The sequence below is a fragment of the Populus alba genome, chromosome 14 (genome assembly GCF_005239225.2).
Source record: "Populus alba chromosome 14, ASM523922v2, whole genome shotgun sequence".
Taxonomy (NCBI): Eukaryota; Viridiplantae; Streptophyta; class Magnoliopsida; order Malpighiales; family Salicaceae; genus Populus; species Populus alba.
This window is the reverse complement of record NC_133297.1, coordinates 15,566,803-15,692,804: the sequence shown is the minus strand read 5'-3', so window position 1 is coordinate 15,692,804 and position 126,002 is coordinate 15,566,803. Positions and strand designations below refer to the sequence as shown.

At 32.6% G+C, this 126,002-nt stretch overlaps 11 protein-coding genes and 1 non-coding gene across 18 annotated transcripts; 8 read left to right on the top strand and 4 right to left on the bottom strand.

The window, feature by feature from the left end:
• Nucleotides 1-31,563: 31,563 nt before the first annotated feature.
• LOC118041727 (small nucleolar RNA R71) lies at nucleotides 31,564-31,670 on the bottom strand. Its single transcript, XR_004686363.1, has one exon. It is a non-coding gene; the product is annotated as a small nucleolar RNA R71 (small nucleolar RNA).
• A 5,487-nt stretch (nucleotides 31,671-37,157) lies between these two features.
• Nucleotides 37,158-43,056, top strand: LOC118060822 (heat shock protein 90-6, mitochondrial). 2 transcript variants are annotated; one of them, XM_035037821.2, is made up of 20 exons: nucleotides 37,158-37,452; nucleotides 37,763-37,954; nucleotides 38,059-38,132; nucleotides 38,376-38,501; nucleotides 38,585-38,678; nucleotides 38,772-38,855; nucleotides 38,960-39,103; nucleotides 39,196-39,309; nucleotides 39,450-39,509; nucleotides 39,604-39,675; nucleotides 39,758-39,862; nucleotides 40,169-40,309; nucleotides 40,438-40,530; nucleotides 40,638-40,715; nucleotides 41,054-41,308; nucleotides 41,412-41,514; nucleotides 41,839-42,013; nucleotides 42,126-42,231; nucleotides 42,331-42,420; nucleotides 42,678-43,056. In XM_035037821.2, the coding sequence occupies exons 1-20, from the start codon at nucleotides 37,351-37,353 to the stop codon at nucleotides 42,849-42,851; spliced, it is 2,382 nt and encodes a 793-aa protein (XP_034893712.1). In that variant the 5' UTR covers nucleotides 37,158-37,350; the 3' UTR covers nucleotides 42,852-43,056. The 2 variants fall into 2 exon arrangements, with proteins under 2 accessions (XP_034893712.1, XP_034886735.1); XM_035030844.2 differs by having other exon boundaries at nucleotides 39,601-39,675.
• Nucleotides 43,057-51,771: 8,715 nt separating this feature from the next.
• Nucleotides 51,772-56,757, top strand: LOC118041272 (OBERON-like protein). 3 transcript variants are annotated; one of them, XM_035048550.2, is made up of 3 exons: nucleotides 51,772-51,930; nucleotides 52,789-53,943; nucleotides 55,940-56,757. In XM_035048550.2, exons 2-3 carry the CDS (start codon nucleotides 52,806-52,808, stop codon nucleotides 56,560-56,562), a joined length of 1,761 nt encoding a protein of 586 aa, XP_034904441.1. In that variant the 5' UTR covers nucleotides 51,772-51,930; nucleotides 52,789-52,805; the 3' UTR covers nucleotides 56,563-56,757. The 3 variants fall into 3 exon arrangements, with proteins under 3 accessions (XP_034904441.1, XP_034904461.1, XP_034904454.1); XM_035048570.2 differs by having other exon boundaries at nucleotides 51,774-51,930; nucleotides 52,770-53,943; XM_035048563.2 differs by lacking the exon at nucleotides 51,772-51,930 and adding an exon at nucleotides 51,975-51,997.
• A 12,455-nt stretch (nucleotides 56,758-69,212) lies between these two features.
• On the top strand, nucleotides 69,213-78,670 carry LOC118041263 (histidine kinase 2). Its single transcript, XM_035048540.2, has 14 exons — nucleotides 69,213-70,229; nucleotides 70,721-70,984; nucleotides 71,807-72,286; nucleotides 72,552-72,827; nucleotides 73,782-73,948; nucleotides 74,073-74,285; nucleotides 74,364-74,550; nucleotides 74,694-74,745; nucleotides 74,833-75,062; nucleotides 75,171-75,269; nucleotides 75,497-76,164; nucleotides 76,421-76,927; nucleotides 77,042-77,479; nucleotides 77,956-78,670. Exons 1-13 carry the CDS (start codon nucleotides 69,828-69,830, stop codon nucleotides 77,280-77,282), a joined length of 3,786 nt encoding a protein of 1,261 aa, XP_034904431.1. The 5' UTR covers nucleotides 69,213-69,827; the 3' UTR covers nucleotides 77,283-77,479; nucleotides 77,956-78,670.
• A 147-nt stretch (nucleotides 78,671-78,817) lies between these two features.
• LOC118041300 (glucan endo-1,3-beta-glucosidase 4) lies at nucleotides 78,818-80,601 on the top strand. The gene is made up of 3 exons (XM_035048582.2): nucleotides 78,818-79,524; nucleotides 79,657-79,908; nucleotides 80,172-80,601. The coding sequence occupies exons 1-3, from the start codon at nucleotides 79,458-79,460 to the stop codon at nucleotides 80,204-80,206; spliced, it is 354 nt and encodes a 117-aa protein (XP_034904473.1). The 5' UTR covers nucleotides 78,818-79,457; the 3' UTR covers nucleotides 80,207-80,601.
• Nucleotides 80,602-80,854: 253 nt separating this feature from the next.
• Nucleotides 80,855-82,520, bottom strand: LOC118041311 (uncharacterized). Its single transcript, XM_035048593.2, has 5 exons — nucleotides 82,360-82,520; nucleotides 82,200-82,270; nucleotides 82,038-82,118; nucleotides 81,916-81,959; nucleotides 80,855-81,163 (listed from the first exon to the last, which is right to left on the bottom strand). The coding sequence occupies exons 1-5, from the start codon at nucleotides 82,397-82,399 to the stop codon at nucleotides 81,064-81,066; spliced, it is 336 nt and encodes a 111-aa protein (XP_034904484.1). The 5' UTR covers nucleotides 82,400-82,520; the 3' UTR covers nucleotides 80,855-81,063.
• Nucleotides 82,521-91,598: 9,078 nt separating this feature from the next.
• On the top strand, nucleotides 91,599-95,310 carry LOC118041320 (scarecrow-like transcription factor PAT1). 2 transcript variants are annotated; one of them, XM_035048604.2, is made up of 2 exons: nucleotides 91,599-91,829; nucleotides 93,061-95,310. In XM_035048604.2, the coding sequence occupies exon 2, from the start codon at nucleotides 93,331-93,333 to the stop codon at nucleotides 94,972-94,974; it is 1,644 nt and encodes a 547-aa protein (XP_034904495.1). In that variant the 5' UTR covers nucleotides 91,599-91,829; nucleotides 93,061-93,330; the 3' UTR covers nucleotides 94,975-95,310. The 2 variants fall into 2 exon arrangements, with proteins under 2 accessions (XP_034904495.1, XP_034904503.1); XM_035048612.2 differs by lacking the exon at nucleotides 91,599-91,829 and adding an exon at nucleotides 91,871-92,029.
• A 372-nt stretch (nucleotides 95,311-95,682) lies between these two features.
• On the bottom strand, nucleotides 95,683-99,381 carry LOC118041335 (WRKY transcription factor 1). Of its 3 annotated transcripts, XM_073404359.1 has the most exons (7): nucleotides 99,046-99,381; nucleotides 98,792-98,874; nucleotides 98,272-98,369; nucleotides 97,242-97,913; nucleotides 96,991-97,138; nucleotides 96,753-96,911; nucleotides 95,683-96,542 (listed from the first exon to the last, which is right to left on the bottom strand). In XM_073404359.1, exons 4-7 carry the CDS (start codon nucleotides 97,819-97,821, stop codon nucleotides 95,969-95,971), a joined length of 1,461 nt encoding a protein of 486 aa, XP_073260460.1. In that variant the 5' UTR covers nucleotides 97,822-97,913; nucleotides 98,272-98,369; nucleotides 98,792-98,874; nucleotides 99,046-99,381; the 3' UTR covers nucleotides 95,683-95,968. The 3 variants fall into 3 exon arrangements, with proteins under 3 accessions (XP_073260460.1, XP_073260459.1, XP_034904514.1); XM_073404358.1 differs by lacking the exon at nucleotides 98,272-98,369; XM_035048623.2 differs by lacking the exons at nucleotides 98,272-98,369; nucleotides 98,792-98,874.
• An 8,365-nt stretch (nucleotides 99,382-107,746) lies between these two features.
• Nucleotides 107,747-109,662, top strand: LOC118041353 (uncharacterized). The gene has a single exon (XM_035048651.2). The coding sequence runs from the start codon at nucleotides 108,152-108,154 to the stop codon at nucleotides 109,460-109,462; it is 1,311 nt and encodes a 436-aa protein (XP_034904542.2). The 5' UTR covers nucleotides 107,747-108,151; the 3' UTR covers nucleotides 109,463-109,662.
• A 1,252-nt stretch (nucleotides 109,663-110,914) lies between these two features.
• On the top strand, nucleotides 110,915-112,566 carry LOC118041370 (probable serine/threonine-protein kinase WNK11). Its single transcript, XM_035048671.2, has 3 exons — nucleotides 110,915-111,066; nucleotides 111,251-111,754; nucleotides 111,895-112,566. Exons 2-3 carry the CDS (start codon nucleotides 111,251-111,253, stop codon nucleotides 112,285-112,287), a joined length of 897 nt encoding a protein of 298 aa, XP_034904562.1. The 5' UTR covers nucleotides 110,915-111,066; the 3' UTR covers nucleotides 112,288-112,566.
• A 1,856-nt stretch (nucleotides 112,567-114,422) lies between these two features.
• Nucleotides 114,423-118,253, top strand: LOC118041377 (BTB/POZ domain-containing protein At5g48130). The gene is made up of 4 exons (XM_035048685.2): nucleotides 114,423-115,241; nucleotides 115,339-115,408; nucleotides 115,719-116,870; nucleotides 117,001-118,253. The coding sequence occupies exons 1-4, from the start codon at nucleotides 115,141-115,143 to the stop codon at nucleotides 117,697-117,699; spliced, it is 2,022 nt and encodes a 673-aa protein (XP_034904576.1). The 5' UTR covers nucleotides 114,423-115,140; the 3' UTR covers nucleotides 117,700-118,253.
• Nucleotides 118,254-118,667: 414 nt separating this feature from the next.
• On the bottom strand, nucleotides 118,668-121,878 carry LOC118041362 (protein MAIN-LIKE 2). Its single transcript, XM_035048661.2, has 6 exons — nucleotides 121,724-121,878; nucleotides 121,531-121,617; nucleotides 120,806-121,450; nucleotides 120,462-120,629; nucleotides 119,981-120,370; nucleotides 118,668-119,897 (listed from the first exon to the last, which is right to left on the bottom strand). Exons 2-6 carry the CDS (start codon nucleotides 121,612-121,614, stop codon nucleotides 119,181-119,183), a joined length of 2,004 nt encoding a protein of 667 aa, XP_034904552.1. The 5' UTR covers nucleotides 121,615-121,617; nucleotides 121,724-121,878; the 3' UTR covers nucleotides 118,668-119,180.
• Nucleotides 121,879-126,002: the final 4,124 nt, after the last annotated feature.

The following is a 126,002-nucleotide window of genomic DNA, read 5'->3' as shown; positions in this document are numbered from 1 at the left end:
ATTATTTGCATGAGTAAACTAGAAGATGAGGGAATATCATGTTCAGCTAAGAGGAAGAACAATGAAGAGAACTTTTATGTGATGAACATCTTTAGGGAAACAAAATAAATGATAGAAATTAAACTCACATGTAATATGAAATTGGTTATTAGCCTATGTTTTGTGACTTGGAATGATGTAGTTAAAATTGATGAAATGAATACTTAATACTAATACACATGTTTCGGCCTATAGAAATTTAGATAGGAGAATCCTTGAAAATGTACTTGTTGAACGTGATTGTGTATTACTTGGCAACATTGTGATGAACTTAATGAGATTATTGGAAAAAATATGATCCTTGAAAATGTTTAATAGTACTTCATAATTGGAATGCGTAAAACACCTTATGTCATACGATAATGAATGAGAATTTGATGTTGTTACATGAAAAACACAAAAATATACTTGTTAGGGGAGTGACATAGGCTTCAACCACTTTAAAAGAGGATAGCAAAGACAGACCCCTATGAAGATATTAATGAATGATGATTCCTCTTTAACAATGTTTGATGAATGTGTGATATAGTCATAGAATAGAAACATTATATGTTGCCCTTACTTCATAAACTTTGAAAGTGAATTTGGTTGTGGTATATGTCTAAAACTAGGTTGAAGTATGGTCTTTAAGAGAAAAACTTGGTATTGACCATATGTGTGAACTTAGATAAAAGAAATGTCAAAATAACTTAGTTTCCATTGATGATTTTCAGTGTCAGGATGACTTAGTTTTCATTGAAGATTTTCAGTGTCAAAATATGATTAGTTATAAGATTAGCTTCAGCTAACGGTATCCACATTGGATAATTGGGATCAATTGATGAGATTAGCTTTGGCTAATGGTATCCATATTAGATAACCGAGATCAATTGATGAGATTAGCTTTGTTTAATGATATTCATATTGGATAATCGAGAATGAATGATGAATTAACTTCGGTTAATGGTATCCATATTGGATAACCAGGACTGATTGATGAGATTAGCTTCGGCTAATAGTATCCATATTTGGATAACTGAGAATGAATGATGAGATTAGCTTTAGCTAATAGTATCCATATTAAATAACTGAGAATGAATAATAAGATTAGCTTTGGCTAATGTTATCCATACTGAATAACCGAGAATGAATAGTGTGATTATCATCAGCTAATGGTATCCATATTGGATAACCGAGATAAATTGATAAGATTAACTTTGGCTAATGATATATGCATCGAATGATTGGGAATAAATGATGGGAGTAGCTTCGGTTAATGGTATCCTTGTTAGATAACCAGAAAGGAATTGTGAAGCTAGCTTCGGCTATTGGTATCCATATTGGATAATCGAGATGATTGAATGAAATTAGTATTGATTAATAATGATAATAATATATGCTTTTAAAAGTAATTATGGATACGCTAAAATAGGAATATTAATGTGCCAATTACACTTATGATTAATGTATAAAAACCGTAAACTAATAGATTATAGTTAGTAGAGGATAATCATTCATGGAAGGATGCCCGATGTACTAGGGTTTCTACATAGTAATGCACGTTATTGATTGGTGTTGATTATAGACCAAAGAAATAACATGATGTAAGGTTGCACAATGATGTGAAGTAAAATGTTAAAGATAGATTTAGTAGGAACCTAATAATGAGAATCTACCTATTTAAATTGCTAATACAGTTACAAGTATATGTCCATTGTTCAATTATATTATAAGGAATTGTTTATACACTTACATTGAATTTGATTTGTAACAAGGACGTCTCATAGCCGTGACGCTTATAAAATTTTTCCTAAGTATTTTGGGATAAATCATTTAATAGTATGATTAGACGACATGCATTTTGTACAACTATGTAATAGCTATGAACTGTCGATTGACACTTTTGTAAAAATTTATGGTGATGACTTTCAAAGTCGTGGATATGGATTATGGTGTGTATGGACACTTCATGTTATAGATGCAATGAATATGTACCTTTTTGTGATGCTACCGTATATTATATGTATGTGTGATGTACTGCATCATTTAATGATGTTTAATTTTTTAAATGATAAATGATATCAAGCAATACATCAATGGAATGTGATAATACAAAACAAAATCACCCCATTTCCGGCTTGTGTCATGAATCATTGAGTAAATAGTGTGTCATGAATCATTGAATTTTGCGAGTTATTACAAGTACATACCTATAGAACTTTGCATCATAGCCTTTTTGCATCTGTCAAGGTTGGATTAACATTGTAGGGGATAATTAGGATCCTCTAAAAACCCAAACATCCTTATATCTTTTATGGCTTAACTATGAGGATTGCTTTATTATACATCATAAATAATAACAATTCCCTCCATTCTTTCATGTGGGTGGTCTTTTTCTAAAACACTTTTATAATGGAACTCTTTTCTCGATGTGGGAATGTATAGAACCAAGCAATCTCTCAAGCTTTATCGACGCACCCAGATAATTAGTAACAATATCTAAACAATGTTGGGGTTGGTTATTTTCCATGTTGCTTCATATAGTTCTCAAAAGCAGTTAGGATGGTCTTTATATTCATAAATAACTAGCTAGCATAGATATCATTGTATTGGAACATACTTTTTACAGACCCTAATAATGGAAAAGTGTATATGCAGTTAAACATACAAAGAGTTGATATGATTTACCAATCTTAGAATTTTCTAAGTTTGAGAAATGTTGTTGACCTTATAGAAGCCTTGCTCATTAGATTCTAATAATACTAGAACTAATAATCACTAATATGAACTAGTACTTCTCTAAGCAATAGCTATATAATATGAAAAATCCTTTAAAATACCTTTACCTTTCTAAAAAACAAAGATGCACATCGTTATGGTGATTTGATAGAAGTTTTGATCAAATATAGGGTTTTATTGGAAAACTTAGCCACGAAATATTGTTTGATAACAAGGGAGTAAAAACTAAAATTGTTCAACATAAGAAAATGACAAGTGAATACCTGATAATGGCCTTATATAAGCTCGATTGCTCATTAATAAGGCCCAATGGTCTTCATCCACATGTTCTGCAGGTGGACATATGGCAACCCTAGAATAACTAGTATGAATTTCAAAGGGCACCAACCTTTTGGCTCATTTTCAATGTCTATGCATTAGCCTTTGGACTTCTTATGTTTAGTTATAATTAAACTCGAGCAATGAAATAAGACAAATGAATAAGTAAAAAATCATATTTAGGGTATATGATCCCCATTACTTGCAAGTAGATGTGAAGCATAATGAATAAAGTCTTTTAAGTTCTATCATAAAGACTGGAGAAAAAATGACGGGGTCAAGATTTACACCTAAGCTACTCAGCCCAAGACATAGAACATGAGGCAAGTCCCAAACTTAAACCTAATAGGTTATGAATGGATGTGAGGATCCAAAATATAAGTGTAAACCAGATATCTTTGGGAATTGGTATGATGGGTGTCAAAATGCTCTTTAAACCTAGGATTGGCAATATAAGTTTTACGAAGATTATTTAAACCAATTAGCCCACAATCCATTAGTCTATGAAATGGATCTAAGGTCTCTATACAGCCTAACATCGCAACTATAATTAGAAAATGAGACAATCTCACTCAAAGAAAGAAGCCTAGCTATGAGTTTACCCAAACAAGAGTCGTCTAACCATAAATATCCCCACCTGGTCTTCATATAGTTGGTATTTAGTATTAAATTCTCTTACATTTTTATGTTATAACTAGGCTTATAAAATGGTATTAGGGATTTCTATGCTTAATAGATAACCCATATGACAATATCTTTTTCACTCAATATTGCACCACCAATTATTAGTGGTTATTACCTTAAATTATTGTTTTTAAATTAGGTGTCGCAATATCTTCCATGCCTTACCCTTATTTCTATGCAAGTTAGCATAACTCATGGGTATATAAACCATTATAATTCACAAGGTAAACAAAATAAGAAAATAAAGTACGTTTTTAGGGCTTTTGGATCTTTCCTAGGGTTTCGGTCACTTCTCATCATTTTATTAATACAAGGGCTTTAGTTCTTAAGCCATTTATAAACTAGATGGTCATTTGATATATCCACTTATTATTTGATGTGAGAGTGGTAGATGAGATGAGAATGTTAGTCGAACCATGCTTGATGGTAACACTTGTCTTCTCAAAATGATAATATGTGTTTGTTGATATATGAAAGCATTTAATGCTAGTACTTTTTTGTCTTTTTAATAAAAGTTGGCAGGCGTTGATGATATAGTCATTGCTAGATTTTTTTTTTATTGGACGATACTTTTTGGATGGCTATCTTGATCTATAAGGGACCTCCCCCTAGTCACGAGCTAGATGGGGAAGGAAGAAAATTTAGTTATGTTGCTTGGATAAAAGTGTTATACAACCCTAACAGTTAGGGGACATATAGGTCCATATGACTTTTGGGTGCTTAGTAGCAATCAAAGGCCCACACTTAAGTTACGTATCATCATTAGCTTATGCCTTCTTCTTCTTCTTCTTCTTTTTTAACTTCATTTAGAAATTAGAACATTAAATACAAATTTATTATTGTATGTAAAAAATGAGTTTTATTAAGAATGATCTTGCATCAAAAAGATTTTTTTTTTTTTTTTTTTTGCAAACTAGCACATTAGGAAAAAGATATTTTCCAAACTAGCATATGAAAATTATTTTCTTAAACTAACACAAACATAGTCACTCAAACAGGTCATACATGCGTGACCTGTCATTAATTTTTTTGTATGGCACATGTAACACATGCACTAGTAGGTCAAAAAACATTTATGTGCGGCGCATGTATATATAAAAAAAAAATCTTACCCGCTAACGCAAGGGTTATGCCGGTATGTGAGCTTTTTGCCACCTTTAAACGGCGCATGTGACTCCTCATAAGCACAAGGAGTGACTTTTCTTGGTGTCTATAGATTTATCTCGTCAAAAGCTTTTCAAATAGTGTTAAATGTGTCGTCATCGGAGCCATGATATATTCTCAATCTCTCATTATTGGACCAACCTATTCTTCTTCTTTCTTCTCTTATTTGGTCCCTTATATTTTATGTTTAGTTAATTTTAGTTCTATTATTGTGATTATTTAAATAATTAAACTTAATTTTATTTAAGTAGGGAAAAAATAATTTTTTTTTTTGGGAAAAACTAACTACTTCTCATCATTCTCATTCGAAGATAAGCATGAACTTTAATTAATTTTATTTTCTCAAAAGCAACAAATGAAATGACTATAATAATAGAAATAAAGTTAACTAGAGGGAGTAGATGAAGAAATGAGCTATTACCTAAGCGGGGTGCGCAACGAGACTTGTGGGTCTTAAGGTGTGCAAGTCCTGCATGTACAACTAGTTATATTATGTTAGTGTAAGAATTATTTTTTAAACTACACACGCTAATTTTAGAAAAATCCCCTTCAGAGATCAGAATCCCAATTTGCCTCCGTTCAAAATTCAATGAGAATAATCATAACAATCCAAATAATTCAACGACGCAAAGGGGCACCAACATCGATGCCATTCTCTGCATATTTACCTGGTGGAACCCATCCATAAAAATACTTTTTTAAAAAAAATTGAGAGAAGCTGTTCTATTTCATGGCAAAGGTTGAAATTATAGGGCGTCAATCATGTGTCTAGGCATAAGAATCCAAATAATTTGTGTCTTGTAGTGAACCGTTGTATTGATGCGTGTAGCAGCTAGCAGTGGCCAATCTTTTTCCGTAAATATCACAACACTATACAAGCCTGGCATTTGGTGATGTGAGGGGGAGATATTGAACGCGGCAATGGCAGAGTTGATGGGTCTCAGTGGCTGGACTCATTTGGCTCCTGGGAGGGGAGGTCTAAACGCCATGCAAGGGAAAAGATACATGTTTTGTTAAGAAATAAATGATATTTGTGGATTAATCCATGCTCTAACTGAGATTTAAATCGTCATTTCAGTTAATTTGAAGGAGTTTTTTTGTTCAGAATAGTCTGGTAAAATCTTGATTGCATGGAAGGTAAAAAGAGGAGGAGGATGAAGCATGCTTGAACCTGATCACGAGATTAATCTTGTAAAATTAAGGAAAAGAAGACGTACTTTCTGGCTGGCTTTTCCTTTTCCCGATCGTCGAGGCAAGAGGGTGTAATCAGAAAAAAAAAAATCATACTCCAAAAATATTCCTTCTGATCAATGTCCTTTTGCACACACCCCCACAGACTAAACTCCATTAAAAAAACAAAAGAGGAGAGGCAGAGGGTTGAAAAACAAATAAAAGTAGCCACGTCCCTCCAAAAAAGAGCCAAGAAATGAACCATCTTCTCCCGAGTTTTAAAAGGCAAGCCGACAGAGCATTACCTAATCATTTATTCCCTTAAAAACATCCTTCCAAATGCTAATCTCCAATGTCATTTTGGCTTCTATCTCTCGAACCTATCCTCTCTCAAAAAGTGCTTTTGCCTTCACCTCCACCAACTCAGCCCCTCTCTAAGACAAGCCTTGACATTATGCTTCTTGGATTTTGCTACACACTTGCCGATTCTCCGTTGCATTACATCGTCCAGAATCAGTTAAATTGATTAAAATACCCAAAGTCTTGCATAAATTACCACAAAATGGCAAACAACTTTCTCCTATATATTCACCCAACAAAACCCTTCAAGACAATAAAGGTCCCTCTCCAATGGGCAGGCAAAATGGCGATGCCGCTATGGTTAACTCCTCTATTGCTCTTCTGCAAGAAAGGTTTAGGGAATTACAGAGAATAAGGGAGAAGAGACAGGAGAAAGAGATTCTCAAGCTGTTCGCATCATCAGAGTCTGATCAAAGGGTTCCATCAACCATGCATTATGATGAGCCTTCCTGCAAGTTCACCTTCCAGCCTGATCAGATGACCCGTCCAAACGCACCATCAACCCCTCAAGATTCACTACTCTCCCTTGGACTTAACTCTCAAAGCAATAATAAGCATCCAGATTTTCGAGCTATGAAGAGTACTCCATCGAGCTTATGGCCCAACAGTACCGGAAACTCCTCGTCATCGTCATCGTCAAGGAATCTTGAGAATTCTGACGTTGATACCTCTCTTCATCTCTAGATACACCTTTCCTTCACTTTCATTATCTATATATGTGTGTGTGTAGTATGTTGCTTTATCTGTAGCAACCTTTTTGGCTGTAAAAGGATGGGAGAGTAATGTAATTAATGTTTGTTGATACACTCGGTCCGAACGATTTTAATTATAATTATAATATATATATATATAGTCCCGATCATCATCCTTGTACAGAGCTACTCTTTTTATCATGAATCCCTTGCTTTGTCTATAATCATGACACCTCTTCTCCTTTATATATAACATTCCACGCCAAATTCTGATCAAACTATATAACATCACTGCATGTATATTCATGTCATGGAAAATTCCTTGGAATTAATCATTATCGTCTAAAGTAGAGAGGCTGGAACTTGAAACTTATCGAGAGAACAACAATACAGTTACACCTTATTGGCATCAAAGATAGAAATTTACATGGCGAGAATATTTCCAAGAAACAGAGGCCTTCTGAGAAATTGACTGGCATGGAATCACTGAACTGAAAGTCCTAATCAAAGAGATATTTGTGATTATTTTTGGATAATCCATATTTTGTATTTGATATCATGAAAAGAGCAGTGGGGTTTTAGATATCTAAGAGGGTATACATAACGGGCGGATTGTTCTGGCTGTAGTTTCTCAGACCAGTCCTTGATTAGTTGCTTGGTGGGTTGGTTTCAATGGAAGCTTGTAGTGTGTTTTTGCGTTGGATAGTGTGGTGGGTGCTGCGATGCTGGTGGTTTCTGCTCTGTTACTATCTCTTTGGTGTTTTTGCTTGATGGGGCTTTGTAAAGCACTTTCTTTTCGGTGAGGAAAATGATCTGTTGCGTTTATCATGTGCTAAAGCACAAAGCTCCATCGGGAATATGTTATTTCAGGTGAGAAATTTTACTTCTTGTCGTCAAGACATCATTTGACATAATTCTAGCATGACAGTTTTCCCTCGGTCTGTCGTGTCATGTAATAGTTTTCCAACTAGCAAATGTGCCCCTGTCGTGGTTCGGGCTCCTCGACAAGATGGTGTGTTTTAACTAGAGTTGATATGAATTATAATTAGTTTTAGCAAATATTAAATTAAATTAAGAAATACTCTGGTTCCTCAAGAAAGAAATCACTGTGGATTTGCTACTGTGATTTATCTTTTTTTAGTTTTTCTTATTGCACTCTTGCAAGCTCTAATTATTGACTAATTAAAACATTTTTATTAAAAAAACAAAATTCAAAAATAGAGTACTGAGATGAAAAAATAGTGAACAAAGGGATACCTAATCATTTTATGTTCCATAATTTTTTTTTTATTATAACCCCTCTGCCATTAATATGTTGAAAGTACATGGGAAGACAAGTATAAAAACATGTGATTTTAGTGTTAATAAATTTATTTTCATGGAAAAAGTTTATACAAAATGTTCTTTTTAACTTGCCTAAAATAGTATATATGAACTTCAAAAACTTTTTTTTTTTAGATTGATTGTAAGTTTTGGAGCTAATCTATGGGTTGTAAAAAGCTATGAAAATGTTTTAAAAGGTGTTTAGAATGTTTTATTATTATTATTATTATTGAAGTATGGTTGAAAATGGATTTCTTTTAGTCTGAAATAGACTAACTTGATTTTTCAATGACTGAAAATTGTTGAAATCTGAACAGTGCAAGCAGGACATCACCTGCTTTTATTTTTTCAAAACATTAACGGGCAGATGAACAACCTGTCATCCACTCCTTAAGAAAGCTTAAAAAATAAGATATGATGTGTGGGCAGATCCAGGCCTGCGTGCTTGGACCTTTTTTTCAAAGCTTAGGAACTCTAAGTCTTCCTAATATGAGAGACTTAGCCTTTTTTTGGTTTTTGTTTTTCATTTTTATTTATTAGAATTGCATTTTTTTTTCTAATTTTATTATTTAATATTTGATTCATTATTAATTGAGCAATGTAATTTGATTTTTTTTCAATCACTTTGATATTTTGTTAGTTCTTGACTTTATAAGTGTTTATTTTAGATTTAAAAAAAATATAAAAAAATTGTTGAACCTAATTGAGTTGATGACCTGAGTTACAAGTTTGGCTGATTAACTTTGGCTAGATAGGGATCGGGCTTGATAATTTTTTTTGTTGCATAAATAGTTTAATTTATTTAATTAGATGTATACATGAACTTTTTAAATTTCGCTTGTGATTTTTTTACATACAAAAACACATCATAAAAATCTACATCTATACTTTTTCTAAAAAAAAAAGAAAAAATATTTGACCCAAGGTGAAACGCGGGTCAAATAGCTATTTAAATCTAAATTAGCTCTTGGTTTTATTGTAGATCAAGAGATAGAATCACTCTAGATTCATACATCGATTCGTCTTTTTTAATTATTAATTATTTTTTCAATTCTATCCTTCAATATTGTGTTTATTAGTAATTGAGTTTTGTATTTGGTTTCAATTTATTTTCTACAAACTAATTATCATCTTAAAATAATATCATAGTATAAAGTTGGTGCTTAAATTTATGGAAATGAATTTGGTTTTATTATTTAAAAAAAAAATAAAGGATCAAAATTAGAAATGGAGTAAAAAGAAGGGTTTTATATATATACACACTTTTCATTCGGTGCATTTTTTTTTTAAATAGCTTATAGGATTTTTAAATTTTAATTTTTGGTTTTTGGTTTTTTAATTTAAAACTTTTATGTTTTAATTCAAAAGCTCATTTTATTTATTTTTCAGCCTCTGAGTTTATAAAAGAAAAGAGAAATTCACTGATATATGTTAAGGAGTTAGAAAGTTCTCAAAATTTAACATTCAAACAACTAGAAAGAATGATATTGGTGTCAATGAGTTGTGTTCTTGAGATGAGTTCAATGGGGGTGAGTTTTCTCTATCACAATGCCAGTAATAGCAAACAAGGTTCTTTCAATCTTTTAGATTCGGTTAATTTTTATTTTTTAGAGAGATTATAGGTTATTATGTTGTTGGAAACAGGTTTTTAAAAGCATATAGAGTGTTTGTTAGGTATTTTCAGTTGATAATAAGTTGAAAATAAGTTTTTAAGGTCCCAAAACTCATCCTGATTTTCTAGTCTTCATTAAAAAAAATGAATTAGTCCAGATGAATGGGCTTGATGGATGGGCTTGGGTTTCTAGCACTAGCTCTTGGGTAATTAGTCAAGCACGCGAACCTAATATTTTTTTTTTTGACAATTTTAACTAATACCATGCTTTTTTGTATTTTTTTTACTTTTGAATAATTTCATATTTAAATTGTAATTAGTACACACTCTCTAATTGTTTTAGATTGTTTGGTTCAACATTTTTCCATATTTATTATTTTTTGTAATTGTTTTGCATTTTATAATGTTTCAAAGAAATTATTGTAATTTATCTTTAGTGATGTATTTATAGAAATTAAAAGCATTTTTTTTATAAGAAAAAATAGTCTCTAAGATAATATAAATGTGTAAATTAAAATAAACAAAGTTGGAGAGAAATATTTACATGCATGTCATATTTTTCTTTTAGAAGAAAGATTAACTTTCTATTTTAGTTTTAAATTTCAATTAACAACTCTTTCACACCCTATCAATTATATATTTTTTAAATTTATTTTATAAGGTATGAATAACATCTATGCTTTTCTCAATTGAAAAAATCATGATAGCTAAAAACACATTCATAACTTCATTGTCCATATTTAGCCTAAAAAGCTACCTAGTAGGCCTATGATGATAGGCTATTTATTTGAGCTCTTATTTGGTTTTTTTAAAATTTTAATTTGAATTCATTTAAATAAAATAAATAAAAATATTTTTAAGATATTAATTCTAATTTACATTTTAAAAATATCTCATGGATCATATAAGTAGGTTTCAACGAAAAAGACACTTTTTTGTTCTATAATTTTATTTGTTATCTTGATTGGAAATGTTTGTTTTTTATAATCTTGTGATTAATTAAGAAATAGATTCTAAATTTTTTTTTTGTAATAGCACTCGAGTAGTATATTCTTTTTTTATATATAATAAATTCATGTCAAAAATATTAAAACCAAAATTTTTTCTTTACAAAAACTTGTTTCTATGGTTATGATAAATTGTTATTTAAAAAAAAATGTTATTCTAGTAAAACAATATTGCAAAAATGGTTTGTATTAATAAGATAAAAAAGGTTTTGATTAAGGAGATGTCTTTCTTATCCTTATTTCATATCTTTAGAAGTTTTTATTTATTTATTCTAGTTACTTTCATCTTTTATCAAACAAACAACATGTCTTTAAAAACTATATTAAAAAAAATGTGTTTTGAAATGGAGGAGTTATACTAGAAAATAATTTAGTTTCAATGGAATTTAGATTAGTGTTCTTGTTGTAAAAAAAAATTGACATATAATTAAATCAAAACATTTGAAGAGCTCTCTATAATACGAGATAAGATATCTTAATTTACAACAATCTTTTAAATTATCATTTTTGTCTTTGATTGCATTTATTTATGAATATAATTCTTGATAAAAAAAAAAATCTTGATGCATGAAAATACATTATCAATGTCTACTCATTTTTTCACATTATATTATTTTTATATGACCCATAGTGAAGTGCTAGTCAGCTTACTAGTTTGTTTTTGTTATGTTGTAAAAAAAGAAAGAAATAAACATAAAGCAAGAGATTAAAATTTTCAAATGTATGTTATAAATATTAAGAGAATTTCAATTCATTTGGATTGGTTGCTTTGGGGTTATGAGGCTAAAAACTTTATTTGTTAGTTAGATTTTAGCTGAATAGTTAGAAAGCTATTTTAATCATCTCTCTCAAAATATATAATTACAATCATGCTCTTCAATATAAGGAGTTGAGAATATTATTATTATTATTATTATATTTAATTGACATGTGAGATGAATATTCAAGTGTATGTTATTTCATGTTGTTGATTTCCTTTTCAATTTATGTTAGTTAGTTTTATAATTATTTAGTGATACTTTTGAAAATTAATTCTTTTATTATAGTAAAAATTAAAAACAATGAAAAAGAAGTGCATACATATGAAGAATCAATGAAAATTTAAACAACACATACTAATTAAAACTATTATTACATCATTTAGTTAATACCTCTATTTGATGCATTTCACAATATTCAACCAAATATCAAAGCATTTTTATCATATTTTTCAACATTATTTTATATTCATCTTGTTGTTGTTTCAATAAAAACCCCTTCTGACATGATATGAATCATGTCTTGTTCTGTTTTTGTCTATCATGTTTTGTATTTACTTTCTCTTCATCTATATTATATGGTGTTTTAAAAAAAAATTATCTTTTAACTTTTCATTTTCATTTTATATTCTTTTTAATTCTTTAAGATCAATTCAACATGAGAAGTTATACTAACCTTATCTTTGTTAACTTGTTTCTTTGTTGTGTTTTCACTCATCGCTCTTTTCATTGTCACCAAGTACAACATCATTTTTTTTCCAAGTTGATTGAACTTTGAGTAAAAAAAATAAATTACAAGAGTTGCATTTATAATATTTTTAGACTTTGTTTTATTAATTTTTAAACATCCATTTAGGTTGGCCCTTCAATTTCTCCTGGCAATGTTGAAATAGAAATGATTGATCTTGAATTGTTTTTGACATGCAATCTTTGTTTCATTGTGTTTATATTAAAACACCCTGGAAAGTATTATTTAAAAAATATTGATAAATTAAATGAATTCAAATATATGAGTTTTATATTAACAATAAATTGTCTTTATAGGTGAAATCACTTAGGTTTCTATTTTCAATTGGGTATAATACAAACAAAACTTATTCACTACTAGTTGAATGGTCGACTAACGATGCATTGGAGATCTTGATATACGCTATATAAACTTATTGTTTCTTTATAGGTGTCGTGAATTATTTTCCAATACACATTATTCTTTTTGGTCATTTCTACATATTCAATCCATGCTAATTGTCATGACGTGCACGACATTGAATTATGGATCTGCCTCCTGGATTGAAAAGGGGTTTGGGTGTATGAGGATTAATCATAAAATTATAATTTTGAGAAAATCATCACCTAGTATCATGGTCACTAAAAAACCTATTAATTTGCGAGAGTATAAGTAAGAGAACTAGTTATACATGGAGAAGACGCATCACCCCTTGTGCACCCTACCTATGATAAACTACATTGTTGATTGAATTTTTTTTTTCTATGTCTTGTTTCTATTCATTGGTCCATCTAAGGTTCCAAAAAAGTCCTTCTTACAAAAGAAATCTCTATCTTATCAGGCTAAAATCTAACCATTTTAAAGTCTAAATTTTAATGGTGCATTTATTTCTCTTTTGTATTTTTAATACCAAGAGATATATTTTACAATGTAATTTTATACCATCAAATATTAAGAGCGTGTTTGTTTGCAGGAAAACAGATTCCTGGAATTCACTTTCCTTGTTTTTCCATGTTTGGTAACCATTTGGAAAAGCAGTCAACGGAATCTAAATTCCAGTCAAACTTAAGAAAACAACGCTCTGAAAGGAAAGTGTTTTCCTTCTATTAAAGAAAGGAAAACACTTTCCTTTTTTTTTTCTCCGTTCATTTGCCCAAATACTACAATCTCTCTTTCTCTTTTATTTCATCAAAATCAATTGAAAGCTGAGCAGGAACAAAAGCATTTTTCTGGAACAACGTATTTTCCTGGACTAATTAATTTCAAGTATTTTTTTTCCTCTGTTTTTTCTTTATGTTTTTATCTTCTTCTTCTTCGTAGATCTGTAAATATTATGACATAATTTCTTAATATTCTTTTGGATAAATCTGCTGCCTGTCTACTGCCTGGGATAAATCTGTTGCCTGTGATATTTTTCCCATAAAATTTTCAACACAGAACAGTTTTCCTCTTCATCAATTCTCGTCAAATTCTACAATTAAAACTAACCAAAAATTAATCAATCAACCCATAAAAAACACATTTTTTCTTCATCAATCACAATCAGCAACTAAGATCATCTAACCTAACAAGGGGGAATCCAAACAGAGAGACAAAACCGGTGGGGGGGATTACTATGACAGAGGCAAAACAGGGAGGAATCATTTTTTGTGAACAACGAGAGGCCAAAACGGGGGGGGAGATTTCTGTGAACTTTATTGTGAAGCAGCCTCTCCCTGTCCCCGGATCCAACCACTATATCCTTAGCAACGATACCATAACAAGTAGCCGGGGGAGAGATGGAGGACAAATCGACAGTGAGAGGGAACAGGGGAATGGGGGAATGAGAGACCGAGAGGGTGAGGGAACATGGGAAATGGGGAAAACGAGAGGGTGAGGGAAATGATAACAGGGGAATTGGGGGAACCAATTATAGAACCGAGAGGGAGAGGGGAATGGGGAGACCGAGAGAGGGGAACCGAGAGGAGAGGGGAATTACAACTGAACCGAGAGGGGAAGGGAATGAGAGGAGAGGGGAATGACAACAGTGCATTTGGGTTATGTTAATGGGGAATTATAAAACCGGTTAGGGAAATGGGGAATGAATTATTGCATTCATTTTTCTTGCTCAGTGCACAGTTACTTTTATGAATTATAACATTAGTTTTTCACATCTTAATCTGCACAAGAGGGGAAATAAGGAATAGAAATGGGGAATGAATTATAGGGAAATGTTATGGAAACCGAGAGGGTCAAGAGAATGGGAGAATAGGATGGGAATTATAACAAAACCCTCTAATAAACATAAATTTGTGTTTTATTTTTCTTTGATTAATTTATGATTAATGTTTGATTATATTTGCTATATATGGATAAATTTGTGGAACTATACCGTTGTGAACTTACCAAATGAATAATTTTCAAAACGATTTTATTATCGAGAAATTGAGTGTTATGGTCTTAAATAATACATTTTATGACCTTGTTTGTTTAGGGAATTAGATATCATTGCCATAACTATTATACATTGTCAGCTTCTTTTAGCATAATTTATTGTATTAATTGTGTAAGTATTTTATATGTTTTTTTTAATATTTATTTCCCTAAATTTTTAGGTTTCGTTATCAGAAAACTTCACTTTCATGTTATGGATAGTAAGATAATTCATGCAGCATGTATGAGAGCAGCTGTAACTATGATAGCTACAAGGGTAGCTATTATTGAACAAGAAACAAATAGAATTAATATACCAAGAGAACCACGTATAAATGCAATTGCTCAACGAGAATTCTATATTGACAGCATTTTGAATCGAGGTGATAGACATTGCGTTGAACAAATTCATATGAAACCTGTTGTCTTCTATAGATTGTGTGATGTTCTCATAAGTCATGACCTATTACGATCAACTCAAAATATGTCGATTAGGGAGCAAGTAATTGTGTTCTTACAAATTGTAGGACAAAACCAAAGATTTTGTTTTATTAGTGGTATATACTATAACTCTGTTAAAACTATCCATCGTTACTTTAGAATTATTTTAAAAGCAATTCTTAAGTTATACAAACACCTTATTAAAGATCCAGATGATACAGTTCCAGCGGAGATAATGAACAATCGAAGATTCTATCCTTATTTTAAGGTATGAGAACAATACCAATATTTGTATACATTAATTAATTACATCTAGAACAAAAGGTTATAAATAATTTTTTCATATCTATATAGGATTGTGTGGGAGCAATTGATGGTACCCATGTTCCTGCAAATGTTCCTGTTGAGATTCAAGGAAAGTTTCGAGGTCGAAAAGAAGGAACAACACAAAATATTTTAGCAGCTATAACTTTTGATTTGAAGTTTATATATGTTTTAGCTGGCTGTGAAGGAAGTGCACATGATTCACGAGTTTTAGGTGATGCATTATCAAGACCTAGTGTTCTAAAAATTCCAGAAGGTATATAATAAAGTATTGTATTACATGTAATTAACATATAAAATGTCTTATTACATAAAGATAGTAATAGGAAATATTTTCTTAGTGATGCTGGTTACGGTATTCGAAAAGGAATCATTTCTCCTTTTCGTGGAGTTCGATATCACTTGAATGAGTTTACAGAACGTGCACTAGAAAATGAAAAGGAGCTATTTAATCTTCGACACTCTTCATTGAGAAACGTTATTGAGCGAGGGTTTGGTATTTTGAAGAGTCATTTTAGATCAATTGATGGAAAATCTTTTTGGTCTTATGAAACACAAGTAGATGTTGTGCTTGCATGTTGTATTATTCATAATTACATAATGGGGGTTGATCCTTATGACTTTCTTATGGAAGAAATATGTTCAAATAATGAACCAATTAGACGAACAATCAACTTAAATCAACGGGAGGAAAGGGAAGAGAATAGGGAGTGGATAACAAAAAGATAAATGATTGCATCAACCATGTGGAATGACTATAACACTCAAAGAAACTAGTAATTGAGTGTTAATTATATGTGTTTGTTTTTATTATGTCTTGCTTAAGTTTGTATTATCTTTGTTATGTATTTGGAGTAGATGTTGATTTTATTATAATTTCTCTTTTATTTATTAATTGTAGTTTTGATATGAAATTTATTAAATCTAAATATTTCATGATTTTATTTTGTATAAATTTGTAATTTCTTTTTTTGTAGAAATGAGTTCCACGCAGAATGAAAAATTAAAGGGCAAGCATTTCACATGGTCTAAGTCTATATCTCACATGTTGCTTGAAATATTAGCTGAGGAGGCACTTAAAGGAAGCAAACCTTCTTCTACATTCAAAGCATAATCTTTTGTTAAGGTGGCTACAGAAATAAGTCAAAAGTTCAACGTCCAATGCGAGCCTAAGCATGTGGACAATCATCTCAAGATTGTGAAAAAAGAATGGGGAATAATAACCAAACTTAAAAATAAAAGTGGCTTTGGCTGGGATGATTGTTTGAAGATGATTACAGTTTCGAAAGATGTATATGATGAAGAAGTGAAGGTATGATAAATATTATACTCTTTGTAATTTTTTTGTTTACTTTTGTTTCTAAAATGTTATACAATGAACTAAAAAATTACATATTATAAACTTTATGAACATGCACATCCCAATCATGACAATTTTCTCAACAAAAAACTTGATATGTACGATACAATGGCAATTGTTGTTGGAAAAGACATGGCAACCGAAAATTATGCCAAATCATATGCTGATGTCAACTTGGAAGAGAACACTGAAGAGCAGTCATTTTCAATTGAAAATAAAGGTGAATATGAAGAAACTTATAAGGGAAAAGATGCATCTTCCTCTAGTATACAAAAGAGGCAACATAGGAAGAGAAATCGCATGTATGAAGATGATGGTATTGAAAAGTTGTCTAAACAGATTGGAGATGTAGCATTTGCAATTCAAAGCCTCAGCAAAAATCAACTTGATGTTAATGCACTGTATACAGAAGTGATGAAAGTTGAAGGCTTTGATGTGATCACTCTTGGGGATGCATTTGATCATTTGGTCCAAAATGAAATGTTGGCAAAAGCATTTATGGCAAAAAATGCTAATTTGAGGAAAATTTGGGTTCAGAATTTTGTGAACCATCACTATTACAGGCCCGCTTGCTAAGATGGTTTGACTATGTTCAAAATTTAGATTTAGACTATATTTGTTATTTGACGAGTATGTTTACTCTTTTAATTCAATCTAGCATGTTTATGTTTGTAATTTGAACTAATATATATGTGTATGACATTGAAACTTAATATTTATGCATGACTATGTTTGATGTTAGATATTTATATTTATTTCTTGATGTTTATTTGATATATATTAAAGGGATATTAAAGGAATAATTGTCTTTACCCGTAAAAAAAAAAAAATTATCCAAAAAACCATAAAAATATTTTTGTATGTATTTATCTTTTAAAAATATTTCACAAGCTTATTTCTCTATAATATGATATGACATATATAGTTATATTCTATAAAATAAGTTATGTATGAATCTAGGATATAATAAAAAAATTCATCATTATACTTTTTAGATTTCATTTTTTTATTGTAAATGATTTAATATTTTATATTAAATATTATATATATATTAGATAAACTTGAAAAAAAAATTAATTCATTAATAAATTATTTTCCAGTTCGTTTTCCATAACACAAGCAAACACTGGAAAGTGTTTTCCAGTTCATTTTCCATAACACTACCAAACATCGAAAAATACTTTCCCGGAATTCACGTTCCCCAGAATTCACTTTCCAAAAGTAAACAACTTTCCTGCAAACAAACGGAGCCTAAAGTCTACAATTAATTCCTAACATTTTATTTTTGTCAATTCATTTAATTTAATACCAAGAATATGCATTCCATTGTAAAAATCATACTAAAAATATTAATTAAACAAATTGATTTTTTGTGGTGTTTTTTTGAAATTTTGGTCAAATCCTAAGGGATAATAATAAATTGGTTATAATATCAATTTTTGTAGTTTTTTTTTCAAAGCATGATAAAAATGCAATTGTTTTATTTTTTTTATAAACTATACATTAAAAACTTTTAGGATTTGGTTGTATGCACATAGATAAAAACATATTTTTGCATTTTTAAATGAGCAATTCCTTTTGTTTTATGTTTATTGTTATTTTTTAAAATTTTAAAGAAAAGCCAGTATTTTTAATATCAGGTCAGTATCTTACATTGTAAGTCTACAGGCTCGATATTAAATGAAATTATTGGAGAACCTAGCGAGGGACCCATAAATAATTCTAAAATCATCCTTGAAATGTTTTTAAATTTTTGAAGATTATTTAGAGCTTGTTTGGTAAAACAAAAAAATAAAAGACAAACCAATGTTAAAAGAAAACAACAAAGAGTGTTTGCCAAATACGTCCTTATCCAAAAATTAAAGGTACCAAAAAATATCTTAAGACCGCGTTTGACAAACACGTTTTAAGAATAAACAAAGGTATTTTGTCCTTTATTAAAAATCAACACTTTTATGGTTGGAATGGGCTTAACCCTATCATATGGGTTGGGCCTCTTGGCCCAAGCCAGTCTGATTGGCCCAATAACTAGCCTAAAGTTTCTTTTTTATATATAACCCAACCAAACCCCATGGGCTAGGCTTGGGTGGGAGGCTCGACCCCTATTTTTTCTTACTCAACCCGGCCCGAGAGCTATTACTTGGCATGTAGAATGCCATTAACAAAGGCATTTCCTACCTCGTGCATTCTCAACATTTCACTTTCTCTCTGTTACCATACAAGTAACTAGTATTAGTCCTAAACATCACATGACATGAGGAGGTTGGAAGGAAATTTTACTTGGCTTTGAGTTGCCCTTGCTACCATTACTAGTGTGCCTAGTACCATGAACTATATGAGAGGGGAAATAATGGCAGTGATGGTTCCTGTGGGTCATCCATGTATGCTGTCGAAATAGCATGTAGGTTGTCTACATATTGGAGCGTACCACACAAGCTCAAGCAATTTTTTTTAATAATTGTCAACTACAATAATGCCCCTTATTAACTTTTAAATTTATGATAAAACCAATGTAAAGTGACCAAATAATCCCTGTGAGAGAGTTATGTTGATTTTATATTTAAGGACATCAAAGTAATTACACTATTTAAAAAAAAAATAGAAAGACCAAAACAAACTTGAGTAATATGCATTATATTTTTTTTTATTCTTGAGTTAAATTAGTAATTTTATTATGTAATAAAAATAAAATAACTAATTTAACAGATTTATAAAAGACAATTGTGTTATGGTGAAAATACATTTTTATCCTCAATGCCTAGTTCAAAGCTTTTATGGCTCTAGGGCAATTTTATCATTACCTTACAATGAATAGTGTTCAAAGTCTTGGTGAACAATTATTTTAGTTTTTTTATTTCAATTTCAATTTAATTTAATGTTAATAAAATAATAATTAATAATATGATTAAAGAAAATTAAAGGAATCATACTTGGGCCATCAACCAAGGTGCATGTGCTCTTCGATTGGGTACATCTCATCCTGAAACCCATTTTATAAAGCCATAGAGCTTTTCATTTTTTAACCTCTCTATACACATTTTCATTTGCCTCCATTTAATTGGAAGATGAATTTCTAATAAAATTCACATAATGTTTTTACTATGAGTTTTTATTAAATAACATATATAAGCAATGGTTAAGCAAAATTAATTAAGATTATTTTAAGAAAAAATTACATCAATTATTTAGATATGTATTGAAAAGAATTGTAAATGTAACAAAAATATTTTATAATCAATTATTTTATACAATAAACTACTCACGATCATCCATAAACTTTATAGTTTTAATAAACAGTTTGATATAGATATTGTTAAATTCCTACGTTTTAATTGAAATCAAGATTCTACATTCGCGGGGTGCGAGCCGTGATATCATTTGGCTATGGCGATGGCGAATGCTTTTATCATGCCTCCTGTGTGAGGTGTGGTGTGTTGGAAAGGGTTTTGAATTTAATCATAAAATTATGATTAATGTTCAGGAGTCGTCATATAGTATTATGATCACTAGGAACCTATGGTTTGTGAGAGTCTGAATAAGGGACTAGTTGTACAAGGGGAAGACACATCACCCCCAGTACACCCTACTTAAGGTAAGTTGTATTGCTGTTTGATTGTTTTTCTAGGTCGGGTTTCTATTCGTTGGTCTTTTCTAATATTCAAGACAGATCTCTCTTCATGAGAAAGTCTCTACCTTATCGGGTTAAATCCTAACCGTTCTAAAGTCTAAATTTTAGCATCGCATTTTTACACCTTGTATCTCTAATACCTGAGGGTGTACTTTATCGTGTAATTTTATACCCCGCAAATATTAAAATCTACATCTGGATCCTAAAAAATAGATTGGAAAAAGATTTTTGACATGTTGGCTAAATCCTAATGGATAATCATAAACTGGTTACGATATCAATTTTTGAAATTTTTTTTAACATGAATAGGATGCATTTTTATTTTTTTTATGAAGATAAGCTTGAAATATTTTTAGGATTTGACCATATGCATGAAAACAAAATATTTTTGTGTTTGTTTTAGAAAAGAGAAATTAATTTAAAAGTTTTTTGAGATGTTTTTTAGAAATATTTCAAAAACATTTTGAAATATTTTGGAGCAAACCAGGTATTTTAATACCGAATTTGTATTTTACATTGTAAATATACAACCCATGCAAAATGGGTAGAAAAATATGCGAAAAAATCACAAATTTTTTTGAAAGGGTTATAGAATTTATTATCATTTTTTTTTGTTGGGTCGTACTCGGCCCCACCATTTGTTCTGGCCCGGCCCAAAGAAGATGTTAATTATTTTGCAAAATGTGAACAGTAGTTCACGTTCTGTATGCAACTACGTAGTTACAGACGATGGGAGAGAAAAATAGGAGGCGACCTAGTGGAGGGGATGGAGTTGCGATTACTCGCCTAAAGTGAAATGAGTAGAGGTACTGGTGGTCGGAGTTTGCTGGGGGAGGAAGAAGAAAAAGTTGCAAAGGAGAGAGAAAGGCTGGAAGGAAAAGAGAGAGAGTCGCGATGGCTACTTGGTGGTATTGGCAACACGTGGTTGTGCTGGTTACTCAAGGCAAAGCTGGAGGAAGGAATGGTGACGGTGTTGGTTTCTTGTGGTGGAGGAGGAAATAAGAAAAAGCAGAAGAAAAAAAATCTACAGCGGGGAAAGAGAGGATCTCGCGGTGGCTGCCCTTATTGCCGGTGAGGATTTGGGTTCATGAGGAGGCTGAGCAGCCGTTTGTTGGTGGAGGAGAAAGGTTTTTGTGGGGTCTTCAATGGCTGAAGGCACAATAGAGAGAGAGAAAGAGAAGAAATGTGCAGAAACCAAAAAAAGCTAGTTTTTGGTTGACTTTGGACCCGATTTCCCCCCCTCAGGCCATGAAATTCATTTTTATTTATAAGCGGTGGAAGAGGGCAATCTTGTCTACACTAGGAAAAAATGTAGCCCTTCATTCAGTTGGTAAGGATCTAACCGTTGGCTCAAAGTAGGCATGGTGCACTGTTAAATTTGCAGCTGTAGGTTGCCTAACTTTCCCTCTTTGGGGTGGTGCCACGTCTGTTTCTTTGCCAGTGAGCCTGTGATGACCAAACCCATACGTAGAGGGATGTCTTATGATTTATTTTGTGCAAGTTTTGTCAAGTTTGGTGGACATTAGGTACATTAAATGCAGCTGCAAAGTAGATAACCAGATCATCTTTTCAGGAAAAAAAATGAAGAAGATAATGAACAATGTTGAACGACGCGCCGTCTGACCTTTTTTTTTTCTTCTTTTATGAAACGATGTCATTTTAGGTTTGCATTAGGGATTTTTTCCGATCTTCAATTTCATCCTCTAATTTACAATGACATGCAATTGTACCCCTAATTGACCATAACCTTTCGATTTAATGCAATTACGCCCATGATGAACTTCAATTGGAACCCTAAATTTACACTCCTTTTGCACTTAGATCCTTGGTCTCGGTTTTATGCATTTTAACCCCTAATTGACCATTAAGCTTTCAATATCTTCAATTTCACCCACGATTTCTTTTTTCAATTGAGCTCCTATGGTTTGGCTCCTATTACAGATTGGTCCTTGACTGTGAATTTTGTCAATTTGACCATTAATTGACCCCAAGACTTCAACTTTCTTGCAATTTGGCCCTTGATGTCAATCACTTAAATTGGTAAAAATTAAATTTGGTCTCTTAAAAGTCCAATATTCTCAATTAAGCCTAAATTAGGCTCCCAATCATAATTTTTTCACCAATTAAGCCCCAAATAAAATTAATTTGACCCATTTAAAGTATAATTAAGTCCTTGCACTTAATTAAATCCTTCAATTGGATCCAAATTAATTTTTAACCATAATTAATATTCAATTTGGCCCTTGATTGAATCAAATTGGCCTCCTAAAAATTTAATTATGTCATTGGACTTAATTTTTATGCAAATTCATCCAATAATCTTTAATTTGACATTGAATTTGTATTTTTTTCCTCCATTTTTAGGCATAATAGGTTACAATTAAGCTTTAAAATTTCCTCCAAAATTGCTGTTTGATTTCCCGACCTGCTTTCTTTACGTTGCCAGCCTTTATTTTATTTATTTTATTTTTATTTTTTAAAAAGTGAATTTTAGGGAGTAACCCAGAATTGGGTTATAACATATGCAATAATATGTTTTGTTTTGTGCATCAAGATATCTAAAATTTTTAAATATGCATTCAAAGAGACGATTCAATGATAAAATTTGAGATTTTATATTTTATATTTTTCAATATCTTCTTGTTTTTACAATCATATATATAAAATCACAGTATGAAAAGTCATAAACCTCAACATTTAGAATTAAGAACTAGATTTGCAGCATGTGACATATAATTTTTTTTTTCCATGTAAAAAAAGAACGTTGAAAAAAAAAATTGAGACTAAAGTTGTGTTGGATTTCTTGAATATCATACACACAATAAAAATAATAAAAAAAAATTATTCGGGAGTCTCTAGGATTTAATTAGAAAAATCTAGAGTTGTTTAGGGATTCATTACATGAAAATCTGATCTTCTTCGGCTTTGAATAATTCTTTAAAGGCTAAGTTGTTGTAAACCACAAGTTATCCAGTTATTCGACCTCCAAAGATAATCCACACGAACCACCAATGAGAAGTCTCCTCTCCTAAATCCATATTTAGGAGAGAGAGATTGTTTTTCCTAGAGTGTTAACTCTCTATTCTATGACTTATATAGTTTTTTTGTCTAACAATAACCATAAAAAAAAAAAAAAAAACAGAGGCATGGTTTACTATTTGCAAATTCCACAAAGCAAGGCATTTATCATTCAACTTTCATTAATCCATCCAGATAAACAAACTCTTATTAAATTCATATATCTGCTGAATACCTCTTAAACAAGATATTAATAAACCTTTTTTTTGTGCTCAAAATATCAACATATAGTTATGGGGCTTTACTTGGAAGAAAACAAAATTTTTGTTCTAATGTTTAAGATTACCTTCCTTGAGTTGAGATTATTATCTTCTTTTTTTTTTTTTTTTTTAATATATACATATAACTTAAAACACAATGCATCTTTAACTCATGTAACGAGCTTTCGGCTAATGACTCCCATACCAGTTGGTCTTAGGGCATTAGGTGATGAGACACCCCTACAAGCTTAGTAACTCGGGTTGCAGATACTGATACGTAGATAGTGCAATGTTTAATTCTCTTAAGCTTTTCTCCTCAACCCATGTAACAAGCGTTGGCCAATAGCTCTCAGGTCAATTAACTTTAGGGTATTAGGTGTTAAAACACCCCTTCGGGCTTAATTGCTTAGGTTAGGGAGGCTACGAAACCAAATTTATCTATGTTTTTATTATCATCATTTTTTTTGTTTTGTTTGAATTTTATTTTTTTTGCAAACTATATACTATCCGTTTTCCTTAGTTGTTACCTTTAACAAAAAAAACATAAATAATGTAATAATTCAATTTGCAACCCACAATTACATGTGTGTGAAAATGAAGATTTAATAATACTTGTTAAATGAGCATATGAGTAGAATTAAGTGATAACAATACGAGAGTTTGTAAACTTGAATATTTCAAGAAGTATTCTAATAGACCTTGTTAAGAATGTTTACTAAGATGTGTCTCAAGAGTCATTTTATCAAAAGAACTCCTTTATTCTGTCATCCTAGTAACAACAATTTTGTAAATAGTTTATGAAATAGAAAACACAGTTTTTTTTTTTTAATATCAAAATGAGACAGTGTCCCCAATGTCCTAAGGTAGAAAGATAGAGTATAGAAGACATCACCTGAAATAGCGAACACTGACAAACCTGAAACACACTTAAACAAAAATAAGAAACAACAAAACACAATAATAAAACCAAAAGACACAAAGTTTTTACAAACGAAGGCTCAAATCCAATCTAAGCTTTTTACGACTTTCCTTAGTTGACCAATTTATGCGACTCATGGAGGGATCAATTATAGGGATGAAAGATTGTAGTTGGTCAATCAATTGTTCAGTAGTAGCAGTAGAGATTATGATTTGTTGTGCTGAAGATGTTAGAAATTTTGTGTTCCACAACATGATCAAGAAAAGACAACAACTTATCATAAAAACCATTAACATTTAACAGACCTATGGGTTTATGGTGAATGTGCAATTGGGCCCAAGAGGATATATGAAAGATCTCTTCTAATGTGCCCAGACCACCTGGTAAGGCAATGAAGGCATCAGCATGTTTAAACATTGTATTCATTCAATCAGACATTGTGGAGACCTATAATTCCTCTCCAATTGTTTTTCCAATGATATCCTCTTATGCTAAAGCTTTGGGAACAAACCCCAAAACTTTACTACCTCCTAAAAATACAACTATTGACACTCCCCCCATTAACTCAAGGCTGCCTCCCCCATACACTAAATGAATCTTTCTCTCAGCTAGTACCTAACCAAGATAATTTGTTGATTCTAAAAACTCTATTTCCTTTCCAGGACTGGATCCATCAAAAACACAAATATTTTTTATGTGATAACTTGAGGAACTTACCATTTCTACGCAGTTCTATATTTAATGAATGTATGGGCTGAGTAGAAATGAAAGGAAGGAAGAGAAGAATTCATAAATGAAAAATTGAAAATGCAATCATACCACCTATATGTAGGTCAGTTGTAGTCTCACTCACTCAGTCTCTCTCTCTCTATTTATTTTGAAAAAGCATGTGTATATACAGGTAGTTGTGATTGTGGCTCACATCTTTCCTTGGTTTTACGACCAAGAACGACTTAAACTCCCTCTATGGGTCGGGGATAGGCTTCCCATCCAGTTTTCTTAAAAACTAGCAAACACGGTCTTTTTTAGTCAGATTCTCAAGACTAAGTCGAGCATGTTCTTTATGGAATTGTGGCCATAAATCATGAATTGCACGATGCACATCTCCACTAGGGTGTCTCAAGAGTCAATAGAAGATTATCTAAAGACCCTTTACTCAGGGCATCCTTAATGAATTGTATTTTATCTTCACGGTTTACAGATACCATTCCTAAAAAATGACATGTTGCATTATAAATCCATCTGGCACATCTGTGACAGACTTTCAGTCGTTTTGCACGATTTTTCTTTGAAAAGTGTTTTTACCTATTCCAAGCATGTATGAAATGAAAGAATTGGAGGACTCACCTAATAATCAGACCTTTTCTTCAATTAGGTAGCGAATATCTTTAGGAATTTCATGGTTCATTAACAACCTCAATCTTGCACATCTAGCACGGTAAATTTTTGTAATCGCATTCTAAGGCAGAGCGGGAAAATATTTTTTCAATTTTTCAAGAGTGGTGTCCATTTTCAAATGAGAATTAAAGGAGAGATTTAAAGAAAGGGGAAAGAGCAAAGAATTGCACAAATATATACAACGATATAAGTTATCATGGGAAACTGAAAGAACCAACTTAAGAGTCACAGAGTACTGTTATACGCCATTTAACCAGGGTATGAGAGACTAGCAAAAAAAAAGTCACACAAAAGAAACATAAAAAAAATGCGAGGAAAAAAAAATCAATCTTTATATACAGAATCACCTAATTCAACAGAGTCATGTTCAACTGAAAAATTATCAAAGTAAACTTTCAAACGATATTCATTTACCTTGAAAACATTATCATTCTTTGGATTCTCGATATCACAGGCTCCATATGGATACACATGTTTCACAATAAAAGGACCGCTCCATCTTGATCTTAGGTTTCCAGGAAATAAATGGAGTCGAGAATTATAAAGTAAGACTTTTTGACCAACATTAAATGTTTTTCTCAGTATTTTCTTGTCATGAAACTCTTTGATACTTGCTTTATGAATTCTTGAATTTTCCTATGCATCATTTCTTATTTCCTCAAGCTCATTTACTTGTAATTTTCACAGCTAACTAGCATCATCAAGGTTTGAATTGAAGCTTTAATATCTCAATAAGCTTCATGTTCAAGTTCTACAGGCAAGTGACAAGGTTTTACATAGACTAGTCTATAAGGTGACATACCTAATGATGTTTTATAAGCAGTTCGATAAGCCCAAAGTGCATCATTAAGTCTTAAAGACTAGTTTTTTCTATTAGGGTTCACTATTTTCTTCAACATCTGTTTGATCTCTCTATTAGCAAGTTCTACCTGTCCACTCATTTAGGGGTGATAAGGGGTGGCAACTTTATGTGTGATTTCATATTTCTTCATTAAAGACTCAAATGGCTTGTTGCAAAAATGTGTTTCGCCATCACTTATCATAGCTCGATGGATTCCAAATCGACTTAAAAATATTTTCTTTTAAAAACTTTATCACTGTTTTGTGATCATTGTTTCGACTTGGAATTGACTCTATCCATTTTGAAACATAATCTACTGCAACTAATATATGCAAGAAACCAAATGATGGAGGAAATGGACCCATGAAATCTATACCCTAATAGTCAAAGATTTCAATGACAAGAATAGGATTTAAAGGCATCATGTGACGTTTTGAAATAGATCCCAACTTTTGACAATTTTCACAAGTCTTACAGAATGTATGTGAGTCCTTGAACATGGTGGGCCAGTAAAATCCATTTTGTAAGATTTTTACAGTTGTCTTTCTTGATGAGAAATGACCCCCACATGCCTCAGAATGACAAAATTTAATGACACTACTTACCTCATTGTCAGGAATGCATGTTTGAAATATTTCATCAGGATAATATTTGAATAAATAAGGGTCATCCCATTAAAAGTTCTTCACTTTGTTCAAGAACTTTCTTTTGTCTTGGGTACTTCAATGAGCTGGCAATTGTCCTGAAACAAGAAAATTAACAATATTAGCAAACCAATGCATTGTAGAGACAGAAAATAAAGATTCATTAGGAAAGTAGTCATCGATTGGTGTGATGTCAGATCTCGAATCGGTTGTCAATCTTGACAAATGATCTGCGACAACATTTTCGGTGCCTTTCTTGTCTTTATTTGTGATATCAAATTCTTGAAGTAACAAAATCCACCACACCAATCTAGCCTTGGAATCTTTCTTAGATAGAAGATATTTCAATGATGCATGATCACTAAAAACGACAACAAGTGAGCTAACAAGATAAAATCTAAACTTGTCACATGCAAATACTACTGTAAGTAATTCTTTTTCAGTTGTAGTGTAATTCATTTGAGCACTATTTAAAGTTCTACTTGCATAGTAAATCACATAAGGTTTCTTATCTTTTCTTTGTCCCAAGACATCACCCATGGTATAATCATTAGCGTCACATATTATTTCAAAAGGTAATGACCAATCAAGAGGTTGAATGACAGTAGCAGAAGTAAGCAAACTTTTAAGTTTAATAAAGGCTTTTTCACATTGTTCAATCCATTCAAAAACATTTTCCCTTGTTAGAAGGATACATAATGGTTTAGATATTACACAAAAATCTTTGATGAACCTTCTATAAAAACTAGCATGTCCTAAGAATGATCTAATATCTTTAATAGATTTTAGTGTTGACAAGTTAGCAATTAACTCAATTTTAGAATTGTCAACCTCAATTCCTTTTGATGAAACAATGTGACAAAGTACAATGTTGTTTGTTACCGTAAAGTGACATTTTTTCCAATTCAGTACAAGATTCTTCTCTTCACATCTATTCAAAACCTTTTCCAAGTTAGTTAAACAATCATCAAATGAATCACCAAAAACAGAAAAATCATCCATAAAAATTTCAAGAAAACATTCAACCATATCACTGAATATCCTAAGCATGCATCTTTGAAATGTGGTTGATGCATTATATAATCCAAAAGGCATTCTTCAATATGCAAAAGTATCAAATAGACATGTGAAAGTAGTCTTCTCTTGATCTTTCAATGCAATTTCAATTTGGTTATAACTTGAATAGCCATTTAGGAAACAATAAAATTCATGACCTGCAACTCTTAATTTATTAGGAATTAATATTTTAACTTTTTCACTCCACTTTTTTCTATAAGATTATTCCAATCTTATATCCATGGTCATAAAGTTTGGAAGCTAATAAGGTTTAACATAGGGTTTTTCTTTTGTTGTCATTTTTATTTTTTTTTTCAATTTTGCCCTTCATCATTATGTTGTTTAATAATCCAGGTTGACTTAAAATGGATTATTTAAACCTTTTTTTCCTTATCATCTTTTATCTATTTATTTTTTTTTTTTGTATTTTTAATCATATTATTTAAATTATCAATTGAACCAATAACTTGTTAGTTTAATAGACCTTGAATCTAATATTTGATTTTTGAATCTAGAGTAGATAGAGTCCATAAAAAAAAATTTGCAAAGAAAATTACAAAGCTGTTATAATTATAGGATTTCTATTGCATCAAAACATTGTTTCTAAAATGTTCCTAGTTGATACTCTTTTAAAAATTAGATATTTATTAGAGTTATAGAGACTGCTACATATTATGTTCTTTCCTTTCTTAAAAAGAATAGTTGTTCTCATACGCTAAGATACAAGTGATTAGTACTTAAAAAGTTCATTTTTATCAAGGTTTTATATCATTATTTTGCACTTGAAGTATCAATAACTCCTTAACTAAAGCATGTTTTATAATAACATACCTAATAATATAAGATACCTTTAATTTATGGTAAATGTTCATTTTAAATGCAGGACTATCACATAAATGAAAGGATTGATTGATGAATTTAAGTACTGAAATTGAAAGGACAAAGAGAGGGCCAAACTTAGAAAACAGATGTTGGTGCGGTCCAAACTGGAATACTGTTCGGTAATTGGGCCATATCTAGAGCTGTAGATCTCGGATTTAGGTCTGCTTTATATGGATCGAAAGGTGAGACATAGGGCTACAACTTTCATTTGGAGTCCAAGATTTAAAAAGGTCATTTACAAGTCCATATTATAATAACAACGAAGAAGTCTGAATCTGTCAGACATTGTTCAATGTTCAGCCCATATCTCGAGTTCTAGAAGTCCAAATGATCTTAATTTTTTTTCCTAGAAAGATAAGACAATTTCCCAAAACTTTCATGCGTATAGGTGGTTCCAATTCTGATATTAGTAATGATGTTTTGTTCAGACAAGAAGATAAGGATTTTTACTAAATCAAGAGTTGGCCACCCACTTTACAATTAGTCATCAAATCAATAGTTCTAAATTTTGGCCTATAAAAGAAGGCATTTGCCATGCATTTAGTTGTTAACACTTGGTACAATAAATGTTTGGCACTCTCATAGCCCAACCGTATAGTATAACCTGCATAATCTAGATTTGTGTTGTATAACACCTGGTACAACAAATACTTGGCACTCTCATAGCCCAACCGTATGGTATAACCTACACCTGTGCTATGAAAGGAACTTGATTTGTTGTTAACATAAGTTAGCATCATGAATTCCTGACAATATTTAAAAATTTGTTGTTACTTAAATAAGATAATTAATATGATCATGTTAACAATTTATAATGAGCTATTAATGACAAATCATCCGATTGGAATCTCTTTTGTGTGTGGTTTCCAGTTGAATAATAAGAGTTTATATTATACTTGTTTGAAATACCATTAATGGATCCTCTAACCTTGACATTTTTTTTATCATTGTTTAATCATTACATTAATCTTCCATCTCAAAGTTCTCATCAACTTTTTCTTCTTTTTTTTATTATTATTAGTATTATTATTGTTGTTGTTGTTGTTGTTATATTATTGTTGTCTATAATTTATACAATTAACCTCCATGTGGTTCGACCCCGGTCTTGCCGACTTATTTATTACTTCGGCACTCTTACACTTGGGAGAAGACATTAATCTTCTGGTCGTGTCAAGTTTTTGGCGTTGTTGCCAGGGAGGTAAATTCTTGTATAAATTATAGTATTTATTTTATTTTCTCTCTTCACTTTTCTTGTATCTAACTTTGTTTCTTTTGTTTTGTTTCCTTTTGTTTTCTTTTCTTCTTCATTTTATTCTTTTTCTATACGTGCATGAGTGTTTGGTCACGTACATTAAATGGTAGACTTTGTAGTGTATCCTCATCATTTTTAAAAAATATGACCGAAGAAGATAACCGGTTACTTCATAATGAGAATAATGAGAATAACCGTGTTAGAATACTTAGAGATCACATGAATCCCACAAAAACAAGTGCACCCTCATGCAAAGTTTTCCCTCTAGATGCATCTTATTTTAATTTTAAGCCAGACATTATTCAACTTTTACCTTCTTTTCATGGTTGAGATCTAGAAAATCCATACTTGCATTTGAGAGAATTTGAAGAAGTTTGTAACACCTATAATGACTTAAATTGTAGCATGAATACCATTAGATTAAAGCTTTTTTCCTTTTTCATTAAAAGATAAAGCTAAAACATGGTTATAAAATCTTAGGTCAGGATCCATTCGTGCTTGGGATGAAATGCAACAATAATTTTGAAAGAAGTTTTTTTCATCTCACAGAACCACCTTTTTCAAAAGACAAATCACCACTTTCACTCAAAAACCAGGTGAAACATTTTATCAATGTTGGGATAGGTATCAAGACTTGCTTAATACTTGCCCTCATCATGGTTTTGAAACATGGAGATTGGTTTCATAATTTTATGAAGGGTTAACACCTAAAGATAGGCAAATGGTGGAATTGATGTGCAATGAAAATTTTGAAAATAAAGACCCTGATGAAGCAATGGAGTACCTAGACTTGCTAGCTGAAAATGCTCAAAATTGGGACACTACATGCACTTATGAGGCACCGGGTAAAACTCAACCTCATACATTTAGTGGAGGTATGTACAACCTTAGGGAAGATTATGACCTCCAAGCCAAATTTGCATCTTTAGCTAGAAAAGTCGAAGCACTAGAATTGAAAAAAAAAAAGTGGTTAATTAAAATCTATTCAAGAAATTATATGTCAAATCTATGAAACGAATGAGCATGTAACCAATGATTGTCCAACTTTGCCTTCTTTCAAGGAATGCCTCCATAAACAAGCCCATGCTTTAAACTGTTTCCAAAGGCCCAATCATAACCCATACTCGCAAACATACAACCCTGGTTGAAGAAACCACCCAAATTTAAATTGGAAGAGTGATAATAATAATGTATAAACTTCACAACCACTGTTTCAAGCACACCATAATTTCCAAAATTCTTATGGATATGCACCTTCTTATGCTCACCTTCTAGAAGAAATCTTGAGAAAACATTTCATGCATTCATTGAAAAGCAAGAAATAATCACCACTCAACTTGCTCAAAGCATGACAAATTTTAAGGATGCTCTTGCAAAATTCACATCTACTCTCAGTTTTCAAGAGAAAGGTAAGTTTTCATCTCAACCATAGCAAAATCCAAAGGGGCAATACAATGCAAATGCAAGTAGTTCCAAAAGCCAACACATGGATAAAGTCAAATCAATCATCACTCTTCGTAGTGGTAAGGTTATTGAAAAACCCACTCTTAAACTTTTGAGAAAGATGATGAGTCAATCTCTGAGGGTAAGGAAGGGATTGAATCTGAACATTGTAAAGAAAAGACTGATTCTCCGCCAGCACTTCCATTTTCTCATGCCATGACCAAACAAAGGAAAGTCAATCACAATTCTGAAATCCTTGAAACTTTCAAACAGGTAAAGATCAATATACCTTTGTTGGATGTTATTAAATAGGTACCTTCTTATGCTAAATTTTTGAAAGATTTATGCATTATGAAGAGAAAACTGAATGTGAAAAAAAAAAAGCATTTTTAGCCGAATAAGTAAGTGCTATTCTTCAGAACAATAATGCTTTGAAATATAAAGACCTGGTTATCCTACAATTTCTTGCTGTATTGGAAAACATAAAATTGAAAGAGCTTTACTTAATCTTGGAGCTAGTGTGAATTTACTTCCATATTCAGTTTTTCAAAGTCTCAATCTAGGTGAGTTAAAACCAACTTTTGTAACTCTTTTACTTGTTGATAGATCTGTAAAAGTGCCTAGAGGAATAGTTGAGGATGTGGTAGTACAAGTTAATAAATTCATTTACCCTGTAAATTTTATTGTCTTGGATGCACAACTTGTTGAAGCATGTAATTCAATTCCTGTTATTTTAGGACGTCAATTTCTTGAAACTTCTAATGCATTAATTAATTGTAGGAATGGGCTGAGAAAATTATCATTTGGAAACATGACATTGGAGATGAATATTTTCAACATTTACAAGCAACCTGAAGATGAGAATAATTTCTAGGAAGTGGACTTTATTGAAAAATTAGTTCATGATCAATTTCAAACCACTTTTAGTGAAATTGGGATTGATGAACCTGACGATTTGCAAATGGTCTATTTTCAGGAAGAATCAAAGTCAAAGAATTGGAGACCATAAATTGAAGAATTATCACTATGATCAATTGAGTCCATACCTTCAAGTGTTCAACTACCAAAACCTGATTTAAAGTCATTACCATTCAATCTTAAATACTCATTTTTGGGAGATAATGAAACATTTTCATTAATAATCTCTTCCAAACTTAATGCACATCAAGAAGGTAAGTTATTACAAACTCTGAAAATGCATAAAAATGCATTAGGATGGACTATAGCTGACATAAAAGGAACTAGCCATTTGATGTGCACACACATGATTTATTTGGAGGAAAATGTTAAACCCTCTAGAGAAGTGCAATAAAGGCTTAATCCTAATATGAAAAAAGTAGTGAAAAATAAAGTCATTAAGCTTCTAGATAATGGAATCATTTATCATATTTCTAACAGCAAATGGGTAAGTGGTACCCAAGAAGTCTGGAGTTACTATGATAACAAATGAGAAAAATGAGTTAATTCCAACTAGGACTATTACTGGTTGGCACATGTGCATTGACTATAGAAAACTTTATTCAATGACTAGAAAAAATCATTTCCCTTTATCAATGAGAATATGATAACTCCACAAAACAAGATGGGGCTCGATCTCCAGCAAATAAAATGTTAAAGAATGAAAACTCATGAAAATTATAATTTAAAAAGGTAAAAAAAAACTTTATCCGGACCCACACAGATCAAGATGCAAAATCTCTAACCTAGTTATGATTACCAGGGTGAACATGTTTAGAAGTAAATTGAATAATATCATGAAGCTAAATTATCGAACAACGCAATGTTGCAAGATAAAAATGAAAAAAAAAAATTAAAGAAAGCAATGGAAAAAAATAAGAGTCAATCTGGGTTAACCTACAAACCCGTGACCATGAAATTCTTGAATTATGTTCAATCAAGAAACTTAATTCCCAACCAATTTAATATTGAAAGATGAAAACGTGAGAACATATCAATTTAAAAAGCATGTCAAAGGAAAAAAAATAGCAAGAAAAGGAATGGAGATCAAATTTGATAAGGAAAAAAACTCACAAAGGATGAAATTGTTAAAAAAAAATAATCAGGATAACCCAATAGAAAGGAAATGAAAATAAAACTACAAAGACCAATTTCCAATAAATCAAATGTTAAAGGATGAAATTGAAATAATTAAATTTAAAAAAGTTTCCATAAAAAGTCAATCTTTGAAACCAATGACCATGGCCCTAAACCTAGGATTAACCCCGTAACAATAACAAAAAAAGAATCTTAGTTAACTCGAGTTAACCCATAGACTTCGTGATCATGACATAAGATTAGAATAACCCAATAGAAAAGAAAAAAAAAATATAGGAAGACCAATTTCAAATAAATTAAATGTTAAAGAATGAAATTGAAATAAATCAATTTTTTTTTTTAAAAAAAAGGACCTAAAAAAAGTCAACCAATGTTAACCTTTGAAACTAGAGATTATGGCCATGAACCCGAAACTAATCTCATAAAAACAAATCATAAAAAATAATAAAGCAAATCTCTAAAAAAAAGGTAAGAAATAAAAGCAGCAGCTTTAAAAAAGAAAAGAAAATAACATGCCAACCTGGTCTAATCTCTAAAACTCACAACCCATGAAATCATTGAATCAATCAAGAAACTTAATTCCCAACCAATTTAACTTTGAAGGGTGAAATCATGAAAAAAAGTCATTTTAAAAAACTTATCAAAGAAAAAAAGATAGTAAAAAATAAGAATAGGGATCAAATTTAAAAGAAAACAAAAACTCATGGAGAATGAAAATCTAAAACAAATCTAAAAAATAATCTCAAACAAAATAAACAGCAATCAAAAGAATGACGACTAAATTTAAAAAATAAAAAAGGGTGAAATTGAAAAAAAATATATAATTTTATAGCTTATTAAAAATTTAAAAATAGTAATCAAAAGAATAGAAACCAAATCTGAAAGATTAAAAATTAAAAGATGGTGAAATTGAAAAATATTTGTACTTTCATGGCTTATTAAAAAAACTATAATCAAAATGACAAAAACCAAATGTGAAGAAGAAATAAATTGCAAGGGCTGATTTAATTTTTTGAAGGGACTAATGTGAAATTCAATGGTGAAGAGAGAGACAAAGGAAAAAAAATGGTCACTGATGCTAAACTCGATGCTTGTTAGGGGCACGCGCTGCACCATTTCATCGAGGGCGTTGGGTCTTTTCAAACACTGCCCTAAAATGCGATGCTTAGTGGCTGCGTGACCTTTCACGCAAGGGTCGTCTACACATTGGCTAGTATTATGCATTCTCCATAAGGTTTGTTTTAAAATTATATTTAATAAATATAATTTATAATAATGCCTTGAGTATTCTTGAACTTTAATTTATAATAATGCCTTGAGTATTCTTGAAATTTAAAATAAAACCAATGTAAAAAAAAAAAAAAAAAGACCCTCTAGTGAGAGTTTTGTTGGTTTTGTTTTTAAGAGCATCAAAGTAATTATATTATTTTAAAAAATTATAAATACAAAAATATCCCCGAGTAGCAGGCTTTAGATTATTTTATTCTAGAGTTAAATTAGTAATTTTACTTTACAAAAAAATGAAATTACTAATCTAACCTCATACAATTTGTAAAAGACAATTGTGTTATGGTGAAAAGACTTTCTTGCCCCTAATACCTAGTTCAAAGATGTTTTTGTTCAAGAACAATTTAATAATTATATTATTATAATGAATAATAATCAGAGTCTTGATAAACAATAACTTTCCTAGAAAAAATTGTTTTTTTTTAATTTAACTTAACTTTATATGTCAACCAATAATAATAGTTAAGGTCCCTCGAGTATAAAAACTATTCAAAAAAACATGAAAAGTTTCATGTTGGTTCTGTAATCAAGAATCTTTCATATTTTCTTTATTAAAACAACCCAACGCAATTACTTTATTATTTATATGAACAATAAAGTTTATTTTTCTTTCAATTTCATCTATGAATAGTAAATTAGTAATTTCATCCTTGGATATTTTTTTAATGGTCATTCGAGTTATTTTTTAACTGACTAGATTAACTAGATCATAATAGGCCAACTTTGCATGATTTAATTTTAAACTCGAGCTATGTAAGAAGTTGGTTCAAAATGTTATTTATTCTGTCAATTTTATTCTTAAATTTTTTTTACTGACCAATCATATTCCTTTTGGACTAGCCAAAGCGACCAAGTCACTCCAAAAAAACTCTCATACGGTTTAATTTTAAATTCATGCTAGACAGAGTTGGGTTTAAAGTTTTTTTTTTTTGTCAATTTCATATATATATATATATATATATATATATTCAACTTTGGATTTTTTTTACTGGTCGATCAAGTTGTTTTTGAACATATTAAGTTGATTGAGTAATGTTAAGACAACTTCTATATAATTTTATTTTTAAACCGGTCAAGTTGAAAGGTTTTAAAATTAACCTGTTTGCTTAGATCTAATAACAATGCTAAATAAATTTTTATAGCTTGAATATTTTTTATTACATTAATTTTTTAAATCTAAATAGCATGTAATTATAAGAATAATTATAAGAACTAGGTTTTAAGATGATGTTCTATGAAAACCGACCCAAGTTGCTAAAACCACACATAGCATGTGTAAGAAAAAAAAATTATATTCTTGTTTTTAAAAAAAAATTATTATTAAAAATGACCAAATACCTTATAAAACGTTGCGCGAAATAAAAGGGGCTAAAAAAAAAAAAAAAGGAGAAAAGGGACCGATCTCCAGAAACTTCCTCAAACCCCATGATAAACCCTACTAAACACCCATTCATAACTCACGGAGTCTGAGACTCGCTAGAAACAGTACCCATCTACTCCACCTCTCTCTCCCTCCCCGGTCGCTTTACGTTCAATTTCTTCCTCCCGTGAACGAACGATGCACAGACTATCGAGGCGTTCCGTCTCCACTATCCTCCGCTCCACTGGCTCTGCCTCTCGTTACTGGAGCGCCGCCACCGCTGTCCCATTGTCCGATTCTGTACGCTCTTATTAAAAGCTCTTCCCATTTCTACACTGACTTGATACCTGTTTCCTTTCTTTCTTTCTTTTCTTTTCTTGGTTGATTGGTTCTGCTTGAGATATTTTTAGCATCCAGTCTAATGGCCAATTTTTGTAATTAAATAAATTCTTAATATTGTTAATGCAATTTCCTCTTATTTTTGGCAAATAATGGGCACAAAGGAAAACAAAGTTGTACAGTTAACCTGAAGACAATTTATGTTTATAGCAAATGTATCTATATGGTATTGTGGTCAAATGTGGAATATTTATTTATGAGTCATGAGCAGGTTGTCGACGGTGAGGCCAAATTCAGATGGTACTCGGTTTCAACCACTGGGAGAGAGATACCAAATAAAACCAAGCAGCTGAACTTGAAGCATACCTATTTTTTGGGTACCCGTTACGAGTCTACTGCTGCAGAATCTGATTCGTCATCATCCCCTCCATCTGTGGGTGAAAAATATGAGTATCAAGCTGAGGTACATCAATGGAGATTTGGGGGAATTTCATTTTTTTTATTTCAAGGAACGGGAGCTGAATATGGTTTTACTGATGTCTCTCTCTTTTTAATACTTGATGGCAGGTTAGTCGCCTTATGGACCTCATTGTTAATAGTCTATACAGCAACAAAGAGGTGTTTCTTCGGGAGCTTATCAGGCACGTTGTTTTTTCTTTTCTTTCCTTTTCTTTTTCTTAATACTTCGATGCACTGTTACAATTTTTATTTTTGCCTGGAAAGCAAGAGAGGGCATAGTGATTAAAGCATTTCTCTATTTGGAAGCTTATGTAATAATGGATGCAAACAGTCAATAGACATGAATCATTAGTCTCGTGTTCTTTGCTTTTGGAAATTTATATGTTGCTGCTTAAATTTTGTACTTTATGAATTTCTGTTCACAGTAATGCGAGTGATGCCTTGGACAAGCTGCGATTTCTTAGTGTCACTGACTCTGAGCTTTTGAAGGATGCTGCTGAGCTTGACATTCGTATTCAAACCGATAAAGATAATGGGATTATAACTATCACGTAAGCTTTCTGAACTTCATCAACTGTTAATTATTGATTTTCCATCCGATTCAACTATTCCAACATATGGTTCTTTCTTGCAGTGATAGTGGCATTGGTATGACTCGTCAAGAACTTATTGATTGTCTTGGAACTATCGCACAAAGTGGAACTGCAAAGTTTTTGCAGGCATTGAAGGTCTAATATTTCCTTTAAGCTGTATTGAATTTTTTATTCCAAGTGTTTTGCTGGATTGCTTGAGTGCTTAAAGAATTCATATTTGTTTAACAGGATAGCAAGGATGCTGGTGCTGACAACAATTTAATTGGGCAATTTGGTGTGGGCTTTTATTCAGCTTTTCTCGTGGCAGATCGGGTATGACCTTAATGTAAAGTTTGGAAATTTTTCATGTTTGTTATCTTATCTACATCAATATAGAGTTTCCTAGTTTTCACTAATAAACCTCTCATTGTTGAAAGGTTGTTGTTTCAACAAAAAGCCCACGATCTGATAAACAATATGTATGGGAAGGAGAGGCCAATGCAAGCTCATATACTATAAGAGAGGACACAGACCCAGAAAATCACATTCCTAGAGGAACTCGCCTTACACTGTATCTTAAGGTCTAGCCTCCTTTTCTCAAGCAGCTTGTTTCCTCTTTCTTGAATAGATTTGAAACTCACAATGTTTTTTTTATTTGTTCTCCCTACTTCAGCGTGATGACAAAGGCTTTGCACATCCAGAACGGATCCAGAAGCTTCTGAAAAACTACTCACAGTTTGTTTCATTCCCAATATACACCTGGCAGGAGAAAGGATACACTAAAGAGGTCAGTTTTCTCAGGTACTTTAATTATCTGTTGTCATTAATACTCTCAAAGATCATAGCAATCTTCTGATGGATTATGAATAAATCTCTACCACTTGAAAAATGCTGCACATTTATCAATTATCTCTTGTTCTGTTGAAGGTTGAGGTTGATGAGGATCCAGCTGAGGCCAAAAAGGATGAACAAGACGATACCACTGAGGTATGAAGCATAACTTTGTTATCATTTTATGGTTCTTCAAAATTTAATCCAGTAGCTCTTTTTATTATTCATTTGCTGTTTCTTGTGACAGAAGAAGAAGAAAACAAAAACTGTTGTTGAGAAATACTGGGACTGGGAACTTTCTAATGAGACCCAACCAATATGGGTGGGTAAAGATTGGTATATTTGGATGTTGATTAATGCTAACATATAGGAAAAGGTTTGATAAATTATCTCGATATGTGCAGCTTCGCAACCCTAAAGAAGTTTCTACAGAAGATTACAATGAGTTTTACAAGAAAACCTTTAATGAATACTTGGAGCCTTTAGCGTCTTCTCATTTCACAACTGAGGTAACAACAATTCTCATTCTGGATGTGATAATGATTATATTCTTTTCTACAATTAAAATACATGAGATCGCATTGGATATATGCTTCTAAAATTGGATGATAGTTATCTAAAGGTCAAGGCCAAGGAAAAATGGATAGCATAAACTTGTTAGGCAAGGAAAAGTGCATGTGTTATGTCCCTGTCCTCTAACATGCTGTGCAATTTTTTATTGTTCTCTAAATGTTGAACTCTGAAGTCTTAACTGTGTTCTTTTCACATCTGCCTCTTTTCATTTCTTGCTAAGCTGGTGAAGGTTGCTCTTGCAGGGTGAGGTGGAGTTCAGGTCCATACTTTATGTGCCAGCCATTGCTTCCACAGGAAAGGATGACATAGTCAATCCCAAAACAAAAAATATCAGGCTCTATGTAAAAAGGGTCTTCATTTCAGATGATTTTGATGGAGAACTGGTAAGAGAATGTCATCCTTCCCTTCCTTTGACTCCCACCTCCTAAACAGATTTGTACTATATGGAAACTGTCATACTCATTCTTCATATTTTATGCTGGCTCACTTTTTTGATTTTTTGCTTGATTAGTTCCCACGATATCTAAGCTTCGTGAAAGGTGTTGTGGACTCCAATGACCTCCCCCTCAATGTTTCTCGCGAGATTCTTCAAGAAAGTCGCATTGTATGAGCAGTCAACATTTATTTGTTTTTTCCAAAACCTTCGAGGTTGTGGAATTAATTTAATTTGAATGTATCATTTTAATTTTGTTTTATCTGGCATTCTTGAAGGTGCGGATTATGAGGAAGCGCTTGGTTCGAAAGGCATTTGACATGATTTTGGGCATTTCCATGAGTGAGAATAGAGAAGTATGCTATTTCTTATGAAATTACTTGTTTCCTTTTACATCTTCAATGAAAGCTCATGTCACAGGATGTCAAAATAATTCTGCACATTGCTTGAGTGTGAATTTAGATATCTATGGGTTTTTTTTGGGAAGCCTTTATGTTTTGTCCTCCATTGAATTTTGTTCCACAAATTCTCTTGGTATTTCTCATGCCTTCCTTCTCTCTCTCTAATTCTCTGGATTATAAAGGTTTTTTTGGGAAGCCTTCATGAAATCACCTGTTTCCTTTTCCATCATCAATGATATCTCTTGCTTGAGTGCTTTCATTTTTTTAAATAAACCATCTTGCTTTTGTTGTAGGATTATGAGAAGTTCTGGGATAACTTTGGCAAACACTTAAAATTGGGTTGCATTGAGGATCGTGAAAACCACAAGCGTATTGCACCACTGCTCCGATTTTTTTCTTCCCAGAGCGAGGAGGAGATGATTAGCTTGGATGAGTATGTGGAAAACATGAAACCTGAGCAGAAGGATATCTATTACATAGCTTCTGACAGTATAACCAGCGCTAGGAGCACACCTTTCTTAGAGAGACTTCTTGAGAAGGATCTTGAAGTATGTATCTCACTTGAAAAAACGATTCCGCAACATTTTAGTTAATATTCTGTGATATATCATGAACAATCATATGAATTCTCTCTCGGTGTTATTTCTATAGGTGCTGTTCTTGGTTGATCCCATTGATGAAATTGCTATCCAGAACCTGAAATCATACAAGGAGAAAAATTTTGTTGACATCACCAAGGAAGACTTGGATTTAGGTTAGTTTTTGAGATAAAGCATGGTTGTTTGTTATATTTATTCTTTGTTTGGAGGCTTTATTTCTATTGGAATAAACATCTTGTATTGGAGTGACTATCTAAAGAAAATCTTGAAGATTTGATTGTTGTTTTATGCTCAATTACCATAAGCATACGGTTCTATGAAGTTTATGGCTAGTGGTTAGCTCTGATCTTAATTTTACTCAAGCTTTCTCAATTGTGATATCAACTGGAATAACTTTGTAGGGAAAGTTGAAGAGAACGATCCATTGGTGCTTATTGGTTTCAACTTGGATGTAGATTTAAGTGATTTGACTTTTTCAGGTGACAAGAACGAGGAGAAAGAGAAGATCATGAAGCAGGAGTTTGGCCAAACTTGTGATTGGATTAAGAAGCGCTTGGGTGACAAAGTTGCCAGTGTACAAATATCAAATCGCTTGAGCTCATCACCCTGTGTCCTTGTGTCTGGGAAATTTGGTTGGTCCGCGAACATGGAGAGGTAAAGTGCTCCTGTGTTGCTTGTGCCGGTGATTTATATGTCAAGCATCCCAACCCCTCACCAACCCCTCTCCTGTGTGCTTGTTTAACCTATAAATCTTATTTTACCGTAGGCTAATGAAGTCACAAACGGTTGGTGATATGTCCAGCCTGGAGTTCATGAGAGGCAGAAGGGTGTTTGAGATCAATCCTGAACATGAAATAATTAAGAACTTAACTGTACAAGGACATTCCCATCCATCTCTCTGTTTTTCATTTGAGTCTTAGTGACTCCAGTGACTCGCACTTACTTTTATCCCCCTTTTTTATTCTCTGTAGGCTGCATGCAGGAGTAACCAAGATGATGAAGATGCCCTAAGAGCTGTAGATCTCCTTTACGATGCAGCTTTGGTTTCCAGTGGATATACTGTGAGCATTTTTGTTGTTTTCTTAATTATACATAAATAAAATTACATTTAACCTTGCTGTAGTGTCTCATTTGGAGAATATAATATGCCAACTGTAATTGTACTCGGTTGGTGTGGCCTATGGAACTACATTTTTAATTATTTTTACCTGTTCAAGCAGTCAAGGTGACCCTAAACAATTTGACTCATTTCTCAACTACCCTCGCATTCGAACTATAGTTTCTGGCTGTTCTCTGACTTAGATTTTAATCCATGCAGCCTGAGGATCCAGCACAGCTGGGTGGGAAGATTTATGAGATGATGGGTATGGCGCTATCAGGGAAATGGTCACCTCCTCCTGAGGTTCAGCATCCTGTATCCTCCCAACCAGGTATCCCAGAAATATTAGAAGCAGAGGTGGTTGAGCCGGTTCAAGCTGATGAGCAGAAGTGAGAGGGGAGGGGACGCAAAGAACAAATGCAATTTTTGCTGCTTCATTTCCATGTTTCATACGCGTATATTTATCTAGGAGGGGGATTATTAAGGCTTTAGTTCATAAATGTCTGAGGGGAATTGTGCTAGACTGAGCTGGACTGATGTTGCTTGAATGCTTCTAAATGGTTGTAGTTAAATGATTATTTTGTCTTGTTCGCGTTTATTCTTTGCACTTCTAAGATTAATTTGATGTAGTGGATTGGAGACCGCAACACCTATTAAAGACAAATGACAGGAGACTTGAACAGGCAAATGATGACTGATTCTTCAGTTACTTTTTATGGGTTCTTACCATCCTCTTCAAATGATATATAAACAGGGTAAGCTGCCAAGGACATCATGTGTGTGGGAGATGGAGCGCATGGCCTGAGTGATGACATATTGCGTTCCAAGAGGTACGAATGTCTAAACCAGAGAGTGAAATTAATCTTGGTGTATAAAAGCTGGTTCAATACCCTTAGGTATGGGGGGAGAGAGAGAGAGAGAGAGAGTTGAAACCGAAGTTGGGGAGAAGGATTTGAAATGTTTCAGGGCAGACCAGGGAAATGAATTTGCACAAAATTATTGTGTTGTGATGGTGAAGAAATGAAAAGAAATAAATGATTTAGCATATGTTTGGGCTTGATGTTCTTATAACAAAAGCCTCCTTTTTAGTTAAAATGTTGTTAGTTAAGAAAATATATAAAAATAGTATATTTTTATTTTTTAAAATTATTTTTTTTATTAACACATCAAATCAATTTAAAAATATAATTTTTTTTTTATAAAAATCATGAAATGCAATTTTAACTGCAAAAAAAAAAAAAAAAAAAAACTTCATAATATGTTGGTTACATTAAAAAAATTTGGTGCTAAACATGGGGTTTATAACTAGGTCTGATTAGTTATTGATGAAATAATTTTAAATTTATTTATTTTTATATTTTAAAAATGTTTTTAAAAAATTTATTTATTTTTCTTTAAATTATGTTTTTTTGTAATTTTTTATAGTTTTGATATTCTGATGTCTAAAATAAATTTTAAAAAAATAAAAATATATATTTTAATATATTTTTAAATAAAAAAAACTTTAAAAAATAATCACTACTATAATATAATATTAAAAAGAATAAATATTTTTTTACCTATGTCCATGTGATTTCCCTTGCAACATCAAACTTTTTATTACTTTTGTTACCGTTGAAAATTTTAATGACCAAACTAACCATACTTGAACAAGAACAACACACTCAGACCAAGAATTCTTGTGTTTCTTCCTCTCAAATTTTGTTTCACATACCCAATCGCAAGTGAACTTCGCTACGGTTAAAATCTTAACCCACTTACATACAAGAAGAAATTTAATGTTACAGTTAAGTTAGTACCTTAATGTTACTTTTCTGTATTTATAATGTATTAATAATCTGAAATTACTTCATTTTTTTTAATTATTTATATCAATATTATTTTCAACAATAATTTTAACCGAATATCTATAAACTAAACTGTTTTCTATTCAAAAGATATTTGAATAATAGGTTTAACCAATCTCAAATTTTATCAAACTAAGTAATAACTAATTATGATTTTTGTATCAAACTAAACTATGAAAATTACTATAATATCAAATACACACTTAACACATTAATAAAATGATGGCCGTGTTATGTCACTTATTTGATGACAAAAGAAAACATTAAATGAAAATGAAATAACCCTATAGGAAAAAATAATAATTCTGAAACTCAATTCTCATCAAATCAAATGTTGAAAGATAATATTAAAAAAAATATTAATTTTAAAAAAGAACTAAAAACTTGTCCTAAATTAGCCAGCCAAATCCACAACCTGTCGTGAGAATATAATAACTTTGTAGAAAGCAAATCTAAAAAAACCACAAAACTCAATTCTCAAACTCACTCATCCAATGTTGAATGATGAAATTAAAAAAACAAATAACAAAACAAAAAAAACTCAAGTTAATTTGGGTTAACCTGACAAGCCTGCAACTCATAAAATGAGATTGAGATAAGTCCACGAAAAGGAATGTGAAAAGAACAAAGAAACTTAATCTTAAACAAACTCAATGTTTAATGATGAAATTGAAAAATAAAATCAATTTTAAAAACTGACCTAAAAAAGACCAAAGTCAACTCATACTAATCTTCCAAACCCATGACCCCGATCATAAGGATGGGATTATCCCATGGAAGGAAAATCCAAAAAAATCACGAAGCTAAATTTTCAATTAACCAATTAGTGAAAGATAAAATTAAAAAAAAAATAATTAAAAAAGATCCAAAATAAAAAAAAATAGCAATCAAAAGAATGATAACCAAATTTGATATAAAAATTAAATAAAACAAAATGAAAATGAATGAAATTTTAAAAAAATCAATTTAAAAATGATAAAAAAAAACAAACAACAGTCATAAGAATAAAGACTAAATCTAATACCAAAACAAAATAACAGGAAACTTTTCAACTTTGACAGGCCAACATGATTTCCTGTGAGATGAGAGAGAAAAGAGATGGGAGAAGAAATAAAAGATCATTAGAGCATCACCATTGCACTTCTATAAACACGAACCCTATCACAAAGAAGGTCTCATTGCAATGGTTCTAACACATCCGAGGATGGTGGTGGATAGCTGCTAGAAAAGACCGCACGCAATGACCTCTTCCCACATGCTAACACGTGCAACGCATACGCCAACCAAGTTATCCTTCTTGTTTTTTTCAATCCCTAATATATTTTTTTCAAAATGGATTATTCAAGTCGTTATTGTTTTGGATCAATAAAATCATATTTGATTTGCAAAACTGAGCATCAAACATGGTAGATTTCTTTCTCGATATTATGGGATCCCCATAGCTAGGTAACAAAAAAAAACTATCAAGTTCAATCTAAAAATACATAAATGTGAAATGATCAAATTGAGAAAAGATTGAGGGATAAAAGAAAAAAAGAATTGATGTAACAACCTTGAATTTTTAAAAAAAAATCTACTTTCTACGATAACAACCTTTTAAGTAATTCAAAAACTCAAGGGTAAATTTCTTTTTGTGCGCCCTACCAAGATTTTGGTACAATTTCTCTTATATTAGGAGCACACCAAGTTATTAACAACTTCTTTTATCTCATAAATCAATATCATAGTCAAGTCCAATCATCCTGAACCGTTCTCTCATCAACATAACTCAAGGATAACTTACATGTAATTTTTCATGAAATCTGAACAGTGTGACTAAGAGATAATTTACACATGAATTTATATAGTTTACTTTATTAAATGATAAATGAAAATGAATATTTAGAATATGGTAATTTTTTGGATCTTATCTTAAATAATATAAAATTCAATATGGATACACAAAATTAACTAAGGGTTACAAAATATAAATATGATGCTTTATAAAACATGATTAAAAGTTCAACATGGAATACCTCAGATTACGATACATATCAGTTTAACATCTTTAAATTACAATATTAAATTCTATAACAAAATGTGGCACTATAAGAATCAATGGGTCAGGAATGAGAAGGACCTGCCCTCCCACTTAGTTAGTCAAATAAGATTTTCTTAGTTATTTGAACACATATGTCACTAGCCTTATTTTGGTCAATTAGTTTAGTAAATCACCTTGATTATATAAGCACAAATACTAAAAGACCCTCTTAATCAACTAATCTAATAAAATATTCATGGTTATCTCAATACAAATTCCACTAGGCACTCCCAAACAACTAGTTTAATAAAATCTTCATTGTCATATAAACACTAATGTCACTGGCCCCTCTCGAATAATTAGTCTAATAAAATATTCTTAGTCATAGTCATTTGAACACAGATGTTATTAGTCTAATACTCATGCTCTATTACATGTCAGATTAGAAGTCAATTTTAGTGTAGAAAAGAAAAATATATAAGTGTTTTTTATTTTCTAAAAAAAGGAAAACTTTAAAGGGTAAATTACACTTTACATCTTGTAGTTTAATTATTTTTTTCACTTTACATCTATTTTTTCATAAACTAGTGTTTATATCTTTAAGTTTATAAGCTCACATAAAAATCAATAAAAAATATTAGATTATTTACAGGATTGTCATTATATTATATTTAATGACTCGAAAGCTTTTATATTACATATAACAACTTTTTCATTACATTAAAAAATAACTAGTCACCACCATCACTCTTTTCTCCTCCCTTCACTATCCACCATAAGAAAGGTCTACATCTATTGCTCCATTGTTGGTCATTTCTACCCCCACACTCTCCGATCTTAAATTTTGCAACCATAACAAGTGAGGATTGCTTCCATTCAACCCTTCGATTCAATCACATAATGTGACCTGTTTAACCAAGCAGGTCAAACACAACTCAACTGTTCCTTTTAAGATCAATTTGACAACAAAAAATTTCAAGCCATAATTTTTTATTTCTTAAAATAAATTGAAAAGACATCATTTTTTATTGGCATGAGTTGACTTAGCTCAAATTACCAAACTTGCCAAACAAATCATGAACCCATTTAGGTTGAATAACTTGATCTTTTGGGATCAAATTGTATATTATATAAACAACTAAAACAAAGGGAAGATTCATTATAGCTCCTTTTATATTTTACTATTCACCACTATAATGTAATGGCCATTTTTGTCCTTCCTATCAATAAATGCATGCCTTTGGACCTGGGTTATTTTAGTATTTTTACAAGGAGCATTAGTCAATATTGATTTTTTTGGGGTATTTTTGTCTATTGAATGTTTTAATGAACAATAAAATAACCAAAATACCTCTAAAAGCTCAAAAACAAGTGGTCTCGGTTAGGTATATTTAGGTATTTTTATTTTTTCATACATAGTAGAATTACACATGTACCCTTGGATGCAAAATATTGAATTCATTGTAGTCTAGGGTAGTTAGGACTTTTATCTTCTTTTTTTTTTTTGTTAATTGTAGGTTAGCTTGAGTTTAATAATGTAATTTACCATTAAAATAATAATTTTATATTTAAAAAGTTGTTGGGGCATGCAATAGAATACCCCCCAGCGCGTTGGAACCACCACACACTTTGGACGGCGCGTGTAGTGGTTTCCAACATTCAAAAATGAGCTTTCACTGTCTTAGTTTATTTCTTGTCATCTCCTCTTTTATTATAGGCGGCACATGTTCTCTTAATAAGTTTCCAAGATTCCTGGTGACTTTTTTTTTCTTCTTCATTTATTTCTCTCTCCTTTTCCGATAAATACATTACAGTCATCATTGTTACAGTTATAGTTATTTCATATTCATACCTTTTAATTGTGATTATTGCTTTTATTTTTTTTTTCCCTTTTGTTAAAGTTTTGTTTGTTTTTAATTTAACCATTGATGTTTAATTTGTATATATAAGGTATTTTGATTCAGTCCTTCTACTTTTAATTTCTTTTCTTTTTTTTTTGTCTTTTTGTCAAAGTTTTTATACCTTTCAATTTTATCCTTCAAATCAAGTTTATAAATTTTTTTTCAATGATAATAATGATTTCAATTTGGTCTCTTTTCTTTTGATTTTTCATTGTTTTTCTTAGCCTTCTTATCAAAGTTTTCATCATTTTCAATTATATTCTTCAAATCAAGTTCATGATTTTTATTTTCTTAATAATAATAATAATCATGGTAATATTAATGATGATGATGATATTATTGATAATAATAGCAATAATAATGATGATGATAATGATAGTGATAATAAATATTAAAATAATAATATTATTGATAACAACAACTAAATTCATAATGCTGGTGGTGGTGGTGGTGGTTGTGGTAACAACAACAATAACAAATGTTGATAATAATAGTAGTAGTTGTTGTTGTTGTGGTGGTAACAATATTACTGCTTTTACTACTACTACAAATAACAACAACAACAACAACAATAATAACATGAGAGAGAAGAAGAATAAGAAGAAGAAAAATAGTGATGATAATAAAAATACAAATAATATTTGTTAAAATGATAGTGATAATGACAATAATAATATTAACAACAGTAACAACAACAACAATAATAATAGAAATAGAAATAATAATAGTGATGATGATGGTATTACTTATTAATAATAGTAGTGACAATAATTTTGATCTTCATTTTTTGAATTGTTATTTTTTAAAAATCCTTTTGTATGATTAGGTTTTTTTTTTAATTTTATCATTTAATATTTGATTTTTTTATAAATTATACTTCATGATTTTTTTAAATTTGATACTTCAAGTTTAATGATTTAGATCACGAGTTTAAAAGTTAACATATTTTTTTAAAAGCCTTCATAAAACTTTTTATTTTTAATTCGGTTATTCTAGGCACATAACCTTGATCATAGATATGACAAAATGTCTCGTGTTGGTTTAGATCTAATTGGATTTTTTTACATATTCATCATAAATGGTTTTCTATATATTTTTTTATGCATTTTCAATACCTAATTATTATTTTTTATTTAAAAAAATAGTTTACCCTTGCTACGAAGCACAAACATGGAGGCTAGTACTAACTATACAATAACATAAATGTACAAGAAAAAAAATGAATAAATTTTAAAAAGAAAAATATAAAAATAAATATTGTAAAGGATATACAATAAGATTGTTATTAATATTAGAAAAATATGCTATAGTCTTACTGAGAAAAAGTAAAAAATTAAACAACACTTCATTAAATAATATTGCAAACATGTTTTTAATTAATTTATTTAAATAAATTTTAATTAAAAAACTTGACCTAAAAATAAATAAAAATATTGAAAAGGAAGTCACTTAACCTTGCTTCTTCTTTTTTTCTTCTTCTAAATATCAAGATGATGATGCTTTGGATCAAAATAAGTCAATCTAGTTAACTAATGAAATTTATAATCCGAGTCATCATCTTGCTTGGGTTTAATAATGATATTTTAGAATCCACCTTTCATTTAATTATACAAAAATAAAAATATATATTTGAAAAAAAAATGATTAAATAAAACCAAATATAAAAAATAATAATTTTATTAATTTTAAATTTAAATTAAAGAAACAATTAAAAGGAAAAGGAGAGAGAGGTGACATAACTGGTCTAGGTGTGCAACTATTTTTTATTTAATTATATAATAAAAAAAATTAATACTTGTAGTAAAGAAAATAAATAAAACTAAATAAATAATAATTACAATGGGTTGTACAAAAAGAACACTTGCTAATATTATAAAAAGAATTCTATAATCTTATTCAAAAATAAAAGAAAAATGGAATGGTAATAAAAACATATCTGAAATACATTCTTTATTAAGAATTTAATAAAATAGCTTATCTATTGTATTTTAAATGAATTTATTTTAATGAAATTAAATTTAAATTATTGAAAAAAAAAATATTTTTTTTAAAGACTAGGCACATGAGCTTGATAACAAGGAAAAAGCTACATGTGGTGGCCTATAAGGCCGAGTATACACTCCTAACTTTTGCTTCTTTACACACACTTGGCTAAAGGAGTAAATAACATGTTATTCATCAATCTAGATAAAATATTCTGACTTTTAGGTTTTAAACAATGTATTTTCAATCTTTATTTGGATTAATAACACCTAAGAAACATTTTAGTAGCCTTAATAAACTAATTTTTAGTTTTACATTAGCATTTTATCGATTAAACAATAAAAAATAAACTTTAATAAATAAACATTCTCAAACATTAATCTATTTTTTTTAAGATAAAAATTAAAAAATATATATACATAAATAAAACTTTCATCATCAAAAGAAATTTATTAACATCGAGAACAACTGGTTTTGTTGTTGAAATTGGTCATATGTTAACTTTCTTTGTTTCTTTTTTCAAGAACTTTTTTTTTTTCAAACTCATAAATTGAAATATAAATAAATAAAGTTTTGAATTAAAATGTTCAATAAAGGACAAAAAAACACTTGAAAAAATTAGAAGGAAAGAGAGAGAAAAGGTGCATTTATGAACGGTGGGGTAAGAAGAGAAACCATTTATTTTAGTCATAATGTCAAATTAGGTCCTTGAATGATTAATTTTTTCAATCAACATAACTAAATTTTTTTTTTTTACAAAATTAAATACCGATCAAATATCATGATATTTTTTTACACTACAAGAACTCTATACAAAACCAATTAAAATAAATTATAAACTCAAAAATTCATATAACTTAATTTTTCAAGGACTAAAAAAAAATAAACAAACTAGAGACTGAAACAAAAAAATCTCAAAGCTCAACAACACTGTTCTAAACAATGCGTTGTGAAGGTGTTCACAATGTTTTTTTTCATGGGATTTAGTTTCTCATAATTGTAATTTATAATTTGTAATTACTAAATGTAATGTAATAAGGAGAAGATGTTTTTTTTTTTTTTGTAAAAAATGTCTTTTACCAGCCACTTAATAATTTTAAAAAAACGAGTAAAAGCTACTTAATTTATAAACACAACAAAACCAAATGATTTTTTTTATCACTTATTTATTTAGTAAATTATTTATTGACTGGGCTCATTTAAAAATGTAATTGTGATTTTTTAAAAAATATATTTTAATTGAAAATGTATTAAAATAATATATTTTTTATTTTTAAAAATTATTTTTGATATCATTATATTAAAATGATATGAAAATAATAAAAATATATTTATTTAAAATAAAATAAAATAAAATTTAAATTTTTTAAAATATAAAAACAGGTAATAGCTGTCTTTCGCCACGTCTAAAAAGCAAGTCGATGCGCCACAAACAGTGACAAAATTGCAAGCATGCGAAGCCGGTGAACACAAATTAAGACACCGGCTTAGCCGCTAGCCGTTTTCTTTCGTTAACGACTTTCTCTCTTATATTGTCCAGTCTTGTCCCTGGGTAAAGTCGTCGGTTTGTTCCTGTCATCTGTAGTCAAGCCTCAACACTGGAGGACAAAATGGTAAAGATGCTGATTCAATGATCTCTCTGCTCTCTTGTAATCCTTGTTGATCGATGCCTGTTTCCTTCATCTCTTCCTCCATCGATCCATTTGGCCTCGTTTCATCAGGTCTCTCTCTCTCTCTCTCGTGCTGTCTTTCTTTTTATTAGCTTCTGTTTGGTTGCTGAGAGAACAGGTAGAAAAACCAGAAGAAATGTTTTTACTTCTTTTTTTTTATTATTATTATTGTTTGTGGTTTAAGTGGTGAATAAATAGATAGATAGATTTTTTGATTAACTAATAGATTTTTTTTTAAAAAAATTAATTTTTATTTCATTTTAGGAAGGTTTTTGAGAGGTCAGATCTGGTAACTTTATGTTTGGATTTGGTAGCTTTCTTAGTAATTAAACAGATCACTTCCTTTGCTCTGATCCACTGTTTGCTTGTTGCAGCTTTGGTATATTTTTAAAAATATTCTTGCTTTTTTTTCTTAAATAGTCTGATTCATTAATGATGCTGATTTTCTTTTAAAAATAAATAAATCGGTGAGCGTGTATGCGTTGCTTTCATCTGTTATAGCTGTAGTAGTTGATATGGTCTCTCCATGTGATTGTGCTCAATTTTCATCAATTATGCTTTTATATATATATATATATATATATGAATATCCTCTGGAAATCATGGTTAATTCTAAGCAAGCAACAAAAAACGTTCTTGTAAAAAGAAGGGATTATTACATATAATTTTGATCAAAACTTTATTGGACAGAAAAGCCTTTTTTGAGACAATATTTAATTTTTATTGCAGAATTTTTCCTGAAGATTTTTTTATTTTTTACAACGGAGGTGTTCCTAGTTGGGCCATGCTTCTCTGTACTTTTCTTTCTTTTTTTCACACATTTCCGTAGCTTGAATTCTAATGATAGTGATGATAGAAGTAGGTGGTGATGGATTGATGATGTGTTATAGTTCCTTGTGACATTGACAGGAAGAAACCACTAATTGATGGGCACATCATCTGGTTCTAACATTCATCACCACCCTTCATCAAAAATGCTTCCTCCACGACAGCAACCGCGAGCAGCTGGACTACAAACATCACTGTCCTTGGTGTCTTCTGATCCTCGCCTGTCTCCTGATGCACACGAACTGAGATCTAACTCTGATAATATTCGTGAATCACCTACTGAAAGTGCTAGTTCACGAGAAACTTGGCCCGCTGCTGATGCCATGATGACAAAGAAGATGGAGAATGGCAAGGCGGAGAATGATTGCCCTGAACAGTCTGTCATTCGTCGTGTCTCAGTTGCAGATAAGATAACTCTTCGTGACATAGCTAGGGAACGAGTTGATGTGATTTCTGAAAAGATGCATCATCTACCTGATGATTTTCTTGATGAGCTAAAGAATGGTCTCCGGGTTATCCTTGAAGGGAGTGGTGGTTCACAGCACAGAGAGGAATTTTTGATTTTGCAGAAGCTTGTTCAGAGTAGAGCTGATTTGACAGCAAAGACATTGATTAGAGCACACCGAGTACAACTTGAAATACTCGTTTCAATAAACACTGGAATTCAGGCTTTTTTGCATCCAAGTATAAGTCTTTCCCAAACTTCCCTGATTGAGGTCTTTGTGTTCAAGAGATGCAGAAATATAGCATGCCAAAACCAGCTTCCAGCTGATGACTGTACCTGCGAAATATGTGCCAACAGGAGCGGTTTCTGCAATCTCTGCATGTGTGTGATCTGTAACAAGTTTGATTTTGAAGTGAACACGTGCCGTTGGATTGGTTGCGATTTGTGTTCTCATTGGACTCACACGGATTGTGCCATTCGTGATGGGCAAATTTGTATGGGTCCATCTGTTAAGAGTGGAGCTGGCCCAACTGAGATGCTTTTCCGTTGCCGAGCCTGCAATCGAACATCTGAGCTCTTGGGTTGGGTGAAAGATGTTTTCCAACACTGTGCACCAGCATGGGAACGAGAGGCCCTTGCGAGGGAACTTGATTTTGTTAGTAGAATCTTCCGAGGAAGTGAAGACACTAGAGGGAGGAAACTCTTTTGGAAGTGCGAGGAACTTATTGAGAAAATGAAGGGTGGACTTGCGGAATCAACAGCTTGCAGAGTGATATTGATGTTCTTCCAAGGTATGTATTATGCTAAGCATTAAATAAGATAGCCTTCTCTCCTTCAGTATTGGAAGAATATTTGAACTGGTGCATTAGTTTGCTTTGCCTTCACTGGCTGCTTGAAGCAGTGCCTAAGCTGCTCCAATATCATTACCGTTATCTAAATATTTAACGCATTTTATGTGTGTGTAATAAATTGGAATCCTAGCAAGGTATAAGGGTAGTGCCCAGTGAATAGAATTCCAAGATAAGAAAAAAATGACGTCAGGTAAATCAAGATTAAAAAAAAAAAGTAAGGATTACAAATATTTTCTCTTAAGATCCGTACCTTATAATGATGATAGTAAGAAGAGATAAAACCTTAGCATTTACATGATAATATATAAGCAGACCTGAGTTTTCTTTTCTGTTGTAAAGAGCAAGAATTTTTCTTTAAATATAGTAGGGTTTCAAGGGTTTTAAAAGAGTTTAAGTTTGAAAGTATTTTAGTAAAAAGAGAAGGAAATTTGGAGTGAAAGGTGTAATTTAGTGAAAGGAATCCTTAGTTCATAAGGATAGTAGAACACCATCGTTAAAGAAAACAAATTAAAACACGATTTTTATTTACTTATTTGATTGTAGGATGATGAAAGCTCTGCTTTTGGACAACAGATAATGACATTTTTTTGTACAGAGAAAGGACAAATTTAGAAGGTAAGGAGTTAGCGTGGAGGTGTTTTATATATGTGTGTGTGTGAGAGAGAGAGAGAGAGAAAGAGAGAGCTAGTTTAGATGAGATCAGTCAAAAATAATAGAATTTTATATCTGGACCAGTCAAAGAAGAATTAAAAAATAAAATTTTCCTTTTACATGTGGACCAATCAAAAGGATTTAGCGTAATGCGAAAACAACTGAATCTAAGCTTTTTAATCCAGAATTCTGGAAGAAATTGCCAAAGGATTGCAAATCTCTCATCTTTAAACTTGTCTATTGAGGTTCTTAAGGGGCTCAACCACCACATCCATACTTGGTGATTTTAAAGCCAAAATATATTGATAGAAAAGTAAACCACCATGATTAAATAATATGTTAAAAAGCTTATGGATTACAAATATTTTATCTTAAGATCTGTACCTTATAATGATGATAGTAAGAAGAGATAAAACCTTAGCATTTACATGATAATATATAAGCAGACCTGAGTTTTCTTTTCTGTTGTAAAGAGAGCAACAATTTTTCTTTAAATATAGTAGGGTTTCAAGGGTTTTAAAAGAGTTTAAGTTTGAAAGTATTTTAGTAAAAAGAGAAGGAAATTTGGAGTTAATATATATATATTCTTTTTGCTAAAGTACCTAGGATTATTATAACTATTAAGGGTATTTGGACAGAGTTGATGATTTGTCATATGGTTATGGATGTATGATATATATATTTTATACATGCTTCCCTGCAGTAACTTTCTTATTCTCACGAAGTATATATATGAAAAGAATGTTTCCATTTTTTAGCAGAGGCAGAGAGAGTTTTCTTTCTTAAATATGATAGTGATTATTTTATAGCAAAAGCAGAGAGTTTCATGAGTACAGGGGTATTACTGTGTTCTGACTCCGCTAGTCATGTGAGCATGCCATATATATAGACATGCTAACAGTATCTCACTTTGCTGAGAGCCTTTGACATGTTCACACTGAAATTCTATTAATGTGATTGGAGCTGATGTCTTCATTCTATTATTAGACTCTTAGTTCAAGCAAATTGGCAAGCTAATCATAGCATGTGTCTCTTCTATTCTTTGAGCTTTAGGGTTCATCCTTGCTCTGCATTTCTTGAGAAATCACTCTTTCCCCCCTATCAGTATAGCCTCAGTTTTGTTATGGTCCTGTGGGGACTGAAGAGTCCACATGTGGTTCCATTTACAGAACCATGTACATTTAACTGATTAGCTGTATTATTGAATTCGTTATTTGAAATTCAGTAGAAATCTGCTAGATGAAATTAAACTTCTTGTTCTTTTCCTCTGTACCCTTCTTTGAAGAGCTCGAGGTGGACTCTCCAAATAGCCTTGAAAATGGGGAGGGTGGGAGGCTGATAGCCCCGCAGGAGGCATGCAACCGAATTGCTGAAGTGGTGCAAGAGGCCATAAGGAAGATGGAGATGGTGGCTGATGAGAAGATGAGAATGTTTAAGAAAGCACGCATGGCTCTCGAGGCATGTGACCGTGAGCTGGAGGAGAAGGCCAAGGAAGTGGCAGAACTAAAGCTAGACAGGCAAAACAAGAAGCTCCAGGTTGAAGAGCTTGAGAGAATTGTGAGGCTTAAGCAGGCAGAGGCCGACATGTTCCAGCTCAAGGCCAACGAGGCAAAGCGAGAGGCTGAGAGGCTGCAGAGAATTGGCCTTGCTAAGACAGACAAATCAGAGGAAGAATATGCTAGCAGTTACCTCAAGCTTCGTTTAAGTGAAGCTGAGGCAGAGAAGCAGTATCTGTTTGAGAAGATTAAGCTGCAGGAGAGTTCGCGCGCATCACAAAGCAGCGGCGGGGCTGACCCTTCACAGGTGTTGGCATATTCCAAAATCCATGAAATTCTTCACGGCTACAATGTCCCCCCAAAGACAGAAGCACAGCCAAACGACCGCCACCATTTCAGGACAAATCCCTGAGCAAAAATGCCTTCTCCTAAGTTAAAGTTTGATTAAGATGTTTAGAAATGTCGCTCTCTTGCCAAACGAGTGTGACTCAAATGCTATTTGGACTGATTTCAACCTTGTAATTTTTAATTGGCGAGTCGGTGGAACTGATTCGAGTTGTAAGTTGCTTTTACACTTGTGCATAAATATGTAGTTTTTGTGCATGCATGTTCGAAAGTTCTCGCTCGCATCTTCGATCGTGCAACCTGGGCTGATACCTTATCAGGTTCTTACAGTTGCTCGAGATATCCATGCAATGCTGTACATCTGACCGGAGGATTTTCTCGCCGGAGGAGTCAAGTCAGAGCTGCCATGTGCTTCTATTTTTCGTACATCAACCTAGCCTCCGTACCTGCAAGCTACATAGCCGTGCCGGGGTCCCCTCTTCACATGAGCAGATGAAGATGTTGTATTTCTGTAGGCGCTCACGGAATTGGACTCCGAATTAAGGACATCGAGCTGTGGTGGTTCAACGGAAGAATCAACCATGTTGAATGCAATGGCACGGCTGATTCCGTCTCCAGCTGTGGCACCGTCTCCTAGAGTTTAAATATGAAAATGTGGTGTTTTTCATATAGCAACACCACCTAAAGCAAAATCTGCCACGCCTGCCATGTATTTTTTTTCTTTGTTTTTTTTTTTTTTGAAAGTCCACACGTCGATTTAAAATAAATATGGACACACTTGATCATGAAGATTCTCGAAACACATTGTCATATGACAAAGATAATGGTCGGAAACTGTATGTAAGGATGTGTACTGGCCGATTCTCCAGTCACAATCTATTGGATTGAAGTGACTATAAATTTATTCTCATTAAATAAACTTCAAGATCATATTAGAGAGAGACAGAGAGGAGCATCTTCCAACATTTTCTTTTTTCTTTTCTTTTTTTAATTTTCAGATGATTAATCCAAAAACGAGTCGGGACCATTTGTAAGTTGGGAAGGTTACAAGTCTTGGTTATAAAACTACTTTGTTCCATGCTCAATTATACATAAAAGTGTTTAGGAGAAGGACAAAACAAGGATGCAATATCAAACTTCATATCCCATTGAGAGGATGTATGGAACTCTTCCTTCGTGTTTTTCATATCAAAAAGCAATTTTTTTTTTAATATTTAAAAATATTTTTAAAACATAAAAACAAACATAATTTTAATAATAAATTCTGAATGGATTTCAAATCTTTTTTTTCTCCCCCTAATAAAAGGGAGGTTGAAAATTTATTTTTGATAATAAGATAATTTATTTTTAATAAAATATATAAAAATTTATAATTTTAAAATACAAAATGAAACATGTTTTGGATGATGATAGATTATATGATTGGATATTCATGGATGGATCTCGAATCTTTCTTTGTCTCCCCCTAACAAAAGGGAGGCTGGATTCGAAGACATGTAAAAAAGGAGAGAAAATTAATGACACGTATGTCTTCCATTAATCTAGTAAGAACATGCATAATAAAATGCTTCCAGACTGCATCGGTTTTTAGAAATGTGTTTGCCACTAAGCAAGTTTGAAGACATCAAATCCTCTCGATGTCGAAAACAGAAGACAGTGATCGAAGGGCTTGTTTGGAAGCAAAGGATCGTTAGGTAGTTGAGCAGTAGCAGAAGCTGTACAGTACGCTCGAAACCCCATGGTTTCATGCTCTGCCAGCCACAGACGAGCGCGACCTTTGTTGTTTACCTTATTGCCAGCAAGCTACAACTGGTTATGACTTATGTCAACCGCGCTTTATTACAGTTAAATATTTTATTTCTTGTAAAATTATTATATATGCAAGTTTTATCAATATATATTTTTATAGTTTAACAAACCTAAGTTCAAATAATTTATATATATATATAATTAAATAAATCAAGAATTGTGTGTGAATAAATAAATAAATAAAAAATCATCAATGATATATAAAAATAAAACTTGAAAAATGGAGAGGCAAGAATAAATCAAAATATTTAATATAAAAAGTAAAAGTCAAGAAAGCCCGCTTGACCCATTTTATCAAGGCTCACGCGTGAACCTGTCCTGGCAAGCCTGTGTGACTGGACCTTTAATTTTATCATGTTGTCTACCCCAAATTTTTTTGAAAAAAAAAAATCAGACGACACGTTGTCTGATTTGCTTAAATTCAGGCCACCAAAATCAAGGCTTAAGTTATTTTTTACTTAAAAGACTACTTTTTAACTCATTCTTGACCCAAAACACCTATATATCACCATAGAAACTATGATAAATCTATATATGGTCTAAAATATACAAAAAAACAACCCAAAAAACCAAAATCATCTTGAAACCAAAAATAAACCCGAGTTAAGATTTGTTTTTTTCACGAACTTTAAAGATAAAAAACATATAATATGTTCTCTCTTTATTTTTGAAATCTGGCGACCTTCCTCAACCAGGGATTTAAAAATAACAAAAATAAATTTTTGTACCAAAATTGAATTTAAAAAATATCGAGGTACTAAAATAGTATAATTTTCATTATTTTTAAAGTTCAAAAGCCAAACCACATCTTTTGTGAAATTTATAGCATGACACCCATGTTTAATGTCGTTCTCATTACAATTCCTTTTCTTTCAATCTCACCCTTTCATAAGAAATCAAAATTAATTGGTATTTAATTAGAATTAAATTGTCCAAAAATAAAATTTGTGGGTAAAATTAAAAAATAAATTTTTTTACACGATCCATTAATAATAATATATGAGAGGATGAAACAATTCCCAAATGTTGAGTAGAAAAAAAAATCCTTATTTTTTAGAGTTATACTCAATGTTGAGTAGAAAACATAAATACATTTGGGAATTGTTATGTCACTTCTTTAAATTATTAGTTAAAGAAAATTAATTGGTGTTCTAATCTAGTCACTCTTTCCGATCTGCTAAGAATCTCTTATAGCTAATTAAGATTATTTAGAGAATTAACTACATTAGATTGAAAATCTTAGAAAATTGAGGAATTTGGGAAATCTTGAGAGAGATAGGGGAAATGGATTTTGGTTGAAGAAATTGTATTCATGAAGAAAAAAGTTGTTCATATGTTTTTGTCTTTTTATAATCATTTTAAACTTATAAAAAGTTGATAACCAAAATGTTTTCACGTTGAAATTAAAAAATTTTAATAATTATTTTAATAGAATTTGATGTGTGCATGTTTTGAGAATATGATTATGGTTGTTTTTGAAAATATTTTTCGTATAAAAATACACTAAAATGATTTTTTTATATTTTTTAAAAAAATATTTTTAAGATCAGCACAATAAAACAATCCAAAATATATAAAAAATTAATTTTTATGAAATACAATTTACACCTATTCCAAATGATGCTTTAAATATATTGGATCCATAACTAAAAAATAAAACAATTAAATTAAATTTTTATGAAACATAATTTATACCTGTTCCAAACACTGCTTTAAATGTGTTGGCTCCATAACTGAACAACAAAAGTCCTTGTAGACGTACTATGACCCTTGCTATTTTGATTTATTTGGAGATATGGTTGGATTGGGTTTTTATTAAAAAAAAATTAAAATTTTAATAAAAAAAAATATTTTTTTGTGAATACGATTCGTTTCAAACTGTGCATTAAATGTGTTAGGTCCACAACTGAACAACAAAATTCCATGTAGACGTACTATGACCCACGCTATTTTGGTTTATTTATAGACATAGTTGAGCTGGTTTTTTATTAAAAATTAATTAATTTAAAAAAAATAAATATTTTTAAATTATTTTAATGGGTAGGTGATAAAGATAATTTTTTTAAAAATAAATAATTTTAAACATGTCCTTTTAAAATAATTGTTTTCCTTTCAAAATGCTCTTCGTGTACAAGAGCCTGAGAAATCAATGTAGAAACTATGGTGGAAAGTGACTTCGAGAAAGCTATTAAATTTCTATAAGATTTAGTCTCATCACTCGTTGTACGTTGTTGACTCTAATAAAAGAGAACGCGTTAATATTATGGATATGGATATATTTTAAAATATTATGATTTTTTTAATTAAAAAAATATATAAATATATTGCTTACACAAACAAGCTGTTTATGTTAAGCGTTAACCTGGAAAAAAAAAGTATGGATATATTTTTATATATCATAATTTTTTATTTTAAAAATAAAATGATATTATTTATATTTTATAAAATAAACTAATAAATATATATAAACTGATAAATCATAAAATAATTTTGTTAACACAAATTAAATATCAAAGTGATAAGATAATTTTTATAGTATAAATAAAAATATAGATGTACATGCAAATATTTTATAACATCTATATATTTTCGTTCATTCTATCTGAACATTTAAATGTTGTTGCTAATAACAAATAATTTTTGTTTTTATAAAAAACCTTCAAACAAATACAACTAATTCATATACAATATAAGAGGAGAGTTTTTTTTATACAAATCAAATTAATCTCTTTGAAGTATCATATAATTAAAAAAAAATTAATTATTATTAAAAAAATAAAACTAATTCAATTTTTTTAAGAAATAAGAGAGATGACATAAACAAATACTTATATAGAAATAATTGATGAAAAGGAACAAAAATATAACGATAAAAAAAAGGTCAGACATAGATGACTCAAGCACATGTACATAGCTTTAATAAAAAATTCAGGTGAACCTGAGCTTAGAAACCCAAGCCCATGCCTAGTTTTTTAAAAAAAAATTCATTAGAAGTAAATGACATGTTGTTTGTTTTTTTTTAAAAAAAAAAATTTAGTGACTGTCTATAGTGGAGGTGACCTATTGCCAATAATGGCAATCAACATGTCACTGATTGATCTATTATAAAGTCACCTTTAGTGACAGGAGAAATTTCAGCGCAAGTTTTTGAATCTCTAAAATCAAATTTAAGCTTTTTTTAATTTAAAAACACCTTTAAAATATAATATAAACATCAAAAACAACTTATCAACCTCAAAACACTCTGAAAATAAAAACCAGCCAAAATAAAAAAGATCACATGCACACCAAATGACTTTTCTCTAAACGGTTATAGGAAACAACACTAGTATCTTTATTGAAATCTTCTTCAGAATTAAAATTTATTGACACTAAAATCATTCTTTTTAGTAGCAGAAATATAGTTAATTGACAACATTTTCTCTCTTTAAGTAAGTTTTTCTCTTCTGTCTCAAATCTAGAGATTAAAAAATAAACTAAATAATTTTTTAGACTAAAACAACTTTTAGCATGAATTCTATATTGGCCAAGTTGTTTTCATGTGTTTTACATATTGGTCTTTTTTCTTTGAATTTCCTTTTCTTGTTACAAACTTAACCATAGCTCATTAAATTTGCCACAAAAAAATACAATCGAGAAATTTTTTTTGCTATTGACATTGAAAAATAAATTAAGGTACTGTTTATATGAATAAACCTATAAAACAACAATCATGTGACTTCAAAGAGTTAAAATGCAATTTTAAAAAAAATATTCTGGAGGGGAAGGGGGGCCTTCACTATTCTTATGCAGGTGACTTGTCGCTAATTGATTTGTTGTTCGGTTACCTTAGGTGATAGAAAAATTAGGATACAAGTTTTTTAACTTTAAAAACCCAAGCTCCCTCAATTTTTATTTTTTTTCATTTAAAAACACTTTCAAACACATAATATATACCTTGAAAAACTACTTACCAACCCCAAAACACTCCAAAATCATTTAAAAAATAAAAATTAATTGAAAAAAATTAACAAATATCGATCTACTTTTCCCACAATATTTTTAGGTTTAGGGAAACAATACCTTTATTAAATTCACTAGAAAAAAAAGATCACATTGACACAAATATTATTCTTTTTTGCTATTAAAATATAGCCGACTAACAACTTTTTTTTTTCATTGGTTTTTTTGATGAATTTCTCTTTTCTTTTACAAATTTAAGGAATGAAAAATAAACTAAATAAATGGTTGAACTAAAACAAATTTTAGTGTGAATTTCAGATTGGCGACGTTGTTTCGTAGATTGGCCATATTGTGGTTTTCATGTTTTTAACATGTTTGTCCTTTTTCTTAGTTTCTTTTTCTTGGTTATAAAGTTTCCACAAAATTAAAGATGCAATCGAAAAAACGTTGACAAACGACATTGATTTTTGTTTTTGGAGTACTCTCATATATATGAAAAGACCTATAATAAAACTATGATCATGTGATGATGAAATTGCAATTTAGAGAAAAGAAAGAAAACCGAGGAGCAACAAATAGAAAAGGAAGGAGCAACCTCAACTTATTTTTTAATAAATATAATTTATTTATTTTTCCCATCCTCATGTATCAATGTTGATAATTTACTAACAGTTTTGTGGTTCTCGTTAGTTGATTTTAAAAAATCCCTAAATTAAAAAAAAAATACAATATACAATTATTATAGCTTTTGTGCATGCATGTAAAGTAGGACCTACCCACCAAATGACATGGTATTTGGAAATCAATGGCCATATGAAAACCTCATACCAACTGCTTGAAATCCCGCCGAAAGGTCCACCTGAACAAACATATAAATTGCAATTATTTGATCCCATAACCTTCCGGGAAGAGAGGGAGAGGGGGAGGGTGAGGGGGAGGAGGAGGAGGAGAGAGAGAGAGAGGGACGGAGAGGGAGGGAGGGGGGGAGGTGTCCGGCCGGTGGCCATGAAGAAATCCCAGAACCCTTACAGAAATACGAGTGTTTAATTGCCCTCCAAAAAGTAAATTAAATATTAAGAAACTTAAGAATATCCTCTCTAATACAAGATTAGGAGGCAATTGCCAGCCTCCTTTTGTTAATGCACTAGATACTCAGTGGTGGAAAAATAACATTATTAATTCTCTTCTTTTAAGTGGCACTCGATGCCCATAGTAAAACAAGCAGCTGTCATGAGGAGACAAGGGTTGTAATCAGACTGTAGCAGGTGGCTCCGGCACATGCAAGGGTGAGAAAACAGTAGCATTCATATCTTAATTATGAACAATTAATTATTAGTCTAATAATAAAGAAAAAAAACGAAACAAACGAGAGGGAGCATCATGGTGGAGTGTGTTCTTATTGATAATAATGCATCCTTCCTCCTTAATCATGCACTCAAGTCTGCTAGCTAGCTTGTGGTGGATATGCAATGATCTTAGTTCAACCCTAATTAATCGATATCTCTTGATACACCGCCACTTTACATAATTCCTTTCATTTTTTGATACGGAGAACGTAAAAAGAAGAAGAAAAGGAAGAATCCCATTGCTTCTAGAGCAAGTAAAAAGTAATAGATCGATTGATTCTAAGTTATAATTCCACCCTTATTCTAAAAACATAATATATACCAAAAAAAATATTTCAACCCAATAACTTAAACGTTATTAAATGATATTTCAGGATATAATTTTTATTATTCTTTATATAAAAATTATTTCAACTCAATAATTTAAGTTATTAGGTGAAGTTTCATGACATAATTTATATTATTTTTTAACAATATATACAAGAGGTAGATGGATTATTAGAGATATATATGCTGTACTGGAATTATGCATTGATAGCAAGGTGATTGACCTAGCTAGAGGGAAGGAAATTAAGAGCATGGACATTGTTCTGCATGCTGAGGGGTCTGGGGTAATCATTTTTATCAGAGGGATTAGAGGGAGAATTAAGAGTGATTAATTAGGGTTCATCACGTCCATCAGATGAAATCGTCATCGGGGAGAGGAGAGGAGATTAACGGCGTCGTGGTGGGTCTCCGTCCAACAGGAGGGAGTAATTATTGAGGCTAAAATGGTATTGCTAAGATGGCCCCCATGCACATTAAGGCATGTACTTGGGTAGTTCCCATCAGAGCCCAAGAAGCAAGCTAGCGAAGGGCAACAAAAGCAAGAAAAAAGATAAAGAGGAAATCATAAAGCTTCCATTGGCATTATTATTAAAGTAACTTGCTACGAAGCACCCCCTCATCCCCTCCTAATTAAAAAGCAAGTACAACATCACCCCATTTCTTCACCTAGCTAGGTGCCTGCATTCATACATATCATTGAGAAATTACTATATGTGTGTGTGTGTGTGTGTGAAAGAGGAAAAGAGAAATAATTGAGTTATAAACTATATATATGTGTGTGTGTAAGAGAGGAGAAGAGAAATAATTGACTTTATTTTTAGTATTTTCTCGAACACACTTCTAGTAAAGATTTGGCAGCTGGATTTATGAGATTCATATATTCAATGTGTGCATGCAATTCTTGATCAATATAATTTTTTCAAGAAAAAAAGAAGGAAGAATATGTAGTGAAATTAACATTAGATGCTTTACTTGTTAACTTGGGCTGTGATACAGAGATAAATATTTAGAGCTTGTTTGATACGTGATCATAGTTATTTTTTAAAGTGTTTTTTATTTAAAAATATATCAAAATAACTTGTTTAAAAATAAATTATTTTTTATATCAACACATTAAAAATAATTTGTAAATGCTTTGAAACGCAAAAAAATAAACCATATTTATATTTTTTATTGCTTGCAATTGCGAATGTGAGTGAAAGAATCAATTTTCAAAGATAAAATGTACTTGTCAGTATCATTTTTGTTTTCTTACCAATTAAGAAAATATAAATATGTTTCTTTCCAAAATGTAAAAGGAAGTTTTCCACTTTAAAAAGAAAAATATAATTAGCATGTCAAGAATGTGATGGGCAATGCATTTGTGACCTCAACTTCAAAGGCTCAAGCCTTTTGGATGTTAATTATTTAATGATTTAAGATATTTTTTCTCATTCTTAGCCTTTTGGATTCAAATTTTAGGATTAATTAACATCCAACACAATTTATTAAATTATTCTAAACACATCAAATTAAACAAAGGATGTCCTCTTAAAATCACGTATGAAAAAAACTTTATCTTAATTAATTTGTAAATTATTTTAAAATTTGTTTGAAAGTGTTGTTGCGGTTATCTTTTAAAGTATTTTTCGTGCCGAAATCTATCAAAATGATATTTTTTTTATTTATTAAAAATTATTTTTGAGATCAGCGCATCAAAACAATCCGAAACATATAAAAAAATATTTTTTAGTAAAACAAAAATAAATAAATTTTTTGAAAATGCGGTGCAAGCATTATTGCTTGCAATAAACGACCTCACCAATGGGTGTGTTCACTAGCTAGCGTTTGAAGCAAATCAAACCTTATTAACTATAATATAAAAATATGTTACAATTATGGTCAAACTAATCATGGCATAATATAAAGTTTATTAGATTAATGCCCTTGCTTTAACTAGAGATTTCTAAATTAATTAATGGTGGGTGGTGAGGTATATAGCCGACATATATTGTCACCGGTGGTGTGTCCATCATCTATTATAGCAATATATAATACTAATTAAAAAAAATAATTAACACTAACTTAATTATTCAGCATCCATATCTATCGATAACCCCAATCACCGATACACAAGACTCCAAAAATATATAATCTAGTGGTATCGGAAATCTTGTTATCGGGCTCGGAAGGAAGGAAGGAATAATATTAGCTGGCTGTTTTCTTTGAATAAATAGACCAAGTAGCTACTATATATTATTAGTTCACAAACAATATTCTCAAAACTCCTAGTTGGTTTCGGAGTAAGTGGCGATTTTTTATTTTTATTTTTATTTTTATTTTTATTTTTTCTGTTGACAATTATAAAAATAAATAAATAAATAAACAACCATGGTGGTGCGAAAGTATTTTTTGAATTTGTAGGAATTCTCAATTTAAAAGTAATTTGAAAAATATTTAGAAATTATTAGTATCGTGGTAAATTTTGTTTGTTATCTATCCATAAAGAAAAAACCACGGATTAGTTGAATGATTTTTATTTTTTGTAGTGACATGGTGTTTAATTGCATTTCAAACTTTGATTTTGTAGAAGAAAAAAAATTTATTCTCATTAATATAGATTTTTTTTCATTTATTTTACATGTAAAAATAATAATTTTAATAATTTTAATTAAAAACATATTTTTTTTTAAAAAAACTTATTTTTAAACAAATACAACTAAAGATATTTCTTTTAATTTTTTTTTTAAACCACAACAACAAAAACTATTATAATATCAAACACACACTTGAAAATATATATTTTGTTTGATATTATAATAACAGTTAATTTTTTAAGTATTTTTTATTTGAAAATATATAGAAATAATATTTTTATTTATTTTTGATATAAATATATCACACTAATTTAAAAAAAAACAATTTAATTTAATTTTTTTTTTATGTAAAACGCTTTCTAATCACAAAACAAACGGGGCATAAAAAAGGTGGAATAATAAAATTTGGAAGCAGAAGAATCAAACGAAGAAAGAATAAATGCGTCCTTGTGCTTTGGTAACCTAAATGAAAACTCTCTCTGCAAGAACTGGAAGCTCCAACTGTAATGTATTACACTTTTAAGTACCTTTTTTACAGCTCTCTCTCTCTCTCTCTCTCTCTCTCTCTCTCTCTCTCTCTCTGTTTTATAGCATAGCTCTCAACTCTAATATTATATATATATATATATAAAAATGTGGGGGCATATGGGCATGCATTATACTTAGGCATAGGCCCGCGTACAACGTGGATATGTATTTTTTCTTTATGAAAAATAATATTCAGGTAGTGTAATTGCTTTAGAAAAATAAAAGAAATCGAGTTTAACAAATTAATTTAATTTTAATTAGATAATAAAAAATAGATAATAATAACAAACAAATAATTAAAAAAATGAAACAATAAGAAAAAATTCATGGAGGCACAAAATTAGATAAAAAAATTTGAGTCAACTTGATATAATGTGATAGACATATAATTTAGGTAATAAGAGGTGAGTCAACCCGTGGTAACCCGTAAAACTCATGGCCTGGATAATGAGATCAGGATAATTAAATAGAAAAAAATCAAAGAAAACCACAAGGTTAATTTTTTTTTTTTAAAAAAAAACACTAATGTTAAATGATGAAATAAAAAAGAAAATAAATATAAATCGACAAACACCAACTTTTCAAATCCATGACCCGAGTCATTAAACTATAAGCATTATATAAGGAAAAATGGTGAGCATAATCCCTAAAAAAATAAATGTTGAAGAATGAAAGGGGGGTTTAACAACAAAAAAAAGAATCTAAATTTAAAATAACAATTAAAAGAATAAGAATGAAAATCAAAATTAGAGGAAAGTTAAAAGCTTTTAACTGGAGGGTTAAATTTAAAAGAAAATTAACTCCAACAAAAAAAAAGCATCAAATTGAAAATAATAACATGATATAAATTTGGATTGGAGGGTAAAATTGAAAACTAATAATTTTTTTTATAAAATGACCAAGAAAAAAAATTTAAAAATTAAAAGAATAAGGATAAAATTTATATATATATTTGAATTGAAGGTCCAAATTGAGAAAAATAAAAATTTTACAAAAATACAAAAAAATCAAAATTAAAAGAAATGAAGCCGAAGTAGAAATATAAAAAACAAAGAAGACCAAGATACAATTTACAGAGAAGAGAAGGAAAAGAAAAGAAAGGTCGATCAATAATAAACCATCCACTCTCCGAAGACACATTCCACACTAGAAGAAAGAAGATGCGGTGACGCATCCAAAGAGATAATAGAAGGGCAGTATCCACCACCGAATAGAGCTACACACGTTGATTAAATTGCACTAGTGGCATTCATATGTTGGTACGTTTGTTGCACGCATCCAATAACTTTTTAAAATTTAATATTAATTAATTTATGTAAACATACCATGATACCCTTCATAACACCACAAACAATTTAAAAAGTAAAAGGAATTTTTATTTTTGAATTTAAAGACAAAGAAGCAATCTCATTGTTTATCCAAAATTATAAAAAAATGGAAACTACCCTACAAGCCAAATATATATGTTTTCGTCTCAAAGGGTATTTTAGTATTTGTATTGTTCATTTAAGAACAAAAGGACCCTACAACCACTCAACCAATACAAATATTATATAATATAGGGATAAAATAGTTATTTTATTATTGTAGTCCATAATAAAATTTCTCTGGTGATACACTAAAGACACTGTTTAAACTTTTTTTTTTAATATATTTGTTATATAGAAGGAAACAAGAAACCCGGCCCATCCATCTTTTATTTAAACACTGAATAATGGAGGAGAAGTCACTTTCAACGCTTCTAAAAAGCAAAAGCAACACCCCCAGGCTGCTGCCACCAAAAACTAATAAAATACATGGATAGTATTAAACTACAATCCGCATATTGGTTTAATTATAAAATTAAAAGTATTTATTTCCACTGTAGTTTTATACGTATCTTATTAAAAATTCTTTGTTGAAATCTTAGTTTTAAAAAACTATTCTCTCATGCATGACAGTTGCCATTGGGGGAAGGCAACCACCCTTGATCGTCCAATAACTGAGGTGATAAATCACTGCACATTATTTCTTTATAACCATGCATAATGTATATCTTTTTTCAATAATGGTTTTTTTTTTTTTTCAAGTTTTCCCCCACCTAGATGATGAGATAATGATGTAGCCAACCCAAATTTCAAAATGCTGGACAGCAAACTGAACATGAGAGAGGAGAGAGAGAGAGAGGGAGAGAGAGAGAGGGAGACCCCACTGTCTGATCATTGATTCCAGTTGGGCTTACACAGAAACCAACCTTTTTTTTTTTTAACTCGGTGAAGAGTTTTTCTTTGAAAAAGTAGTTTCTTTGTTTCATTCTTGTGTATTGATGGATGGATGCTCCTACTAACTTTTGTGCTAATACACAGAGCAAGAAAGAAAGAGACATGTAAGAAAGGAAACAACTATGTTTTTTCTTACCTCATTAAACGATTCCCTTACAGCAAGCACTCCAGCTTCCTAAATAATAACTGGGCTTTACCTCAGCTTCCTGTTTGCTATGATTAGTTTCTTCATTTAACTTCTCTCTCTCTCTCTCTCTCTCTCTCAGACAACAAAAAAGAAAAGATAAAAGAAAAAAAGGTGTCTGTTTTGATTTGGATTTAATGCTCTTGCAGAAAAGAAACTTGGTATGGAACCATAAAGTGGAATATATTATAGATCAAAGAAGGTGGACCACTTTGTTTTTCCTTGCAAATTTTGCGCTCTAGTTCCTGCCTTCTAAGTGGGTTTTGTTTTGTAAAGTATAAAGGATTGATTTTGATGAGCTTTCCCAGGTGGGTTCTTACAGTGTTTGAGTCTGTCATTGGGGAAAGGGGGTGATTTTGATGAGTTGTACTGGTGGTGGAGCTGGGGTTTTTGTCAAGTTTTCTAGGCTCTTTGTGAAGAGACACAGGTGGGAATTGTTGAAAATGTCTATTAATTGCAAGCTTTCTGGTTCAAATGGCACATCACAAGAAAGTTTGAAGCTCAGGAAGTCAAAGGAGGTTTTGCATGAAACTAATTCTGCCAGGAAATGGAAGAGAAAGTTTCTGCTTCTCTGGTTTTTAGGTGTTGCTGTTACTATAGGGAGCATTTGGCTTCTCTCGAGCTTTGATAGTGGGGCGTTGGGAAGGAAAGGTCGGAGTCTAGATTCGTGTGAAGAAGGAGCTCAGGTCTTGCTTCGCCATTTCAATGTCAGCAAGAACCAGCTTCATGCTTTGGGTTCTTTGTTCTCTGATTCAGATCAGGTTCTTTGTTTATAGCTCTTTCACTATATATATATACACTTTTGTTTTTGGTTTTAATCGTGTGCTAGAATTAGTGTCTGTTGATTGCTCCTGTTAATTAGTCTAAAAGCAAATTTTCCTTGTTATTATTGAATTTAAAATTTATTCTTCTTTGATTGACTTGTGAACATACGAGTAAATTGTGCATTCTGGAATTAAATTAGGACGCAAAAGGACTTGTTACTATACAAATAGTTAGATATGTATTTGTAGAGATTACATGCATACAGATATCATGAGTGTTGTACCTTTTCATGCGTGGACGGAAATATATGGCTATCATATGCTGGGATAGGGAAACCAAATGACAATTTAAACACATCTTTTTAAGTATGAAATTAGCAGAAAAAATTGAAGGAATACTTTTTGGAAAAGTTGCTGGAGAAGTCTCTTGCATTTCAGAAATAGAATGCTTGGTTAAAAACTTATTTTCACTGGTCTGTGTATTGCAGATAGCATCCCTTGATTGTACCAAGGAACCAGGACCGGAAATGCTAATAAATGATGTTGTTGCCTGTGCACTGAAAGTACCATGTTCAAAGAAGCAGGAATTTCAACAGCACATCAGATGGGTTGCTGAAGATGTAGGGCCTAATGGAAAATGCCCGGTTCAAGATGAGAATGAATTTAGGAAGCTTGATCAATCATTGCTGGATGATTCTGCATCATTTGTTTCACAATCTACAATTTCATCAATTTCACAGTATTCTGGAAAGGTAAAGCCTTGTTGCTGAAGCAGTTGTATATGTATGTCTCTTGCTTGAAAGTTTCAGAATTCTTGTTGTCAGTATTCAGTGTCCTGAACTTTAGTGCATTTTGAGTATATTAAGCAAATTTTCACACACTGCATGCATTCCTAACACACACACAGACACAGAAAAAAAAAAAAAAAAAAAACACCATGAAAGAGGGGAAAATATATGACTCTACCGAGTTGATAAACAAGAGGCTATGCTTTGTGTTATGTTGTGGGTTCTATGCTCCATCGCATCAAACCACTAACAATATGGAAATCCAGTAAAAAAAGTTCTTTTATATATTTTGAGTTTTTGATCTGTCTCTGAGTGTCTTGAATACACAAAGTTAGATAGTTCAGCAGAGTGTATTGGCTCACCAGAATATCCACCAAGTGAAAGATGAAAATAAGATAAAAATAATTTCAATGTAAGAAATTTGTCAGATGTGCTTACAAAACTCTCTTGGAGGTTCTGTTATTGGATGCTTCAATCTATTTCAAGTTGAAGCTTGTGCTTAGGTACTTTGGTGAAATTATCATAGCTGCATGACATGTTTTCAGTCTTCTGTTTGAGTTACTAGCTGCATTGCCAGGATCATGCACTCACCTTTCGTCATTTCTACAGTAAGTATAAAGAACTGGAAAGTAGCCTTTAGACTTGACAAAATTGATGCAAGAGAAATATGTATTTCATTACTCAAAGAAAATTGATTGGAGAAATCAAAAGCTTATTTTACCTTTGAGTGATGCTACATAGGTATTTTGTCTCTTGGGCTATTTTGACTGGTCATAATATTTGCAGAGAAGGGAAGTGGACTGTGCAGAAGATCATTGTAAACTTTTTTCATTTGATTTGGTAAAAGAATGCTGGTGGGTCCTTGTTGGAATGATAGTGAGCTGCATACTATTGGGTTATAACTTAAAATTTTGGAGGAAGCAAAATCAGAAGCTAGCTCAGCTGGAGCCAGTGCCTCAGCAGCGGCAACAATTGTTGCAGATGAATCAGCATCAACTATCCCATAGTCCTCCTAGAGGTGCTGGAAAGTGGAGGAAGAAACTTCTTATAATATTTGTCCTGCTTGGAGTGCTTGTATCTGTTTGGTTGTTTTGGCACTTGCATGAAAAGATAATATCAAGGAGGGAAGAGACTCTTGCTAATATGTGTGATGAACGGGCACGAATGTTGCAGGACCAGTTCAATGTTAGCATGAACCATGTACATGCCTTGGCTATCCTTGTATCCACCTTTCACCATGGAAAAAATCCTTCTGCTATTGATCAGGTGATATTTGGCTTTCCATATTTGCTAATCTGTTCTAGGAATTGTGTGTATAAAAAATAATTGGGAATGAACTTGTACTAATTGCATTTCCTTCATTATATAAATCATGCAAAACCTCTATAACAACAAGATGCTATGTTAATGTCAAACTTCTGCTTAGGGACTGGAGATTTTAACTGAAGAACTCAAATTGTTACCATATAGGAGTAGCATGCAATGCTTGGAAGAAAAATGATCTTACCTTGAACTCTCTTTTATTTCACAGAAAACATTTGGTGAATATACCAAGAGAACAGATTTTGAGAGGCCACTTACTAGTGGTGTTGCTTATGCTCTAAAAGTTCCTCATTTAGAGAGGAAGCAATTTGAAGAGCAGCATGGATGGACAATTAAGAAAATGGGAACGGAGGACCAGACTCTAGTCCAAGACTGTATCCCAGATAAATTGGATCCTGCACCCATCCAGGATGAATATGCACCTGTGATTTTTTCTCAAGAAACAGTCTCTCATATTGTCTCAATTGACATGATGTCTGGAAAGGTGTGTTTCCATATAGTATACATAGCTTCGTCATTGCAGTTAATCTGTTTTCTTTTTATCCAACAAGTTCTTTTCCCTTGTAGATAAGCATGATTACAGTGCATGTACTTGATCATAATTTCTATTTGACTTCCTGTATTTTTATTTTTTCTACGAGTATCCGGACTTTTAAAGAAGGACAAATGAAGTGCTTTTGTTCCAAAAATACCCTTCTCAAGATTTAATTAAAAAAATTAAATAAATGTGTTGTGATATCTAATTTTCCTATTGCAAACCTTCCATTCATTAGGGCTTCTATATATTGTTTGGATGATAAATTAAAATTTTAAGTATGTTCAGTGTATGGTTCCAATAACAGAACCTATTGCTTACTCTTCTTCTGTTTGAGGAAAGCAATAAGGGTTTGGATTAGAGCTCTTGATTCATATTTAGGTAAATCCTTAGAATTTTAGTGATTTTGGAACTATGAAGCTGCTTTTCTTAAATGGCTAGTTTTCACCTCTCATGCAATAGAGCCAAATTAGTTGATGCCAACCATACTAGCACCTGGGTAATAATAAATATACACTGTTGCATTATTTTTTAATATAAAAAACAAATAAATGTTTGAAGATGGTATTGAAGAAAGATGTGGCTCTGCAACTCTGGATGAGTGTTATACTTTTGTTGCTTCTTTAGCTTGTATGTCAAGCATTTTTTTAAAGGAAAAATATTATATGGATTTTGGCTGAAAATATAGGTTTCTGTTTATATTCAAAACCTTGTTCATCTTGCACAACTATCATTACAGGTCAATATGAAGAGCATCTGCTAGTTGATAATTGAGATGCACACTGAATTTTATCATAATATATCAAGAGATACAAGTTCAGAAAATAAATAAATTATATTAGACCATTTCTTCCATGTACCTATACGGAGTTTGTTCTAACAACAATTGCCATATTTATATAGGAAGACCGCGAGAACATCTTGCGAGCAAGGGCATCTGGAAAGGGAGTGTTGACATCTCCTTTCAAACTTTTGAAATCGAACCACCTGGGAGTTGTTCTCACATTTGCTGTCTATAATACTGACCTCCCTGATGCTACACCAGAACAAAGAATTGAAGCCACTGTTGGGTAATTCTTTCTTCTCCAAATATTCTTGGTTTCTTGCACATGGTATGGTGACTTCAAATATTGTCATATGGTACATTTCTTTGAGATGAACTTAACTTTTAATCTGGGCTCACTTCTTATAAAGGTATCTTGGCGCATCTTATGATGTACCATCTCTAGTGGAGAAGCTTCTGCACCAACTTTCCAGCAAGCAAACAATTGTCGTGAATGTTTATGATACAACTAATGCAACTGCTCCCATTCTCATGTATGGTACTGATGTTACTGATACTGGCCTTTTGCATGTCAGTAGCCTTGACTTTGGTGATCCAATGCGGAAACATGAAATGCATTGCAGGTTAGTTCTCTTAGTGACAAGGTTTAGATTATCACAAAGATGAGTGATCTCTTATCTCCTCATTTCCATTGGGCACAGGTTCAAGCATAAACCTCCTTTACCCTGGACAGCAATAAATGCATCAGTTGGGCTCCTTGTTATTACTCTTCTTGTTGGCCACATCTTTCATGCAGCCATTAGTAGGATTGCAAAAGTTGAGGAGGACTTTCGTGAGATGATGGAGCTCAAAGCTCGTGCTGAAGCTGCGGACGTGGCAAAATCTCAGGTACATTTCCTGGTCCTTTTGATGGGTTTCATCCTATAAATATGGCTTCTACTCCTTGCATCTTTATTTATCTTCTATTTGAAATACTATTACTTAAGAAGTTCTACATTCTTCCGGCAACTAAAGTATTCTCATCCTTGCAGTTTCTTGCAACTGTTTCCCATGAAATAAGGACCCCAATGAATGGTGTTTTAGGTAATTAGAAATGTGTTGTTTATACAATGCATATCCTGCCAATATGGGAAAATTTAATATCTAAATGCTGCGTCCAACATATTTTAGGTATGCTGCAAATGCTGATGGAGACTGATCTGGATGTAAACCAAATGGACTATGCCAACACTGCTCATACTAGCGGAAAGGATCTAATTGCACTGATTAATGAAGTTCTAGATCAGGCTAAGATAGAATCAGGCCGGCTAGAATTGGAAGCAGTTCCTTTCGATCTGCGTTCTGTTCTTGATAATGTTCTATCACTATTTTCAGGAAAATCCAATGAAAAAGGGATTGAGGTACATATAGAGCAACTCTCTTTATTGCTCATTTTCTTCTCCTTTTCTTGGCATTGATATCATTTCTAACCCAAGCTTGTCTCCAATTGTTCTTTTGGGTGAGAGAAGTTGGCTGTTTATGTTTCTGACCGGCTCCCTGAAGTTGTTATTGGTGACCCTGGACGGTTTCGGCAGATAATTACAAATCTTGTTGGAAATTCGATGAAGGTTGGTTTCAGCAAAATAATTATGGCTACATTTTTTGTTCAATATTCGAAATAATGTTTAATACAACTGCCATTTCTATAAGCTACATATCTAATTGTGGATGGTGTCAGATTGATAATTCATCACTACAGCTAAAAGCTTTGTATATGCAGTTTTCTATTTGTATGTAACATCTTAGTGGTTGTGCAAATTTGGTTCACTAATGTTTTCCACTGTTATACCCTCAGTTTACACGCGACAAAGGGCATGTGTTTGTTTCTGTGCATCTGGCAGATGAAGTGAGAAGCCCTCTTGATGTCAGGGATGCAGTGCTTAAACAAGGGCTGGAGTTGGTTCAGGATACATCAAGCAAAGTTTATGACTCATTGAGTGGGTTTCCTGTTGTCAACCGATGGAAAAGTTGGGAGAAATTTAAAAAGTCAAGCTGCATAGATTCTAGGGATGAACCTGAAATGATTAGACTACTAGTTACAGTTGAGGATACAGGAGTGGGAATACCAGAAGATGCACAGGGACATATTTTCACGCCTTTTGTGCAAGCTGACAGTTCCACTTCACGAAAATATGGTGGAACTGGAATAGGATTAAGCATTAGCAAATGTCTGGTGGATCTCATGGGTGGGGAGATTGGGTTTGTTAGTGAATGTGGCATTGGCAGTACCTTTTCATTTACTGTTTCTTTCAGAAAAGGAGAATCAACTTCTCTGGATACAAAGTGGCAGCCTTATGATCCAGCTGTTCTGGAGGTCCGAGGAGGGAGAGCCCTGGTAATTGATGAAAGAAGTGTCCGAGCTGAGGTCACGAAATATCACTTGCAGAGGTTGGGAATAACTGCAGATATAGCTCCCAGTCTGAAGTCAGCATGTGCATATCTATCTAGTGGTTACTGCACAAGGTACATTTGATTTTATTAGCATAGTTGTGTGAAAATTTGAGGTTGGCTTGAATGTGATTAATGTTAAACTGTCATGAAAAAAAACTCTATCGCAAATGCCAATCCATGCTTGCAAAAATTGTCATCTTATCTCACAATTAGTGAAAAATTTGGAAATTTATGAAAGAAAGTTACTACTTGATGAGTTTCAGAAAAACATTACTGTCATATGATATTCAATTTGATTTTCTGATGTGCGCTTAATTCCTTTTAACAGTATTCCAGCAGATTTGCCTATAGTTCTTATTGACAAAGACGCTTGGGACAAAGAATCTGGCATTGCTTTCCATCATTTGCTGAAAATGCCCAAGAAAAACGATGGGACAGATATCCAGGTAGACCTTTCGAAGATTTTTCTCTTGGCTACCACCATCAGCTCTGATGAACGCTTAGAGCTAAAAACCTCTGGTTTAGTAGATAATGTACTGGTGAAGCCTCTTCGGTTAAGTGTCTTAATCGCTTGCTTCCAAGAAGCTTTTGGAAGCGGTAAGAAGAGTGAAGTAAATAGGAAGAAACCACCAGCACTTCACAATTTACTGAGAGGAAAACAAATTTTGGTGGTGGATGACAATTTGGTAAACAGAAGAGTGGCTGAGGGTGCTCTTAAAAAGCATGGAGCAATTGTTACCTGTGTGGAGAGTGGCAAGGCTGCTTTAGAAAAGCTTAAACCACCACACAGTTTTGATGCTTGCTTCATGGACTTCCAAATGCCAGAAATGGATGGGTAATCTCTCTGTTCTAATAGAATAATTATGTTTTTTGACTTTCTTTCATTGGAAATGTTCAGTCACGGATTCCTACATGCAAAAATGATTCATAGTCTGTAATCATTATGCAGCTTTGAAGCCACACGTCAAATCCGGTCTATGGAGAGTCAGTTTAATGAGAAAATTGCATCCGAGAAAGCATCAATGGAGCTACTTGGAAATGTAGCATATTGGCACACACCAATATTGGCAATGACAGCTGATGTGATTCAGGCAACAAATGAAGAATGTCTAAAGTGTGGGATGGATGGTTATGTGTCAAAGCCATTTGAAGATGAGAAGCTTTACAATGCTGTGACACGGTTTTTTTAGTCTAGTTGATAGAGTGAATTGACATGCTAGAAGTTGCTAACATCTCTTCAGCCTGCTGGCTGATCCATGCATTTTGGTTGACCCTAAATGCATTTGTTTGGCCAACTGGCAACAAGCCACAGCTATGAGGTCATGGAAGGAACGGTCGATGCCACATTCTTCTAATCTATCTACCCATCGTAATTTCTAGCATCATGGTAAGTGTTTTCCAATGGTCATGCATATGTGCATCAAATTCCCAATGTCTTCATGAATAAAAACTTTTCATCCATATCCTCAAATAAGGCTCCTCTCTTCTTTGAAACTCTTAAATAGATTTACTTTATGAGACCTTCAATGTTTGCTGAAAACCTATCTTGTTCATACCACATTATTCTTTGTTTCTTTTAAAGAGTGTTTCTTTCGCAGTTCTTCTCAAAGGGATACGTAATGTGAAACTAGGTTAGATAGTTGATATTTCTACAAACCATGCCCCCTGCTGTTTAAATTGTCTAAGCTTATTGAAATTCTTGTTTGCACTGAATTTCCCATTTATGATGCTATGAAATGCTCTGTAAAATTGAGAAATGTTAGAAGTGTCAGCAACTGCAGAGTCATCACTGTATATCGTGAAATTAATTGTTCGGCTTCTCATATAATAGGGGGTGTGTAAAGAATAGTTATTTGTTTCCAGGAATCTGAGCTTGCGACAAACTTATGGGTTCAAGAATGCATGGATCTGGTGAGCGCAATCAGGTGCCTTTGATCAGTTGTTTGCATCATTTCCCGCTCTGTGATTGCTCCAAGATGACGATAGCTAAATGGTGCTGGTGGCTTTTCTGCACATACTAGTTTTGTCTACTATTATTCTATTCCCTTCTCAATTTTGTTTTCCAAATTCTTCATTCTTGTAGGCAGTTCATAAAATGTCACAATGCTGCATTCTTTGAACTCTAATGAGATGATCAATTCGTCTTTCTATCCTCGATGGATTTGTGCATAGGAACATGTGCAAGCTAAAGAGGTTAGAATGTTGAACGAGCCATCTAATTAGGGTTGGGTACAGCCTTATGACATTTTAATATTTATCTAAATATTCTCCCTCTTAAGGAACAGCACAATAATAGCAGGCGATGAACATATGATGTGGTAAAGCCCCAGAGTGTACAGGAAACCGCAGTTACCATGAGGCTTTATAGGGAGCAGAATTTTTTTTTTGGTTAAAGTGTGAATTTGTATTCATTCTGATTGGTTCCTATGGTCTTGTATGTAGATGAGAATGAGGTGCTGTGACTGTTACTCATGTGTAAAGTAGGAGCTGTTTGTAACTCGTTCATCCTTCGTTGTATCATAAAATGTAACATTGTATTGTATACGGTGTGAATATGAAGTCGACTAGATTCTTTTTGGGGGGCAAAAGTGTTGAACTAAATCTGATGCATCCTTGTTTTGATCCTTTTTTCTGTGTTCATCAATGCATGCCCGTGTTTTCGCTGTTATGGTGCCTCGTTCAATACCAGCTGATATGCCCCATAATGCCCCTGATTTGGTGAAGATGATGTGCAGCTAAAATGTGGTTGATAAATGTTAGGGAGAGGCTGCTTGGAGAAATACATGGGCAATTGCCTTCATTGGGCAAGAGATACCATTAATCATATTGATGGATACTGTTTACGATCCTAAAGCAGAAGCTCCATCTTTTTACACAGTTGACTTCATTTTCCCCGCTTCTAATCATGTGAGATATGCCACTCACATGGACACCTAAGAACAGGACAAGCAAGGCACCTTTCATATTGCACCGGGTAGAACATAGGATGCCTGCAGATCGAGATTCCATGGCCATGAATAATTTGAGTCGTTTTAAAAGATGGAGTTGTTCTTCTCTTTATACAATTGGAATCCCTTCAACTCAATCTAAATAATATAGTATTGCAGAAGCACAACCTTTCCTTGTTGGGGTGAAAATGAGCTTATCTGGAACGCATTTGCAAGCTGACCTCGTATACCCCCCTTCACATGGCTGTCACTTTGTTGTCTAGCTACCGAATTACCATGTAATTTACTCGGTGTAAGGGTGTTTTTTTGTGTTCTATATATGGATCTAACCAACAAGCTTTCTGTGGATACACTTCTCTGCAACAGATTAGGTTATTCTGCCATTGTGACCTGTCTTTGTTTCTTTCTTTCGAAAATATGCCAATCCTTTGGAAAAGGACAATGCTAGCCCTTCTTATCCTGTCCATAACTCCCAGGAAATCAGGTAAGCTAAGCAATACAGCCTGAACTTCCCATCTGAGGAGAAGCTGGTTCGTTTTATCATTATTTATCACAGGTTGTTTTGTTCATATCTCACATAAGTTCTTGTTGGTGTATGTTTGGAAATAAATACTAGATGGGGAATTAGAGCAATGGTGCGTAGCAGATGAGCAGACCCCAGATGATGAGTTGCAGATGGCGTTGGACTGGGCTTGTGGGAAAGGTGGTGCAGACTGCAGTAAGATTCAAGTGAACCAGCCTTGCTATTTGCCAAATACTGTGAGAGACCATGCTTCCTATGCCTTCAACAGCTACTTCCAGAAGTTCAAGCACAAAGGTGGATCTTGCTACTTCAAAGGAGCTGCTATCATTACAGAACTTGACCCCAGTAAGCACTTGCTAAGTTTTTTTTTTTTTTTTAATCTCTAGTTATTTCTCGACTTGTTTTTAGTGAGGCTCCACCATAGGAAATCTTGCAGGTTGTAAATATCAAATTATCTACTTTTGATTATGAAAAGAAAAGGGAGACAATTCTGTTTTCCACATGCTTAGAAAGTGTAAGCCATGTGAGAGTAGCAGCTGGAAATCATTTTTCTATACTTTCTCTGTGTTAAATGATTCTCATTGTTCTTTTAAAAAATTGACGTGCAGGTCATAGCTCTTGCCAGTACGAGTTCCATCCCTGATTCAAATCCATGAGAACCATCAACACAGAAGATCAGCATTTCACTAGGGATAGAGATTTTTCAGTTTCAGATATTTTGTTCCTTTAATTTTTAGCAGCTTTGAGCTTTTCTCATTGCAAATTAAATCAGGTTTTCACATGAGATGAGCTTAGACATACTTTGCCAAGGTCCTTTCCTAGTTTTCCTTCTACTTCATATTTTCTTCAACAAATTTGCTTCCACTAATGTCCGTTTCTGGAACTGAAAATCTTTCTTCTAGCCAACACATGAGATTGCTTTCATCATGTAGCAACATGAAGCAATCATGCAAGAAAACTTGATACTAAGTCGCATTTATGATGTTCAATGGACAATCACCAATTCATGATTATCTAAGAAAGAATCGTTGGAGTGGACATAGTAGTACATTGGAAAAGCAACTGCAAATCTCTTTCAGAAAAGTTTGAGACTCGAATTGAAGGATGCACTGAAGAATCGCAAAACTTTTTCTCTGCCACAGATCTTTTTCGTGGAACATAACAAATTGAAATCATCACAGCCCAATAGCGATTGCACATTTTTCCATTAAGAATACTCGCAGCACGATAGAAAATATCAGCAACAAATGTTAACCTACATTCACTTCAAGTTCCCTTAGACTCCGAACAGTGATGGAGAAACTGCCACGAAGCAATCCAATAATTTCACAAGCACCATGATATATAATACATAAAGATATGAAATATGAACCATCATCAAGATAGTGAATAGATAGTTAAACAAAGTTCCTTCAGTATCTGCTAAAGCCCCAAAGCATTGATGTATGATACTTGTGACGCAGAAATGAAGATTCACCGCCATCTTAAAGAGGTCTATCCTTAGAAAAGCAAGCTTGCCCAAGCAGCAATAAATGCAAAGCCACCAAATGGAGCCAAAGTAGAATACTTTCTGTCCTCAAGAAGTGCCACAGTATAACACCTACACAATTCCAGATTAACTTCATTCAGACTTTAATCTCCAATATGGTGTTCGTTGCGAATGGAAAAGATAACTTGCTCAAAACAGGACACTAAGAAAAGAATAATCTAGATGAAAGCCAACCTCCACTAATGCAAGTTAAAATAATTGTAGAAAAAGTAATGACTGAAATACAGCGTTGCAATCAATTTAGCTTAACAAGAGCCGCGAGAATGGAGCTATCATAAGGTGTTTTCCTTTTTCAAGACAAATGCTACCCGAGCTGTAAGTCCAGTCAAGCAAATCATATAGCTTAGTTGGTATAGGAACTCCTTTATACGACTATATCTACAGTCTAAACTGAGAGCAAATATATGCTTGGTTCCTGGCTTTTTCCAAAGCAGCAGAAATATAACATTGTTCCAAACATAAGCTGAAACAATAAAAGCACCGAGTTCCAGAAAGTCCATATCCTAACAAAACAAAGAAATCAAATGTAATGTATGGTTCTTGATGTTGGTAGCTGAGGCTCAGTATAACAATAAGACAGTTGCAGGTCAGTTTGTTATTGATATATTTTAAGGTTTCCTATCATTAGTAAAGTCACCTGGTCGATTAAATTATCATGAGACATATGCATACGGTAAAAAAAAAAAAGATTTTTTCAGTCGCAAATCACCAACAAGGGCAGCTTTAGCATCAGAAAAAACGATGCAAATGCAAATTCAAAATCCCAACAAACTTTCATTCGAAAACTGGTAAACATGACTTACGTTCCAGAGAAAGCAACAATCCCAGTAGTCAAAAGGCCTCCAAACTGAGACAACAAATTTCAATCAGAATTAACAAAAGAAATGAAAGGAGAAAGAAGGTGGGAAAGTGGGAAGAAACTCACAATGTGGGGGCGTTTGGTGATAGGAGCAGCAAGAAGGGCTGCAGTGTGAACCAAATGGTATAAAGACGCTGTTTGCCATACCTTCACAATCACAATCAAGAATTGCTTGCTATCATTTAGAACAAGTATTTAACAAAAGAACGAGAAAGAGAAAAGGAGGACCTCTTTATAAGTGGGATTTTGGGGCTTGAAGACATGAGCACCATAGGTCCCCAATCCGAGAGCTGCTACCCCTGTTTGTTTGTGATTTTTCCAGTCAATCAAACATAAATTATACTGCCAGGAAATATAAATTTGAAGTGGTAGAATAGCAGTAAAGTACCGGAGACAGCAGCTATACTGTGCCACATCGAAGGAACCATTCTTCTTCGACTTGAACTTCCTTATGCTTCGCTTCTTGATCTCTCTCTCCCCTCTCTCTCTCTCTCTGGGTTTCAGCCTCCAGGACAGGAGGAGAGTCAACCACTCTAAGAGATCTATGGGCCAAGATTGATGATACTAAGTGGGCCGATTATCGATTGGATAATGGGTAATATCTGATTGATTCTACTTCTTTCTTTTTATATTGGGCTGGATCTGAGCCTAACTCCCCAAATCTCACTTCCCACATGTAAAGAGTAATTGGTGTCCACCACTTCTTCAAACAATTCAACTTTTTTTTTTTTTCACGAGGTTTCCCCAGCTTAAGACGAAGTGTACACAAAATAGAAAAATAAATAGACAAAACTATAGTTGGTGTATAGCATAAAAAACCCTAATTAATAAACTTGTGTTTCCTAGATGGTAATATCATCTATAAATTGTTAAAAAAAATTTAAATATTTATTTGCTTCTAATTAATTTTTTTTTCAATAGTTTTGATATGCTGATATTAAAAATTAATTTTAAAAAATAAAAAATATTATTATGATGTATTTTTAAATAAAAAATATTTTAAAAATAACTATTAATCCAATATTATACTAAAATAACTCATGTAGCGGGCAAGAAAAAGAGAGATGGATTAAGTGATAGCAAGGATATCCCCACATGTTGGAATGTTTTTAGTTTTTAGGTTGTACCCAATAATTATGGAAACAAATTAGGGACAGGAAAATAAATAAAGCTTAGCCTTTATATGGTTTTTGATGTGATGTGAAGGGTGTGCACGCTTTTCCTTTTCTTTATTTTTTTTTTTCTTTTTATCTTTAGATTGCTTGGCAGGTAATGAAGTTGGTGACAATTTAAAGAAGATCATCATCTATGATGCCAAACAAAGAGGTGATTTTGTCGAGCAACCTGCTAACAATGTTAGGGTAAACATTCATAAATGTCCTCCAACTCAAGATCCACTCCAAGTCCTGTTTCAAGTTCGAACAAATGCGTCAACAATGCCTCTATATCTATATCATATCATCCAAGATTATTTTCTTTCTTTCTTTTTTTACAATATGATCATGTCCAGGTTCATGCATGGATTATGTGGGATACGGCAAGTTAGAAAAAAAACGATGATCTTTTAATTAAATAGGGTTAGAAGGAGAGCAATCAAAAGAAAACAAGGAAGACTTTGATCTTTTGAAAATCAAATCTTGAACAAATTCTCGTAGACTTTACTTTATTATTTGCATCTTATTCATAGAGAATCTCTACGGTAGTTGTTCCATTCTTGAAATCTAAGGTCGAATCTTTCCGGTTCAAGATGATGATCTTTTCGTCAATGAACAAATTCTCATATTTAAGCATTAATTGATAATATCTTTCCAATATCTAATCGAATGTTGGGTTAAATTAGCTGCTTTTTCATATAATTATTTAAAAGTGTAGCTGTGGTTATTTTTAAAAATACTTTTCGTTCTGAAATACATTAAAATGATGTTTTTTCATTATTAAAAAATTAATTTTAATATTAAAACATCAAAACGATTCAAAACACATAAAAAAATTAATTTTTAATAAAAAAAATTAAATTTTTTTAAAAATACAGTAACGATGTACAAGTTTAAGAAAACAAAAGGTTCTTCTTTTAAGTTTTGAGTATCTTCAATTAATTTATACATGCATTAGTGAAAGTAAAAAAAGAAATATTCTAATGATTTTAAGAGGTATTACCCATATCAATTTAGCATATCCAAAACAATCGTAATCCTTGATCATCATAACCAACCAACGCTTGAGTGACATTTAACTTGAATAAAATCAAAGTACTTGAACAAAATGAAAGGGAGAGAGTATGTGTGTATATATAAATATAAATGCTTGCAACTTGTGTTAATGGGCTATATTCTCTCTGGGATATAAGCACGCATGCCAGCGAAACCAGTAAACAAGTTCCCGACAATAGCTTTATGAGTTCCAAGAAAGATGTCGAGCTTAACTTTGAATCCCTACGTTGACAATGCGATCATATGATGTCCTGCTGGCTGGCTGGTGATAAATAATGACAAGGACAACATTGAAACTTGTCTGTGTTGAATTTGGTGCGTACGTGCACTTCACAGATGAGCCACGCATGTGTTTTTAGCAAGCAAGAATCCATCGACAGCACCACAAACATGCTCCATAGCCATCCATCCCTTGAACTTGGTGCGTACGTGCTCTTCTCATTGCAGTATTTGCCTCGCCATTCCGACAATGAATCGAGCCAAGGGCCCAAGTTTTGAGTCACAATATGTTTGGTATGTAAAACAATTATCTTTAACCTAAAAATTTAAATTATTAAGTGAGGTTTTAAGATATAATTTATATTATTTTCTAACACATCTTCTTAAGTGAAAATATTTTGAGTTTGAAACTTATACATGTCCACGTTATCTTGTGCTTAATTTTTATAAAATAAATAGGGATGGTGAGATTCGAACTTGTAACTGCTTGGTTATTAAAGCTCTGATACCATGTTAAAGAACCATCTTAATTTAAAATTTAAAATTATAATATAAAATTTTAAAATATAATTTATATTATTCTCTAACACAATAATCAATCCTGGATCACGAGAGTTCGTTGGCCATCCATTGTCATTGATCCCTGGTTCATGCACATCTGCCTACGGCCTCCAATGTTCTGTGAAGTTATTGAAGAACTAGGTAGGAGCTCGAATCATTGCCTGCCTGGTCTTCAAGAACTAGGTCTTGTAGAGAGACAAACAAGTGTCAGAAGGACCCGCATGGGACCCAGATAGGAAAGTGAAAGAGGGGTCAATTTGAGGCTCAATTGAAGGGATTTTAGCTTTTACAAAAACAACACCCAATCTGCATAGCAAACGCAAGAAAGAGTAGAGAATAAATGGCGTCCAATCCCCCGAAAGCCCATAAATTTGGTCGGCAAAACGAGAGGGATGTTCGGATACAAAAGTCAAAGTCTCATCATGTCTTGGCTCCTCCAGTTTTGTCTTAAGGCCTCATAGAAATCTGGGATATTGATTTTTAGTGTCATTTGCATGAATCATGCGCGCCGGGTTTTATCCGGACACCGTGTGTGGGGTTGTGGAATCGAGTACGAGTCTGCCCCCCTGAGCCTTGACTTTTTTATTACTTTCTTGCCTTTTCCTCTTGTTGGTCCAATCCAAATACAAATAAATACAAAAAAAAAAAAAAAATTGCAGTTGATTTAATGGTCAATGACTGATTTTGCAGACTTTGTCAAATAACAAGCACTGTTGTTTTTCTTTGACAACATCAATTTTTCTTTGAAATAAAATTTATTGATATTAGAGAGAGAGAGAGAGAGAGAGAGAGAGAGAGAGAGAGCTGTGGCCTTGCATTCGAATCAGCCCCCCAAACGGTAAGATTGGTGTCTATTCCAACTTTTTTTTAGTCCTCAATAAATTAGGCCTCTTCCTAGCAACTCAGCGATGGAATTTAATTCCTTCAAGAAGTTTAGTGTCTGCCATACACCTTACTGTCTAGTCAGTCTGGAGCTATCTTTATCATCCATGGCTATCTTTTTACAAGAGTGCTAACCTTTCTTTATCAATACCTATCTCCTATCAATCTTTCTCACAATAAAATATTAATAATTTTTATCAATCACCAATGAATATTAATTCTTCCCATTAATAATATAACAAGATATAACAACTCATTTTACAAGTTATCTATGCGACAAAAAAAATTATTCTCTATCATTACTTCATTCTCCACGAAAAAAACTTATGATCGAGGTATATAAGCACCTCAAGTCACCAAGTAAACACATAAGATAGCTAAAAACCACATAATACAAGTCCATACAAAATACAAATATATAACCCTTACACACTTCATTTTCAGTTTCATTCCCTTTCTAACTTTCTTTGTCAATAGTTATCTATTATCAATCTGTCTCATTAGAGAACACTAACATTTCTTGTCAATCACTTGCGAATATCAATCCTTCCCACCAATAGCATAACAAGATATAACAACTCATTTTACAAGTTATCTATACGATAATAAAATTATTCTCAATCATTACTTCACTCTCCATAAAAAACTCACGTGATCGAGGTATATAAACACCTTAAGTCAGCGAGTAAACGCATAAGACAGCTAAAAACCACATAACACAAGTTTATACAAGAACAAACATACACCCCCTTACACACTTCATCTTCATTCTCTTCCTAACTTTCTTTATCAATAGTTATCTCTTAATAATCTATCTTATTAGAGGACAATAACATTTCTTATCAATCACTTGTGAATATCAATCATTCCCATCAATAGCATAACAAGGCATAACAACTCATTTTACAAGTTATATATGCGATAAAGAAAATTATTTTCTATCATTACTTCACTCTCCACAAAAAAGCTCACGTGATCGAGGTATATAAAAATCTCAAGTCACTGAGTAAACGTATAAGGCAGCTAAAACCATATAACACAAGTTCATACAAGACAAACACACACACCTTACACACTTCATCTTCATTCTCTTTCTCTTTCTATTTCTTGCACATTATTCTCCTCTTCCAGCTTATTAACTTGGACATTTAAGGATTCTCGAGACTTATTTTGCAGGGAATATCAAATCTAGAGATAAAGCTCTTTTCCAAACCTAAATACTTTTTTTGCATATTATTCCCCTCTTATAATTATTAACTTAAAGTATGTATATTATTCCCCTCTTATAGCTATTAATTTAAGCATAAAAAAGGTCCTCTATTTGTGATAGAAAACTTGTTTCAAGAGAACATCAAGACGGCCAAGATGAAGCCCGGATACTTTAGTCCAAGACGCACGGCGGTGGAAAGGCTTGAATCAATGCGAAACTGCTGCATAATAATTAATTACGACCAAAGTAGAGGATTATGATGATTTTTATTTGATCTGATATAGCTTGTATTCTTCTTTTTTTCTTGTGGTAGAATCGTGTTTAATCTGAAAAGGAAAAACAGCATAATAAAGACCTTAAACCATTTGCTAATAAATTATCTGGTTTTTTATGGATCAAACAGCCTTAGCTCGATCATTTACTGTAGATTATTATCGTTTCTTTCTCATTGATTCGTACAAAAGAGATAAACACAAAATCCAAGTGGGTATCGAGAGAGGCCCTCACTTTGGAGGGGACAAGCTATTCCTTCTTTTAGTGATTATTTTGCACATCCGATTCCCATAGAACATTTTTTTAAGAAGGAATCGCTTCGATTAACATGTCCCAAAGAAAGGAAGATCTCTCAGCCTAACATAAAGAAAGATGACGAAGATTGTTTGTCTCCTTCGAGAAGTCTCCTAGCGTGCTAGAGTGGTTATGGATATTTTTTAAAATATTTTTTTATTTAGAAATATATTAAAATAATATATTATTTTAGTTTTTTAAAAATCATCTTTTACATCAGCACATCAAAATAATTTGAAAATACAAAAAAATATTAATTTAAAATAAAAAAATAATTTTTTTTAAATACTTTTAAAATACAAAAACAAACAGATTCTTTATTTGATCGATAAATTTTAAAAATAAAACTTGTAATTATTACTATTCATTTATTTTATTTTGTATAAATAATTGGTTATTTAGGTAATTATTATGAATAAAACAATTGCATAAGATCTCAAATATCATAGAATTAAAAATTTATTATAATTATTTTTTAGAATATTTTTTATTTAAAAATATATTAAAAAAATAATTTATTAAAAAAATTCTTAGTTCTAAACTCTTACCACTGGACTACTTATTAAATTATTAAAATTATTATTATTTGATCTTAACATGCTTGGATATATCTTGGATTAAATTTAAATAATAATAATAATAATAATAAAAGATTATAATGTTTATCATCAATATCTAATCTGAAAGATTAGAAGAGACTGTAACACTAAAAATTAAAAAAAAAATTAAAAAAAAAGAAGAAGAAAGAAGAAGCATGATATGAATGAAACTAACGAAAAGGAACTCAAAAAGGTACCATGTTGTTGTTAGCTGAAGTGTAAGGCACTACTTCCACGTCATCTGTAATCTATTTGCCTTTCACGCTAGCTACTCATCGTGTAGGTCCCTTTCCTCTCTTTCTTTTTCTCCGAATAACCTTTGATTTCCGTAGGAATTACCATGACTGCCCCAATCTCCCTCCACTCACATGAACAAATTTCATTGGCTGGTGGGTTTTTATTTTTATTCTTGAATCTTGTTTATCTGTTTTTGCTGTTAAAAACTGTTTTTTTTTTTAGAATATTTAGAATTTTTTAAATTTTTATGATGTGTTAATGTTAAAAATAAATTTTAAAAAATAAAATAAAATATTATTTTAAATGTATTTTTAAATAAAAAATATTTTAAAAAATAATTATAATAGATATTTAATTCTGTGAGCTTTGAGATCCTGTTTAATTGTTTTATTCATAATAATTGGCTAAACAACCAATTGTTTATACAAAATAAAACAAACGAATAATGATAATGACAGGTTTTCTTTTCGAAATTTATTGATAAAGTGCATGATTGTTTTTTTTTTAAGTGTTTAAATTTTTTTTTAATTAATATTTTTTAATAATTTTAGATTATTTTGATGTGTTGATTTAAAAAATAATAATAATAAATTATTTTAATATATTTTTAAATAAAAAATATTTTAAAAAATAATTATAATCATAATTTCCTCAAAATCTCATGCTTTAATTGCTTGTGGGGGGTGGGAATGTTGATGTCGATCAATCAACCACTAGGAAGCAAAGACTTGATTAAAGAATCCGTAAACTTATTTAATAATTTATTCTCTTTTTTTTCTTAAGGTGATCTTGTAGATCTTGGCCTGACGATGCTTCCTCTAAATTGCTTTATTTTCTGTTTTTTAAATGTTTGGTGGCTAATCCAAAGTCTTAAAAGTATTCATTTAAATGATTAAAAATAAAAAATTCAACTGAGTTTCATTGGTAAGATACTAAAAAGATGATATATTCTGTGTTTATTTTGTATTGTAGTAGATGTTATTTTTTTTAAATATTTTTAAGACTTGAAAATACATCTAAATAATTTTTTTAAATTTATTTTTAACATTAATAAATCATCTAAAGTTTTTTATTTTAATAAAAATTGAATTTATTCTAATTTAAGAAATGAATTAAATTTACATTTTGGTGAGATGCATTAGAGGATGAGTAGAAAATACAAGGGTCTGTCCACTAATAGAAAAATATTTTCCTTTTCTATTTTTTATTTTTGGTTTTCTTTTCCTTTTTCATATTTCTTTTTCTAATGAGAATTTAAAAACACATATTCATTTATTGCTAACAAAGATAATATTAAAAAAAAAGATATGCATCGAGATTACAACTATATTTTTTTTTATAAAAATCAAAAGTACATTTTATAATAATCATCTCAATATTTTGTATTTGTGATAATCTAATTATAAAATATTAATTTTATGTTATTTAAGTTAAAAATTGCCATTAAAAGATTATATTGTTAACCCCGAAAGATATCTTAATATTAGATTTATAATAAAAAATAATTTATGACACTAACTATAAAAATAGAAAAATGTTTAATCTCTTACAATGTTAAGAAAATGCCTATATATAAAAGAAAAATTTATATTGTTAATGTCTTTTCTTCATTTGAAAAACAATACAAAACTTGTATAGAAAAATTAAGAAAATCTTTAAAATTTGTTTTTCAAACTTAATACAAAATTGATAAACTAGAAAACTAACTTTTCAATTTTTATGAACGAAGAAATATTCAATTTGAATAAAAAGTTCAAGTTCTCCTTTTTTGACTCTAGTTTTCTAAATAATCAAAGTATCTCTTTGTTTTTTAATGAGATCAGATCACTAGGGTTGGGAGTTGACCGAACATTAATTAAAAACTAATTGTCATGGGTGATTTCCTGTTTTGGGTGTTTTATTGTTTCTTCTACTATGGAATGGTTGTTTGGGTTTTTTTTTATCCTTTGGTTTTTTTTTTCTGGGTAGCCTTAAATTTTTTCTTTTCATTTGATTCTTTTTACGGTTTATTTTTTTTATAGAGTTAGCTTTATAGTCTTCTTCAATTAACTTATTATCAAGTTTTCATTATGTCGGATTAACTTCCCGGTGTTAGGTTAACACTCAATTTAAAAAAATTACTTTATATTTTTCGTTTGACAAATAATTATAAATATAGGGACTGAAATTGATCTTGGTTTAAAACAAAAATCCTTTCTATATATATATAAAAAAAATAGAAACATCAAGAAAGAAGAGAAGAAAATAAAAAAGAGAAAAGAGAAACTAGTTGCCATAGACACATTGAACTTTTATAGATTAATAATATTATGAGAAAGGTTCTTCTATCTTGATCCTAACAACATCAAAAAAATATGACATGAATGATAAGAGGAACCCGCATGCATTGTGACAACATGGTGGCTCCTCTAACTCATGAGCATGTGTAATGCATGTGCCATCTCTTTTTTTTTTTTTTTTTTTTTTACATTTTTATCCCTAAATTTATAATAGTTTTTTGATTGAGTTCTAATTTTTTTATTCTACTCGAGCTCATATCTTATTCTTTTAATTCAACCTTTATTTGTATAATAACTCCTCAATTCAGTCCTGAATTTCATACAACTCGAGATCATTGAAGGCCAGCCATGGGAGAGGAGAAGGAGAACGGGAAAAGAAAGGGATAACCAACTAATCAAGTTAGCGAATTGTAGTCATGTCTATTATCTGGATCACATATTTAATGATTAACCAGGGTTAATCGAGGTTAATATGATAAATGATTATCTTAATATTACCCTGATAATGTATCAACTTTGGTTTAATTAAATAAGGAATATTGCTTTAAATTTTTTTTTTTTAATGTATATATTTTCCGTAAACACATTTATTTTTTATTACACGATCTTAGCTTTGTGTCTATTATTGCAAGACTACTAATGTCTACACTTTTTTTTTTTTGTTTTTGGCATTGCCTAACAAAAAATCTCTGATCCGCAGTATGGCGGATATGGCTGTCTGGTTTAACTGTTTTCTTGAAAAAAAATCTGAAAGAATATTATTTTAATAAACAAAACATTCAAGCTAAATTCCGAAGCGGCGGTGTCAGGCTTCGGCTTCGGCTAAGATTAAACTAACAGTAATAAGACTTCTCTTACACATCAGTGGTAGAAATGTAGTTTTAGAATAATTAAAGGGCTCTTGCTGACTTCAATGTTTTTTTCGATTATTTTATTATAATACAATGTTAGATTGCTAACATTTACAACACTCTGGTCTGGCAATGATCTTAAGAAGATAACTCTGCTCTCTCTCTTGTTTGTCCGCACTCTCTATCAAAAGCCTCTGGTTTTTAGTGAAACACCAAAAGAACTTGGAGATTCCTCAAAACAAGGTGGGTGTCTGAACAATTTATTTTGTTTCTTGAAAGTGACAATGATGCCCACTATGAAAATTCGTTCCCCTGCCTCCTTGAAATCCTTTGTTTTTTATGGAACTATTTGCTGTTTAAGATTTATTTTCTTTTTGGCTTGATTGAGCTTCCATGGATGACTCAATGAAACTAAAAATGGGTTGGTGTTGGATCTCTCGATGGTGGGATTTCATTACAAGCTTCTAAATTTCTTTAGTTGACAGATTTTGTTGCTTTGATTTATTGAAAATTTAAATTTTGGTTTAGTTTGGCCATGAAATGTGCTCTCATTTTGAAATGGCAGTGTCTCATATCTTTGTTTTCTTAAGAATTTATGTTTAATTCAAGAAATGAAATTATTCATGATTACTTAACCTGCATTTCATATTGGTGGAGTGCAATTGTTGTCTTGGGATAGAGAATGTTTTTAGTGAACCTTTTCTTTCATGCCTACATTCAAGCACTTTGATGATCTGGTGGTTCAAAAAACATTGTTTCTAATAATGAGAATTTACTTTTGCTTTATCAGATGTCATGTACCTTCCAATATTACTTGTTGTTTTCATTAAGGTTTAGATGTCACAGAAACTTGTATTCTGATCAGTGGAGAAAAACTTCTGGGAAAAAAAATATATTTTTGACTCTACTGGAATTGGAGTTTTGCTTCTAATGGTTTCTTTTCCAAACTGCCTTGAATGACTTCTAACATTGAAGTCTTGCCTTGGTATATACGTTCAGTTTGAATCCAAAAAAAATGAGGTAGGTCATGTAGACATAGCTAATTTGGCGTGCTTCCTTGTCAATCCTTCTTATGCCACAAAAAGAAAAAAAAAAAAAAAATTACTTGCTGCTTCGAGAGCAAATGAAACGTAAAGGAGAAGGTTTCAATTTATATAATTCATGCTATTTCTGGGAGGCTTCTATAAACTATCTTAAGCATTTGAGCCATCATTTTTTGTTGACCAACTGGTTCTCTGGTTTGCAAACTTTCTTATATATTAATGTATTGTATTTCCCGTGTGCTGTAGATATGTATTATTTTTGTCTCTGTAAGATGAGAGAGTAGTTTTCTTTGTGTACGGAATTTATGAAGCTGGAATTGCCTCCTGTTTTTTTTACTAATGTCTGTGTACAAAATGCTGTCATTGGATTTATTGTGATTTTTATTCTTTTATGCGCAAGTTAATAATAATTATTTTCTTTTCTTTTGCAGATGATGCTGGTACTTTGTGTTCTGCTGCTGAGTGGGTGTCCTACAGAAATCTAGATAAAGGATTACATTTTGTATTGGTGCTGTCGCAACGATAGTTTAGCTGATCTATCAGAGGAATTCAAAGGCTTCTGTCATGAAAGCCAAGGCATTCTAATATCGTTCCATATTCTGGTGACTGATGTTCAGTGAAGTTCTGAATCGTGAAAGAAAAGATTACTTGGATTGTTTCTAACTTTTTTTAAGGAATCAGGCAGCCTGGTTAAGAATTCAATGCAAGCATCGAAACAACTCAGAGGTTCGGGCATTTCCGGCAGATTTCTCTATCAACAGATGCAAGAAGTTGAAGCCTACTGCAAGCCTCAGTCCAGAACTTTAGACCGCCAGATATACTCCAGTGGCAGCACCCAAGGAACCCCCTTCACCATTCCAAACTCTCATGAGCAATACTGCACGCTGGAGTCATCTTCAGCAAATGGCAGCTATGCTGCTTACAACTCCCCATCAACTGTCAGTTTCTCACCAAATGGAAGCCCATTGTCACAGCAAGAGTCTCAGTCGTATTCACTTGAGCCACGTCATTCCCCTGACAATGCCAGTGGTTCTCCATTAAGTGGCTCCTGCATTACTGATGATGCCCATGATTTCAGGCACAAGTTGAGAGAATTAGAAACTGTGATGTTTGGGCCTGATTCTGATATTATTGACAGCATTGAAAATGCACTTGAGAGTGGGACGAACATCGAGTCACTGGAAATGGAGAGCTGGAGACAAATAATGGATGTGATTTCTAGAGGGGACCTAAAACAAGTCCTTATTGCCTGCGCAAAAGCAGTGTCAGATAATGATCTGTTAATGGCACAGTGCTTGATGGACAAGTTACGCCAGATGGTCTCAGTTTCTGGTGAACCAATTCAAAGATTGGGAGCATACATGTTGGAAGGGCTTGTTGCACGCCTGGCCTCCTCAGGGAGTTCCATCTGCAAAGGTTTAAGGTGCAAAGAACCAGCAAGTTCCGAGATGCTGTCTTACATGCACATTCTTTATGAGGTTTGTGCCTATTTCAAATTTGGGTACATGTCTGCAAATGGTGCCATCGCAGAAGCCATGAAGGATGAAAACAGGGTTCATATAATTGATTTTCAAATTGGTCAGGGGAGTCAGTGGATCAGTCTGATCCAGGCCTTTGCAGCAAGGCCTGGTGGGCCACCCCACATCCGCATTACAGGTATTGATGATTCCACATCAGCATATGCCCGTGGAGGAGGACTGAGTATAGTGGGAAAAAGGCTATCTAAGCTTGCTGAGTCATTTAAGGTGCCATTTGAGTTTCAAGCTGCTGCCATGTCTGGCTGTGAGGTTCAGATAGAAAACCTTGGTGTTCGACGTGGGGAGGCTCTAGCTGTGAACTTTGCATTTGTACTTCACCACTTGCCTGATGAGAGTGTCAGCACTCAGAATCACCGGGATCGGGTGCTGAGGCTAGTTAAAAGCATGTCTCCAAAGGTGGTCACCCTTGTTGAGCAGGAATCTAACACGAATACTGCTGCATTCTTCCCTCGGTTCCTCGAGACACTGAACTATTATACTGCTATGTTTGAATCCATTGATATGACCCTTCCAAGAGACCACAAGGAACGGATCAATGTGGAACAGCATTGCCTGGCAAGGGATGTTGTTAACATAATAGCATGCGAGGGAAGTGAGAGGGTGGAAAGACACGAGCTTCTCGGGAAGTGGAGATCGCGATTCAGAATGGCTGGGTTTACTCCATACCCACTAAGCACCTTGGTGAATGCCACCATCAAAACACTGCTAGAGAACTATTCTGATAGATATAGGCTTCAAGAAAGAGATGGGGCTCTTTATCTTGGCTGGATGAACAGAGATTTGGTGGCATCTTGTGCATGGAAGTGAAAACTGCATGCTGATTTCGCTCTCATTTAGGAAAGCAGGCAACTAGCTGAGGTAGAACCGCAAGGGTTCTAAGAGGAAGGCAGTGGTCTCAGCTGTGTACTTGGCTTCTGAAACTCCAAGTTACCCTCTTTTTTTTTTCTTTTTTTTTTTTTTGAATCAGCAGCTCAATGCTTTGAACTTTCTAGCTTTTCCTGGCCTTGGGAGAACCAGGTCTTGGTGCTTTGCGGTTAGAATATGTTCACTTTCTCAGAGCATTAGGTATTCTGATTCCGAAGGTTCACCCTCTGAATCTCTGGCCATTCTGGTTTCCTAATGAAATTGTGGAATTTTTTTCAATATGAATCACTCTAAGAATAATCAATCTATTTGTTTTGCTCGAGTCTTGACTTCGAGTTCCTATCCTCAGTAACAACCTTGGAATCTGACGCTGCTGCTATCGAGCCAGCAATCAAAGAATCTACCTCTGTTACTGATTGGGAGATAGCCCCTATTGTCGTGGATATAAAGCACCAGCTTCATAGCATGCTTAACATCACTGTTGCATCGGTAAGAAGGAAGGCAAATCATGTTGCCAGATTAGATAGCTTAGGCTGCTAGAACCAGCTCTTCCTCCAAATTGGATTCATAACCCTCCCGATAGCCTAAGCAATTTGCTTGGATCTGATATTTATGCGGTATGAGACGCGTTTGTTGAAAAAAAGGGGGAGAGAAAAAAACATGCCTGCTCGAGACCATATAATAAGGCAGATACAGCACACCAAACTAGTTCCAGGAATTGTAAGAGTTTGGGAACACCTTCTCTTTACCAAATTCAAATGGTTTTACATCTAATCAGAAAAACAACGGATGCAAGACGCTGTTAACAAAACATGAAGTTGCATGCTAGATACTTGCTGCGAAACTCTACAGATTTTATGATAAATTAACCTATAGGAGTAATGTATACATCTGGAGGTCGTTTCCCTCCTCCCTTCTAAAAATCAATCTGTTTCAATTAGCTTTGGACAGGCTCTGAATTTAGTACGTGCTGTTCATTTGGATTACTCTCTGGACCTGGGGTAATGTTATGGACACCACAAGCAGCACTGTTCTCTTTTGGCTCAATTCTTGACTCACCATCATGTTGCTCAGTCGATCTACCTGCTGACACAGGATTGGTGTTGACAACAATATCAAGGTTAGCAGCACCACTTGCTTTCGTGGCATTTGTGTTGCCAGTCTGCTGCTCACATGATTTACTTTCATGGCCTGAATTACTTTCTTTCCATTTATTTCTTGACTCGGAACTCGGTTTCTCCTCCAATTTGATGTTGGAATCTGAACTATTACACACAACCATTTCAGGGGAAATGGCATTGCCTTCTCCTGATTTTGTACCCAACTCGCCATTCTGGATGGTAGTTGTACAAGTGTTGAGACCAGGTGTGTTATGAGTAATAGTCCTAGAAGGAGGCATATCGTGATCATGTTGTCCCTCATAACTGGTTATAACCAATTTTGGGTCATGAGATGCCCTCTCTACATGTTTCTTTACAGGACATCCAGGACTTGAACACCTGTAGTAGCTCCTACGCAATGTGATGAAAGAACAAAGTCAGCATGTACTCAAACAGCTTAGGTATTTTTGATTCTACATGCAGACTAGCAACCAATTCAATATGCTACCGATATAAGGAGGCATCTCCTGACATATCTTCATAACCAGAGGGGAGAGATGTAAACTAAAAATGTATAAACCCAGGTCTAACCTTGTTGAGTTCGTTAAATTTGACAGTTACCTGGGATTTGGATTGCCTTTTACCAATTTCTGCCCATATTTACGCCATCGATACCCATCACTGACAATATCGACCTCGCTTTTTGTTTGAATGACAAGACGTGGCTCACTAGTTGGTGTATCTACAGGAGTAGACCTGTCATTACAGCTACTTTTCTTCCTATTTTGTTCATTGGAAACAAAAGAGTTAGCTCATGCTTGAAACAATAGAGTAAATTTATAGCCATCTATTAACTTACCGTCGTTTTGAGCGTTGATCATCATCTACATCAACCTCGTCCCTTATCCTTTTTGGTTCTGATAGCACACGTTTCACATCCTCACTGGACGTAACAGAAGAGATCTGAGAGGTATTTGTTGACTCAATCGGATGAGGTTCATGACTTTCTGCATTTATCAATTAGCATTCAAATAAAAGAACACAATAATAAAATCTTCTGTTGATTAAGAGCAAAACAAATGGACAAAATGGTGATTTTTTCTCTGATACCTTCAACACCAGTCAATAAAAGATGATCAGGTTTTTCTTCAACAACAGACAGGACACAACCAACAGCTTGCGGGAGGTTATGTTGAGGTTTGGGATGCTCATGCTCACCAAGGTAAACAATATCAGCAAGCTTCCCATCATGTGAACATTCCAACTGCTTTTTCGCTTGACAACTTGTATGTGTACATTTGTAATAGCTCCGTATAAATTCATTTCCTTTAACAAGTTTCTGCCCATATTTTCGCCAGTGATATCCATCCTCTGACACTTTTTCCCGCATGATAGGAGTCCTTCCTTCCTGACCAGATTGCATGGAACGGAGATCACTGCCAGGGGCATGTGAGACCTTCCGTGGTGTTATAGAAGAAACACTTCCTTCTTTGTCTAACTCCGATATACGCCCCCCAGTATTCTCCAAAGATTTCCCAGGGGCATATGAAGCAGGGATTCCTTCTTGTTGTGAAGCATGACCTCCAACATCGTGGGTCTGTGGTTTTGTGTCAGTCCCATCAACTAGGCTCTGTCTTTTCTGCAACTCCTTTGGAGAAACTTCATCTGGAACTTCCTCTGAAGAAACCATCTTAATTTGGGAAGTTATAGAACAAACCAAAGAGATTAATTCAAGATGCCATTACTGCAATTAACCGCAGACTTCATTTTGGTGGTTCATACCTGAAGAGGCATCAAAATAAAGTTAATGATAGCGAGAATTTGCAAATTGACAGTCGAGACCAACTAATTCAAAATTCAAACAAAAAATATTTAAAGTTCTTCATAGTGATATGGGAAAATTAAGCAAATCTAAATATATAAAAGAAGGCTGGTAATCAAAATCATGTATGCTTGATTTAGAATTAAGGCATGATGTCGATTAAGATTTTGTATCAGTATCAATCACTAGTAGAAATAAAAATAGCAAGCACTTTAACAATTGTTCTTCTAGTTGTTTTATTTTGAGTGTTTTATCCCAACTGCGCACACTGATGAACTCAAGTGAGCGCGGTTGGGATGAAAGGTAAAGCATACTCACATATTATACACAAATGGATGAGCATCGACATTTTATTTGTAAAATAACACTCCCATCTAACAAATCAACGATCTTGTGCAGAGATACGCCAACACTCCCTTTGCAGAAAACAAGCCAAATGATGCACATATTCAATCAACCAACAAGCAAGACAATTAATTCCTTTCACATATAACGTAATGGATTCAACGATTCAAAGCTATACCAAACATCAAACAATTGGGAAACCATTTATTTTGCGGATACTCACACAGAATTTTCGAACATATAACCAATTTATAGTGCCTGTACTCTTCTTCAATGGTAAATAAATAATTCATGTAAATAAATAAATTCCAACAATAATTAATAAGAAAGACAAGAAAAAAAAAATCTATATATCCCTTGTTAAGTTGCCAAGAAAAATGATCCAAAATATGTGATTTAATCAGTTTCTTTTTCTCCAAAAATTAATTCTTTCAATTCTGATAATAGAACAAAAATCAAACTGACAGTCCACAGTGAAAATTCATAATTTTACCATGCTAAGACCAGCAGCAGTAGCTTTTGGCTCCAGAATTCAATTTCTCGCATTTTCCCAACAGTGGAAATTATAGCAGACAACTTAAAAGTATAAAGAATTAGCAATTAAAGAGGAAATTAATATTAATTAACAAAAAAAAAAAAATCAATCAGTTCACAAATAATTCAGAAAAAAAATATTTAAAAAATAGCCATAAATACAGTGATAATTAAAGTGAACCATCTGTCTAGTACTTTAGCAATCCAAATTACCTAAATTATAACCTTGTCTTCATTTTACTTTACGATGATGATGATCAGGTGGTCCCACTCCCACGCGAAACCCTCGAATTTTGACTCCCAGCTCAATCAGGGTCGTAGATCATGCCGGAACCAACCGGCGACCACCAAGGTTTCGATGAAGGTTTTCTTTTTCGTGATGAGGTGAGACGGAGAAAAGAATTTAAGGTTACAAAACAAAGAAAAGTCTAATCCATAAACAATCAGACTGACTGATTACTAGAGAGGGAGAGAGAAGGCCATACAAGCATGCGTAGTAGAGAACAGCAAGGGAGAATGATTCTGTGTTACTCGACAGAAAAAGGAATCTGTACTCTTGTTCGTGTCTATTTAATTTGTCATTGGTTGATTTTATATGTTTTTTTTTTTTTTTTAATAAATCCTTTTTTTTTAGTACATGCAAACTTCATTCTTACCCTTATAGATCATTAAACTTGCATTTCCATCCTTATATTTTATTTTATTTTTCAATATTAACTTTATGGTTCCTAAGGAGTTTTCATATCATCATTCACGTGTAGTTATGGAACTAGAACCAGGCTTTGATTGTTTTTGGAAGAGCAAAATGATAATTATACTGTAGCGGTGGTTAATAAAATATGTTGTTGATGGCCACAATGAATTTCTTTTTCGTTTTAGATTTTTTTGTTATATGATGAAAACTTGTTTTTCATGTTTATTGGTGCCTTTTCTTAATTATTTTGGTTATATTTTCTTATTTCATCCTTTAAAAATACTTAAAAACCTAAAAATAAAAAAAATTGAAAATATGTACTCATTGTTAGATTTTGTTATTTATTGTTTGATAGAGAAGAATACGTTGAACTTTTTGAATATCTTAAAGCATCCAAAAAAAAAATCTAAAAGAGATTAATAAAACACTATAGCTCAAGACATATATTATTGAGGATTTGAATATTGAAATGATTATTTTGTCATTCTCGAACAAAATCCAATAACTTGTTTTAGGAGTAATATGATTTTTTCCTTATAGTTCATTGACCATTATCAAATTGATCGGGGAAAAATTATTTTTTTTATTTTTTGCAGAGTAAAATAACTTATTTACCCTTAAAAGTAAAAAGCCATATAAAACTTCCCTTTATAGACTTTTTAGTCATTATTATTCTAAGTATAGTAAAATTATTTAATTACCATTGATATCACTAAATTATTAAACTTACATCAAAAGGCTTGTTCTTCTTTTCATTATGTTTTTTTTTTCTTGTTATAATCATTAACAAAAAAACTAAAAGGTCTTAGTGAATTACTGTAGCATGTGAGGAGACTCATTGTAGAATGAAGTAGTGTAATGATGATTTTGCCTTTCATTGCTCTTAACAATTACCTTGATATTGAGGGAAAAATTGTATTATTCATAGAAACCAAATATCATTTGAGAATTGATCTAGAAAAAAGTTGTCGTTCAACTTTATAATACACAGTAAAATACTCTTTTGTCGTTGAAATCTGAAAAAAAAAAAAAAAAAAAAAAAAGAAGGTCTTCTGTTAGGGGTTTTAATTTTTTTGTCCTTTTGTTTTAATTTGCATAGTAAAATAACACTTATACGTCTAGGTACTCAGAAAAAATGGTCTTGCGGGGAGGGATTTATTTGTCTTTGCATTATTTTTATACAGCAAAATTACATAGTTAACCTTTGATTATTTAGATTTAGAGAATGACTTCTAAGAACGTTTTTATCTTTGCACCATGTTTTATATATATATATATATATATATATATATATATATGCCCTTGGACTTTTATTTTTGTAATTCGTCTTATTAAAATATTAATAAATTGGTAAAATATGCCTACGCGTGCTATTCAGCACATTAAAGCCCTCTGCGCTATTTAAAAGGCATGTGTAGATAATTATAGTGATAAAAAAAAAAAAAAAATTTCGTCTCATCCAATACGCAAGGATGTGATATAGTAGCTAGAGTGGAGTGACGCATTCACCAAGGCAGGCGGCGGTTTGATGATGATGGAGTTTTTTCTCCCGCCCTTCATTTCTCCCTCTTGGACTTTGGTTTTCATGTTAGGCCTTGAAAAATTTTGTTTTGTCCTCCATTTTGGTTTTTTGTTTTTTTGGTTCGGTTCTCATTCTTTTGATTTCTATTTGCTTTGATTTTAATGTTTTTTAAAGTTTATTTTTTTCAATTTTATCCCTCTTCAAATTTAATTTAATTTCTTTTTTTGTTTACAATCTGGTCCTTATTTTTTTTATTGATGTTTTTTCATCCTTTGCATTTATTTTAATTGTTTGATTTTGTCCTTTAGAATTTTAATTCATTTTTTTTTCAAATTTTGGTCCTCATTTTTTTCATTACTTTTTTCTATCCTTTTCTTCATTTATTTTCTTTTCAATTTAGTCCCTATTTAGTTTTTTTCAATTATTTTTGGTGCAAGATTTGGTCATTATTGTTTATTTATTTATTTATAATTAAAGATTTTTTCTTTGTGATTATTTTTTCCTTTTATTTAATCTATTCTCATAACCCAATTCACCAGTTTCAATGCTTTACCTAGTTTGAGTTCGGTATTTTTTTTAAATCCGTTTTAGAATATTTTTTTTTCTATTTTTATTATTTGACATTGACTTATTAATTTGTTATTATTATTATTATTATTATTATTTTTATCTTTTGATGTTGATGTATTGGGTTATGAGCTTTGTGATTTGTTCAACTTTTTTGTGAGGTTATCCCCATTTCATAGGTTGGTCGGGTTAACATGGGTTGATTTAGAGTGTGTTTGGTATTGCGGTATCTGTTGTGGTTTTGGTTTGAAAAAAATTGTTTTTTATAAAAAGTATTTTTAGTTGAAGTTGGTTTGAAAAAATAGGTGTTTGGTTAAAACTATGGTTAAAATTGAGGTTGAAGAAAAAAATAGTTTATTGTGTTTGATTAAAAATGCTTTTAAAATTGAGGTTATAAAATAATTTTGAAAAATATATATTAATATTGATGGTTTTAAATTTAACTATTGTAGAATTAATTACTCCTATTACATCATGAAATAAATAATACTTTATATAAAATATTTTTTATTATTCCATTAAACTATTTATAAATCCATTACGTACAAAATTTAATATGATAAGAACTATATTTTTCATAATTTTTTGAGCGTGTAATGAAATTAGATAAAATATTATCAGATATAAAATTGATATTACAATGCGAGTGAATATAATTCACTGCAAACTAGTTTTTTTAAAAAACAAAACTATTAAAAAAATTAACACATTAAAAAAAAAAGTTCACGTGAACAATGTAAGTGAATTGCCCTATTCATTGATTTTTAAGTGAACACTGCAATTCTCTTGCACTGTTCACACGAATAGTGTATTAATGTACACTGTTCATGCTAATTGAATAATGCAAATGCAATTAGCATGAACAGTGCGCAAGAAGCAACATTTTGCTGCTTTTCCTTTTCCTAGTCTCAGACACAAAAATATGTAGGGCCCATAAACAATGAATTGTGTATTTTTCTTTACCAAACAGGTTGCATATGTGTTTTAAACAAAACACAGACACAACCTCGTTACCAAACATAGTCTTAGTTTTTTGTAGATTGATTTTTTTATTCGTTTTATCCTTTACCATAAAATTATTGACTCTTAAGCATTGTCATTGTTTTCACCTTTCTTCGTGCAAGGTTATCTCGAGCACAAGATGGTCAAGGATCTCAACGTCCCCTCCATAAATAAACAATGTGTCTAGCTTAATGATGGTTTGAGTGATGCGTGCAACCTTTTGTTTTTCTTTTTCATTCTCTCCTAAGTGATTTTTGTATTGGCCTTTTGTTATGCTTAAGATTTCATCTTTATTCTCTTTATTACAGTTTTTAAAATTTTAAAAATAATTATGGAATTAAAGGGTTCTTCAAATTTCACCGTTGTTCTCTTTATTAAATTAATACTTTTTTTATTTCACCCCCAATGTTTATATTCTTTTTATTGCTATTTTTTATATGGTTTTTGCAAAAAACATTTGGCAATTTAATCATTTTTTTTGTTTTTTTTTTTCTATAAAATCTAATATTTTTTTATTATTGTATTTTTTTTACCTTGCAAGATTTTCTTAGATTGATTTTTTTTAAAATTTTATCTTCCAACATTTAATTGGACTAGTGTTAAGCTTCTTAGTTTAGTCCAGGTCTAAAATTTAATGGTTTATAGGTTTAAAAGATTGACTTTGATTTATGAAGTTGACACAATTACGGGTTTCCGTGGTTTTTTTTTTTTGCTTTTTTTCCATTTTGTTATTTTTTTTATTCACTTTTTATGAGATTTTTATGGTCAATTTTAAAATAACATGAGCCACCTTGCTTTTAGGTTTTTTGGTCTTTGTTAAATTTAGATTTTCCAAAGGAAATTTATTTTATTTTATTTTTGAATTGAATTAATTGATTTCATCATCTAACATTTATTTTTTTAGACATTGAGTTCCTGAGTTGAGCCCGGGTCAAGAATTTAATGGATTGCAGGTTTGAGAGTTTAACTTGAGTTTACAGGTTTGCATCGTTTTGATATTATTTATTTGATGAAAAATATGGTTGACCCTATTTTATTTTTTTATTAAATTAAATTTATTGATTGCACCCCTGACATTTAATTTGAAGCAATACTTGAAGGAATTTTGTTTTTTTTTTTAAATTAGTATTCTTTGTTTATTTACCTTTTTTATTTTATTGAGTTATCTTGGTATCATGTCTCGACTCATAGATTCAACAGATTCACTAGGTTTGGCTCAACCATTTTTTTCATTGCTTTTTAATATTTTTGGATCTCGAGTCAATGATCATAATCTTGGATTTTTTTTTTTAATATGCATCGTCTCAATATCTTTTCTACGATAAAAAAATAATAGGCTCGTAGTGTTGTGCGAGCCACCACTGTGAGCCACCTATCAAATAATGATTGTCTGCTTGGTTCTATTTGTAGATTTTGACAATTTCACTTGGTTTTGTTGGTGCTTTGTGTTTTAATACTTTTTTTATTATTTTCTTCTTCTGATTTCATCATTTTATATTTTTATTCTAAGGGATTGATTGTCATTATTTTTTTAGCTCTCTTTTTATGGTGTCAAGCCATGGATTTTTTTTTTTGTTCTTTAAAATCCAATAATAGCACTAGAGAAATCTTCACCCTTTTCGATCAATCCTATCAAGCCTTCAATATATGTAGGCCTTTCTTGAATTGCAACCACACTTTAATACCACTTGTCACATGGATAAATTTTTGTCCATAAAATTCCAACTCCTATGCAGTTATCTAGTCCTTTTAGACTAAGCTTTTCTTTACTTGTTTGTTTGTGTTTGCCTACAACTATGTGTTTTCTTCATCCTAAAAGGTTTCCACGCTTAATTTTTTTACAAGTAAGCACAATTAACACAAGCAAAGTAAAGTACATAACAAGATTTATAGGAACTATTTCCCAACCTTTTATTAAATTTTTAAAAAAGAATAGACATAAATTCGTATATGTATGCCATGCATAAAACTTTCATCAAGCTTGCATACTACATAATAAAGGCTCTTAACCCTATTTATAAACAATTTCTTGGAAGTTACAAAACAAAGTTGTCATTCTTATTTTTAAGAACATAATGGAGCAATTTCTTCTCTATGTTTTTTATGAACTTAGTAGTCTCATTTCAACAAGTGTTAGGCAATCTCTCTTATTGTCCCATAAAATTAATGACCTTATAGAGCATCTTTAGTCATGCTTCATGTTTGATGACCTATTACCCATAATCTGAATAGTTTTTAACTAGTCATATTTGACAACTACCAAAACTTCTCACAACTCTACTAACACCTTTTCCCATTAAATGAATGTCTATCTGACCAGCTCTTTACTGATAGTTATGCATGACTTGGACTGTTCAACATCCAAATCTTAGCTTGCATCAACCAATGCTACTGATTTTTATCGATGTTGGTAATTTCATTGACATTGTTGATTTTAACACTATACCATTGACTACTATTTCCATTGTGTATTTCCAGTAGTGTTTTTGACAATGTACCCTTGACAAATTTAACCATGTAACAAACCTCTCCAACCAAAAAAACTTTATTTCCTCATCGAAACAAACTTGAAGTACATCTCACTAAATGTGTCTATTGTCATAGTTTTATGCCACATATATAAAGCCTCTTGAATCTGTCTATATTCAACCAGAACTCAATTCATCAAATCCATAATAATAAAGACATTGACAATCCCATCACCAATTTTTTTCCAAGTCAAAGATGTAACTATATTATTCTAAGGTTCTTGTTCCTAAACAGAGTCAAACTATATATTTTGAGACTATCCCAAAATTGTCAAGATCAATCCCATCATTCTCATTTTGACAAAACTAAAGTTGCAACACCATATTGTTACATGATGTCATGTCTACCAAAAGTCATATGTAACTCTCCCAAGTCACACATAAATAATACTCATCTTCTTGGCAATCCCATATGCCAAATTATTCACTTATAAGTCTATTTTGCAAAGCTGGACACTCCCATAACATCCCTCAAAGATACCATCATTTTTTTTACAACCACATAGAGTTTTAGACACTCACAATAAACCCCCTTAAGTTTACCTAACTCTTTAAATCCCCACATGCAACCTATAAGTATAGAAATGAGCAACTCAATTTTAGTGATCAACATCATATTGTTTTGAAGTCTTTTCAGAAAGTCATAAACCTGCACAAGCATACACACAAAATAGCATTCCATCATAAAACCCATCTGACCTAGTCTTCCATCCACTGTTGTACCCACATCACTTTATCACCATACACAGTTTTATTAACACAACAACTCTAATGTCCTAACCTTTGTGATATGTCTTGACCACTAAAAATCCGAAACAAATTAACCCAAAAAAGATATTAATTTTATTTTCTTCACCAAGATATATCCATTCATCAAGATGTACAAAACTCTATTTCTGCCTCACCAAAGGTAATATGGCCAAGCTACATCCTCGTCAATTTGGCTAACTTTTCCCTTGAATGAATTTTTGACTTACATATGCTATTTCCTCAACATCCTTCTCCACTAAAACAATGTTAAGTTATCCCTTTTTAGACATTCCCTCGTAAAATGATTCCTTTCATAAATGAAGCATCATAATTTTAGCTTTGACCTCTTATCTTTGACTTTGCTTCTAACTTTAATAGTTTGTTTAGGTTCTCCCCCACCACATTTCTTTTTTTTTCTTTTTCATCTCCTTCTTCTTTTTAGGTTTTGATAAAATCAAGAAATTCCACCTTTCTTGTTGGCCTCGACATTGATTTTTTCTCCTTTTGTTAATGTTTTTATCCTTTCAATTTAACTCTCAAATTGAAAATTTGTTGTTGCCCTTTAATTTATTTTTTATTTTTGGATTTTTTTGTTTAACTTTTTTTCAATTTCATTTTTCAACATTTAATTTCTTAGGGATTGGGCTTCACAATTTTTTCATGTATAGCTTTTGGTTTGATGACCAAGGTCACGGGTTTGAAAAGTTAATAAGGGTCGACATCTTTTTTTTCTTATTTTCTTTTCGAGTATCAACGTTCGATATTGTGTTTTTTTCTTAAAAAAATTGCTTTGTAGTTTTTTTTCAAAAAATTTTTCTATCAAATTATCATCTCATAACTTAAGACGCATAATAGACATGTAATCCAGGCATATCTTATATTCAGATCATGAGTTTCAGGAGTTAGCCTAGCTTTGCACAATACAATATTTTATTTTAAAAAAATTTGTTTGTTGTTTTTGTTGCCACCTTATTTTTTTTTATCATATTATTAAATTAATCAAGATTTAACCTGGTTATCAAGTTTCTCTCATTTCTTTAAGAACATAATCGTCTACTAAATATTTTTTTTAGCTTAAAATTGTTTATGGTCTCACCTGAGGTATTGCGCCGGGCATCAATCTAGTAATTGTTAAAGCTTGAATTTGCTTTAAAATAACAATATATTTGTACCCTGAAATCATTATGTCATTGTAATATAAGATATAAATAATATTATTTCTATAATTTTTTCATAGTAGAATCATAAAAAAAATCACTTCAATTAAATTAAACTTTGAACTTCTATATTAGTTTGAACTTTTGACAATTGATTTATCAATATTATAGCACATTCCATGAAATATTTTTGAAAGATTAGAGGGCATGACAATATACACATGTAATTAGATGTGATAATAACATATAATATAATTTTGGTGACATGAGGCCAATATTCTTATTTTATTCTATGTAAAGATAAACACAATATGAAATCAATTAAGTAAAAAAGTGAAAATCAAATTATAAGAGTTTTGAACTCATAAGTTCTTACTCTACCAAAAACCAAAAATAAGTTTGGAGATCAATATTTAGAAGAAGTCATATTAGGTTTGACATTTACATGAAAACAAAGTATTGCAAAATTCAAACATAAAATAAGGGTAGTATTGAAAACTCTTAAATCACAAGAGTCGAGGCACGAGGTCGATGAAACTAGAAGGGCCAAAATGAACTTTACCCTTTTCATTTAGCCGCTGGATATCAAGAACTTGACATGCGTGCCCCCCCCTGAATTCGACGATCGGATATGTCCTTTATTTAATGAGGAATTCATCATAACCGTTGGATCGCGGACATTTCAACTCTCTTCAACACTACCAACCAAAGACACCCACACAAATCATAATCACGCGCGCTTGAATTCTCCCGCACCCTTTCTCCTTCGATTCTCGAAAGCAGAAGGAACCCAACCCTAACCATTTCCCAAACTCGATTACAGAAATCTAAAAACCTAATTCATTATAAATCCACCATGCTTCTCTCTCCAGGGCACTCACCACGCCACCTTTCATCTCCGTCGCCATCTTCAAATCCCGAAAGGACCCTTCAAATCTCCTACAATGTCTCTTCAATCAACAACACCCCGATATATCCTAGAAAACGATCCACAGTTCTCGACTAGGACAGTTATGTGGCCGCTATCGAGAAAATCATCGAGCGCGACTTCTTCCCTGATATCTCGAAGCTCCGTGACCGTTTTGATTGGCTGGAAGCTATGAAAACGGGGGACCCGATCCAAATTCGAGATGCCCAGTTGAAGATTATGGAGCGCCGTGGCAAGATGGTAAAAAATATCCACTCCGATGGCAGCAATCGGGCTAGAAATCAAACCCAAACTCAAACCCCAGGTTTTACTTTTATTGGTAATTTCACTCAATTTGATGAGTTTGATAGCCGAATGCAAACACCTAGCGTTGTTATGGATAGGGGATTATCTAGTAATGCAGAGTCTAGTGAGATTGAAAATGAAAATGCTGTTGATGAGAATTTGGGTTTAGATGATTTTTTTAGGAGATATACGAGTGAGGATAATGACAGTTTTTCGAAGATATTAGAGAAAGGGAATAGGAAAAGGAAAGAGAGATATGGGCACTTCTTAGAAGTTGAAAAGAAGGATGTTAAATTGATCGGGGATGCAAAGAGGGATAGGATTACGGATGGTTTTGGAACCTCCGATCAGCCTCCGAGCACATTGGAGGGGTGGAAGTACACAGCGAAGAATTTGCTAATGTATCATCCGGCAGATAGGGGTGAGGCTCCATTGACCGAGGAGGAACGGGCTGTGAGATTGAAGGGTTTGACTAAAGAAATTAACATGTCTAATACACGTTTTCATTGTAAAATGTTGGATACTAGGCTAAAAAATGGTGTTGTTGAGGTGATTAATACTCCAGTAGTTGGGGCTACTCCACTTCCCATGTATGATAGAGATGGGGATAAGGCGAAGAAGTATGATTTGGAGGATTTAAGGAGGATGCCGGAGAGGCTTTATGAGGAAACAGGGAAGAAGGCAGATGATGGGTATAATTTTGTTAGGACACCCTCACCAGCTCCCGGAGTTGACGAGTTGCCATTTATTACTTGGGGTGAGATTGAAGGGACACCATTGAGGTTGGAACCTGAAGATACTCCTATTGATATTGGTGGCGGTGGCGGCAGTGGGCCACCTTTTAAAATTCCCAATCCACCTGCACGGGATGTGAAGGCCCATTCATTATTGAGGGAGGCTGCACGGAGGTTGAGGGAGAAGTCAAAGATGTTTCGAAAACCACCTTTGCCCTCTCCAAGTAGAGGGGGAAGTGCTAGTCCAAGTGCACGGACACTTTCTCCTGCTGCGCAGAAGTTTGTGAGGAATGCAATTTCTAGGTCTTTGTCATCTGTAGATGAAACCCTCCGTGCTAGTTATAGAGGGGCAAGCCCTGGAGTTGGTACTCCTAAGAGTGGAAGGAGTATCTCGAGGTTTGGAAGAGATGGGAGCATGGGTTCCAGGTCACCTTCTGTAAGGGAGAATTCTAACCCTTGGTAAACTGTAATATTTTTGTTAATGCTCTAAGCTGGCAAGCATTTGTTTAGTGGCATAATTTATTAGCTCGTATGATACCTTTTGTTTTTGAGGAAACATTTACCATTGTCTTTGTGAGGAAACATGCACCATTGCCGCTGTTTTCCTTTTTCCTCTGTTTGTATATGACTTGTGAGCTTAATGAAAAGAAGAAATTATGATGACTCATGTTGCAAGTTAGTATTCAATCCTTCTAGTATTCATGTTTCAAATTCTTTGTGTGTGTGGTTTGGAGGAAACATGTCTAGTATTCAAGTTTGCTGTGTTTGTAACCCCGTCAGACATTTTCAATTCTCAGTTTTGGTATGCTGAATAAATTTGAAGATAGCAGAAAACAAAGAATTATTTGATGTGCAATTAAGATTTCTTGAAGACACCTAACTGGATTCACATTTTGGATCAACTTATTATTCTAGTTATTTTGTTGTTTGATAGAGGCCAATACATCACATTTTCAAGTTTACGTTTCACTCATTAGAGTTCTAGTACTTAGCAAACATAGTTCTGCAGATGATAAACTTAGAAATCGACTCCACCGTCAATCCACTGCAGTGCTTGATGTTTACAAACTAAAAAAATTCTTAGCAGCCTGTCTTTGTGCGCCATCATTGAAATGTTAATATTTCGATTGGCATTACTTATTCTAGTGGGATCAAGGGCTAGTCAATTGTCATGTTAACGTTCGGTTCAGACAACATGCTGCTGTCAATCTAAGCAGCATCGCCATGATGCTGTCCTTCTTCCAGAAAGTTTAGATTTTGTTGGACAAGCAACATCAAGTAGCAGAGAGAGATAGTGAGATTTAATGTCTCGGTTCCAGGGCAATGGGCAAGCACGGGGAACCCATGAAGGAGGGGTAATGACATGTTTGGTTCCATGTTCCAGCCCCGTTGCTTTTTACTGGTAGGAAAACGAAGCTCAAAGAGGTCTAGAGTCATGAATGTAAAATAAATCACAACACGGGTGTCATATGTCCCATCGGTTTAATTTGCTTTTCCGCTGGATAGCTAGCATTGCCAGCTCTCTGTTGCCAGAAAATCGGCCAATAATTGATGATTTTTATCCCCCCCCCCCCCCGCGGGGCGGCGAGAGGTGTGGTACCTCTCATGCGATTTCAATTTTTTTTTTTAAATTATTATTTTGTATGCTTGGGAGAAATCTTCAGAGGTGGCTTTCAGTTATGTTCCGATCTCGAAAATTTTTAATATAAAAAATAATTTTTTTAAAATATTATTTTCATCAATTTTTACTTGCAATTGTTTTGAAAAGAGGCAAAAAGAGAGGTTAATGTCTTGCTAATAACAACATTAATAATAATATTATTATTTTGTGGTTTCATTTACGTGGCCAATTTGCTATGTAAAACGTGAACTCATGCTCATGTCACTATAAGTAGTCATGGTTCGGCGTCGTTGAAAAATCGAAACAAGAGTTAAGAACGACGTCGTTGACAAGAAAAACTGATACCCCGCGTTAACCGCTTTGCGAGTATAAATATCTGAAGCATCTTCTCGGCCTCTCCCCGCCCCCCTCCGTGTTTGATTCCTGTCACGACGAACTCAAGCAAGGTACTCTATCTAATCTCGCTCACTTAGTCACCCACCCTCTAACTCGCATCCCATGTATTATCAGCAGCAGCAGAAGCGCCTGCTCAATTCAATATCATGCATGTTCTTTTATTTTTGCTGTTTCCACCCAAACCTTAATTTGATTTAATGATTATTAATTAATTAATTGGCTTGGTCTTTGAAGATGCCGGCGGCGAGAAGCAATACATCTGAGAGAGATGATGAACCTTTCGTGGAGGTTGATCCGACCGGTCGGTTCGGACGGTACAATGATTTGCTAGGTGCAGGTGCAGTGAAGAAGGTATACAGGGCATTCGACCAACACGAAGGGATTGAGGTGGCTTGGAATAAGGTGCGGTTAAGAAATTTTATAGAGGATCCTGTGCTCATCAATCGGCTTCACTCCGAGGTTCAGTTACTCAGAACATTGAAGAACAAGTACATCATTGTTTGTTATAGTGTTTGGTTGGATGAAGAGGATAGCTCCCTCAATTTTATTACTGAGGTTTGTACTTCTGGGAACTTGAGGGATTACAGGAAGAAACATCGCCATGTGTCTTTGAAAGCTTTGAAGAAGTGGTCAAAGCAAGTTCTTGAGGGGTTGGAATTTCTTCATACGCATGATCCTTGTGTCATTCATAGAGATTTGAATTGCAGCAACATATTCGTCAATGGAAACAGTGGTCAGGTATTGAATTTTTTTTTTTAAATTGTGTTTCGGATTCTTTTCGTTGAGGTTATTGAGTTTTTGCTATATCTTATCTGTTCAAGTTAATTAGATGTGTGCAAGCTAGGCCTTTTAAGACTAGTATAAATTCTGCGTATCAGGTGAAAATTGGGGATCTGGGGTTTGCAGCAATAGTGGGGAAAAGCCATACTGCACATTCGATACTAGGCACCCCGGAGTTTATGGCACCGGAACTCTATGAAGAAGATTACACTGAAATGGTGGACATTTACTCTTTCGGAATGTGTTTGCTTGAAATGGTGACGATGGAGATACCATACAGTGAATGTGATAATGTTGCCAAGATATACAAGAAGGTTACCTCTGGAGTAAAGCCTCAAGCTTTGAACAAGGTGGCTGATCCTGAAGTCAAGGCTTTTATATTGAAGTGTATTGCTGAGCCAAGAGCAAGACCTTCAGCTTCCGATCTTCTCAAGGACACCTTCTTTTCTGAGGTCAATGACGATGAAACTGTACCAGCCAGTAGCGCTTGATGACATTTCAGGTGAACCACGTGCCTTCAGTTAGCCATTAACTCCCGTCTGAATCATGGGTTTCGGCCGGAGGTAGAGATTCAAACAATCTGTATCTATCTCTCCATTTTCTTCTTGATGTTTCACGTAGCCAAGCAGTTCCAGGTTGAATTGAAAGCAACAATTGTAGTGGTGTCTGTTTAGATGGGTCAAACCATTCTGGTAACTGGCTTTCAATGTAAATCTGCTGTGCTAACTACGTACCAAGAATGATTTGCAGTCAATTTTCTTATTTTTATATCCTGAGAACACTGTGTACTATCTGCAGTCTGCAGAATAATGTCTGACCAAATAAATCCACTCAACCCGTCGTTAGCGGCAAGTATTTGAGCACTGCTTCCATGGAGGGATAAATCTAACAGAACAACGAAACCAAATCTTAAAATCTTGCCAATCTGCTTATGAGTTTGAAGGATGAATGCCTGGAAAATGTTATCCGCCGCTCATTGAAAAGCAATGAAGGGGAGAGCTCTCGCTATTGAGGTAAAAAGACTCCCAAGTCCCAACCATAGTTGCTTAATTGACTTTGATATTAAGCCATGGTAGTGTAAATCAACGACAATCTAAACTAAAAGAGGACGACGACCTTTACGCATATAAAACAAAATGAAGAATTCATGGCTTGATACACACTCAAGGATCGGAGCTGCACGAGGAGCTTGTTTCAACAAGAAGGAACCGGTGCTCGTTCTCTTCAGTGTGCATGAACAGGCACTTTCTGTACGAGCATGTCCATGGGTATTTGCAATATTATTAGGATTTAGTGAAACTAGACTAGTGGGTTCTTGGTGTGTATATTGTTGACCTCGTCAAATTGTAGAGAAAATAGCTTTGGGGATTGAGACTGACCGGAGGAGAGCAGGGAAGCAAAACCCCTCAACCCAAAGCACCCGAATTTTCAGAAGCCGTGCCGTCGTGGGAGTTGGCATAGAATGGTATGAAGAAGTAAACAAAACAAACTTCTTCCGCACTTCATCTCTCCTTTTGACCAGATTTTATTCACTTCATCAATTCCCCCTTTTCTACTTCCCAACACGCTCTTGACCCTTCTCATTTCTCCACACTCCCTTCTATATATATATATATATATATATATATATATTGGACTCAATAATACTACCAAAAAAAATCTTCATAATTCTAATATATTTTCATGTTTAGTTTGATGGTAGTATTATTGAATCTAATCAAGCAGTTTAATCTTAAAATCTGCTAATCTGGCTCCTTGTCTAAATTAAGTTTCGAATTAAATTGCGCGGGAACTGATTCAAAATGAATTATTTAATTTAATAGGTTTAAAGATAACTTGGATGACTAGTAAAAACATGATATAGTTTTTTAAAAAAACTTTAAGATAATTTTTTTTTTTTATTGAGACGATATCAAATTAGATAATCCCTGATTAACCTTGGTTACCTTGCTTTGGGTAATGGACTCCACGGGTTTAATAGCTTGTTTTGTTTTTCACACTATTGTTTATTTAACTATATGATAACAAAAATAGATGATCGTAAAATTAAACGTCAAATTAATATTGATATATTTTTTTAAAAAACTAGTCCAATATGAAAGGATGAAATTGAAAAAAATAAATTTATAAAGAAAAAAAAAGAAAAGAAAAGTTAAACTTGCCATACCTATCAACAGGTCCATGAACTTTCTAAAATTTAATAACATGTTTTTATTTTAAACTATTTTTTTTAACTATATGATAAAAAAAAATAGTTAATCACATAACCAAGTTTAATTAGAAAAAAAATACTTTGCTAAACCCGCAAATCAAGGCAATCAGGATTACCTCACCAAACTTGTAAACCAGTTCATTGACTCCACAAAGTTTATTAGTCTAATTTTTTTAATAATTTTTTTAACTAATTTTTTTTAAATAGACCATACTGCGATGCTGAAATATTTTTCTAATACCAGTTTGATACATAAATATTTTTTTGATACTGCAAAAGCTATATAATAAAAAAATTAAAATAAATTATCAACTCTAAATCCTATAAACATATCATATAAAAATTAAATTATATATAAAAAAATCAATAACATAAAAAAGATAAAATAATGTTGATTAATATTATAATCAACACTGCTAATAAGTATGAGAAAACAGTGTTTTCCCGCAGCTTCTAGTTTTATTTATAATATTTATTCTACAACAACGACACAATATTGTTGTATTCTACAACAGCATCATAATATGGATGAGCTTAATTATATCCATAAATATGATTCACCGTCAAGCTTCCATTTCTTTTTCTTGGCCCACCAAAGGACTTTTATTGCCATTAATATTAAACAAAACATGCGTGAAGATGATTAAATTAAGCCATAATTATTGATCGAAACCAAGATGCAAGATGGAGAGTTGATGGGATCTTAGTTAAACACAAAAACTTGCCAAGCAAGCATCCATAAAAGATTGGTTGCTCTTCCATAATCTGCTGGCCGATGCCGAGGAGTACTGGAATTCAACTTCTCGGCATTCGAGGAACGTTGTTGAAGCCTTAAACTTTGGATTTTGAGTTGTTCACTCGTGTGCATTTGACTTTTGACTAGAATGGAAATACAAAATAATGCTCGAGTGTACTGTGGACACGCAGATCAAACACCCTCCTTTTACTCTTTTATTCTATCCCAATATTCCCACTGGTTTCTGGATTCTAGAAGCTCGTTTTCTACTTTTTTTCTTCGATTATTGAGACGGGTTTCAAGCATTTATGGGCATTGAAGGGGAGGGTTAAAAATGAGAAGTGTGTATGCTTGTGCTAGCATTAATATTAAGCTTTGAAATCATTTTCATGAGCGATGCCAATGGAAACTGCAAGCCCCAAAGATAGTTCATCAGCCTCAAGCCCTTTCTCTTCACCTAGCGTGACCGCCCTGTTAAAGATTAAGATCATTTCATGGTAAGAAATGCTAGACCTTGGGTTTTAATTTGTGGTAGCAACATGATTAGTCATCCGATGTCTTTGAAAGGCTGATAAATCTTTGATCTTGTTTCAGGAGTCAAGAGACTGGTTTGCCTGTTTCTGTTCGAGTTCGAGTTGGTGAGAGGACATTCCACCTTCACAGGGTAAGATGGATGTGATTCTTTTATTCCATATAAAGGCTAGCTCCTCCGTGTCTGTGGAGGCTAATTTACTGATACAGACAAATAAAGGCCTGAGAGTTCTATTTTAATGGTGCTTACAAAAGGTTGAAAATATTTTAAACCACTTGTGAAACAACTTTCGTCCATTGAAAGCAGGCCTGCCTGCTCTCTTTGGAATATGTAAGACAAAATGCCTTGATTTGTGATGAAGAACATAATAATTAGAGATTTTCAGAGTAACTTCTGGTCTAGTAAGCATACCTCTGAGTTTCATTCTTTCTGGTATTTGCAGAACCCTTTATTTTCAAAGAGTGGATACTTCAAGAGACGATTGATCGAGACAACTCAGCTTGAGCTGCCACAGAGTTTCCCTGGAGGACCAGAAACCTTTGAGATGATTTCTTTATTCATGTATGGCTCTTCCACCTTGATTGACCCTTTTAATGTAGCAGCCCTGCGATGTGCAGCAGAGTTCCTTGAAATGACAGAAGAATTCTGCTCCGGCAATCTTTGTGAGCGTTTTGATCTCTATTTAAACCAAGTCGTCTTACAAAATTGGGATGATACCTTGATCGTTCTCCAAAGATGCCAAGCACTGATTCCATGGTCTGAAGAGCTGCTGATTGTTAGCCGCTGCATCGAATCCCTAGCCTTCATGGCTTGCATGGAGATTCTTGACCCTGAGAGGAGAAGAGACAAACCAGTTGCTACACTGGAGGCATTGGCTGGTCAAGCTTGGAGCTGTGAAGCCGCCAATGAGATACTGAGCCAGGAGCTTTGGATCAAAGACCTCATTGCTCTACCATTTGGATTCTTCAAAAGGATAATAGGATCCTTGAGGAGGCAAGGAATGAAAGAAAAATATGTGAGCCCCATCGTTGTCTTCTACGCAAACAAATGGGTACTCTCTAAGAAGACGATACAATACTGGGAGAGCTCCGGTGAGAGAAGTAGCGATGCCAACGCAAATGATAAAGTTTCAACGATACTACAAGGCGTTCTTGATTTACTGCCAATGAGAGAGAAGGCCAGTAGAGTGATTCCTGTTGGATTTTACTTTGCATTGCTTTCCAGATCCATTGGCATTGGTTTGAGAAATGACAGCAAGGTAAAGTTGCAAGATCAGATTGCATCTCTTTTACACTTTGCGCAAGTGGAAGATTTACTCATTCCAAGCAGCCGAGTCGACTCAGATTGTTCCAGAATGGAGTTGGCTACGATGGAGAGCATATTTTCAACAAATGTATCCTTGAACATGGACACGAACAATGCTCCTTCAGCTAGTAACTCAACTGTAGCAGAACTATGGGATACATTTCTCTCCCATATAGCTTCTGATCCCAGAATGAGGCCTAAAAGATTCATGGAACTCATTGAAACAGTACCAATATCTTGCAGACAGAGCCATGATCAACTGTACAGAGCAATGAACACTTTCCTGCAGGCAAGTCTTTCACAAACCTCATCATGCCTCGAATGAAAGCTAAAAGCAAGTATCAGTTAATTACCATTGTTCACAAAGCCAGGATTCAATTAATTACACACTTATGTTAGTGTCTTCTTTACTTCTCCAGGCACACCTAGACATATCCCAAGAAGAAAAGGGGGCAGTTTGCAAGTACCTCAACTGCCAAAAACTGTCACAGTGGGCTTGCATTGACGCAGTTCAAAATGAGATGATGCCATTACGTTTGATTGTCCAGGCTCTTTTTGTACAACAACTGAACACGCACCAAGCGTTCAAGGAATGCTCGGACTCGTTTAGGTATGCACAAAGTGGAGAGTTCTCTGGCAGTCTTCCAAGCTCAAGATGCCCGAACACCAAAAGCCAATATCTAGCAGACAGCCCATATATGGATGGAGCAGAGCAAGGTAGTAGAACATTGAGTTTCTTGCTACAAAAAGACATTGCAGTACAACGATGTGAGTTCTCTAGAAAAGAATACGAGTCCACAAGCTTTAGAATTCAGAGCCTTGAACAAGAGCTGTTTTCCTTGAAGAAGAGCCTTCAATTGCAAAAAACTTCGAAGAGAACAGAAACACTGCCAACCAAGCCACAGAGCACAAAACCGTATGGCTTGCAAAGCAGATCACTAAGCAAGAACAGGAACCCACTTGGGCATGTTACAGGTTGCATTGGTTCTGTGAATTTCGCTTCACAAAGAAAATATGCTTGCAAGCTACTGAAGATCTTTCGCCGGATTACCTTGTTTGGAAGTAGAAAATCCAACAGAAAGCCAGCCGTCTCCAGCCTCTGGAGCAAACCGATGTAGCAAAATAAAGACGAGTAATGAAGAAGAGTCTATTGCAAACAAATTCCATATAACCAAGAAGAAAAAAGCTGGATTGTGAGAGTAAATGAAGCACTTCTGTTTAAAAAGCCATCCTAGAAAGAACTTAAAATTTGTGTGGGGGTCATGCGTAGAGTTACGTTGTAGAGTTTTTCTGGAGGTTTCGCCACCCCAAGCCAGCGCTAGAATTGCCGATTGTATTATTCAACAATTTGAATGGTCTTTGGAGTGGTTTAAAAAACGAGTCTGAACAGCTAATTAATTACAGAACTTAAGTTCGCAGCAGCTTAATTGTTGAAAACCATCTGTAGCAAGAGATGATAAAACATATATTGAGGCATGTCAAGCAAAACTCATAAAGAACGAGGAAAAAGGAAGACTATGGTGGATATGATTAAAAAGAGGGGGAAAACAAAATCCGTAGCTCTTCGGATGATTTGTCCTCCAATGTCCAAAAAAAGCCTGCATATTATCTTCCTCACACCTAATTAAACCACTCAGATGCTTCCATGAACTTTCCCAACCCAGAGAAAGGAACTGTTAGAAGAAAGGTGCAGCACATCTCTTCTCAAAGAGTCATTATACCACCTGAGCCTATGTATACATATAACAGAACTATAACTAAAGCATCCAAACAAATAGTAAGATGCACTGCACCTCCTCTATCCAATAATCACTGCCACTTAATTCATAAAGGCATTAAAATTTAAGAGGAATACTGTAGTTGTTAATTGATATTTTGCATCAAAAACAGAAGTTTTAACTGTGGAAGCAGTGAGAAACAATACTATCACGTTCTCTAACATAGCCTAAACACAACAACGATAACAGTGCAAGTATTCTTCTACAACTACTGATCGTCCCCCATTTTTGGAACACTGGTGGTGTTAGTTTTGAGCTGCCTGTCAGAATAAAATCAGCATTTTACTCTTCATGACACGACAAGGAAATGCAAGGAAAAAAAACAAAATGTTTCAGTTGAAGATATAATGAACACTATGTAGTGAATAGCAAGCATATCAAGAGTACCCTAACAGAAGAATTAACAAGACAACGCCTTCATTTTATAATCCAACACTTTTATCACCCTGCTTTGCAACATCCTCAGCAGTTTCAAGAGTTGCTGGAACATCCTCTATTGCAGCTTTGGCATTTGGTTGATCACACTTGTCCACAGAAAGCTGTGAATCTTTTGCCACTTCAATTGCATCAGGGAGATTTGAGTCATTAGCTTCTTTAGTTGCAACAGGGAGCTGCGAGTCATTCATCTCTGCAGTTGTATTTGGGGTCTGCGAGTCATTTACTTATTGGGTTGCATCAAGAATCTGCGAGTCTTTGAGCCCTTCATTTGTGACAGGAAGCTGTGAATCATTGACCCCTTCTGTTGCACCAGAAGGCTGTAACTTGTTTACCTCATCAAGAGCACCACTGCGCTGAACCTCATTAATTGTTGCATCAGAGAGTCATGAGGCATTGACCTTGGCTGATGCATCAAGAAGCTGAGAATCATGAACATCACTTCTCTTTTCCTGACAAATCTGTGAGTCATTCACCTCATTAGTTGGCTCACAAGACTGGGAATCATCGACCCCTTTACTTGCCTCACCATATATTTTTCTGTTGTTGACCTCAATAGTCACATGACATGACTGGGAGTCATTCTCATTGTTAGCGTCTTTACAAGGCTGAGACTCATTGATGTCCTCTGTAGCAGTGCTAGGCTTTGCATCATCTTCCTGATTAACCATATTTTGTAACTCTTCACTATAATCCTCATCAGCTGCATGAGACAGATGTTGAGGGTCAAAATTATCATCTGCCAGGCATGACTGTAACTGACCAACCTCGCCATCTGCCTGGTCCAAGTGTAACTGATCAGCCACGATAACTGCACCATAAAGCTGAGGCTGGTCATCCTCACTTGCTTCTTGATATTCCATTGGCTCATCCTTTCTCCTGCGTTTCCCATTACCTTTCCTTCTAACCCTTTCCTTCCCCCTTGACCTTTTTCCTAGTTCAATTTGTGGGGGTGCTGATGGCGTGACTGGACTTTCAATCTGGTCCCTCAAACAGTCCTGTGCAATAAACCTGATCCTTGAAATTGACTCAAATTGTTGTCCGTCCAACCCTTTTGTTGAGAATGAATCCGCTAAATAAGAAATTTCTCTTAAACCAGAGATCTGCAACAGTTAAAGAATAGACCATTGCAGATTATATCAAAAACAAAGGTAATAGCAAAATTGAAGTCTGAGCATAGCCCTACCGTCCTTTGGAACTCAGATGAGAGAGATATAGGCCTTCCAACAACTTTACGAGTGATTTTCCAGTACCATTGCATGTAGCCACCCTCTTCCACGCCATCATCCCCATCCACAATATGGAGTTGACGATCCATCCATTCATTAAGCTCCAGCTCCATTTTCCCAGACAAGTCAACCCCACCGTCAACTCCTCGACTCTTTCTCAGCCACCGCTCCACATCTTCTGGGATTGGTTGAAGCATGCCATATTGCCTAAGGCAACGATCAGGAAGGTGGCGTTCTGCCTTGTCAAAGCATATTAGCATTGTCTTTGATCTCCCTAAAATTAAGGTATTTTTTATATCTTTTGGTATTACAGTACTGTCCATAATTTTGTACGGAAGCCACTCCACCTATGTGTCAACACCAAGCCAGTTGCATTAGCATTTTCTATGCATCAAGTGGAATAAGAACTGAACCGAATTGAAAGAAGTGAGAACCTACATCAGTTGGTTTCAACGAGTCCAGTGCCTTGCGGTAGAAAACTACATCACGATTTGTTGTTGGCCCACTTTGTTTTCCCTTCCATCTAAGCACAAATGGAAAATGATCATGGATGGGGTCTCGATTAAGCTTTGGTCGGCCCACATTCAGATGGAAGTAGCTCCAACACTACAGAAAGCAAGAATCAGTCAATACTAATAGTCTATTTGAGAACTATTATCCTTGGATGAAATTAATTGCAGAAAAGAAGTCCTTCAATCTCACATTCCATCACTTTTGTTTTTTAATAATAATAATAAAAAAGATAATCAATGGATAGCTTTATTATAAACAACATAAATAACCTGCAGTAGTGTTAAGCAACCACAAATGGTACTCTGAGATTTAACACATGCATTGCCGAGTGCTCTATACAAGAAAGCTAATGCTGCTGCTCCCCAGGCAAACTCCACAGCTTCTTCAAAATTCGCAAACAATGGAAGGTACATTACAGGAACCTTATTCCCAGTGGTGGTGGAAAATATGGTACTACCGACAAGGTAGAGAAGATAAGCGCGAGTGCAGCGCTCAACCTCTTCAATAGGTGCATCTTCAGAACAATGAGAAAAGAACTCCTTCAACCAACTTAACTTCACCATCCCACCACTTGCGTAGTTAGAATCGGGCGATTTCCCTAAAAGCCTTTGGCAAACTGAGGCACAACTGGTATGTGTTATTCCAATAACAGGCTTCCCATCAATGGCAAGTCCAAGCAACAAGGCAACATCTTGAAGAGTAACAGTCATTTCACCAACAGACAAATGAAACGTATTGGTCTCCTTCCTCCACCTCTCAACAAGCGCCGATATGAGAGGATTGTCAAGACTAATAGCCGGAATCTTTCTCAAGTAACCAAATCCAGCTTTCTCCACCAACTCAATTTGCTTAGGACTTAGCTTCCATTCACCCAACTTGGACGTGTGCTCATGGCATCTTAGCACACCACGCTCCTGAACATCAAACCGACAACTCACACAATTTGCTTTCATTAATTAATTAATAAGATAATCCAAGAAAAGCAAACACACACCTGGCCATCCCAAACCGCAGAGGAGACATGCTTGTCTTGATCATACAGTACACACCCATCAATTGGTCCGGGATTCGTGTCCATTCACTGATTCCCGCCACACCACCAATGTTAATATTGATAATTACATCTAAATCCCAAGTTAATCGTCAAAATGAAAAACGAGGAAGAAGATACAGGAGGAGTTACGAACCTGAAATAAAATAGAGATGGAGGGGGGGTTTTAGCAAAACGACGACGGAAAGAGACTTCTAATTTTTTTCTCACGCTACGACCAGCAACCGCTTCAAAACGACGGGTTAAGCATCGAAGCGACGTGATATCAAAACCTAATCCTTCCCCTTTAGGTGTCTTATAAACGTGTCTGTTTTGCAGTATTCTGGACCGGGCCCGATAATTGAATGACTATTTACGCTATTAAAATAAAAGACTTGAGAGGATGTTTGATATTGTGTTCTAAATAGTAATTTTTTTAAAAAAATAATTTTTAATATAATTTTAGATTTTTTTGATATATTAATATTAACTTTTTTAAAAATATATATTATTTTAATATATTTTTAAATAAAAAATATTTTATAAAATAATTGTTATCACATTTCTAAACATTATTTAGTATTTTTTATCGTACAAGAACTTATATTTTAATAGATTTTATAATTGAATGAAAATTTTACATGTGCAGGCTTATATAACTTGCATGAGCAAAATTCATCTCATTCATATAATTAATTTGTCTTTGCAAGCTTGATTAGGGATATAATGTTATTTTTATTTTTTTTTATTTAAGATACCTAAAGCTTAATTTTTCTTAACTTTTAGCCAGGAGTATTCTTGTTTTTTGCTTTTCAAAAGAAAAATGCAATTACTAAAGTGCCATTGCAAGCAAAAAATATATAGCTTGCATTAAGGGGTTTTTTGGTATTTTTGTGTTGGTTTTTTTTATTGATATCATGTTGGCTAAGGGGTAATATGATCTTTTGATAAATTATAAAAATTAAAAAAAAAATTATTGGTATATGCAATGCATATGCTAGTGAGTAGAAGGAGCCCGTGTTTTTTTGTTATGCGTGTAGTCTTCTCGGGCTGACAGACACCACCTTCCATGATGGTAGTGGAAGCGGCCCCTCGAGATCTTCATGATGGATGGGTGCGGTGTGGCACCTATGAACTTTTTTCAAAGGAAAAATGCAATTACTAAAGTGCCATTGCAAGCAAAAAAATATATAGCTTACATTAAAGGTTTTTTTTTTTTTTTTTTTTGTATTTTTGTGTTGGTTTGTTTGTTGATATTATGTTGGGTAAGGGGCAATATGATTTTTTTAATAAATTAAAAAAATAATAATAAAAAAAAATTGTTGGCACATACAATGCATATGCGAGCGAGTAAAAGGAGCTCACGCCTTTCGGGTGATGCGTGCATACTTCTCGGGTTGACAAACACCATCATCCACAGTGGTGTTGGAAGCGGCTCCCCAAGATCTTCATAGTGGATGGGTGCTATATGGCACGAATGAACTTTTTTCTTCTTCTCCCCCTTTTCTTTCTCTTCTCTTTGGTAAAATACAAAGGTGTCTTTTAATTTATTTTTCATATTCATTTTAGTTCTCATTCTTTTGATTTATGTTTGATTTTTTTTTAATCTTTTTTATTAATTTTTTTCTTCAACTTAGTCCCTCATCACTTGGTTTTATTTGATTTTTATATCAATTTTAGTCCCCATTCTTTTAATTGCTATTTATGTGTCTTCTAGTTTTTTTTTTTTTTTTCATTTCTAATTTGATCTTTATTCTTTTGATTGTGATTTGATTTCTTTTTCATCTTTTTTTTTCATTACCTTTTCTTCTTCAATCTAGTCCCTCTTCATTTGGTTTTATTTTATTTTTTGTATCAAATTTGATCATTATTCTTTTAATTGCTATTTTTTTTTTTATCATTTTCCTAATTGAATTTTGTTTTCTATTTTATCCCTTAGTTTTTTTTATTTTTTTGAATCCCTTTTTTATTTCATTTTTCTCCTAATTTCAGCTCTCAATAATTTTTTATTAAGAATTTTACATTGTTATTTCTTAGGGTTTGCTTTGTCCCGAGGCTCATGATATAGTCGAGAGTTTCAACTATTAACACGAGTTGACTTCATTTTTTTTTTTTTTTTTTTTTTAAATCTCACCCTTCAATGTTTGATTTATTAGGAATTAATCTTCATGTTTTTTTTTTTCTATTTACGGGGTTATCCCAATTTTATACCCATGATCCCAGGGTTAACGAGTTAACTCGAGTTGACTTAAATATTTTTTTCTATTGCTTTTTTTTTAATTTTTTTTCAATTATGCCTTTTAACATTAGATTGTTTGATAATTGAGTTTCATTGTTAAATTTAACTTGTTTTTGATGAGGTTGCCTTGGTATCATAATCGGATCGTAGACCAGTTGGGCTCTGATAATTTTTTTTCTTTTTTTCATTATAATTTTTTTGTCGGTTTATTTTTTTCATGTTATCGAAATCATATAATTTTATTAGACCTAGTCAAGTCAATAACCTGCATCTCAGTTTTTTCTTTGGAAACAATTATGCCACAACATTTGTTTTTTCCAATGAAAAAAATTTGGACTAGTCATGTTGTGCAAACCATCTATTTAGTTTTATTGCTAGATGGCCTACTTTAATACCCTTTTTGTTTGGATTTTTGTGAATTGGGATGTATGCCATATATCACAAACACGAAACACACTATAATTACAAATTAGATCAATTGCCTACAATATGTTATGGGTTAGATAATTTAATTTTTTAAAATGTTAAGAGGAAATATCCAAACATTTTTAATGTTTTTCTAGAAAAATAAAATCAAACTATGTAGGGGTTGATCCAATGTAACTTGATCGACTTAGCTGGTTTAAAGACAACCTAGAAGACCAGTAAAAATATTATTTGACTAAAAAAGTTTAAGATGATATTTATTTTAAATATTGAGATAGAAACTTATTGAATTGACTCGGGTCAATGAAGGTTACCTTATTAAATCTATAACTTAGGTCGTAAGACCATGATAAACTCATAAAAAGTAAATCAAAATAAATTATGAAACCCTATTTTCAATCAATCAAGTGTTGAAGTATGAAATTGAAAAAAAAATCAATTTAAAAAAGAATGAAAAAAACTTAAATCAACATGAGTTAACTCTCCAAACCTATGACCTTGGTCACAAGGCCTAAATAACCTCATAAAAAGCAAACTGAAAAATAACTAGAGTCAACTCAAATTAACCTATGAATTGGATCATGAGATGAGACAATCTCATAAAAAAAAAAATTGAAATAAATTATGAAACCCAATTCTCAATCAACCTATTATTGAATAATGCAATTGAGAAAAAAATTCAATCTAAAAAAAAATACAATAAAATAACTCAAGTAAACCTAGGTTAACCTGTAAAATCCGTGATGTATGTCATAAAACCAGGATAACTTCATATAAAGAAAATAGAAACAAATCATGATGCTTAATTATTAATCAATTCAATGTTAAATGATAAAATTGAGGGAGGAAAATAAGAAAAAGAAAAGAAAAAACTTAAGTTAATCGAGTTAACATGCTAAATTCACAACACGGGTCATGAGACTGAGATAACCATATATAAAGCAAACCACAAAAAATATATAGTGGGAAATAAAAGGGGAAAAACATAGATTGAGAAAAAAAAAAAACAAAGAAAAAAAACACTATTACAATGAATAATATTTTGTGAGTTGGTGCAAAGTAAAAGCACCACTTCTTTTAGTTTTTTACCCTTTAACACATTAAAACATTAACACAAAACAACTAAAATCAATATGGGGTTTACTATTTAGAATTCATTGTGCACACACTTACAACATACTATTCATTGATTAAACATTTTTGTTCCATTTTTATATTTTGATCCCTGTAGTTTGCAAAGTTTACAAGTTAGTCATTGAATTTTATTTATTTTTTAATTCATTCTGTGAAGTTATCTTATCATAGTTTTATACACTTAGGTATATTTTAATTTGTTTTATCTAGCTAACTTAATTTCTCGGTAAAGTTTTCGACGTTAAATCAATGACCAATTTATAAAATAGAGTTCTAGCTTTTACTTAGAAAATAAATTGAGAAATAGAGGGAAAAATAGATATAAAGGAAAAAAAAAAAAACATACTCATTTTTCCATAAAAGATGAGCAAAAGTTTCATTTAACCTCTCAAGTTTTATTTTTCTCATCTTTCATCTTTTTTCTTTTATGTTACTATATTCTAATTCTAAACTTAATTTTTTTTTGTCATGTTTTATTACTTAGAGGTAAAGATATAAGAGTGAAAGATGTTGGAAAATTTAAGGAAATAAAAAGATATTGAATGGCTAGATTTTAACCATCTATAACTTCGGTTGTAGTATCTATGGGCTTGACTTTAAGAGAAAAAACTTAATGGAGGTGGTTTCCACATTCAAT

Bases quoted from the DNA above. Each gene is read 5' to 3' on its own strand.
- LOC118041300 (XM_035048582.2), top strand. From the start codon at position 79,458: ATGCCAATCCTTTGGAAAAGGACAATGCTAGCCCTTCTTATCCTGTCC. The intron at 79,525-79,656 runs GTAAGCTAAGCA...AATAAATACTAG, and splicing joins CATAACTCCCAGGAAATCAG to ATGGGGAATTAGAGCAATGG. The intron at 79,909-80,171 runs GTAAGCACTTGC...ATTGACGTGCAG, and splicing joins CATTACAGAACTTGACCCCA to GTCATAGCTCTTGCCAGTAC.
- LOC118041370 (XM_035048671.2), top strand. From the start codon at position 111,251: ATGCCGGCGGCGAGAAGCAATACATCTGAGAGAGATGATGAACCTTTC. The intron at 111,755-111,894 runs GTATTGAATTTT...TCTGCGTATCAG, and splicing joins TCAATGGAAACAGTGGTCAG to GTGAAAATTGGGGATCTGGG.
- LOC118060822 (XM_035030844.2), top strand. From the start codon at position 37,351: ATGCACAGACTATCGAGGCGTTCCGTCTCCACTATCCTCCGCTCCACT. The intron at 38,133-38,375 runs GCACGTTGTTTT...TTCTGTTCACAG, and splicing joins TTTCTTCGGGAGCTTATCAG to TAATGCGAGTGATGCCTTGG. The intron at 42,232-42,330 runs GTACAAGGACAT...TATTCTCTGTAG, and splicing joins AAATAATTAAGAACTTAACT to GCTGCATGCAGGAGTAACCA.
- LOC118041362 (XM_035048661.2), bottom strand. From the start codon at position 121,614: ATGGACACGAATCCCGGACCAATTGATGGGTGTGTACTGTATGATCAA. The intron at 120,371-120,461 runs GTAGGTTCTCAC...GTTGACACATAG, and splicing joins ACTCGTTGAAACCAACTGAT to GTGGAGTGGCTTCCGTACAA. The intron at 119,898-119,980 runs GTAGGGCTATGC...TAACTGTTGCAG, and splicing joins CATCTGAGTTCCAAAGGACG to ATCTCTGGTTTAAGAGAAAT.
- LOC118041377 (XM_035048685.2), top strand. From the start codon at position 115,141: ATGCCAATGGAAACTGCAAGCCCCAAAGATAGTTCATCAGCCTCAAGC. The intron at 115,242-115,338 runs GTAAGAAATGCT...ATCTTGTTTCAG, and splicing joins AAGATTAAGATCATTTCATG to GAGTCAAGAGACTGGTTTGC. The intron at 115,409-115,718 runs GTAAGATGGATG...TGGTATTTGCAG, and splicing joins GGACATTCCACCTTCACAGG to AACCCTTTATTTTCAAAGAG.
- LOC118041353 (XM_035048651.2), top strand. From the start codon at position 108,152: ATGAAAACGGGGGACCCGATCCAAATTCGAGATGCCCAGTTGAAGATT.
- LOC118041263 (XM_035048540.2), top strand. From the start codon at position 69,828: ATGAGTTGTACTGGTGGTGGAGCTGGGGTTTTTGTCAAGTTTTCTAGG. The intron at 74,746-74,832 runs GTAATTAGAAAT...AACATATTTTAG, and splicing joins CCCAATGAATGGTGTTTTAG to GTATGCTGCAAATGCTGATG. The intron at 75,063-75,170 runs GTACATATAGAG...GGGTGAGAGAAG, and splicing joins CCAATGAAAAAGGGATTGAG to TTGGCTGTTTATGTTTCTGA.
- LOC118041311 (XM_035048593.2), bottom strand. From the start codon at position 82,399: ATGGTTCCTTCGATGTGGCACAGTATAGCTGCTGTCTCCG. The intron at 82,271-82,359 runs GTACTTTACTGC...ACAAACAAACAG, and splicing joins CAGTATAGCTGCTGTCTCCG to GGGTAGCAGCTCTCGGATTG. The intron at 81,960-82,037 runs GTGAGTTTCTTC...TTGTTGTCTCAG, and splicing joins TCACCAAACGCCCCCACATT to TTTGGAGGCCTTTTGACTAC.
- LOC118041320 (XM_035048604.2), top strand. From the start codon at position 93,331: ATGCAAGCATCGAAACAACTCAGAGGTTCGGGCATTTCCGGCAGATTT.
- LOC118041272 (XM_035048550.2), top strand. From the start codon at position 52,806: ATGGGCACATCATCTGGTTCTAACATTCATCACCACCCTTCATCAAAA. The intron at 53,944-55,939 runs GTATGTATTATG...CCTTCTTTGAAG, and splicing joins GATATTGATGTTCTTCCAAG to AGCTCGAGGTGGACTCTCCA.
- LOC118041335 (XM_073404359.1), bottom strand. From the start codon at position 97,821: ATGGTTTCTTCAGAGGAAGTTCCAGATGAAGTTTCTCCAAAGGAGTTG. The intron at 97,139-97,241 runs GTATCAGAGAAA...TGATAAATGCAG, and splicing joins TTTATTGACTGGTGTTGAAG to AAAGTCATGAACCTCATCCG. The intron at 96,543-96,752 runs GTAACTGTCAAA...CACATTGCGTAG, and splicing joins AAAGGCAATCCAAATCCCAG to GAGCTACTACAGGTGTTCAA.